This window comes from Aristolochia californica, unplaced genomic scaffold, assembly GCF_029961685.1.
Source record: "Aristolochia californica isolate CCGP_79_NKW_82.1479 unplaced genomic scaffold, dmAriCali1.0.hap1 SCAF_12, whole genome shotgun sequence".
Classification (NCBI taxonomy): Eukaryota; Viridiplantae; Streptophyta; class Magnoliopsida; order Piperales; family Aristolochiaceae; genus Aristolochia; species Aristolochia californica.
In genome coordinates this window covers 21,374,073-21,515,892 of record NW_027181793.1, presented here as the reverse complement: position 1 = coordinate 21,515,892, position 141,820 = coordinate 21,374,073, and the positions used below count along the sequence as shown (strand labels likewise).

Genomic DNA, 141,820 nt, shown 5'->3' with positions numbered 1-141,820 from the left:
TGGCCAAGTCACCCTGTACAAAATCAAATAGCCGCTCACCCAGTCCGAGTCGAAAAATCATGCTCCGAGCTGCTGCAAAAACATGGATCAAACGCAAGAACCACTTAGATACAGAGCTCGCGACAGAGAAGGAACAAAGAAAACACTCACCCCAGCCAGAAAAATTCCAATCCACCAACCCTTGTAGAGGGTAGACCCACTTCTTCGATAATTAAATAACAGGGTGTCCTCAGTGAAGACGAAGGGTCAACCAACCCCGACAAGAAAACCAGGGATTGTTCACCTTTTACCTCGCTCCGCAGAAGATAGCTGGGCAAAAACAGATGTGTCCACAACAAGAGGAGTCTAGTACCGGCTGGTTATGTCTCCTTTGTTGGCCCAACTACCACCAAGATCGTCCCCTTCTCTTTGGTAACATTAACCATACCACTTTCTCCAGCTATTCTCCTCTGTACCAGAAGTTCCCCCGCCTACGGTAAAATGGGTAATCTCAAATGAGTTCGACAACGCAGGTGAGTTCGAGAATCTTTTTTGTGTGATTTAAAGAGTTTCAATTGAACGAGTCCCATGTCAATGTGATTCGCTGAAGAAGTCAGACCCAGGAATACTTTTCACAGGATTTACAGCGTGCAATTTGTTGATACACATTGACCAGCAAATAGAAACTCCCTCTCAAAGTTAGATTATCAACCAGTGGGGACGTACTCAGTCGAGCAAGAAACCGCCTTGTCCTAGCTCAATGTTCCTTGGCAGAGAACGTATGTGACATCATGAAGCTACCTCACCTGCTTGAGAAGGATTGGCCATGGTAGATTGCGTCGCATTTGAAAAGAAAACGCGAAGCCTAGGAGTAGAAACTAATTCAAATGTTCAAGTCCAGGCAAGACCCGCGAACTTCACGCATCTCAATCAGCTTGGCACACAAAAACGGTAACAACAAAATCATGTTTTCGGCAGGGAAAATCCCTCATCCAAATGCATGTTTCATTAAATAATAAGGAAAAAATATGCATATCACGATTCGACTTCACCAAAGTTGGGATTCAAATCCAAGTCTGGATCCTCTGGCCCTGCTCGGTTGCAGAGGATGCGAGAAAACAACAGAAATCACAGGCTCAAACACACAAAGGAGGTTCCATCCAACCACATCAACTAGGTGCCAAAGGACAAGAGGTTAATTGTAATAATTACCAGAAATTCTCTCTCCTTCCTATATAACCAGGCGAAGCGCAACTGGAACAAAAAAGCATAACAAATAAAACCCACCAAAGATTCTTAAACATAAAGCTGGTAGGTAGATCCCTTGATAGAGATGGCTTTGGACAAAGAGTTACCAAACATAGGATGATCCTATTTCTGCATATACAGAACCTTTTTCAGCTATAACTGAATTCATAGCAGGGTAAATGAATTGGGGACACTGAAGTTCACACGAAGAAGGTAGAATTTGTGGAGAAAAAAGGCACCAAGAAAACGAAGGAAACCTAGCTTTGGCTTTACAAATATTAGCCACCAGATATAACCAACATGCTAAGCATGACTCGTTTAGCATCCTGGCCAAAAACTCCAAGAAAAATCCAAGCTTTGAATTGAACATCCAAATAGTTTCCCACATCCCAATGCAAACTAAACTTCAATGGTATTATAGTTAATAGGCTTTTGACTAGATGCTGGAGTTGAAATCAAACAGTAGATCCTAGAGAGCTCTGTTCTTCCCTCTCAATTTCTGTCAACCTAAACAGGACCTCAAAGTCCATACAGTTAAGTAAGGTCATTAGAAGGCAAGTTCTAAATATTGCATTCCATCAACATATATGAATCAAAACCCACAACTCACAGGCTGAAAATGCAGAAGCTGTTTAGAGTTTTCCCACTTCAACTTGATTGCAGATAGCTAAAAGCAAAAATACCTCTACCATTGTTCAAAGTACTAAACAACTTGAAACTGTAAGCAAAATGGCTTGGACAAGTGTATATTATACAAAGGATCAGGCATGCCTCCTATTTCTACATAATACCTCCATCACTTCGAATTTTCCTATTCACTAGAAAACCTCTTAATAATAACTAAATCCCAAAACCAGGTAACCAAACAGCAGGATGAGGAAGGAACAAACGAAGAGACCATACAGAATTAGGAATATTTTGTGCACCAAGATGGGCCACTGAAAGTACACAAGATAATTCCACATGGTAATGAGACAGGAAATGATAAGTGGTATGAAAAGCATTTGGAAGCAAATGATGAAAAAGGAAACCAGAATAAAAATGAGATTGGGTTGAAACTGGACATGGGAAATTTCAGGTTTCTTGGTATGGCCATATTACCTGCAACCTGAGCTAACCAGTTCAGCATGTGAGCAGAAAATCCCCAAAGTAAGAAATCTTAAAAGAGAGTCACCCAACAGACTGAGAAAGTCAAAAGGAAATGCATGGTTAACAGATTGACTTCCTAAAAAGAACAAAGTAAAGCTTCGTTTTTCAGTATTCTGCACACCACCAAATCCATCTTGCGCACAATAGCAGATAGTTCAACCAAATAAATGTTTTAGTATAGGTGTTTCGATTTATGACAAGAACACAAGAAGAACAACTGAAAGTTCGTAAACGTTTTATTCAAATCTTGCATAGACTGACTTCCTCCACTGTTAATTTTCAATGCCAAATGTCTTCACATTCAAAAAATTAAACTGTCAAATTAAAAGGAACATAACCACAAGAGACTAATAATAGCCAAAATAACAATCAAACAGTCGAAAGACAGATATATATAACAATAAACAAGCATTTCAATTGCCCACGAAGGGAAGAGATTTCCTACATCGAGTCACAAATTCAAAATTAAATATAAAAATCGGAAGATCGTGAGAATTATTCAGTACTCCCAAAGATATAACGATATGGTATTAGCAAACAGATCACCGGATCTCCGATATCAGGAAGAAGCAATGACAACTGCTAACATATAGAAGGAAGAAAAAAGGGGGGAAAATAATATCTTAAACATACCCAATATGAAAAACCACCTCCACATCTACCCAACCATCCCTTCCTATAATTTAATTACCCGCGGTGAAAAACCTGCCTCCGAACCAATTAGATCTAACATATCGACCAAAACCCCATTTTGATTCTTCTCAATGGATCCCAAAAAACTGAGACAGAAAGCCAGACTACCAAGAGTCGCACGTCTCAAGCCTGGGAATCGTTCTTCCTTCCCGGCCCGTCGCCTTCCCTCTCCTCCATAAGCAATCCGGACTCCTCGTCCGCTTGCGTACTCTTCTTCTGTGCCTCTTTAGCCTTCAAAGCCTGAAGCTTCGAGTGGTTGTAGTAGGCAACCCCTAGGAATGCCAAACCGTAACCGACCAGATTGATGGGGGTAACAGTATCCCTGATGATGGACCATGAGAAAGCAATCAACAACCAATCCTTAACAACCCCAGCCACATTCATGGTGAGTGCCGAAGTCTTGCCGACCAGAAGGAAAACTGCCAAATTAAGAGCAAATGCACAGAGCGAGTTAGTGCCGAAGATGACGTAGTCGAAGCGAAAAGTGGAGGTCTGTCGCAGGACGGGGAATTCGACCAACACCCATGGCACGAACAAGAAGACGAGACAGCAGGGAGCAACGTAGTAGAGAGATGTAATGGGATTCATGGTAATGCCCTTGGAGTTGAGAAGGATTTGGATAAGAACGAGGCGGGTGGCCTCGAAGGCGACAGCGGCTAGCTGGAGGGAAACTCCGGTGCCATTGAAGCGGGCCTCACCGTAGGCGGCAATGGCCACACCAACCGAGATGGAAACCATGTTGATCATGGTGTCGGACTTGAAATTCTCTTTTTTTAAGCCAACCCCGATGGAGTAGACGGCAACGGGCATGAGGGCCTTGAGCATCTGAATGAAAGAGACTGAGAGGTAGATGTAAGCGGAGTTAGAGAACCAAAGGGAGAGTGAATAGAGGAGACCGATGGGAACGACGGAGGAGAGATAGAGTTCCCGGGAGATGGAGATCGGCTCAACCAGGCGGAAGACCCGGACGAGGAGGAAGGCAAGCGCGGAGCAGAAGGTCATATGAATCATGGTGAGGGAGATCGGGTAGGGCCAATTATACATTTTCTTGTCAAGGATGTATTTGTTGTAGACGATAACGGTGAAGCTGAGAAAGATCCAGATTCCGACATAAAGGTAACTGAGGAGCACCTTCTTGAAAATGCTCTCGTTCAGCGACCCACCATTACCCATCTTCTTCGCTTCTCCTCACACCCACGCGGACCAAGATCAACCAAAAGGACGCCGATCTAGGGTTGCAGACTCCCACAGCCCTAAACCCTAATCTGGAGTCTGGGAAGAAGAACTGTTTTCAGAGAATGGTAGTAAGACTGAATGGCGCGTCTTTATTCTCCTTTCCGTTCCTTCTCTTTCTCTCAGTTTCTTTAAGCTTAGAAGAAAAAAACCAGAGAAAATAGGTCGGGCTTTCTTTCCGAACACTCAAATGGACAAGGCCCATTCCACTGAGCCCATCCAACATCACCACCTGCCCAAAATTCAAAATAACATCAATTAGGCTGAAAACGTGAATTGAAGTGGATTGGAAGGAGGGTTGGCGTCCAGAGGAAGCGCGTGGACGGCGCTCCCGCTGACCGTAGCCGGCCAATGACACGTGACTCGTTTAAAAAAAAAATATCTAGCCCGGCGTACGTTTCCGTTTTTTTCGCTTTCCATTCTCTCAATAATAGAAGAGGATATTCTTTCTTATATGAGACGGACCTTCGCTTTAACCTCATTGCAATCTCCCTCTGGTGTGGGCGGCTTCTGGCCTCCTCTTTAGAGTCTCTATTTTATTCCTGCATGATTGCGAGTTAGGCGTAGAATTATGCGGAAATCGGAACAGAAAACGATAGAGGAGACAAAGACAAACACCTTGTATCTCTGTACAGGCGAGATCGTATAATTGCAGGGAGCTGGATTTTTTTTTTTTTTCAGTCCAGCTCGTTGCCTAATTTGTTTTTCTTTTATCTGGGTTTGGTTTAGGAGTCAACTGGAGGCGGCAGAAATATGCTCCGTGTACAAGGGACTGTGGAAAATGAGGAAGAAAACAAATTGAGGAGACATAGTGGAGGCAGATGCCAGAGATATTTTGTATTACGGGGCCATGATCGGAGAGGCTACATGTTAAAACCCAAAAGAGGAGAAAGTCATTTGGTGTAAAATATGTCAAAATCATTATCAAAGCCATTTGATCAACAGATTCCATTCTCCTTATATAGCTAACCCTGGTTTTTTTTACTTCTGAAGCAGGGGTTGAACCTAATCCGGTAATGGAGATCTGAACCTAACCCACTTTTAATCTGCAAATGGGATGGAGACATGATCTCAGCTGCAAATGGGTCAATATCATTGTATATATTGCCAGTCCTTGTCCACCAACTTCATATTCTATTGGATGAAAAGTCTGCAATATGTGATTATTCTACACTATCCCCCCCTTCCTCCTAGATTCCTTCATCCCTCTTCACTCTAATTCAACATCATCAGCTTAAATGTCTTTCCCCCATCATTTTCTTGTGGAAATTTCAATCTTTGGCCTCTTCCACATGGATATCATCTCCAATTGAAAGATGGCCACTAAAGCACCAAAAAGTGGGTCTTCCAGGAATACGAGAGGAAATAGGAAATAGGAAAACTCTAGGAAATTGCAATTCGGATTCAGTGTTAAGACCTTACTTAATCCAAATAAATTGATAGACAGCGTTTCCGTGAATACTCATCAATAAATTTGTTTTCGATGTCAAAAGATGATAGAACATGGAAACAAGTTCAATGCCAAATCAATATCATTAGATTCCAAACGTACTTCCACAAACTGTGGGATCTGAGATGCACAATCTGCCTCACTAGTTCATTTCACACTCTTACAAACAGGATGGTGAAGCTGATAAAGGCTCCTGATAAACAGCTTTGACTTCCCACTTCATGGAACATTCAAGAATCTGAGAATGGCGAAGAACTACCTTGGACATGTCCAGCCTGCGGTTCCAATCGTCATCTACACACTCCTTGGCCAATAAAGCCATCTTCCCATGGACACAAGTAATGAAAATGACGCGATCAGAGATGTAAAGTAAGTTGTTCTATAAGATAATACTGAAACCCACAATTATATTGCATTTACCCAAAAAGCGCACATGCAAAACTACAACTGAAGAGAGGAATCTTTGTTTACCTGAATGAGAGAATCTTCATGGTAATGTGCGAGACTTGGGTCAACGCATTTTAGAAGCTGGCCCACTGAGCCTGACTCATCTTCTAATGCTGCTAGCATCTGGAGAAAAGAGAGGTCATGCTTACTGCCAGTTGAATCAGCTGAAGAGCAACCATAATTGGTATAGAAACTCCATAGTCTTAACCCATACTTTTTTCCCTTTTTTTTCTTTGATAAGCTCAATTCATACTTGATGAAGACAACTTCATGATATATATGTTCTTAACCCATGTGAAAACACTGCCTTTATTTTCCATGATAGTTTTCATGTACAGATAAGTAGCTGTAACTTATATGGTTTCAGGAATTATTCGTGTATAAAACTAATGTAAACTTACAAATGCTACAAGGGACTTATGTTGGGGGCATTCAGCTTTCTCAGAAGTTTCAATCCAAATTAAAGCCAGTTTGCCAGTAAACAGTTCCAGTAGGACCACCCCATAAGCGTAAACATCAATTTTTGGTGTCACACTTCCATGTTGAATATACCTGGTTAAAATGGATCGAGCTCATATTAACTAAGTAGAGGATCATAAAGGTAGGATCACCAAACATAAAAGGGATAAAATGCCACATTGGAAAAACTATATGACAAAAATAGTAATAAACTATATGACAACATATAATAGTAATAACCAACTCACTCTGGAGCGAGATAACCAACAGTTCCAACAATTTTTTATGTGGCTGCTCCAATTTCAGACAAATTCTCAATTAATTTCACCACACCAAAATCTGCAATCTATAGATTCAAGACAATCATTTAGGAATTTGACTTAAGACTGGCCTGGTCTATCTATACGGGCACGAATACATGCATAACAGCACAAAGCAAGTCCACAAAAACTTCTTAAATTTTTATTACAGCATATTCATAATTTAAATAAGCATTGATCTGGAACTCAATTTCCAAAATATGGCTTCCTACATCTTCAGTTATCTTTTTTCTTTTTATTCTCTGAAAATATCAACAATCATCTTCAATAACTGAAACTGCTATTTTTCCCCTGTTGACTGCAATTCTTTATTTGCTAACGTTGTTTTCCTTCATTAATCATTAGTTCTCAGCAGATTTATCTTTTCAGGCCATGTAAAAGTCTGATCTGGGCCACCAATAATGAGATGAGTCTTGGATTTGGAAAGACATAATGCACTTTTATTGAGTCACTCTGTGGTTAGGGCTTCAAGTTGATTCATATAATCACTTTTTTTTTTTTTGCCAGTATGGCAGAAGTACATCCAACTCCACTTCATATTATATTCGAACCGAACCTTGGTTCAGATCCATTTAACAGGACAGATATTAGTATAGGTTGATTTAGAATCAAATAAATTCCACCATATTTCCAGTAAATTCTATAGAAATATCATCATTCAGATAATATACATATGTTGAATAAACTAAAATTAAAATTAAATAAAGTGTACAAAAATTCACAAACTGATTAGCAGACATTCCCACTGTGACGTGATGAAAATATGGGATTTTAGACCCATTACTCTAAAGGACTATAGGAACGAAGGGAGGGATTGGACGACAGACGGGACAACTAGCTCATAGGGGGGTTCCAGAGCTGCTTACCGACGAATCCTAGCAACTGGCTATTCACTCATGATCTGGCCAGGATTCTGGAAAGAAGTCGGGGCCCTTTCCTTAGCCCCTTCCTCATACCCCAGAAAATCTTCATCGGATCTGTACTATTATGCTATACTTGTTGCCTGTGTTGTTTTTGTGCTAATGCATTAAGAAGAACGCCATGCTTCTTCACATAATAGATAGCTTCACATTCATCATGCTAATTATTCTTGACACAACCACTCAGATCAAGGCTTGATATTTAACAATGTTTCAAATACCATAAACTATCATAGAGCAGATTAATGACCTTCGCTTGAAACCTGGCATCCAGAAGAATATTGCTTGTCTTAACATCTCGGTGAACATAGTGGTTATGTATACACTCTAGTCCCCTTGCTGCATCAAGAGCAATTTGAACTCTAGTGGTCCATGGAATTGGAGTGGAACCTGGAACACCCCAAGCCAAACTGTAAGCAATTTACCACAGTGATCTTGAACAAAAAAACATGGCATAAATTTCGAAGCAGTTGCAAAGGAGGAAATCATCGCGAAAAAACAAAACAACAGCAAGGAAAGAATTTAAACTATAGACTATTAGTACCAGGGCTGTGTAAATGACTACTCAGTGCACCATTTTGTGCAAATTCATACACGAGAAACAGAGAATCTCCTCCAACTGCATATCCAACTAGCTCAACCTATATACAGCAGAGCAGTACATAGCCAAGTCAAATGTCAATTAAAACTTAAAAACACTTAGATAAATGACAAATCAAACATTTTCCAAGGCAACTGGTGGACTAGTAGCTTCTAGGAAGAATGAGATTAAGATTTCATGAGAGATAAAATGGCATGAAAACAAAATGTAGAACAGAGGATGAGTAATTTAGTAACTGGTTTCTTTTCAATATTATTGCTATTGAATCCATAAAAACATATTTAGTCTTAATTTCTCTTAATAGAAAAATCAATTAGTATAGCCTGCATTTTTTGCAAGGATGCTCTAATCACAAATGACATCAGTCGGTAAGTGGTACAGCTACACATTCTGAAGCTAAGGTTAAAACACACTGTTGATAGAAGTAAACTGAGACACAGAAGAAACAAAAAGAATTAGACCATCATACCCCTAAAATTTGTAAACCAACTGTTGACACATATTATCCTGGGTATTAATAATGGCAACCAAAGTCTCTGGATTCAAATGCAGATGCAAGTATAGCTCAAAACTTCACAGAGTAACATTTACTGACCACAGGACTCGATGACTATTGTTATAAGCAACCGTTACATGTAATATGAAGTTTCTTATACAGCCAAACCGGACCTACGGCCGTTAAGTATTCTTACTTATATGTAGTGAAAACAGTGTTTAGTTGCTTCTATTCCTTAGTCCTTCAAGGTAAAAAATCAAGCATATGGAACAGAAAAGAAATATATCTTTTATTAGAAAACAAAACAGAGAAACCCAAACGGTACCAAGTTTTTGTGATGAACTTTACAAAGAACACTGAGCTCTGCCAGGAATTCTTTTGACTTTGAGTTCCTCATCTGCTTGATGGCCACTTCCTACATAAATGTTGGAAGTTAATAATTAAAGGTAAATATATTTTCTAAACTATCCATTTTATCATCTCTCATATCCTGCCTAGCTCTTTAAATTTCTCTATCAACTCCATCACCTTTTTCCTCATCCCATGAGATTTCAACATATAACCCATAATTTTAACCTAGGAAGAATAAATTAGTGACAGAAAAGTTTTTTAAAAGAGAAGAAGAAGAAGTGGGCGTACTTACAGTTCCTCTTAATCTTCCAAGATAAACAGATCCATAAGATCCCTGGCCTAACTTTTGAGATGCATCAAAGTGCAAAGTTGCATCATGAACCTCACCATATGAAAAAACAGTTGCTTTTTCAGGGTTGCCAAAGGCATGGACATTCCCTCCAGGTTCTTTACCAGAAATAAATAAATAAATAAATAACAAAAAATGGGAATAATTTCATGCTGGTTACAGAAGAAATAATCAATGAATGTTGAGTGTTGACAATCTACCACATCATGCATCTTATGTGCATGAATATGTCATAAGATAATGTCTACGTGCATCAAGAATTTTAGACCAAAGAATGAGGATCCGCACCAGACGCTTTTACATGTAGTGGAAGGGAACAAAGTGGAGAAACAGGGCAAATATCTAAATCCTCTGGAAGATGCTTCCAAATGCTTCCATCCCATTCTCTTACGGCACCAGAAACACCAAAGGAAAGCTGTAAAGAATGTAAAAGGCTGAAATGAACACAACACATGAAATTTTTTCTCCAAATTTTGCAATATTTCAGTCTGTATCATCTGCCACTCGGACCAGCTTCTTTCCGACGTTGTCACCTCGAAACAGGCCGCAGAAAGCCGACGGGACGCTCTCCAAACCCTGCGACACGTCTTCGAGGGCGCACATTTTGCCGCTCCGGAGCAGATCGGAGGTGTCAGTTATGAAATCGGGAAAATGTTGCAGGTAATCTGCCGCTAAGAAGCCTTGCACGGTGATCCTCTTGTAGAGATATCCAGAAATTCCGGCGCTGCTCGCCTTTGAGCGTCTGTGTATTCAGAGATTACACCGCAGACGGCAACCCTGCCGAAGGTGTTCATGTTGGCCACCGCGGCCTCGAGCATCTCAGCGCCTACATTGTCAAAGTATATATCGATTCCTTCCGGAAAATACCTGCTGAAGGTAAACGATTAAATTTAACCCTGCTTGCAGCTGTAGTGCAGGCTTCATTACAAAAAGGGTGCAGAATCGCAGCTGACCTCTTCAGGGTTGACTTAAGATCGGACTCTTGTTTATAGTTGAATGCATCATCAAAACCCAGCTTTTCTTTGAGCAGATCAACCTGTTCTACCCAGAATCAAAACACGGAGAGTGTTATTACACAGCGGAAGGGAAATGTCAGTTGCCTGAATTGCAAGTTACCTTTCTCTGGGATCCCGCACAGCCAACTACATAGCAGCCAAATTGTTTTGCATACTGGCCAAGAACAGATCCAACCGATCCGGATGCTGCTGATACGAACACTTTCTCCCCCTTCTTAGGCTTGCACACGTAGTGGAAGCCCGCATATGCTGTAAAACCACTGAGTCCTGCAACCATATAACAGCACCGTCTGAGGAAGGGAGGAGACACCAGAAGGCGAGATCACAAACTCTACGAGAGCTTCTTAGATCGACATTTAAAGGGCAAAGTGTGAAAGAAATTTATTAGTCATTACCCAGGACACCTGCGTGGTACGAGAGGGGAAATTCCTGAGACTCGATCTTCCTAAGCATGAATCCACCCCTAACCACGCTATATTCAGCCCAATCGAGAAGGCCAACCACCACATCCTCCTTCTCGAATCCCGGGTTGGCAGAAGCTATAACTTTTCCGATTCCGTAAACGTCGATCCTCTGTAAAGACGAAGAACAATAAGCCGGACTATGTTTTCGATCGGGCGTGACTGAATAGAATCAGCCTAAGAAGGGACTGGATGAAGCAATTAAGGGGAACTTACGTCACCGGGAACAAGTCGTAGCGAGAAGTTTACTGCCGATTGGGATGTGCTGTGCTCCTTCATGCGATTGAGCTGGTAAGGATCGATCGATACGTACAGATTCTTCACGACAACATCGTTCGAGCCTTCTAAAACAGTTACAGGCAGAAGATGTTTTCTGAGCTCGAAGTCGGACTCCGATGGGTGGCCTCCGACATGGGATTTGATCGTGACGAACGTGTTCTCCACCTCCATCGCTCGCTGTTATTCCCTCCGACGCTTTGACTCGTCTTATTTGCTTCCTGTTGCGACGGTGGGTATCTCCGGGACTTGTACTGGATGAGATCCTATCCTTAGCTCGTCAAATGGTTTTTATTTTGTTTGTTTTTGTTGTAACAGAGCAGGGAGGCCGAGAGGGGGAATATACTCCGGTCCACGTCTTCAGGCCGGCAGCCCCAACCAGAATATATTGTGGGCGGAGGAAGGGGTTTGGTCCGGTCAGCTCTTAAATGGGTCCACTTGTATACAAATTGTTTACTAAATGGGTAAAAAATAATGTATTCACTTCTTGCATTGTTTTATATATAATTTACTTGATATGTATTTTGTATTTTTGCAAAGTTTTAATTATAGGTTGGGCTCCAACTTAAACTCGATTACAATTTTACGCTCGAGGCTGGGCTCAGTTCGAGTTCGTTTTCGAAATATTTAAATCACGCCCAACTCAAACATAGGCAGATTCAGACTACCAAATGTTAAATATCTAACCAATATTACCCAAAAGACCGGCCTATTAGGTACAGAAAACTAAGTATTTAACCTAGGACTACAACAATACACGCCCCTTAGGGAGAGAGCTTATTCATGCAAAATAGTAAGAAAAATATTAGAACAAAAGACTGTAGTTTACAACTTTATAAAGGAGTCAAATACTTTAGGAATACGAAAGGGAAAAAAGTGCTACTAGTGTTATTTCTTGAATTCCATTTAGAGACTTAATATTTGAAAAATGGTCTTTCAAAAAAACTCTAATGCCAGACCATTAAGGTGGCTGTTAGGAAGAAAGTAAATTAACCTCACTGAAAATCGCAAAAAGTGGGCTGTTACCTTTTGCAAGAATAAAAATAAGATCTCTAGAATGAAGGAGTTCCACGCTGACCAGTCCATTGAGTTCTGCAGTTACACCTAGATCAGCCCTAAAGTGAGAACAGATTGTGTAGAGTGTGTCTCCGGCTTTGACAACGTACGTCACTAATTGCAGCTCTAAGCCCTTGAAGCAACCACATAAAAGGTCTAGAGTCACAGTTTGGAAAGGAATAAGCACCTTTTCTCTCTTTTCTAGAACCAACGAACCAAATTTTGCTGACAAACTTTCCCATGTGTCTCCTTGTTGAATTGTGTAGTCTATGTGCGATATGTTCTCATTGTGATCAGCTGGACATTCACAATTAACTGGTATTATGAAACCTTCAATTGTCCTACTAATCATATTAGGGTTCAAATGGAACAAAGAAGCTGTTTCATCGGTGGTCTTTGGTTGGACAGGGGCAAAGTATAATGAAGCTGAACAAGAATCAGTGAGAGAAACGTTGCAAGCCTTCCATCTTAAATGGAGAGCATTGGAAATGTACAGCAGATACATGTTTACAAGAAAAACCAACTGGGTCTTTCCCATTTCTATGTAAAAGAAGAAGAATCTGGCTTCTTAAAAAACTTGAAGCAATAAAATGGTTGAATCCATCACACAAGTTGTTGTCCAAAGGACCAATGAGCGATGTGAAATTCTCTCAGCACCGGTCAGGCTCAGGAGCTCCACCCATCTGCTTGCCATTCTCGCTCGACTCTCGCCGCCATGAAGCCGACTGGGTAGATGCCACTTCCAGTTTCTTCGAAAAGGAAACCATGCTCTTTGACGGTGTAGATTCCTTAATTAATTTTACAATAAATGGACAGAGCAATTTTTTCAACCGCATTTGGATAACAGGCTGAACTTCGAGTGGGGAATTTGAAATTTTGATAAAACTTTGAACCTCTATTGTAGGTTTATGCAACTTATGCATTGGAGGAGTGAAATTACACATATTAGCGGCGCATCACCGATGCATTAACAAAAAGATTGTTGTCATTTCTGCGGCATTGTCTTTCTGGTATTGATAACTCAATCATTTTGCCGCAGATGATATATAAAATCAGAAGCAGTATTGAAGATCATGGAATACCTGGATTTGCCTTTCCCTCAATTAGCTTCCTTCTTAAGGCTCGTACCCCTGTTAGTCCACAAACACAATAGATACAGAGCCGAACTTCGTGAACAATTCTTTGTTCAGGCTGTTCTGAAGTTCTATTTATTAAAGACTTAGTGCAGATTCCTCGGAGATTTTGCCTTTGGCTACTCAGACTCACGTGAAATATAAGCTCTACTGCGTTCAGTGTGCATATAGGATAAGAACTACTGAAACATGTGTTCCACATCAATTTAGAGTGAATTAACTTTACTGTGTTCTTCCAACCAAAAACCTTGAGTCAAACATGTGGTAATTTACTCGTTGTAGTTTATGTTGCTGTTGCACAGTCCGTTCCTGTTCTGCTCGTTTGTCTGAAATTAAATATGCAGTATCAAAGCTGTACTTCTGCATGAACCTGAGCAGACAGCTATATTGAGAGAAGAATAAATACTGAATGTTGAAGCCCATATCTACGGCAAAGAATTTTTTTTTATCTATAGTTAATTTAAAAAGAATCAAATCACACTTCATGCCTGTATTGAAGTTAAAACAGGTGAATCAGCTAATCTATACAATAACTGGTTAATACTTACACAAAGGCCTCCGACCTGAGAACCTTCATTAAAGAATCGAGAGTTTCAGAAAAAAAAATTCCTAACCTGCACAAAACTCCTCCACAACACCATTCACTTCTATGAAACTACACCCTGCTTTTTTATTCAACCCTTCTTCCTTTATAAGCTCACGAGCTTTATTTGCTTCCTTTTCGCAGCCCGCTTCTGTGAAAATGTTATATAGAAGCACATAAATACCGCAATCAGCCAATCCCATTCTAACTATTCTTCCCCAAATCCTATTGACAAGTTTAACATCCCCATGAATCCTGCAAGCATTTAACAAAGCTCCCCAGATGTTGCAATCCCCACCACCGAAATCCCCCATCTTATCATCAATAAACTTCACCGCTTCCTCCAGGAGTCCTGCTCTACCCAGAAGATCAACTACGCAAGCATTATGTTCTAGCCGAGGCTCAACACCATAGACGGTGCTCATTTGATTGTAGAACTTGAGACCTTCATTGACCAAACCTGAATGTGTACAAGAACTGAGGATTGCAATGAATGTTACATCATTAGGTTGGACTCCAGTTGCATTCATTGCATTAAAAAGTTCAATTGATTTTCCTGAATCCCCACTCATTGCGAATCCTGAGATGATCGCATTCCATGCTGCAACATCTTTTGCCCATATATCATCAAAAACGGATAGAGCAGAAGCAATGCACCCACATTTCGCATACATGTCCACTAATGCAGTTCCTAAGATAGAGTTTGAGTGGAGTTTACACCGTTTCACGTAAGAATGGACCCAAATACCCTGTGCAAGGGCTCCAAGATGAGCAGAAGCAGTCAAAACACTGACGAGTAGTGATTCGTTGGGCCTTATTCCCAACTCTTGCATCTGTTGAAAGAGAGAGAGAACCTCCTCATAGTCTCCACACAGCGAATAACCAGCAATTACTGCACTCCACGAAATCACATTTCGTTCCGGCATTATTTCGAACAAGTCTCGTGCAGTCTTCATGTCTCCAGCTTTAGCATAGCCATTGATGATGGCCGTCAACAAAACCACATCCCTCTTCGAACTCCTGTCAAAAAGTCTCCATGCCATCTCCATGTCAGGAACTAGCGAGTAGAATTCAATAAGCGCACTTTGGATAAATTCATCGTCCGAAAGCCCAAATTTTGCAACGTGGGCATGAACCGAACGGCCGGTAGGGAGAGGGAGGAGCAGAGTGCAAGCTTTTATCAACGGCGTGAATGTGTACTGATTAGCCATAAACCCATCATGCAAACTCTGCATGTAACACAAGATCGCGAGACTCGGAGCATGAATTTGGACATAACCTCTGATCATGGTGTTGTACATGAAAATGTTACGGTGGATGAGATGATGGAAGATAGAAGAAGCATAGGAAAAAAGAAATGGGTTGGGAGACAGTGCCGCCGAGAAGAGAAAGCGATCAATGGAAAGAGGGTTCTGAGCAAAGAGGTGAGATTTAAGAAGGTGGGCGTGGACTTGATTTAATTGATTCAGATGTTTGCAGTTTTCTAGGAGAAGAATGAGATCTTTGCGAGTCCTAAGAGTCATCGCTCATGTTGTCGCATTGACGATTCTTCTTTATTAATACTGCATCGTGTGCGTAAGGGTTTTTTACCAAATTACTCATTTTAAAAAACTTATTTGTTTTGACAGATTACGTGTCACCACGTCATAAGCACTACCAGTATATAGACACATTGAGTGCCACGTCATCATTCTGACACATCATATGCCAGGTAAGATGCCATGTCATCATTTTGACACATATCTGCCAGATAAGATGTCATGTCATCTAGCGCCACGTAAGCCCTCTCATTCTTATTTTTTTTCGTTCAATCTTTCACCTCTCTTCTCCTCTCCTCTCACCCTCTCACCCTCTCACCCTCTCATTGTACCAGTTGCCGCCGCTCGGCCTCGCCCTCACCCTCAACGCCCCCCTCTCAACCCAGACTTCGTCTCAGCCACATCTCTCACTCTTCTTCTCCGTTCCCCTCTCTTCATCTTCTCGTCGCCCCTTTCTCAAAATCGAAACCTATCATTTCATCTCCTCGCCGCCCCCTCTCTCAAAACTGAACCCTATAATTTCCTCTCAGTGCCCCCTCTCTTAATACCCTATCATTTCACTCTCTCGTCGCTCATCTCAAAATCAAACTCACCCTCCAAACCCAAATTTGAATTTCAGAAGCCGATTTAGTAAGGTGAGGTACGGTTCGTAGTGACTGCAAAGTCATATGGGGCTCTATCGGGGGTGTTCGGTGAATTTGGACTTAGGTGTATTTTTGCATTGTTAGGACTAGTTAGCTGTTATAGAATTAGTTCGATTAATTTTAAAATGTTGTTGAATAATTTTGAAATGCTATGGAATGATTTTACTATGTGGTGAGGAGATTCGAATTTTACAAATAACCACCACATGGTATTTTTTGTGTCTATGATTTATTGAGTTTTCATGTGTACGTAGGGATGGGTAGAGAGTTTTATTAAGAGTGGGTTGGATAATGGAGGGTGGGTTGTGTCCAATTCAAACTAGACTGAGTCGCCTGCAAAGGCGTCCATTAGCCAACGAAGCCCGACCCCCATCACTGACGAAGTACGGTTCGTAGTGACTACGAAGTCATATACCAGGGGTGTTGGTAAATTTGGACTTAGGTGTGTTTTTGCATTGTTAGGACTAGTCATCTGTTATAGAATTAGTTCGATTAATTTTTAAATGTTGTAGAATGTTGTTAAATAATTGAAGTGCTATGGAATGATTTTGTCTTGTGGTGAAGAGATTCGGGTATTATAAATCACCACCACATGGTATTTTTTTTGCCTATGTTTTATTGAGTTTCCATGTGTCCCTAGGGATGGGTAGAGAGTCTGATTAAGAGTAGGTTGGGTAATGGAGAGTGGGTTGTGTCCAGTTCAAACTAGGCTGAGTCGCCTACAGGGGCGCCCATTAGCCAACGAAACCCGACCCCCATCACCGACAAGGTACGGTTCATAGTGACTGCGAAATCATATGGGGCTCTACCAGGGGTGTTCGATGAATTTGGACTTAGGCGTGTTTTTGCATTGTTAGGACTAGTCATATGTTATAGAATTAGTTCGACCAAATTTTAAATGTTATAGAATGTTGTTGAATAATTTTGAAGTGCTATGGAATGATTTTGCCATGTGGTGAGGAGATTTGGGTGTTACAAATAACCACCACATGGTATTTTTTTGTCTATGTTTTATTGATTTTCTATGTGTCCCTAGGGATGGGTAGAGAGTCTGATTAAGAGTAGGTTGGGTAATAGAGGGTGAGTGTGTCCAATTCAAACTAGGTTGAGTCACTTGTAGGGGCGTCCATTAGCCAACGAAACTCGATCCCATCAATGTCGAGGTACAGTTCGTAGTGACTGCGAAGTCATATGGGGCCAGGGGTGTTCGGTGAATTTGGACTTAGGTGTGTTTTTGCATTGTTAGGACTAATCATCTGTTATAGAATTAGTTCGATTAATTTTTAAATGTTGTAGAATGTTATTAAATAATTTTGAAGTATTATAAAATGATTTTGCTTTGTGGTGAGGAGATTCGGTTGTTATAAATAACCACCACATGGTATTTTTTTTTGTCTATGTTTTTATTGAGCTTCCATGTGTCCCTAGGGATGGATAGAGAGTCTGATTAAGAGTAGGTTGGGTAATGGAGGGTGGGTTGTGTCCAGTTCAAATTAAGGTGAGTTGCCTGCGGGGGCGTCCATTAGCCAACGAAACCCGACCTCCATCATTAACGAGGTACGGTTCTTAGTGACTGCGAAGTCATATGGGGCTCTATCAAGGGTATTTGGTGATTTTATTTTATTTGTCAATCTCAGATAGCACTTCCACCTCGTGATTTTATTTTTATATCACTACATTTGATCTCTACAATGAACAAGTTTGATCACTTATATCTTTCTCTTTGCCAATATCGTTTCCTCTGTATTTTTTGTTTCATTTCATCATATAAAGTACTTAGTTGAATGCGTTAAGGTATGTTTTTCCTCCTTTCATGTAGGTTCAATAATTGATTTTCCCATCTGGAAATAATCAATCAAAAGCTCGGATAGGTCTTCTAGATTCGTTTGTAGAACCTGTCCAACAGGTAAGAGTTTGGCAGAAGAACTTTCCGATCAATTGAAAAATGACTCACTTGACCTCCTAGACCGACAAAAGACAAGAGCAGCCCTTGTTGTATGAAGGAAGGAAGAGGCAGTAAACATGAATTTTTATGTTCTTTGAAATTTTGATGTAAAAACATTTATTAATATATGACTTCCTTTTACATCCATCCTTGCTTATTATTGTAAATATAAGGTAATAAAATGTGTACTGATAAATTTGATTTTAAAACTCTAAAATATATTTTTTAATTAATAAATATTTTAAATTGATAATGAAAAGTATTAAATAGGTAAGAGTAATATTTTTATTTAATTAATATACTAATTCTATATTCTATTATTATAAATATAAGGTAACAAAATGTGTATCAATAAATTTAATTTTTAAACACTAAAGTAAAAAAAATTAATAATTTTTTAATAAAAAATATTTTAAATCGATAATAAAATGTGATAAATAAGTAAGAGTAAGATTTTTTTAATTAATTATTATATTTATTTATTTTTAATTATTTTAAATATAAGGTAATAAAAACTGTATCGATAAATTTGAAAAAAATATACTGATAAATATGATTTTTAAACTCAAAACTAAAAATTTTAAATTTTTTTAATTAAAAAATATTTTAAATTGATAATAAAACGGTGTTAAATATGTAAGAGTAAGATTTTTTAATAACTTATTATTTTAAATATAAGGTAATAAAATGTGTACTGATACATTTATTTTTTAAACTCGAAAATAAAATTTTCATATTTTTTCAGTTAATAAATATTTAAATCGATAATAAAAGGTTGTTGTAAGATTTATAATTAATTAATATTTTTAATAATTTTTTATTTTATAAATAAGGTGATAAAAAGTGTACAGATAAATTGTATTTTTAAACTCTAAAATAACTTTTTGTATTATTTTTTCAATTTATAAATATTTTAAATCGATAATAAATGGGTATGAGTAAGATTTTTTTAATTTATAAATATTTTAAATCGATAATAAATGGGTAAGAGTAAGATTTAGTCTATTTATAAATATTTTAAATCGATAATAATTGGGTAAGTGTAAGATTTTTTCTATTTATAAATATTTTAAATTTATAAATATTTTAAATCAATAATATGTTAGTAAGATTTGTAATTAAGTAGTATACTTATTTTATTTTTTATTTTTTAAACTCTAATGTAGAATTTTCATATATTTTAATTAATAAATATTTTAATTGATAATAAATGGTGTTAAATAGGCAAGAGTTAATTTTTTAAATTATTTATTATTATTTTATAATTTATTATTTTAAATATAAGGTAATAAAAAGTCCATTCATAAATTTAATTTTTAAAATAAAAAAATTATTCAATTTTTTTGTCATTTAATGACATGGCATCTTATTTGGCAACTGACATGTCAAAATGGTGATGTGGCACTCAATGTGTCTATCTACTCATGAAGTGTTGATGACGTGGGGCCACGTAATCCGTCAAAGCTTATATGTCATCTTTGATTGTACACATGTACAATGGACTGGAAAATGTTAGGTATTTTTCAAAATAAGTTAAAAGTGATGTTATTTATCGAAATAAGATTTTTGAAATGGGTAATTCGGTAAAAAAAACCATTAAAGAACTCCCCTAATCCGTTACTTGTATCATTTAGGGAATTTCCCTAAAATACCCATTTAAAATAAATTATTTTCAGAAACATTGACGTCATCAAAATATTTCTAAAACTACCCAACTTTGATCGGTCAAATGCCTATGTGTGCAGTCAAAAGCGACACGTAAGCTTTTGACTGCTTATGTGTCACCACGTCATCGGTGCAATAAACATAGATCGACATGTTGTATGCCACGTCATTATTTTACCACGTCATTTTTCACATAAGTTGACACGTCATTAAATAAAAAATTAAATAATCCTCACCATATTTCACCATAGGCATTATTTTTCAAAATAAGTTGTTTTAAATGCCTTATGTGTCCCCTCTCATCTTTCTCCTCTCCTTTCCTCTCGCCTTCTCGCCGCCGCTCGGCCTCGCCCTCTCTCCTCTTGCTGTTGTCCCTTAGCCTTGGCCTCCTCTCCTTTCCTCTCCTCTCCCCCCCTCTCCTCTCCCCTCTCGCAGTGTCTGCTGCTGCCGCTCCCCCCCGCTCAACCTCGACGCTCCCCCCCCCCCCCCCTCCTCTCAATTAAAAAATTAAAAAATATTTTAAATCAATAATAAAATATGTTAAATTAGTAAGAGTAAGATTTTTTAATTATATATATATTTATTTTATTTTTAATTATTTTAAATATAACGTAATAATAAATTTGAAAAAAACGTATTTAATTTTTAAACTCAAAACTAAAATTTTCAATTTTTTTTATTAAAATAATTTTTAAATCGATAACAAAAAGGTGTTAAAATGGTAAGAGTAAGATTTTTTATAACTTATTACTTTAAATATAAGGTAATAAAAAGTGTACCGGTACATTTATTTTTTAAACTCAAGTAAAAATTTCATATTTTTTCAGTTAATAAATATTTTTAATTGATAATAAAAGGTGTTGTAAGATTTTTAATTAACTAATATATATTTTTAATAATTTATTATTTTTTAAATAATGTGATAAAAATTATACAAATAAATCGTATTTTTAAACTCTAAAATAATTTTTAGGCTTCGAGACATAAAATTTATTACTTTTCCCAAAGATAAATGTCCAATATTGTAGATATTAGGTAATAAAAAATGTATCTGATTTTTTTATTTTTTTAAAAAAAAATTACTCAATTTTTTCATTTAATGACGTGGCAGCTTATGTGGCAGATGATGTGGTAAAATAATGACATGGTAGACTACGTGTCGATCTATGTTTACTGCACTGATGACGTGGTGACACATAAACAATCAAAGCTTATGTGTCGCTTTTGACTGCACACATAGTTATTTGACCGGTCAAAATTGGGTAATTTTAGAAATATTTTGATGATGTTAGTGTTTTTTAAAATAATTTATTTTAAATGAATATTTTAGGGAAATTCCCTATCGTTTATGTGGTTTCATGCACAAAATTCTCTTCCTCACCTTGGAGCAACTCTGTACCTTTAGATAGTCTAAAGACCAATTACACTTGCTTCTTCTTCTTTACAATTTATGAATTACGACAGTTTGTTTACCAAACGCTAAAAAAATATTTGGCAAGAAGTATAATCGACTGAGAAAGGTATTCAAATTTCATTCTTGATCAGATTCCAATAATCGAAGTGGAAGTAGAAAGTGGACCGAACTGAATATCAGTTGTGAGCTCGTGGATTTCTCTGTATAGCATTTAGTCTCATATTTCATTCTTGCATTTTGATTACGCATTCTCCTCTGTGAGAATGTCAAAAGCTGAAATGAACACAACACGTGAATTTTTTTTCCAAATTTTGCAATATTTCAGTCTGTATCATCTGCCACTCGGACCAGCTTCTTTCCGACGTTGTCACCTCGAAACAGGCCGCAGAAAGCCGACGGGACGCTCTCCAAACCCTGCGACACGTCTTCGAGGGCGCACATTTTGCCGCTCCGGAGCAGATCGGAGGTGTCAGTTATGAAATCGGGAAAATGTTGCAGGTAATCTGCCGCTAAGAAGCCTTGCACGGTGATCCTCTTGTAGATGATATCCAGAAATTCCGGCGCTGCTCGCCTTTGAGCGTCTGTGTATTCAGAGATTACACCGCAGACGGCAACCCTGCCGAAGGTGTTCATGTTGGCCACCGCGGCCTCGAGCATCTCAGCGCCTACATTGTCAAAGTATATATCGATTCCTTCCGGAAAATACCTGCTGAAGGTAAACAATTAAATTTAACCCTGCTTGCAGCTGTCGTGCAGGCTTCATTACAAAAAGGGTGCAGAATCGCAGCTGACCTCTTCAGGGTTGACTTAAGATCGGACTCTTGTTTATAGTTGAATGCATCATCAAAACCCAGCTTTTCTTTGAGCAGATCAACCTGTTCTACCCAGAATCAAAACACGGAGAGTGTTATTACACAGCGGAAGGGAAATGTCAGTTGCCTGAATTGCAAGTTACCTTTCTCTGGGATCCCGCACAGCCAACTACATAGCAGCCAAATTGTTTTGCATACTGGCCAAGAACAGATCCAACCGATCCGGATGCTGCTGATACGAACACTTTCTCCCCCTTCTTAGGCTTGCACACGTAGTGGAAGCCCGCATATGCTGTAAAACCACTGAGTCCTGCAACCATATAACAGCACCGTCTGAGGAAGGGAGGAGACACCAGACGACGAGATCACAAACTCTACGAGAGCTTCTTAGATCGACATTTAAAGGGCAAAGTGTGAAAGAAATTTATTAGTCATTACCCAGGACACCTGCGTGGTACGAGAGGGGAAATTCCTGAGACTCGATCTTCCTAAGCATGAATCCACCCCTAACCACGCTATACTCAGCCCAATCGAGAAGGCCAACCACCACATCCCCCTTCTCGAATTCCGGGTTGGCAGAAGCTATAACTTTTCCGATTCCGTAAACATCGATCCTCTGTAAAGACGAAGAACAATAAGCCTGAGTATGTTTTCGATCGGGCATGACTGAATAGAATCAGCCTAAGAAGGGACTGGATGAAGCAATTAAGGGGAACTTACGTCGCCGGGAACGAGGCGTAGCGAGAAGTTTACTGCCGATTGGGATGGGCTGTGCTCCTTCATGCGATTGAGCTGGTAAGGATCGATCGATACGTACAGATTCTTCACGACAACATCGTTCGAGCCTTCTAAAACAGTTACAGGCAGAAGATGTTTTCTGAGCTCGAAGTCGGACTCCGATGGGTGGCCTCCGACATGGGATTTGATCGTGACGAACGTGTTCTCCACCTCCATCGCTCGCTGTTATTCCCTCCGACGCTTTGACTCGTCTTATTTGCTTCCTGTTGCGACGGTGGGTATCTCCAGGACTTTTACTGGATGAGATCCTATCCTTAGCTCGTCAATTTCGTTCTTATGGTTTTATTTTGTTTGTTTTTGTTGTAACAGAGCAGGGAGGCCGAGAGAGGGAATATACTCCAGTCCTCGTCTTCAGGCCGGCAGCCCCAACCAGAATATATTGTGGGCGGAGGAAGGGGTTTGGTCCGGTCAGCTCTTAAATGGGTCCACTTGTATACAAATTGTTTACTAAATGGGTAAAAAATTATGTATTCACTTCTTGCATTGTTTTACATATAATTTATTTGATATGTATTTTATATTTTTGCAAAGTTTTAAATATAGGTTGGACTCGAACTCGAACTTGATTTAAATTTTAGGCTCGAAGCTTTGCTCGGCTCGATCTCATTTTCGAAATATTTAAATCACGCCCAACTCAAACATAGGCAGATTATATTAAAGCCAAGTACTTAACCGAAAAGACCGGCCTGTTAGGTGTGTAAAGCCAACTATTTAACCCAGGACTACAACAATACACATCCCTTAGGGAGAGAGCTTATTATAAGCTCTTTACGAGCCCAAGCCTAAGCTCCCTTGCTGCGAGCTGACCGTCCATGGATGGCCCCAAAGGCACACTCTAGCGACATTGGCCCGACCCACCTTTTTTGTGACCTTACCAATAATTTTAATCCAGCATACCAAATGTTAAACACCTAGTCAATACTACCAAAAAGACCAGTCTGTTAGGAGCGGATGTCATAGTTACTTAACTCAGGACCACAATATCTCTCTTATCGAGGCAATCATATTTGTTTTGGTAGACATGCTATTGGATTACATCTAGACAAATAGAAGCAGGGATTACTTAACCCTGATGGGAAGGAAGTCTCTTAAGTCTCAGTTACAAGGAATTTTAATTATATTAATCGGTAGATTTTGAGTGTAATTAAAATATGGGTATGTTGGTGTAAAAAAACGGGATTTGCCTTGCCTATGCTTAAGTCTTTTAAAGTCTCCCTTATGATTGGTTCCGGTCTCTCCGCCTCCCTTGCGCGAACCACCGGATGAAATCGCTTGACTTGGTCCCCTCTATTTCTTCCTCGCACGGCGGCATCCCCCACCCTCGCCCGTCTTCCTCCTGCCACGGTCTCTCTCCCATCGGCCATCCCCCTGCCTCACGAAGCATGCCAACAGCATCGTTCCGTCGGGCGGGGATTCGGCGAACTACGCACCACCCTCCCTCAGTTTTCAGCCATGAGGAAGTCTGCGGCCGCCGACGTCGAGAGGGGCAGGTCCCTCGCGCCTCCCTACGTCCCACCGCCTCTAGCCCAAAAGCCTTGGATTCCATGGCTTGTCCCAACCTTCTTCATCGCCAATATTTTGGCCTTTGCTTACAGTATGTACGTCAACGACTGCCCTGCCTCCGTCGCAGCTGGTTCCTGTGTCTTCTCTAATGTTCTGGGGAGATTCTCTTTTCAACCACTGACGCAGAACCCCCTATTGGGTCCTTCCATTCCCACGTAAGTTAACCCCGGTATTCCTTTCACTTTCTTCCTTTCCTCTCGGTTTTTTGTTGAAAGATCATGTTCGTGTTCAGAGTTATTTTTTGCTCTATCTTGTTTGCTTTTTGGATCTTTTGGCTTGGAATCGTGCCAGCGCGCGGCATGGCACAACAAGTTAGAACAATAACAGCTTGTCCCTGTTTTCTTCATCAGGTTAGATTTCGTGGGAGCTCTTGATTGGAGAAGAGTGGTCACAGAAGGTGAAGGGTGGCGCCTCATCAGTTGCATCTGGCTTCATGCTGGTGTTGTCCACTTGGCTGCAAATATGATAAGCCTTCTATTCATAGGTGTTCGTCTGGAGCGAGAATTTGGTTTTGGTAAGATCTCACTTTCTTGAATTCAAAACCTCGGCTTTTATATCCATCACCATTAATCATCAGATTTAACATTGGGTTAATACGCAAATTTCAGATTGGTTCGGAAAAACCAAATCAGGTCCGGATAGTAAAATTTTAGAACACTACAGCCTTTTAGCCCTTATAATGTGATTTTTTTTTTTTTTTTTTTTTGGGAACTTGCAGTAAGAATAGGACCCCTTTATGTATTCTCTGGCTTCGGTGGTAGCTTAATGTCTTCTCTAAAGTTTCAACCAAATATATCAGTTGGTGCCTCTGGTGCTCTCTTTGGATTGTTGGGAGCTATGCTTTCTGAACTCATCACGAATTGGACAATCTATGCAAACAAGGTGCTCTGCAAAATCTTAGCTCGATAACAAGTATAAATGTTCTATTTTTTATTGAAATTTAACTCTTGAATTCTCTCACGCTTTTCAGATCGCAGCACTCTTGACTCTTTTGATTATAATTGCCATCAATTTGGCAGTTGGATTTGTTCCTCATGTGGACAGTTCGGCTCATATAGGAGGCTTTCTTTCTGGGTTTCTTCTGGGTTTCGTTCTTCTCATTCGTCCTCAGTTTGGATGGATCAGCGGCAAGTACATTCCCCCAGGATATGATACCACCCACCGCGTGAAACCAAAGTTCAAATGTTATCAGTATTTGCTCTGGTGCACAGCTTTTGTCCTCTTGATTACCGGGTAAACAATAGTTAATTACTGCTTCCTCTTACAATTAGATTTTCCTAATGGTTTGATGATATGCTTAAAACTATCCAATTCGCGAAAGGGTTGTTTTGAATAAGAATTCTGGAGGATAAACTCTAATAGCATCTTTTAATTCTGTATTTTGTTTCTCAAGAACCTAGCATACTCGTTTGTTCACAGTTTCACTGTTATCGGTTCTTTCTTGTTTTGTAGCTCTTCTGTTACAAATGCCTCACTTCAAACCTAGTAAACTGATTCACAAATATCCTCAGTTATATATAATATTCAATCTCTCAATTTTGCAGATACGCTGGTGGTTTAGTTAAACTCTATAGTGAAGCCCCAGTTCACTGACATTGACAAGTCTGGAAGCTCGTCACCTGTAAATGCCATCACTTCTTTTACCCTTATCATCTTGCGATTTTGGTTACTGGATTTTTGTGATTGACCAGTTGTAAAGGGCTTTAAGCATTTCGGATGAAGAAACAGACAGGAAGGGATGCAGATGAAGACGACTGCTTGCATCTTTAGATAGTTTCAATGGGAGGAGGCTCAGAAGATGACCTTGCTAGTGCGGAAAACTGACCTGATTGATGGACGTCTCCATGGGTGAAAGCTTGAAAGCATTAGGATGCCCAGATTCCAATGCTTCTTTGGATTCATTTCTCCAGTGATCACCACACAATATTGTAGCCAAACTGCATAACGCAAATGCTAATGAAGATCATTAACCAAGTTCCTTTTAAAGGGCGGTGACTTTTTCCAGAAAAAAAAATGGCCTTCGACAGTAAGGATGTGTAATGTTTCCTTCTCAATTAATCACATTTTTCTAGAGCCTAATTGACAAATTACCGGAATTAATCCAAGCGCAGTTTTATAATATTCAATTTTTAATGGATGTCTTAATTTTAAAGAATGTTTCGTTAAAATGACTTAATTTCAAGTTTAATTTATATGCTAATAATATGTTTTCAGAACAAGAACACAACATCCAAACGGTATAATATGCTTACCAGTTGCCTTCTCTTCAGTTTGTTCATTCACCAAGCTTTCGCCTATCGCACTCTCATGGATCCTGTCACGTTGAACTATACTTTCATCTTCCCTACTTCGATGTCGAGGACTGTGGCTCCCGTGGCAACCTCTTATGCATGGGCGGCGCCACCTTTACCAACGGCGCCCTGGATCTTAACCCGGACCCTCAAAACGGCATCGAGTCGTCTGGGCTTGGAACAGTCGGACGGGTTCTATACGAAATTCCCATCCTCGTGAAGCCGGCCATGTTCACGACCACCTTCACTGTAGTTATCACGAAAGACGCCAATTCTACGAATTACGGAGATGGAATGGCGTTCATCTTGGCGCCGGCCCTGGACACTGTTGACAGCTACGGAGGGTTTCTAGGTCTCTTTAATCATTCAACAAAAGATAATATCAGTTTGCAAATTTGTTCTTTAGTTCTCTCTGTTAAACTTGATCGCATGTCACAATTTGCGGTTAATGCAAATTCAACAGGGAATGTCTTCAATCAATTTGCGATAGAGATGGACACTTACATGAGCGAGCTCCACCCCCCCCAACGAAAACCACATTGGAATTGATACAAAGAGCATAGAATCAGACGCGACGTTCGACCTCGACGACATAGGTATCGGATCTCAAGTCCGGAAGAGACTTGACGGTGACAATCACATCCAATGGCCGGAACAGGAAAGCGGCCCTTCAAAGCTCATTCTTGATCATCGCATCGACTTTTCTGCCTCCTTCCCAAAGTCCATGTACGTCGGCTTCACTGGCTCGACTGGTGGGCAGTCTCATGAGAAGCACTGGATACGAGATTGGGTATTATCCTCCATGGCATTGACACAATCTGCGGTGACCATCAGTAGGACGAAAGGCAACAGGAAGCAGGATATCTTGATCATTGCACTTTCGGTTTGTTCCTCGTCGTGTTGGTTTTGCTGCTTACCAGGAGAAAATGCGGGTGCGGAAACGAGGGGAAGGTGAAGAGGGATGACATAGAAAGCCGGTCGAGGAGGGCTGTTAATGGTCCTAAGCTGTTCTCCTTCAAACAGCTTTCGAAAGCAACACAGAACTTTGGTAAGGACAATCAGTTGGGGACAGGAGGATTTGGGAGCGTTTACAGAGGTGAAGTTTCCGATCCGCCTCACACCATCGCAGTCAAAAGAATATCCGCGACTGCGGAACAGGGGGAACGAGAGCTTCTGGCAGAGATATGCACGTTGTTGGGGCGACTCAGGCACAGCCACAAGAACATCGTCCAGATCCTGGGATGGTGCCATGAGAGCGACCATCTCTTAGCTCGTCTACATTTTTGACTGCTTATGTGGTACCACGTCATGATGCCACATCAGTAGAGTCTTACCCCAGTTTAAACTGTCCTTGTTGTCCTATCTAACCCAACATGAAGACCTCTCTAACCCTCGTAAAAGAAGGAAACAGAGACTCTCGGCCCCTCCTCTGTGCCCTGCAAACTCCTGCGCAGTCTACACTGTCCTGCGAACTCCTGCGTATTCTACACTGTCCTGCGAACTCGTTGGCACATTATTCGGTTTGAGCGTACGCTTCCCGGCTTCCTGCCCATCTCCTTTTCCTTGTAATCTATCCGCCCCATCTTCCGATTTGAACTCTCCTTCTGAAGGAAGCTTACTCATCCGAACGGCACCTCTAACGCTCCACTATGGGTTCACCGAAAGCAGAAGTGGAACTTACAACGGACTCGGAAAATGAAAAAGATGAAGTGCTCGAAGAAGACGAAGAAGAAATTGAAGAAGAGGAAGGAGAATCTGTAGGTGGGAAAACCGAAAGACTTCTCAACGAAAGATCGAGCCTTAGCAATCTCATCCGCCGCCTCTCCTCTGAGAATGTCGTTCTGCGGGTCCATGACATCATAATCAAGGGCAACACTAAAACAGCGGACTCCGTTATCGAGTCTGAAATCCATGACCTCAAGACCGCCACCTCAATGCAGGAGCTCTTGCAGGCTGCCACCATCGCTGCCGCTCGTCTTCGCCGCCTTGACATCTTTGAAGCCGTCAATATAACACTTGATGCAGGACCACCCGAGCTTCCAGAAACTGCTAATGTAGTCGTTGAAGTCGTCGAGGCAAAAAACCCAATTACAGGAGATGTTGGGATCTTCACAAAGCCTGAGGTAATCGGACTCGGAATGGGTTTTGTGTGGGCTGTAGAATTGGGTCGTGTGGCGTGCGAAATTTGAGTTTTAGATTTTTCGGAGAAAATGGTCGCTTTATGAACTAATTTGTTCCATTTTACGTTTTCGGATCAAAGGTGTGTTTCTCTCTATTGCTTGATGAGTTACTGATTGGTTCTTGAACTTGTATTGGTGAATATATTCTGGTTCGTGACGTGCTTTGAGTTGTCCATTCTTGCAACCATAGATGCAACATTGTGATCATAGACTAAGGAACGGGTGCCATCCGTCTCTTTAAGAAGCTGCAGTGATCTTCACATTGTAAACTAGTTCATGTAGATAAACGATCAATTTTATGGAGCAAACATGTTTTATTTATAGCTGGGCTAGCTGTGTGGGACCTCCAAGCTGACCTCATCTGTGCCTTGATTTGCTTCTTGTATTTTGTTGCATTATGAGACTCATTTTGTTGTATAGTCAATAGAATGCATTTGAAATGAGAGACAACCTCTTTGAACTTTCCACGCTAAGGAAGTGTAAAGATGTCTAATGGTTGTTGTGGTGTATGAGGTTGCTTATTTCTCCAAGTTTGTTCTGACTTCAATCCTGGCATTGTCGTCTTTGTTGAATGACCATGATCGGGTTATACTTTGAAGCGATTTGGTTGTGACATGAAAATTATTTTTCTTATTTAAAATGTTTTCAGTGTTTTATAGATTAGAATTGTAACATCTGCAATTCTAATAAGATAAAACAAAGTCTTCTTCTTAAATGTGTTAGAAGATTTAGGCAAACTTGGGTATCATTGTTGTAATAATCTTATATTTTTTGTCTCTTATTCACTCCTACTAGGGTGAAGGGTATACTTATAATATTGATACCTTTAGGATCTATAAATAAAGCTTAAAGAGGAGGGTTTGGACAAGTCCACAACTCTAAACTTCCTCCTTTTCTCTCCTCTTCTCCTTCTTCCTTCTCTCCATCATTCCCTCAACGTTGAAGACTAATACTATGGAGTCTTGAAGTTAACATGGTATCAAAACAGCCTTTTCAAATTCCGTGATTAAGTGCTCGAATTTAGGATAGATCATCATCCTCTCGATTTGTTCCTGGAATGATTTGGGACAGCAGCTAAGTACTCTTCATGGCTTTCTTGTTTTTTCCTCTACCTGAATGTTTATATGTATGAGAGATGTCTTTACTTCAGAGATCATGCTTTTCTTTTATGAGATTTATGAAGAAAAGTTTGAAGTTATTCTAATCCATGCCTGCATAGCTCGGTTCATGAGAATACTGGCTATTTGTTAGGTTCAAAGAAGACTGATATTAGTATTTCTGGAGTGGTTTTTGCAACAGTTTGTTTCTGGAATTTCATGGCTGGATTGAGAGTGTTGTGTTTGGTAAATCAATAATTTAATTTGCTGCATTAAGAAACCGAGATGTGGATGACGTGTGACTGGTTTAAGTCACTCTTTTAGTTGTTCTTGGTTGTCCTTTGTTGGGAAAATGGAAGAATGTTGAGTTCTGAAAATCAGAACCAGGTGGATTTCTTCTTGCTTTCTTCTTGGCTCCAACAGGTTGACCTCTCCAGGTCTGATCTCAAAAGTTTATTTTTGGATAATTGCTGTTATTACTTAACAAAATCCAAAAAGTTTCTCAAAGTTTTATTCTTGGAAAGTTGCTGATTTTTTGCTTAAACAAAATCTAGAAAGTATCTCGAACTTATTACTTGGAAAGTTGCTGTTATTGATCAATAAGGTGAGGAAATTAGTTACTTGATTTAACGTTGTTCAATTAAAGAAGTATCTATGGCAGGCGATTTTGATCTAGGATCAGATTCAAAACGTGTGTTTCTTCTCTGGTTATGAGAAATCCTTGCAGCATATGAACAAAATGTTGGAGCAGCACTCAGTGTACTTATCCCCTTATGAAGTGAGTAGCCTCTCTCAGCCTATCACTCGGAGAAATCTTTTCAAGCTTACTGGTCTATCCTTGAAGCTTTACCTTCGATTTTAATCTTGGTTTTAAGAACTTGTTTCAATTATGTAATTACATCTCAGAGATGTTCATATATGCATCAAGGACCGTGAAGTGTTTTCGTTGTTTGATTACATCTCAGAGACGCCCATATCTGCAGCAACATTGTTTTCCATTCGTCCTTATCACACTTAAGGACTTTCATCTGCTATTATGCATTGCTATCTGTTGTTAATTAACAACAGTAACGTGGAGCTTAAGTCTGAAGCTCTATTGTGAACTTTCTGGTTTGATTGTTTGTAGTAACGAGGAGTTGGAATTGTTTCCAAAGAGAAACTTTCTAGTTGAAGGTATTATATCATTACAACAACTGTTGTTGTGTCTCCCTGGTTGAGACATTATCATTTTGAGAAGAGTAAATTGTTTGAGACCACAAATATCTTCTCCTATAGATGCTTGATATAACTTACAATGGCTCTTCAAAACCTCAAAGGTACGAGAATGATCTCTATAGAGGACTTTGAACTAATTAAAAAAATCAAACATATGATGGCTCATACTACAAACCAAGCTTCCCCAACCAAGACTTCTCCTATTGCTGCTACTACTATAATAGGTATGGTTTCGGCTACTTCTCCATCTTAGATCATTAACCCTGGGACCTCTGAGCACTTGACAGGTAATGGTGCCCTCTTGAGTTTTATCTTTCCTTGTTTGATTGACAAGTTTGTTTCTATAACAGGTGGATCCCAAACCAAGGTGCTAGGGTGGGGTCCACATTTGCTACACTACCCTTCATTTGAAAGATGTCATTTTTTATCCTGAGTTTTCCTTAAATCTTTTATCCGTCAGTCAACTAACAAAGAACTTTAACTGGTCCATTATTTTTCCCCCTACTTCTTGTGTTCTTCAAGATCTGAAGACAAAACAAGTTTCTAGTAGAGGCCATGAAGAGGGGGTGGGGGGAGGCTTTGTTATCTCGATTCTCCAGCACTCACAACCACATCTAGTGCTCAGCATATGGCTCTTTAGTGGCACAATAGGTTAGGCTATCCATCCCTATAATCTCTCAAATAGATGATTCCTTCATTGTATTCTATTTCCAGTATGAACTGTGAAGATTGTCAAGTAAACACCAACTCAGTACTTATGCTCCTCGAAGTGAACCCAAAAGTGTTGCTCCATTTTCTTTATTTCATACTGAAGTGTGGGGACCCATGAACATCCGTTCAAAGTACTTCATTACATTTGTTGATGATTTCTCGCAGGTTACATGGTTGATCTTATTAAAAGAAAGATTGGAAGTCTTACCTCTCTCTAAGTGTTTTTGTGCCATGGTGTCTACTCAGTTTAACACTATCTTGAAGATCCTTCGCTCAGATAATGCCAAAGAATATTTGTCAACGGACTTCCAATCTTTTTGCAGAGATAAATGCATCATTCACCAAACTTCTTGCATCTACATACCATAACAAAATAGTGTGGATGAAAGAAAAAATAGACACCTTCTTGAGGTTGCCGGTGCTCGACTAGATCATATGCATGTGCCTCATTTCTATTGGTCACATGCCATTCTTACAACCTGTTATCTTATTAACAGGTTACCTTCTTCGGTGCTTGGTAATAAGACTCCATACTCTCATCTCTTTCCTTGTGATAAACCATTTTTTTCATCCTTTGAGAGTTTTTGGGTGTACATGTTTTGTTCATGTTACATCCCCCTATTCTATTAAATTGGATCCCAGGGCAATTAAATGTATTTTTTTGGGTTACTTTTGTACTCAGAAAGGATGTGTGTGTTACAATCCTTCTCTCAAGAAGATGTTTGTTTCTAGTGATGTGACATTCTTTGAAGAGTAGTCCCTTTATTCATCCACCGGTGCCCCACGTGGTTTTTCTATAGCAAATGAATTTCCTAAGCCTATTGTACTGATTGATGACTGCTCAGTTCATGGCTGTGATGATGTATCTGCTCCACCTCCTGAAGCATTGGCCGACACTATTCAAATCCCTCTGAGTTAAGTTCTCCATTCCCACCTCTTATTTTTTCCCCTCCTTTTGATACTTGACCGATTGCTCTTTGGAAAGAGCCTCGGGCATGCACACTACCATCTACCTCTCACCTCATTGCTAATTTTTTATCCACCCATTGATTATCCCCATCTTGTTGTCAGTTTTTTGCCTCTATTTCTTTTGTTGTTATTCCTTAGTCTTATCAGGAGGTCCTACAACATCCAGGATGGAAAACAACCATGGATGAAGAGATGGCAACTCTTTATGAGAATCAAACGTGGCGACTTGTTCCCCTACCATCAGGCAAAAAGCCGGTGGGTTGTAAATGAGTATTCATTGTCAGACAGAATCCGGATGTCTCCATGGTCTGCCTTAAAGCCCGACTTGTGGCTAAAGACTATACTCATGATTATGGGATTGATTATGAGAAATTTTTTTCTCCACTTGCCAAGCTCAACCCGGTACTCTTTTATTATTTCTTGTTGCTAACTCTCGATGACCTATTTTTCAGCTAGATGTGAAGAATGTCTTCCTCAATGGCAATATTAAGGAGGAAATTTATATGCAGCAACCACCTGGATATGTGGTTGCGAGGGAGTTGGTATGCCGCCTAAAAAAATTATTATATGGTCTAAAGCAATCTCCGCTGACTTGGTTTGACAAGTTTAGTCAAGCAATGCTTCAATTCGGGTTCACAAGGTGCTCTGTGGACCATTCTATATTTGTCAAGCATACTAAGAAAGGTGTGGTATTATTTATTGTGTAAGTGGATGATATTATTTTGATAGCTAGTGATTCCGATAGCATTAGTCAACTCAAACACAAGATATGCTATGAATTTAAGAAAAAATACTTGAGACTACTTACTACTTCCTCGGTATTGAGGTTCTTCCGTCTAGGTATGAAATTATCTTATCACAGAAAAAATATGTTCTTGACTTGCTTAAAGAAACAAGAATGATGAGATGTCGCCCTGCTGACACCCCTATGGAGACAAGTACAAAATTATGTGCTGGCTCGGGAGAAGAAATTGATGTGGGCAAGTACCAAAGGCTAGTTGGAAAACTTATATCTCACTATGACTAGACCAGATATTTCCTTTGTAGTCAGTGTGGTCATTCAATATGTGCATAAACCTCAGATGTCTCATTGGCAGACATTGGAGAGAATTCTCAAGTACTTGAAAAAAGCACCAAGACAAGGGCTTCTTTATATGTGTTATGGTCATTTAAATGTTGAAAGTTTTGCCGATGCGAATTGGCTTGATCACCAGATGATAGAAAATCTACTTTCGTGATATTATACTCTAGTTGGAGGCTATCTTGTTACATGGATTGTCACTCTATGAGAGAGAACTAAGCATATCGAGGTGGATTGTTACTCTATGAGAGAGAAGTTGCAAGCAGGAATTATAAGTCTTAAACATGTCTCAACTCATAGATAACTTGTTGGTATATTCACAAAGTCAGTTAACTCCAAGGTTTTCTCCATTGCGTATCAAGCGGGGGATATATGATGTCTTTTTACCTCCTGCTTGAAGGGTAGTATTAGAAGATATAGGCAAGCTTAAGTGTAATTGTTGTAATTATCTTATTTTTTTTTGTCTCTTCTTCACTCTTACTAGGGTGAAGGGTATACTTGTAATATTGGCACCTTTAACATTTATAAATAAAGCTTGAGGAGGGTTTGGACATGTCCACAACCCTAACCTTCCTCCTTTTTCTCTCCTCTTCTCCTTCTTCCTTCTCTCCTTCATTACCTCAACATTTAAGACCTTAATACTATGGAGTCTTGAAGTTAACAAAATGTATCATTCGGTTGAATCAAAATTCCCAAAGTCTTAGGTTATTGCTTTTTTGTTTTGCCTGTTTTCTTTAGAAATTACTTTAGTGTAACAGTATTTTCTTTGAGTCAGTTGTTGTGAGAAAATAAAATGATTGAAACTTCTCCTTTTCTGGATGATTCGGAGATTGGGTTCCTAATGTCCACCACTTTTAACTGTCTTGAATTATGCATATAATGACCCAACAAAATTTATCTATTGTAGGCAAAATCATGGTTAATTGAAGGATCATTGAAGTTCAAGAACTTGTTTGGACACGGTGATATCTGGAAATTTTCTGGTGCCTATGGGTGGGATCAAACAGGTGAAATAAGCACTGGGTTGTCTTTACCTAGAGTCAAAGGACTATGGACTCCTGTAATGGCTCGAGTATTCCTACTTTCTCAAGATTGGTTAAAATTTTCGTCATACAAGGAACGTTTATTGGGGCTCTCAGTTGGCTTGCTTTCAACTCAGCATCATGACTTGGATTACAATCTTATATGGCGCACTTTAACTGATCCTTCACACATGGCATCAAAATCAATAAGAAGGCATCTGGGCCACAATCTTCTTTCTTCACTTAAGTACACATACAAGATTGATCATAGAGATTCACAGTTGAGGCCAACTCGTGGTTATGCCTTTGTTTCCAGATCACAAATTGGAGGCCTGGGCCTTGATAGTAAGAGTTTGAAATTTTTGCGCCAGGTATCTCACTCTCTTATGGTCTTTTCTGTACTGTTGGGATGATATTGATATTTATTAATTTTTATGATCATGCGTTACATATGTTCAGTTTATAGTTTTTATTTTTGTCATATTTCCCTTTATTGATTGCTGAAGCTTAATCATGGAAATTGGATATCAATAGTGTTGTGAGCTCACATTATTAGCTTGTCAGAAACTAAAATATGGCACAACCAACTGCAGATAATTAGTTGGTTAAAGATTTAAGTGGTGGTTTGTTTTTTGCATAGGTAATTAACTTCAAAATTTACATTTAATTGCTGATTATGTGCATTGTTAGGAGGAATACTTGTTTGGACTCTTTTGTAGACTGAATTATTTGTAAACATCATCACTGGAGCTTTGGCCCATTTGAATGATTTTTAGACATTCTATACGAATAGTTTACTTTTGTCATTGTATTTATGTTTCTTAATTTAGTTAGTGATCTTGTTGATTGAAGTGTACAAAAGTTCAGAACAAGTATTGTTAAACTTCCCCAATAGATTGACAAATAAGCTTAGAAATATTGCAAAATGTTTTTGTATGGGTTGTTGTGAATAAAGACTTGAACAAGACCAACCAAATGTTGGGGCTGGCATATAGTGGATCAGAATGAAAGAATGAGCTTCCTAGCCAACCTGCACATAGTGGGGATAAAGCTTCTATAATAGTGATGATTGCATCATATGATTCCTATACTGCTTATTTTTTTTTATCTTTTCCTCTGTTAACAACATGAGTAATGCAAGTTTATAGAATCTTCAAAAGAGACTTGGTATTCTTAACTTACTAAATTACTTTTAAGAAAGAATGACACGTTTATGGAAGTAATGGGCAGTAAATTTATGGATCTGCATTCCTTGATGTTTGGTAATCTAAAAGTTTTTCTTTGAGACAGCTGAAGAATCTTAATTCAATGACGTTTTATTGGCACTCATGGGGGATTAATTAGGTGTCAATAATAGACATGGATTGCACATGGTGAATTGGTTAATAGAATGAGAGTGTTACTTGTAACCAGGTTGGTTTCTCCTTAAATAAATCCTAATTAGGGGTTGAGATTTCCAAGCATACCTTATTCAAGGAAAAATACCTTCCTTGAAGAAGGTAAACGTAGGAGGAATATCCCCTTTTTAAGTGGATTAGTTATCCTGCAAATCCCCCATTTGATAACTTCTCATCAAAATTTCTCAATTCCATCAATATCCCTTGAAGTATTTCGAGAATCTGTAAGGGGAAACAGAGAGAAATTGTACCTTGTCGATTGGCATGGTGACAATTGTTATAGAGCAGTTCATCCCATGGGAAGTAACCTGAAAATTGTGTGATGTGCCTGATAAGACAATTTATTTTGTCTCAAGTTGTGTTCTAATGCTCAGAGAATTGGTTGATGCCGATCTACTAAAAGGGAAATCGTTTGATCAGCTTGACCATATATTTTCTGTAAGAGCTGCTTGAAGTTGGTCCAAAAAATAAGTGATAGAAGATTTTGGAGCAAAAGAGTGTGTGCAAACCACTAGATAAATGCTTTTCATGTTATCAAAAAACATACTCAAATGGTTGGTAACTAGCTGAATCTTGTTCCATGATAGAGATCGATTTGAATACAGGTGCTTATTCGTTTGATTGAAGATTTGCTGGTACAAAGGCTTCAAACGTTGTGCCTTGGGTTGGGTTACTGGCACATTGGGGGGGGGGGGGGGGGGGGGGGGGTGGGAAAACAAGCAGTGGAAGTAGGCCCACAAAATCTACGGTGGAATTTAGTCTCTTATGAGGTCTTGGGTTCAAGTATCACCAGAGGTAAGGGGTGTGCATGTAATCAACATTAAAAAAAAAAGGCTTAAAAAGTTGGTGGGAAAACAAGCAATGGAAGTAGGCCCACAAAATCTACGGTGGAATTTAGTCTCGTATGAGATCTTGGGTTCAAGTATCACTAGAGGTAAGGGGTGTGTGCATGTAATCAACATTAAAAAGAAAAAAAGCTTATAAAGTTGACAGGAAAACAAGTAATTGAAGTAGGCCCACAAAATATATGGGGAAATCTAGAAGATTGTGAGGTATCCACGAGATAAAAAAGGCTGTTATTGTTGTAAAAAAAAATGCTCAAGAAGCTCAAAAACCTGTTTTTTAAGTGGATAAAAATTAAGCCAACTTTAGGAATGTGCTATGACCATATCAATGATATGTTGGACTATTTTGAAAGAGACGAATTAAATTTTTTTTTATGGCATGTCAGACACCATTTTGTGGTCAGAAAAAAGCCATTTATGAAGTTAGTCACAGAGATTGAGCATCTTCCTTGTTCCATTATCTTAGGCAACGAAATATTGATGGTCCTATGCATTGAGCATCATATTCCATCTTTGTATGAGTGTTCCCTGCCTTCTAGCAGTTTGCAATATTGATGGCAGTTGTAGAGGTTACCCAGGCCCTGCTAGGAGTGATGGTGTCATCCATGACTTTCAAGGCTACATGCTTGTGATCTGCTCTTCTCTCTTTGGCAACTGTGACTCCATGAAATAGAGGCGGGAGTCCTAGGGATTGAAGGAGTATGCCACCCACATTTTGAACCCTCTTGTTGTGGAAGGTGACTTCTGCTATCATCAGTTGGAATCTGACAGATTTCCATCGTTTGATTGCCTTCTCCACATTCTTGATATGATCAAAGACATTGCTTCTCAGCTTAAAATCACGTGGAATTGCACTCTTAGATCACCTAAGAACATCACCAATTCACTAGCTAGGGCTTGTTCCTTCTGACAACATCTCATTGTAAGGGGTGTTTTGCCTCTAAATTATTGCATACTCCCTTTATTATTTTTTGTTCACGTTTGATCCCTTTTGTTTAATTAATGTATTTGACTTCTTTTTATCTCCTGTAAAATATCTTTCTCACCATGTCCGTCAGAAACATTCTGCCACCAGAAAAGGGCAGTGGACGTATCTGAAGCTGTGCTAGAAAACATGTCTTGCATGGCTAGGGCTAGGTTTTCGTTGCTTGTGAAATAAGAAACAGATTATTTTGATCGGAGGGCTCAAGTTCAATCTACGATGTCCTAAAAGGCTGATGAAATTGATCCAGAAGACTTTTTCTAGGTTTTCCAATGCTGTGCACTCAATGGATTTCATAATCATGCGAATGTTGGCAGAGATAGGATGGGTAGGTCTCTACAAGAGTGGGTCAGCCAATTAGGGAAGAGGGTTTTGAGAGAAGCACCGGCAAACGAAAGAGGTGAAAAGGTGAGCAAGAATACCATTCTTTCCACCTACTCAAGTGATCTAGAAATGCATAAAGTGGACTAGTCAAAGTGAAGTGTGCTTCATACCATATTTTAGGAGAGCATTTCTACTTTGACAAGGATTGTTAAGAATGAAGCATGCAATTTCACCTTGGAAGGAGGGCAGCTAGGTTTGAGGACATTGTACATGGTTCTTGTTTGGACTCAGCTTCTGACCTTTGTGGTGGGACTCAGCTTATGATTTTTTTGCCGAAATCTCATTACTCGTTGTGGGAAAGAAATTGGGCATGAGAAGGCTGTTCAAAAGTTATTGAGGCAAAACTTTTTGACTGGTCTTCATATAGGAATCTTGGGAAGGGAAGCTAGTCCTCAAACATTTGAAGTAGATTTTTTTATGGCTAATAGGTGGGTCTTTGAAGGACAGTCCCTCTTGAATTGGATTAATTATCGCCCATAATTCTCTACTATCAGTATTTTCACTCGTTTTGCATGCTTATTCAGGCTTTTCTTGTTAAATGGTCCTGGCGATTTGGGGCTGAGAAAGAGTCTTTGGAGGAAATTTGTTTTCTCCAAGTACCAGATTTCCGCGGATCTCCTTCTTCCTGCAGAAACCGGGCACCATCAGGTGCCTCATACCTTTGACAATAAATCAACAAATAATGTCCAATCATAGCCAGGATATTAAATTTGGTGTAAGGTGGGGAACAAGAATCTGTTTCTGGCTAGACAATTGGCTAGTAGCCAGCGCATAGCCGAGAAATTTCCCTCAATGTCAGACTGACCAATGATATGTCCTGTGTGGTCAACCAAGCTTTTATCATGAGGGAAGAGGTGACTGGAAACCGAATCTTTGAGGGCCATTGTTTGAGCGTGAAATGGGCTAGATGAACCTCCTATTAGTGAAGCTGAATAATTTCTATTTGAAAGGTAGTGGAGAGGACAAGTTGTTGCAGACAGCTGAAAGCATAAGGACTTTTAAAGTGAAATCATGCTATAAGCTAATTGCCAAGGTCTCTTCTAGAATTCCCACCTTGCCAGCCATTACTTATTGATTAACTGCTCCTCCCAGAGTTAAAATTTTCATATTGAGCTTGCTAAAAGGAAGAATATTGATGTGTGACCAGCTACAAAGAAGAGGGATGCTCTTAAGTAACATCAACTGCAAGTTATGTGACCAGGTAGATGAAACAATTGACCATTCTCTCCTCCACTGCCCCTTCTCCAGTTGCAAGTTCTGTAACCAGGTAAATGAAAAAATTGACCGTTCTCTCCTTCACTTCCCCTTCTCCAACGAGGTCTGAGCTTTCCTTCCTTCGTCATTCAGGATGCAGTGGTCTTCTCCAACAAATGATTCACTTATCTGGTCTTCTTTTGCCTCTGGTGTCTACGAAGTCAAATGTGGCAACCAGATAACTCACACTACTAGCTCACCTCCCCACCCAGCCTGCCATGCTTGGAATCTTGGTGGTGTTCTCAAAACCAAATTCTTCATTTGGAGTTCCATTCAAAACATAATTGGTAATCTAGTCAAAAGAGGGGTGCTGGCATCTAACCTGACGTGCCTACTCTGCGGACATGAAGCTGAAACAGTGGACCTCCTCTTGACATTGCAGTGTAACCAGAATCATTTGGGCTCAACTGATGCTTTTCTTCCTCGTTCCAGCAACTTATCAGTCAATTTAGCTCTATCCAATTTCCACTTCTGGGTAGGCTCCTTTGGGAAGCATACCTTACCTACACCCCCTGGATTGTCTGGAATGAAAGAAACTACAGACATCTGCCTCTTATATTGTGGAAAGGCTAATTGATGAGATCAACAATCCAGTCATCTCTTGGGCTTGCACCCGCAGAGAATTCAGCAATCTCTCGTGTAACCAGATCGGAAGCAATTGGAGACTTGTCTCTAGCATGTCTGACCCCTCTATGCAATGGAAAGCTCCAGCAGTTGGAAGCATCAAGTTAGATTGTGATGGGTGCTCCAAAGAAAGCCAGGGTCTTTCAGGATTTGGTGGTGTCTTCAGGAATTATAGGGGGATATCCTACTCTCTTATGTGTGACCCCTTGGGTATTTCTGACTCGAGAAATGTAGAACTACATGCTGTCTTCCATGGTTTGAGAATCTACAGCAATTCGTTCTCTGAGCCCTAGATGTTGAGGGCGACTCCCTATCATCAGCTGGTGTAAAAATAGTAAACCTCCATGGAGACATTCCAAGCTTCAATGAGATCTTCAAGCTGGCCTTTAGAAGTGTTTCTGCTTGGTCACATGTAAAAAAATCTGTAAACAGCTTAGATGATGAGCTTGCCAATGAAGGGGTTGGCCTGCAATCACTCGTTGTCTATGGCCTCCGCTCTTGATGTATTTCCTTTGCCTTTTGGCTGTCAATACATATTCGCCTTTTTCAAAAAAAGAATCCATCCTCTCTCTTAAAAGGTATGCAAAACTTTATAGAAGCATTGCTTGGTGCTGTATTTTCTAATTTCAAACTGAATTGTTTAATTTGTTCCTGTATGTGGTTCTCTGGGTCTCGTTAGGTACAACTTTCTCTCTCTCTCTGTTTCACTTTCTGTTCTCAGAAAGTTCTCATTGTCATGTTCTTGAAAACCTTGTTCGACATGTATTAGGATTGGTCACGTAAGAAGCTTTTCTGTCCACCCTGATATATTTGCCAGTTCAATCTTTAAGTTGGGTTTTTCAGGCCTTTCCTTTAAAGTTGGTTTCATCCATTGTTTGGTAAGAAAAGGAATGCCAGTTCCAGGATGGGGAGCATACAAAACTCTAGGAAGAAGGTATTTATCCATCCATTTTAGGAAAAACCTTCTAACGTGCTGCTACCATGAGAAACTTACAGAAAACTGGAATAAATGTTTTTTTGTCTGTGTTTTTTGTCTTTTCTTCTTTTCTTGTGAAATGGTAAAGTGACTTCTTGTGGTCCTGATGGAGACAAGGTTTTGTAGTATATTCATGATGAAAGCACATATGCAAGAGTTGATGCTTAAAGCTACTGGAGAAGAAATAGCCTAAAAGAGTTAGGGTAATAAAATAAGGATATTGGCTCGATTGGCATCATGATCTTTAGACTAATCTATGGTGGTCTCTGTAGAATTAATTGACACTTGGCATGCAGAATAAGTGATGTTCTCTCTAGGTCAGGTTGGTTATGAAGCTATTTGATTAATGGACTACTTCCGTGATATTTAGTAGAAAAAGAATAAAGAAACTAGATAAGAAGTGAAAACTGACAAAAGATTGAAATGCACTTCAACCAAGTAACAACATAAATGTGGAAGACGTGCTCTGGCCAGCACATTGGTGCTTCTAACTCTGGAACATGGAAAAGCATCCAGAAATGGTGCGATGTAATGAGAAAAAAAAAAAAGAGTATAAAAAATAATATTTCTTATCTAAAGAGGAAGTATTTTAGTAGTTCTTTTTGGTTTATCTGGTTAGTCTTGGGAAACACTGCTGTTTCTTTCTGCTGATATAATTGGATGCAGATCCTGTTAGGTGCACAAATCCCAGGCTCAACTTTCTGAACTGCTCATAGAGCTTGAAAAATTAGATCTCTTTAAAATGTTTGCAAGTTTTTTTTTCCTCTGCAGTGAGATTAACCATCTGAGGTTGTGTTTGCCATTGATCTTTTAGTAGGAGCCTAAAGACTTGGTTTAGAACTGAACCGATCATGGTTAGCAAATTGCAGGTTAAAAGGCAAACCTCTGAAATTAATTTCAGGTGGAGCTGGATAACGGAAGTGGTGTGGTTCTTACTAAAAAGACCTTCAAGTAAGCCCTCTGTGGAGAGATGCTTTGGTTTGGGATCCAGTAGAAACTTCATTTGGTGGAGTCATTTAAAATCCTTCTGAGAACCTTTCAGTTGTTCACATTTACATGGTCATAGTTTCATATCACAATAGCAAAACAGAGCTACCTTTAAAGAAAACATCAAAATATGTTGAGCCCGTCCTTTTATTTTAAATTTTAAATTTTTTTGTTTCAACAATTGTTACTCACTGTTCCTGTTACCACTGCTTTTGGAACAGGAATTTGATCTCCGTTATGCCATTCCATTGGGTTTCTATCGCTCTGCCCTCAATTTTGGAGTGACCGCAGGAGTTCTCTTACCTTGGGGAAAAGGTTATATGAACATGTCCACTCCTGTAGCTGAACGGTTCTTCATAGGGAGCCATTTATCTCCTGTTTGCAGCTTAGGTGGACCATCAGCACTGTTTGGCTTCAAATGTAGAGGATTGGGACCCTCTGACTCCAGAAGGTTCCTTATTGACGAGTCCAGTAAAGATGATTCAACAGCTGATCCTGGTCGGGATGCCCTTGGAGGGGATCTTGCTGTCACAGCCTTTGCTGACCTTTCCTTTGATTTACCATTAAAACTATTCCGGGATGCAGGGATCCACGGGCACATGTTTGTTTGTGCTGGAAATCTTGCTAAATTGACTGGAGGAGAGTTCCAAAATCTTTCGCTGAAAAAATTTGGCGAGTCTTTTCGAAGCTCAGCTGGGTGTGGCATAATTATTCCAACCAAGTTATTTCGTGTAGAGGTTTGTTGTCCTTCCATTAAGTTTGAGAAATTTTGGTGGAACTGTTCTTAAACTCTGATGCTATTCCGTCTTCTATTTTGGCAGATTAATTATTGTTACATATTGAAGCAGTTAGATCACGATCAAGGAAAGACGGGTATTCAGTTCAACTTCTCATCACCATTTTAAAAGAACTCAAGGAGGTGTACCATCTTCAGTAACTGAGGCCTGTGGCTCATTTTTTGCTTGGGTGATATTTATGTGGATGAACCAGAGAGCAGAAAACCTTATTCTGTTGAGAGTTGCAAGTTTTGATTGAAGGAGTCAGGTGTGACGGTGGGATTTAGTCTTTCATTTCTTGGGGGCTAAATTGCTAATAGGAAACATAACAAAATATGGTTTTTCTTATTCCTATTCTTGCCCATTTTGATCCCCAACCAAATTGGTCACCAAACTCGTCTTAGTTACCTTACTGAGCCTTCCCATAAAGAGCAAGTCAAACTATACAATGAGGAGCTGCACATTGTAAAATTGTTTGATACCTTTGTAAGTGTAGATAAACATGCCGCTTTAAAAGTCAAATATGTATCTCTAAAGGGGAAGTGAGTTGTTCAAAGACTATCTTAGAAAAATTATCACTCAGCCATGATAGGTTGGAAACCTTGATCCAATTTCAAAAGGTTTCATCAGGTAACTTTGACATATTCTACAATGATAAATCTAGCACTTCACTTAGCCAACAAGTCAAAAAGGTGCCTAACAAGAAGGAAAAAGGAAAAAAGACAAAGAGGTTAAAATGCAAGGGTTATTCATGTGCAGATAAACTCAAATTTCTCATGATGGGTTTATTGAGATAAAGAGTGTCTTGGATTTCTTCTTGTTTGAAGCTTTGTCTCAAGAACTAGGCAATGTTTTCGAAGTTTTCTGGGGATCCAAAGTTCTATTCGCTCTAGCAAACTTTCTTTTTAGGAGAAACTAACATTTATTTATAAAGCGGGTACATTTAAAAAACATTTTATACCAAATTTTAAACACTTAGTCAATATTACATAAAAGACCGGCGTGTTAGGAGCGGAAGAAAAAAGTACAGAGTGATGAAGCAAGAAGTTAGGAAGAAATAGGAGTGATGATAGGCACTAAGAGAATTAGATCCATTGAACATATCTTATAGTCCAATTAGTCTTGGACCACACGTGATTTATTAGTCAACCTCACCCACCAAAGAAAAAATTCACATTTAGAGTCAATTGGGCAGTTGGGCCCACAACCACACCACTTTTCTCTCAAGTGGATAAAGGATGACTCACCACTAAGATTGATCCTTTAACCCATATTTGATCAAGTCAACAAATAAACGAATATTATGATTAAATTCCTAAAAAGGGTAAGCAAGATTCACGTAACCTGCAGAACTAGTAGGGTTAAAGGAGTCATTACACATTTAATTTTGTAGATTTTAATAAAGCCCCACATGAAATAATTTGAGGGTAATTTTGTACTTTTCTCTTTTTTAAAACAGTAAATTGGACTCTTTCTTCGTTGGTGATCGATGCATGGCGTCAGACGAAAGTCATCTTTCTTTTTTAATACTGCCGCGGGTAATACTGTGAAATTTTATTAGTGTGAGACGCTAAATAGATTTCTAAACAGAGTTAACCCTTCATGAATGTTCAAATACAAAGATACAAAGATACCGTTTCTCATGTTAAGATCTCTCCAGCAAATCTTAAATGTGGACTAAAATATTAGTTTCTACTGTGATCGAAGTCAGACAGGGTGGAAACTGGCAACTGTTGACAGCGTACAGAAGAATGATAAAAACTTCAAAAGAAAAAATAAAAAAGCAAAGATGGACGGAAAGGAAGATCTCCTGCAGATGAGAGGAAGCTTCTGCAGTGGGAGGTAAAATTTTCATTTGTTTGATGGATATTTCCGACTTCTATGACCCGCGGGTGCTTTCATCTTCATTTTGGGGACTTTGACAACAAGCCCTTTTTGTTCTGTTTACATGAGTGAAAGTTCTCCTGATCTTCATTCAGGTTGCCGTTTAGACGGATTCTGACCATGGTAATATAAATCTCTAAGTTGGGTTCCAGCCAGAAGTTAAGATGCTTTCTGAAAGGTGTGTTGGGGTGGGTGACTTCCTGGATTTTCTGACTTCTCTTTGCTTTTGAGATTTGTTTTCTATCAAATTCTTTTGCTGGTGCGGTATTTTATATACTTGTTCGATTTGGTTTTTCTTCATTTTTCATTTCGACCGTGTTTTTTATTCTTTGTCTGTTACTTATCCACCTTCACCAAATATCTTACAAAATTTAATTGTTTAACAAAGGGGTGCCTCGGAATGACCTCTAGATTTATCTTTTGCATCGTCACCTGCAACCTTCCGGTCAAAGGGGGTGTCCTTTATGTTCCGATGAAACCCTCCTTGTCGAGAATATTGGGTTCGTCTCTCGTTTGAAGAAAGATTCAGTCCTGTTGGGTGTCTGCTTCTTTTGGCCCATGATCTGTTTTAATTCTATGAAGGGTATGTTATTTTTTTATATACTTTTCTATGCTTCTTTTCAATGGATCTCCTATGAGATTCTTAATTATATAAGCTATGGGAAAATGCTGTATTATTTTTGGCCGTTTTGATTGTTTCAAGTACGATCTGGTTTGATTTTCAGATGAACCCATCTAGCATACCTCATCGTATCATTTTTTTCTGCCTACTGGAAAGTTGCATTCATGTTGTCTTTGAGTTTCTTAGTATCACATAATGGATACTTTATCATTTGATTTTGTGAGAATTTGTCCCAGTAGAAAATATCTTATTGTTCTCTTTCGCTATTTAAGGGATGATCGATTGGATAACTTATATTCCGAAGTGGTCTTTAATACCCAAGCTACTTAAAGGGGCTTTTTTCTTCTTCTTATTGGTAGACTTTTCCCAATTCTGTGAGGATTCGACATATGAATCCTGTTCTTAAGTTTTATGTTAAAGTGTGTGACAAAGGTTTTCCAGCTATAAATCTTCCTCTAGCAACCTTCCTTTTGCTGTTCTTAAGATCAACAGTGAAATATTAACTAGTAGATATTCAACCACTATCCTTTGCAAAACTGTTTTTTACTTCAATAAACCTTCTATTTTGATATTAAAAAAACTCAAAATCTTTTATATATGTCAGAAGATTATAGTCTACCTAATTTTTATGTTCAAATGGAAGATAAAGCACTACATTATCTACAACAGTCAAAAATTACTCAGAAGGGATAAAGTCGTAATTGCCTAATCTATTATGAAAAAGTAATTGCAATTTATGTTCTTTACTTAGAATATCTAAATTTTCGTTCAGCATGATGAACGAGATAGATGATTCAGCTTTTGCTCGATGTCTTCGTTAATGTGGTTAAATCTTTTTAGGTGGAAATATTGATTACATGTATTCTGTTCTTCCCAAATGTTTGTAGTGTTTTCCTCATTAATATATTTTAGGTAGTTAATGCCAATGATTCTTTTACTATTTGTAGATTTTTGTGGTTTTATTAACCTCCAGTGTTTCAATCATGGCTAGGCAGATAGCAGAAGTCAATCAACCAATTTTGGCTGCTAATGCAGTGTAAATACAGTTCTCATTTTGCCAGGCTTCCTCCCTTCGGAGACTTGGCACTCATTTCTATCTTATGTTTGGAGCTTGAGATAAGCCATGTATTTATACATGGACTTACTGAACTTTTAATATGTGGCTAGTGGGCAAAAGTTCATGTTGTCATTTTCTTTTGATTTATTCCCTTCAGGAATTGGAAGATATAATCAAGCATGCCAAATTACAAAACTGGCTTGATGTTATTATAGGTCCATGCGAGCCATAAGTTTACTGTCAAAAGAAGTACTGTGAAGTGCCTCACTTTTTTTCTTTTTAAGGGGTTTAATGAATAGAATATTACATGTGTCACTGAACCTATGTGAATCTAAACCCTATTCATTACCAGATGAAGATGAAGATATTTAGAATTTTTTTTTCTGAATTTCTAACTTTTGTGAATGATCCCTCTTCAATAGCTTCTGTTATCCAACATAAGTTTCAGCACTTTCAAAATGAAATAAGTTTCAGCTCTTTCTGATTTACTTGAGTATAAATGGCCACAACATACTACTGCAGTTTGTTTGGAGGCCATTGATATCATGACTTAAGTCAGAGAGACAGGTCCGTTGTTTGAGTTGTTTAGCATGTCCCACTGCCACCTTTGATAAATCCTTATAGAGTATAAGAATTCAGTTTAACCTATCAGTGCTTTTTGCCACCCTTTCTAATTCATATCACTCTCTCATTTTTGTGTTAATCGCCATATAAGCGTTATGTGTATTTTCCTTTTCTTTGAACTTATTTTATTGCTTTATCATATTCAGGTGTCGTTTGTGGATCCAGATCACTCCAGTTATCATTAGACCATTCTAACATTCATTCCTGTGGAGAGTTTCTTGTGTGCCAGCAGTTACATGTTTTCGTTTCTGATGGCCATCAAATGGAAACAGCAGTAGAGCCTAGTAAAAGAACTTGTTAACCCCAAAGGCCCAGCAAATCAACACGGTTTTTCCTGTCAGAGTCCGAGGACTGAACTGAAATCATGTCTTTGGTCCGATCTGCTGATTCATCTTCCACTTCATTCGGTGACTCAGATACCAGTTCATCTGCCCACATATATGCCTCTGACAAGCGGAAATTCGGATTTGGTCCCCAATCTTACTATAGCCCTCAGTGCTCCAGTACTTCCTCTGATGAGCAAGTCAGCTTTCTCCATGCATCATCGAAAGCTCCTATTTCAGTACCCATTTTCCGGCCTCAGGTTTCCACATCATATCAATTTGTAACTACTTCCGGATCCACCATTACTGTGCAAGATCCTTACACTTCTTTCTCTGGAATTAGTAGAAGTCCACAGTTTGATCCATCCTGTTCAGTATCAGAATTCCTAGACACAGGAAGTGCTGGCAACGGGATAAACTATGATGAAGAAGATATAAGGTTGAAACTTCAAGAACTAGAGAGAGCTCTTCTGGATGATACAATAGATGAAGTGTTTGACCCTGATCAAGGTATGCTTATTGATGGTGAATGGGAGGATCCCATTAAAGACCTTCTCCTTCCAAACTCACCAAAAGAATCTTCGTCTGACTCAAACCTGAGTACCATTAGTAGTGATAACAAAGAAACAGCTCAAGTTTTGCATCAAACACCAAAGAAGTTGCTCTTTGCTTGTGCGGCTGCTATAGCAGAAGATAACATGAATGACGCTTCAACCCTCATCAGCCAGCTTCGTCAGATGGTTTCTATTCAGGGAGATCCACCCCAAAGGATTGCAGCTTACATGGTGGAAGGTCTTGCAGCACGAATGGCTGCTTCAGGCCAAGGTCTATATAAAGCTCTTAAATGCAAGGAACCGCCCACTTCAGATCGTCTCTCTGCCATGCAAATTTTATTTGAGGTCTGTCCATGCTTCAAATTTGGTTTCATGGCAGCCAATGGAGCTATAGCCGAGGCTGTCAAAGATGCTGAGCATGTTCATATTATAGACTTTGATATAAACCAAGGGAGTCAATACTTCACGCTTATACAAGCCCTTGCTTCTCGGCCTGGTAAGCCACCCCATTTGAGGATCACTGGAGTGGATGACATTGAATCAGTTCAAAGATCAGTTGGAGGGCTTAAAATCATTGGTCAGAGGCTTGAACAACTTGCTGAGGCAGTGGGTGTCCCATTCGAGTTTCGAGCTCTTTCTGCTAAGGCAGCTGATGTGACCCCATCTCTGTTGGACAGTAAGCCCCATGAGGCACTTATTGTCAACTTTGCTTTCCAGCTCCACCACATGCCGGATGAAAGCGTATCAACTGTGAACCAACGTGACCAGCTTCTTCGTATGGTGAAGAGCCTGGAACCAAAGCTTGTCACAATTGTTGAGCAAGAAGTGAACACCAATACAGCACCATTTTTTCCAAGATTTGTTGAGGCCTATAACTATTATTCAGCTGTTTTTGAGTCACTTGATGCAACACTGCCCAGGGAAAGCCCCGATCGGATGAATGTCGAGAGGCAGTGCCTCGCACGAGACATAGTGAACATTGTGGCCTGTGAAGGGGAAGACAGGATTGAGAGATATGAGGTGGCTGGAAAATGGAGAGCTAGAATGACCATGGCAGGCTTCGTCTCTTGTCCACTGAGTTCGTATGTGAATAGTGCGATTAGGTCGCTGCTGAAATCGTATTGTAACAGATATAAGGTGAAGGAGGAAGGAGGGGCTCTCTACTTCGGATGGGAGGACAAGATCCTTATTGTTGCTTCAGCTTGGAAATGAGTTTTGTTTCTTTTGTTAAACTTTCAAGACTTGACAAGTTCTTTATCTAATTGTTGTTTACTATATGTGTATATAAGTAGTACTTACCTGCTGCCTAAAGAAGGCCGGATAAGAAGCTGTGGAATCTGCCACACCTCGTATGCCGTTGGTCTTGGACCTTTGGTTTTATAATTTAGTGAAGAAGCTGTGGAACCAATGTGCCTCTTGCATCTGGTATTTGAAACTTCAAATATGAGGTGTTTATCTTACCAACAAATATGCAGTTCTTTTGAAAGCCGAAATCAACTTTCATGGGCACGATGATTACAATACTGAAGCGGAAGAACTGAATGCAAACGACCTGTTAATCGAGTTTTATTTAGTTCTATTTAAATATCCAAGATTCTCCTCTTACTAAACAAAAGAGTCCAAAAGATAGAACATATATAATTATGGACAGGGATGGGTCACAAGACACTTGAATTTGACAAACTGATCAGAGTTGTAGTAGCCTGTAACGCATCAGTTATCACTGGGTTTTCACTTTCGAGCTTCAGATGCCCAAAAATCAAAGAACAGCTATACTTTAATCACTGTTATCCTCCACCCAAGTTCACTAGAATTGCATTGCAGGGTTCAAAGTGTTGTGGGAAAGAAGGACACGTTTTAGAAAGCAGCAAGATATGATGTCACTCACAATCAAACTTTAGTTGTAAATTTGTGGAACAATTACAAGATAACTAATTGGCCCAAAAGACTCTCTACTTGATACGTTTGCAGGAAACCCAATACACATACACTAACTGACAATCGTTAATTGAATAATATGAATATGAACAAAGTGTTCACCTCATCTATGATTTAGGATGATGAATCATCAGAATTAACGTGCAAATTGATTTGAGGCAGGCAGCGGCTGCAAAAATTGATTTCCACTGCTTGAGCAATGAGCTTCAGAGTCAATTGGGGAAGCAGAGAACTGTGTAAGAAATGAACCAAAACTGATGGTTCGCAAATATTTCATCCAAAAAAATCATCTCACAGTAGCATGTGCCGATCTGGAGTGTCTGAATAAAGTGGTAAAGGACAAGGAGATGTCGATGAAATGTAAGTATCCTACAGGATGGTTGAGATGTAAAAGAGGACAACAACATTAGTAACACTAGGTTTATCAGGTAATAAAGTATATAACAAATTCAAGCAAATTTTTGACAGTAAAGATGGTTTTGTGATAACAGGAGCAAAAGTCACGAATGTACAAGAGTCGATTACCTTTCCATCACAGAAAATGAACAGTTTGGTGATTGGACCCCACAAGGCTGAAAGGTAATCAGAAGGTGCTGCACAATCAATTCTTCACTCGAACAAAGCACAGAGCAACCTCAGCTCGAGCTTGAAACTCTTCCAAGACCTGCACATGTTTCTCACGACAAACTTCCATCTCTCCTTCCTCCTTAAGCGTTCTCCTTAGCCTTTTTTTCATGCAAAAGTTTCAAAACTGCCCATATCATAATGAGTTAAACAAAAGAGATCATGCAATGATTAATGACAATTGCAGAAAAAGAACATTACCTTTGTACAATGGCAGTATTCCCATGACCAGTACAAATAATAAGCATAGCATTAGTAGGCATTTCTGCATAAAGAGATTTGACTCTATCATCCATTCGAGTTAGCAAGTCTTTCAGTTGAGGGGTCATTACACATCTGATGTCTGTCCCTCTTTTCGATTTGTTAGCACAAGTAAGCAATGAGATCATCTCAGCTACCAGTCCATTCAACTCAGCTCTGTTCTCCGCTTGCTTTGTGAAATATGAATTGAGCTCTGAGAATTGGGTCCAAATGAAGCTTACATTTTCCTTCTTCACCTACAGTACCAAATAATGTGTTATAGAAGTACTTCCATGAGAAAGACTGATAAGGAACGATCTGTATTATATACTACACTGAATCAAAAAGTTTACCTAAAAAGGGTAAAGATTAGCACATTACTTTCCACATGGTATGTCCAGGATAACACTATCTTCTACTACCATTGATGGACAACACTATCATAGATGAAGTTCACAAGTTGACATAAAGTGTAAGATCTTTCATTCAATTGTTCTTTAATGTGTTTATGACTGTTCATATCACAGGCAACCCAGATGAGGTTCAGTCAACAAGATTGGGACTATTGTCTTTAGTAGCCCTCTTATTCAGCAGGCTCAAAGTATCTTCCACACATGGTGCAGAACACTAGAACACTAGACAACTTTAGTGGACTCTTCATCCCGTGCCATTAGGTAGTAAAGCATCAACTAGCAGTCATAAACTAACAAACCTCCTTTTTGGCCCTTGAAAGAGCTTCATCATCGCATGAAACTGGGATGGCATTACATGGCCCACCAGCATAGCGCTTAACAATGGAAATGTCGTCAATAATGGAGCAGTTTTTTCCGCTTTCATTCAAAACTGACACTAGTTTCTTCCGCATAAATGAGGGAGGTGAACCAAAATCAGGGCCTGATTGCAAAGAAACTTATTAGCTTATGTAAATAGTCAAGAATTAGATTTCAATAGCAGCAGTTGAAAATAGAACACTTAAAAGAAGAAAGAGACGAAAATATAACAAAAATCGAGAACATGTAAAACAGCTTTTTAAGAAGACAATCTTTTTTATTTGAAACAAACAATCTGGAAATATTTCATCAACTACACTACTCCTAGTTATAAATTAATAGAACTTTTGTTACCATGCCTGATCTTCAGGAGTGCAAGCTCCATAGCAACACTTGCATCTTCGATACTGTCATGTCCACATCCTGATGTCTGAATATCCTTGTGGAGATAACGCTTTGCTAAGACTCGCAAGGCAGTCTTGTACCGGCCACCCCTTGGGTGCTTGTATAAGACAGAGGTATCGATAACCAAATCATGTGAAATCTTCAGTGCTAAAAGGTCATTCTCCAAGGAGTGCCCTACAAGGAATGTCTCCTTGTAAACAAGATTCAGAAACTCTTCCTGGATGCAGAAATGTAATTTATAAATGTCTAAAGAAAAGAATCATCAAATAACAAAAAGGTAGCAAGTAACAACCCATGTTGCAGAAAGATGTAAGAAAATAAGAAACCATAGTAAAACCTGAACATCTTTAAGTGTTGTTGTTACACCACTAAGCATCTCATAGGTTATACCACTGTACCTGGATAAATAAGAAAAATCTTCAATCGAAAGATAATTTTAAGACTTCAATATTTTAAGGCACACCTGCCTCCATTTTTTTAACATCATGGAAGAGCTTTTTAACAGAAAGAGAAATGCACCATACATTAGAATGTGAAGCAGCCTAACTTCATAGAGAGTTATTTGTCACCTCTTTCACCTGCAAAGAGCTAAATTTGCCTCTTGCAAGATCTAAAGAGCATATTGCAAACAGGCAGGGATAACTCCTAGGAAGTGGACCACGTACACACATATCAAACTCAAATGTGAACTTTATACCTTGTATTGTAGTCAACAATAGCATTGGACGGTTTCACAAGTTTGTCCAGCACCACCTTTAAGATGAGAGCATGTCAGTTTCTTGTATGTCAAGCGAAAAAGTGAAGCCAAAGAAATTGAAAGAAATTTAAACTTTTTTTTTAAACATAAAGATGTTTAAACTTTTGTGAATGAAAAATAGAGAAAAACACATTTCATCCTAGCAAAGATAGACTATGTATACACATTACCATTTTCGTCATTACTTGTGTATGTAAACAGTAAAGAATACAAAGTGCAGATAAGCATAATCACCAGCAATTAAGAAATCCTCAAAAAAATTATTTTTAGGAGACTCTACCAACCCATTATTATTTTGAACTATTTAACTAAAAATAGTAATGAAGTATGAAGCACTTTGTTAGAGTCATTTCTTTATCACTAATTCAACTGCTCAATTCAATTTTCATCATTAGTTACAAATTATGTTTGGATTTAGTATGAGACCCAACTGATAGCAAGGACATATGAAACACAAATTAACACATAAGATGATCCTCAAATTCTAGAGAAGTGAGTTAAAATTAAATATTATTAATAATAACTGTATAGTAAACAGAAAGAAAGGCAAAATGAGCACACCTTCCCATCAACATCCACAAGTGTCACTTTTGTCAGTTCAAAACCTTCACCTGTGATGCACTAAGAAAGCAGAAGCATAAATATATCTAGTGAAACATATCTACAGTAAAGAAAATTCTAACTATTAATTTCATAACTCCCCCCCCATTAAAAATTCTCTTTTCTAAATCCTGAGTTAAAGAACAATCACAAATTACAATTGCCACTATAAACTTGAAAGTAATACTTGTTCCTCAAACATATATGAAATAAATCCATTCTCCTCTACACAGACAGAAAAAAAGCAGACACATAATATAGTTTCTATCAAGAGAAGATAAAAATTTGTCTCCATGACCAAACCATAGAAAAAGCCAAGATGTCAGTTATGTATCAGGGGAAATATAAAAGGAATTAATCTCTTATTTAATCACCATTCGGAGTAAAGAAACATCGTAAAAAACAAGAATGACAACTAAAACAAAAAGTAATGTCATCATGGATCCTTACCATCTCACAGTCAAGAGCAAGCATCTCATAGCATAAGGACCCAGAAGGAGCTGAAACAGTTGACACAACACCTGCAACCAACCAACTAGGCTAAAGGATTAGTGCAGGATTAGATGGAAAAATCAAATAAAGCTAAATTCATTATTTCTCCAATAAAAAAATCCAAGAAATCCTTGCCAGCTAGTTGAGTGAAAGCACAGAATCCATTATCCTCCAACTCCTTTCTTGTCAACGTGTAATATGAAACTGGAAAAGGTGGATCTGCAGTAGCTCCCGAAGGAGAGGGCTTCTCTAGGTAATATAAACATATGAACCACAAATTAGAGGGCAGAATGTTTTAGCTACTATATACCCATAAATGGATTCAAGTACTAAGACAATCACCAGAAAGGGCTTTGGAGCAAATAAGGCAAGATATTTAGGATAAAAAGCAACATGAGAAAATCAAAGAATGAATGGGAATTTTGCAACCTTTGAGCTTTGTCAAATGGATCGATCAAATTTTGCCTATAACAGGATGGTATGCCTGATTTTTACATTCAAACTATGTTTTTAAGTAGAAGAATAAGAAAGATTACAGACCAGGTTCTGATATTTGATCAGGCCGTGCAGCAACTGGATAAAGCTCATCCTTCTTTCTTTTCAATTTGCATGTTAAAAGTGCATCTATTGTTTGGATCCCATCTGCGACACAACTGACACAAACCCAAAAAAGCAATAACACTTTAATGCCAAGAAGGAGACACAGACAGGAAAAGAGATCTAGATGCATACAGGATAGTAAAGGAGTCAGTTTCTCAGAGGTAGCCAACAAGATGTCCATATCAGTTGTGAACACTAGACATATCTAATTTCAAAATACAAAGGACAAGTAAATCTAAAGTAAGGCTACACTCAGCAAATCCTAGTGCTATAAATTTTCCATACTTTAAGCAATAATACAGTAAAATGAGTACTATTCTTGGCTAAGAAAAAGGTATCTAAAGACAAAAGATTTAAAATTGAAACTATTAGAATCCAAAGTTTATAGTTTTCATCATATCCTATTACTATAAAATTTATCATTCTAGTCCCAAGAGAGAAGAAAAAACAATATACGACTACACAACCTATTACCCAAAAAAAGACTATTTATTCTGTTTTCATTACCAAAACAGCAACAACAATAAAAGATGTTAAGTTGTAGAGCCTAATCAATGCCCTATGCTGAGTCAGTACGCGGATCGACCTTAAGGACAAGTTGGGAATTTCACTCTTGTAAAGCGGTTGCCCTAGTTTTCTCTTTATATTGTAGGGGCGCTGCTATTAGGGTTTAATGATTATCATCACCGAGGAGCTGGAATTGTAGCCTAAGAGAGGTTAGAAAAAACACTTGTAAGGGTGAGCGATTTCTCTTGTAAACTATTTCACATGAATAGTGGATTACTGCAGCAGCGGAAGACAGGACGTAGTCTCACCTTGAGGCGAACCTGTATAAATCTTGTTGTTTTGCATGTTTGTTTTTCCTTTCTTTCGCAATTATTATTATTGCTCTCATTAATTTGGAATTAGGGTGTCTAATTCCTAACAAAAGAAACATGACATACAAAGAATTTGCTTCATTATTCTTTTCCCTAGTCCAAATCTTCTCATTTTCTTGCTATATTTCAATTATTCATTTTTCTCTTGATTTTGTACTTTTTTGTCTCTCTCAACACTTGGGAACTTCTCACATTATAGATCTCCCCTATTTTATGCAGAACAACTTCTCAGACAAGAAGATGGCAGTGTGCAACCAGTATTAAATAAAAAAAAAATTAAACCAAGCCTCTTGTGACTAAACTCTGAGTAAAAGCCAAAACTGTAAGATTTACATTACCTTCAAAATTCATAAGCAACATGGATCGCTATATACCAACCTTAGAGCTAGAACTGGCTTTGGATGACCACAAATTTCCTTAAGACCAGTAAACAGCTTGGACTGTGACATATATAATGCTGCATCAAGTCCTGGAACATATAGCAGAACTACTTTTGGAATAAGAGGCTTGTTCTGCAAGTAGAAGAGGAAATGTTTTATCTTCAATGGTCAGACAGCAAGTTGCAGTCGCAGCTCCAACACAAGAAAAGTCCAAATTGAAATGGTTGGATATATATATGATGGATTGTATAAATCGGCAAAAGGCACAAAACAAAACTATTTCATCTTACAAGATGCAACCTACTGTAGTTTTCTAGTTATTGTTCCCCAAATGTCAGGTTTTAGTAAATTAACTCTTTGAAATGTCAAAAAAAAAAAGTAACAAAATTTCAAAGAAAATAAGTAGTGCCCAACCAGCCACCTTTTGGCCGTGAGCCTCTCGTCTTCAATCAGCTATTATTTTTGCCTTTTTATTTTCCTTTCTCTTATAGATAGAAGAAATTGGGGAAATAAATAAGAAGTGTTATGGCATAAGGCATAGAGAACGAAAAATACCCCCCAGTCAATTTATATGTACTGAAGGTCCTCTATAGATCCCACCAGTCATCAGTTCAAAAAATAAAAGAATCTTCAAAGGGGGAACAAGACAACTAATGATATGTAGTGAGGGAAGTAGCAAGATAATGTTCCAAAAGAAGATGAAAATGGCAACAAAAAAAAGAAATCATCATTAAATAATCAACTCAGTATAATGAGATATATACAAATTATGTTTCTATGACAAAACGATAAAAGCTAGGATGAAATAAGGCACTGAGGCTCCAAGCATCATAAACTCCCTAATAGATCAAATCAACTTCAGCTGCCCTCAACCTTTCAGAAGTATAAATATTTAAAATTTGACCACTGCATATGAAATTTATGAAAGAGAAGGAAGACATGACGTTATTGAAAAGGAAAGAGAGGATACAATAGGGAGCATAGTACTTTAATAATCACCCAAGATGGCATGAACCCTTCAGCAATGACCCAGGTGACAAGACCTTGAACATCCTGTTTTACATAGAGAAGCTCCACTCAGTTGTTTATGCAAAACAGGAAAAGACAAGCATCACAATGACAGATAAAGAAAAGAGTACTAAAAAAGGGAACCTGCAGATTCAATGATGAGTGAGCAGTTTCTGGCTTGAAAATAGCATCTGCCTTTGCCTGAAAAGATGTCAAGAATAACTTGAATATGGCAATGAGGAAGTATTTAATTTTAATAAAACTAAAAAAAGGAGTGCCATATTTTGTGTTGCAGAGAACTAGCAGGCTCACAAAATTAGAGTTCAAGAAAGAATTGTCTTCCTTCAGTGAATGATTCTTTTGTTTTTCTAACTATGGACACCATAAAAGAAAGGTGTAAAAGCTCCAACGTACTTAGATGAGTTAGATACAGTGGAAGAGCCTTTTCCCTCCAAAACCGTTCCCAATCGTAAGCATGACTTCAAAAACTTATCTTTGACAGACTTGTAGAACATTTCTAACTAACACAAGACTTAATTTATTTTTTCTATTTCTTTATTTAGAGAATATTTCAGTATAATATACACTTGGACAAGAACGCTAGAGTGGCATAGTGCTACTTTGTCCAAGACCACTTAGAGAGACACCCTCAGCTAATCTGCAAACAATCATCAGATTTTGGTCAAATACTCCAACAGACTGGTTCCATATACTATGATATGACAAACGCAACCAACGAACGGAGTGCTTTTGACATGTTTTAAATTTATGTTGTTCCCCTTCCTCAATTAAAAAAAAAAAAAAAAAAGGGAAAAGAAACAAACAAACAAATATTGCTTCGATAGAAGTAAAGAGAGTAGTAGTAAGCGAATATAACTTTCCCAGCAGACTTCGTTCATTGCCCATAAAGGGCATAAAAGAGCGGCCTTTCAAATGAATAGGAACTCAAACAGCGTGAGACATAACAGAACAGACACAGCAAAAAAAAAAATAAACCAACCAACCAACCAGCAGAAGAGGAAGAGAGGCTACACGCACTCACATTTGGACCATACACGTCGAAGTAGGAAGTGTTGCCGACACTGTCCTCGTTATCTTCATTAGGGTTTTTCACCTGGTTAGCTTGGATGGAGCTCATCTTTACTGTGTTATTGGGGGATTTGCGCCGAGTTTGTTCGGCGGAGAACGGGAGAGTAGAGGGGAGACGGAGGGAGGAAAGCCTTAATGCTCGGATGAGCTTAAAAACGTTCTCTTGAAAAAGCTGAAGGAGTAGTTCCTTCGGGTCGAAGGAACGTCGGATCTTCTCGGAACGGTTTAGACTCGAAAGTCCGGATAGTAGCTCTCCAACCCGACGTAAGGGACCGATAAGCGGAATCGTTGTGAAGACCGCGAGGGTTAACTCATCAAAATTTTCTTTTTTTTTTAAATATTTTATTTACATAAGGCTATTTACTTTAATATATTACAACTATACCTACTTCTGTAAATTGGTCTGAACTGATGAGCTTCACGATTGCGTAAACCCCCGTGGGGGATGAATAGATGATCATCATCCACTTTGCGCGCGAATCGACGTTGCAGGATGGAGAGAGGAGGAGCAGAAGATATCAGAGCTCAGCCTGGAAGAGTTGAAGGACTCATTTCTCGCAGCTCTGCGCATTGCCCACTTTGGCCGACAGTTGATGGGCCCCTCGGCCTTTCCGAGGAAGATTCACTCTCATACGCACGCAAATTTTTCAAATTTGGATTCTTACTCCTTCCGTGGCTGTGGGCCATCAATTGCTTCTACTTCTGGCCTGTTCTCCGCCATCCTAGCTCATTCTCTCGTCTTCTACGCCGCTGTAAGCTTTTGAATTCTTTTTTTTTTTACTCTCTCTCTCTCCCCCTCCCAAATTTTGGCGTGGATAGTATTTTAAGGGATCATGTCTTTTGTTTTTTGGATGGAATTGGAATGCTGCAAATTTTTTTGTTGAATAATTTTCATGAAAAACCTTCAAGTTCTTGTTTGGCTTGCTAACAAGTCGTTAACGTTGAATTACGTATTTCTTTTAACACGCACTTTTATTTCGTTTTGGTTGATTGTGGGCTGGATGTGGTCGCGTTAGCTTCTTAGTTCTATTTACTTTAGGTTTATGTCGCTTTGGGGTATTTTTGAATGGTCTATTTTTCATATTTCACTTTCTTGTTCTAGTTTATCCGCCTTCATCTTTGCAGTTTGCATCAGATTTTAGTTACAGCGTAGAGGTCGTCTTTTTGGCAACCAAACGGAGTTTTCATTTATCATCATGTGTACAATCTAGGCTGACATTTCGTATATTGAATGTGCTTTCCCATTTAATATAAGTCCTATTATTATGTCTGCTATCACATGAACATCACACTTAAAGGTTCGGTACACTTGGGGATGTGATTTTCTTCCCATTTTGATTATATATTATATTCAGATTGTAGCCCATTAGTAATTTGTAACTACTGCTTCACTTCATTATATGTGTGAGAGAGATGGAAACAGTTTTTCAGCAAATAATATCTTTTTTAACGTGATGAGAAGATGTTATTAGATCCCTGTACTCTTTTTTTGTCAAAGGCCAGAAAAGAGGTTGAGGTTATGGGAAAAAGTATCTCCTTTAATTTTTTATATTGTTAGTAACATCCTATATTACATTACATTATAGGAGAATATTATGATAAATTCTAATCTGTTCTTTTTGAAATGACATAATTTCAGTTCATTGTTAATATATACTTCTGGTAAAAGTTAAAATATAAAACGTAGTCTCTAATATAGAACATTGTTTCACACTGCCGTATGAGTTATTTATGAACTTGAGGATATGAAAAGGTGATGCAGTAGTTCTTAATGTTCTTATAGCCCCAGTGTTAGCCCAACTTTTCTCCTAGAATTTCAAATGTTCAATATGGATTTTCACATTTGATGAGTGGGTGTCCTCTCATAGCATTGCAGAAATTGTTCAGAGAAAGACTGACCTCCTGTTTCTCCTGGACAAATCAAACTTAAAAATAGGTACAGGCGAGGCCTAGTACATTTTTCTTCCTATTTAATGACGGAGATATCCATTCTGCATGTGCGATGAGTTAATGTTTTAGTGAAAGCGTTTGTAAGCCTACTGATGAGTTTTGGTAATCCAACCATTTTATAGGCATACATGTGTAGTCGGCATTTTGGGTTAGTTATCTTAGAGTAAGAGCAATTGTTATGGGAAAAAAGTCCTACACTAGTTTGGGTTGGGCCAATCCTGTACTTATTTGTCGGGAAGAGACCTCATAACTTTGACGAGTAATTTGGGTGGAACCAACTCATCTTATATGTTGAATGGTGCAAGAGCGAATCTAAGCACTTTATTATGTTACATGGACCTTCCATGCCTTTGGTTGGTCTGTTTGTAAGGTCTGGAGGTGAGGGGACAGCCGGTAGGTAGAAAGGTCCAACTGTTCTTGGCTACATACTTATGTGCTCCTCATTTCAGGCTAGTTGTTTGAGAGTAAGAAAAGTTGTTATGAAATAATAGTCCTGTACTAGTTTGGGCTCCAAAATTTCTATGCTTTTTAGTGGGATAGAGGCTCCTAACTTTGTCTAGTTGTCTAGGGAGGAACCCAGCTCAATTTAGCGTAGAGTTTTGCTGTACAACGTGAATGAATAGGTTCAATTGGGTGGATAGCTCTGAAGGGAGGCGCCATCTGACATGGCTGTGGACAATAAAGTTTTCTTGAAAGTAAACAACTGTATTGCTCATCTCAAGAGAGATGGGAATATCATATCCACCTGTGAGATGAATCCAAGACCATATTTCAAGAAACCCTCTGATATGGTCATTGAGGTGATATACCTTAGCTGATTGATTTTTGTTTAGTTATTTTTTATTTTTGTTTTGCCTGCACTTGTCTAAGACTGATTTTAGTTCTAGGACTGAGACTGGAATATCCAAGAGGTTTGGAACTGCATGAAACTACTCCTGCTAGGTGGCTATGCATTCTTTATGTGAGGTGTTAGATAATATGTGGAACATAGCTAATATGAATACTGTTAAAGAGTCATTAGCCTGGTTTGCTTTAATGATATGATTTGGTTCTTTGTGCTTAAATTGCTGTGAACAGTTTCCTCTTCTCTTGTTTGAAGAGTGACACCCTCTTTTTTGAAAATCTTAATGTTGTGTATTTTTTTTTCCTGTAAAAAAAATATAATGCATTCTCTATAAGGAAAGTATGGTGAAGTAAAATGATCTGAGTTGTGGATAGTCAATTGTGAGGTCCACTAGATAAAGGAACATCATCTCAAGTAATGATAACCCTTACTTGAGGTCTACTACCCTTACTTGAGGTCTACTACATGAAAGTCAAAGGGTTCAAACGAACTTAGCTATGACTACTAAGTTGATCAATGTGCACTCTGATGCAGGACAACATGATTTTAATTGACATGACTGATTTTCGATTAGTTGTTGGAGTTAGAAAGGGAACTGATTCCCTTATCCAGCACGACACTTCTGTCCAGGACCCTTCTTACCCCTTTTGCCAAAATACTCCTGAAACTGCCACCCATGCCCTTCTTAACTGCCACTTTGCCCATGCACTTTGGACTAGCCTCCTTAATAAAATCGGCCTCCAGTATTATACGTCCCAAAATTTGCCATTCACTATCCTCTCAGTCACCAGTGCTAGACTCCCAAAGCTCGGGAAACTGTTCATATCTAGTTGCGTGGGTCATATCCTCTGGGCCTTATGGAAGGAAAGAAATATTATGAAATTCAAATTTATATCTTCCACCATTGAAGTTCTTGTAGATAATATTAGCGGGCAAGTATGAACCTAGCTTATGACTTAGAAGGAATGCAGTTACCTCAGTGGCTCTAATCTTAGAGGGAACTGGCTGGTGGTGGCTGGGATGGTGCATCCTTCTCGTCCTCCGATAATGGCGACCTAGGCTCCTCCACCAGCGGGCCACTATAAGTTGAATTTTGATGGCAGCGCCTTTGGCTGCCCTGGTCCTACTGGTTTTGGAGGAGTAATCTATGACGAAAATTGTCGTCTCCTTTTCTCCTACGTCGGGCCGTTGGGAGTCTCTGACTCTACCATGACAGAACTCTCCGAATTACTCAATGGGTTTTAGGTCTTCCAAGGCCATCTTGTGGGCCCCCTCCTCCTTATTAAAGGCAACTCCAAGATTGTCATTGAGTGGTGCGCAAGGTCAACATATCCTCCCTGGTAGCATTGGGACATTTACTTTGCAATATGTAATATAACTTCTCTTTTGAACTATAATTGGAACCACATCCCTAGGTTTGCCAATCACTTGGCAGACACTCAGGCTAAGGTTGAGGGCTTTGTCTCTGGTTTGCTATTACCATTTATTTTTCACTATCATCAGGTTTTAAAGGAACATAGTCAGCATTTAAGCGATGGGCAGGAGGCTTTTGGATATATTTATTCTCTAAACATGTGTCATTAAGGTGCAAGGTACCATGTTTTGGCCACCTTCTATAAGATGCCTGTCAGAGAAGGATTATGCCATGGAATCCTCATCTACACCAAGGGCCTTATTGAGATGATCATCCTTGATGTTGGGAGAGATAAAAGGGTGTTCTCTAGTTTATCTATTTTTGCAGGAAGCAACTCATCATTTCTATCCTCTTGGAGTCTAATCTCATAGGATTGCGTGAATTTTTATGGTGGTGTCGATGTTGGTGATGTTGATGGTGGTATCATTGTCAATGATGCCATAATACTTGCCGGTGAGGCAGCTGCTCCTCTATTAGCATCAAACAACTAAGTGGTCAAAGCCAGACTGGTAGCTCCTGCTACTGATGTGTATCCCATGTCATCAAAATGTGCTCACCATTGGGCATTATTGACCTCCTAGAAGCCAACCCGCTGTTGAGGAGGTCCCCAATCTTTGTTCCTACCCTCCACCTTGTTGGGCTTTCAGGCCATGCTGTCATTCTTGTTGTCCAGGCACCTGGAAGTCCAAACCCCCACCTTTCAACCACACACATGTCAACTCAGAACATATTATCAATCCTTTCAAGCACTGCAGGCAGTATGTATGCGAGTCTTCAGTGCGACACCTCACAGTTATCTCCCTCTATCTCAACAGTATGAAGGATGTTTGTAACCTTATGGAGGACAAGTGGTGACCTTCATCATCATTCCCTCATACAAGGTGCAAATGGTAGGCTATAGCATGGAAGCTGCCAATTCAGCCTTGTGCAGCTTCAAGGACATAGGATTTCTCTGCCTGTCGCAGGTATCTGTATCTCAGGGCTATCTGGGTAGTGGCTAAGTTACATGGACAACTTGACCACATTCTAGGACGAGATGAGGGTCAGAAGGTGATTACCTGAGATGACTTCCTCCATACAGAAGGCAACTAGGCGAATGTGCTACCTGAGATGACTTCTGCCTAACACAAGTCAACCGGGCGAATGTTCAACTGTTTTACAAGAACTTTATCAGTTCGTAATCACTTCCGGACGCTGTTGAGTCACCAATTTTTGAGTTCTATTCGTTGGTAAAGTGTGCTATAAGAGTGAAATTCCGATTGCCTTTGATAGATCTTTTTCTTCTTCATGTCTGTCCCAATTATGTTGGCTTTAGCTGTATGAATCTTTTAATTTTGCAGAGTGCTGTCATTTGCTAATTCCACTATGAGCTTAAACAGCTTCAAGGTTGTGCTTCGTTGTCCTTTTAGAACTTGGCTTTATCTGTTTCAATAGTTCTGTGGTTCCTGTTGCAGATGTTGTACAATCAGCAATTGGATTTGTTGTTTTTACGGTGGCTCTATTCTCCTGGGCTCTCACATTCATGATCGGAGGTGAGCGCGTGTTTGGCCGTGTTTGGGAGCGTCTTGTAATGTATAATGTTGCCGATGAGTTGGACCTCACAGGTTGGAGTTGATGGCCTGTTTCTCAGGCCATAGATAGCAAAAGATATATCCCTGTTGTTTCTTTGACGTGCTTCTGTGTTAAAATGATCCGCTTGTATAAACACTCTTGGCTGTTTCTGTTTCAGATTTCATATCAATCTTTGGAAACCCATTGTTTAAATAAATGAGTAAAGAAACACTTCCAATTCCAAATACAATGGATGATGGAATTGATTTTGGATGTCATCCTAAGATCAATCCCCATTTTAAATAATTAATAAATAATTTTATATTTTATTACAATAAATAGAAGGAGATTTTAGATTAGCCATTTTGAAAGGAGTTACTTACATCAGAAAAAAGATTTTAAAAATAATTAATATTTTTTTATATTTATTACAATAAATAGAATGAAATGACACGTGGACCAATAAATAATATTTTTAAAAATAAAAATAAAATTTTCAAATAACTTTTTAAATTAAAAATATCTTAAACCAATAATTAAAGGTGTTAATTATATTAATTTTTTATAAAATTATTTAATATAAAAATAGATATTTTGTTACAATAAATAGAAGGAAATGAAACGTGTACCAATAAATAATATTTTTGAAAACCAAAATAAAAAATTTAAATAATCTTTTAAATTTAAAAATATCTTAAATCGATAATGAAAGGTGTTAAATAGGTAAGAATATGATTTTTAATTAATTAATATACAATTTTATATTTTTTTTATTATAAAAAAGAAGGTAATAAAATATGTACCAACCAATAAGATTTTTAAAATTAATTTTTTATTATATATTATATTAAATCTTAAATCTATTATTAATACCTTACATTAGAAAATTATTTTTTAATTAATTAATAAACAAAATTTATTTTTGAATGTATTAAATAGAAGGTAATGAAATATATAATATTTTTAAAATAAAAAATTAATAAATTTAAATTATAAAAGAAATTAATTAAATAATAAAAAATAGAGAAAAAATGTATGCTAACGTGGATTGGTCAGACTACATATTGATGACATGGCATGTTGACTTGTCATACTCTATCTGATGACATGGCGATGCGATGATGTGACACGGTGTTAATTCCTTTGGGGTGCTGATGTAGTGTGATGACATGGCACCACATAATCGCTAAAAACTGATGTGTTATCTTGTACTATACACATTTGCAATTGACTAGTCAAAGTTAGGGTGAATCCAAAATTTGTTAATGCAGTCTTAGTTTTCCCTCGTTAATCAAAAGAAATAAATACCATGTAGTAACTATTTGATTCCTGTTCCAAGAGACAATTCAGCGTTTTAAAACCTCTTAGAATACCTCACATACAAGCAAAAGGAGTCTTTACATTACAGCATGGTGGTCATGGATGATGAATCCTGGTCTGCAAAACCCATCAAGGTGTTCTTAATGGGTTTCATCACTCTCACTAGACTGAATAACTAAAGTCTTAGCAGCAGTAAAGTAACAGATATAGGGAAGTCCTCACTGAACTCCGGAGGAAATGGGTGAGAGGGCATTTCATCAAGGTGTTCTTAATGGGTTTCATCAGTCTCATTAGACTGAATAACTGAAGCGTTAGCAGCAGTAAAGTAATAGGTAGGGAAGTCCTCATTGAACTCCTGAGGAAATGGGTGAGGAGGCATTCCAATCTCAACAGTTCCTTCGAGCATTTGAATCACTTTGCTCATTGTGGGTCTGTTTGCAGGGATGTGTTGAATGCACCAAAGCCCCACCAAAGACATCTTTTCCAGAATCTCTTCTTCCTCTTCTTCTCCTTCTCCTTCTCCTTTCTGTGTCTTCGTTCCCTCTCTCTCAACTGGACTTACTTGGCCGACGAAACTTCCCACTTTTAGCTCACCTCTCTCTGCTTTCTTGAAGATCCAGTCAGGAAAATAAACCTGGCTAGTATTCTCCTCACCCAAATCACAATTCTTCCTTCTTCCTGCCATTTCTAAGAGAAGCATCCCATAACTATACACATCAGACTTGTCTGTTATGGGTCCATAAGTCTTGGTCCACATCTCCGGTGCAGCATATCCTGGTGTCCCTTGAGCATGTGTTAAGGACACATGACTGTGATCTTTGTCGATCATTCTTGCTAATCCGAAATCTGCCACTTTAGCTGAGAAGTTTGAGTTTAATAAAACATTATGAGGCTTAATATCAAGATGTAAAATTCTGCTTCTACATCCCTCATGTAAGTAAAATATGCCCCTGGCAGTCTCCATTGCTATATTATAAATTTGTTGAGAGGTGAGATTCATCTTTTCTTCTTTCCCTTCTTGTTGTTCTTCCTGATCTTTACCATAGATATATCTATCCAATGAGCCCCTCTCCATGAATTCGTAAACTAGTGCTTTGTTCTTGCCTTGGGCGCAGTAACCCACTAGTCCCACCAGATTGTGATGGTGAATTCTCCCTACAGTTGCAACTTCATTCATGAATTGTTTCTCACTCTGCTCTAATCTCTTCAAGAGCTTAACTGCGACAGCTCCACTTCCTTCAATGGATCCCTTGTAGACACTCCCAAATCCTCCCTCTCCAAGCTTGGTGGAGAAATTGGAGGTGAACTTCTTTATTTGAGAGAAAGAGAATCTTGTTGGTGAAATTCCATCAACCGCACCTTTGAAATCTGTTTCTGTACTGAACTTATCATAGCTACCACTTTCATCATCCTTTTTGCTTTCTGCTTTCCTCCGGATCACACAGACGACCACTGCTGTTGCAATTGCAAGCAGAGCAACTACAGACGCAGAAACAGATATAGCTGCACACAGTGAAGGGAGAAAATCGTCAAATTAGGCTTCTGCAGGAAATAGTAGGTAAACAAAGGAAAAAATAATTCACTTTTTTTCCTGGAACATTGGTGACGTAGAGTTTGGATTTACCTGCAATAACTCCGTTTGAAAGCTTGGATTTGCCACCCCTTGGCAACCAAGTTCGCAGATCTTCATTCACTCCTGAAAAACTAAGACCATGTCAGAAACATATAAGCTGCTGCTAACCAGAGACAGACAGGTAAGGAGCACCCATGGAACAACCAGAGTTCAAATAGTAAAATCAATACAAGGATCCAATTGAGTACAAACAGACTCACCATCACTGCAATTCGATCGATGAGCACTTGAAGCGCAGAAGCACATGAAAACCCCACTAGGACTGGAACCGCACCTCCCTCCGGTAGTCTGGCAACTCCGGCAAGCCGTCGACGTCGTGTACCGGATCTTGAAACCCCTCTTGAGGTAGTCTCTCAAATCTCTAATAGCAGTCACATTAACGTCCTCCGTTGTGTAAACGAAGAAGTTTTCACACTCAGGGTAGCTAACGAAGCCTGAAGTGTAGAGACAGAGGTTGTTACCCGTCGTTGTCCCGTTGCAGCCCATGCAAGAGCTCGGCTGGAGACTCCCCGGCGCCGCCGATCTTGGTCTCTGGGTACAATTGAGGTGAGTGCCGTACTTGTATTCGTTAGAGAGGGAGAAGATGTTGGGATCCACCATGAAGCTCTTTCTCGTGACAGGTCCACAGCCAAAGAGAGCGTCGCTGGCGATGAAGAGTGAGATACCGGCTGAGTCGATGCTGAAATTGCTCACCATGCGGTGGGGCTCTGCAGTAGGGATCTTGTTGCTGGCGAGGACGAGACGCTCATTGTTGACACAGGTGACTCTGAGGTCAGGGTGCCCACAAAATCTTGGAACATTAAAAGGGTAGAGCAGGGAGAGATTGCCGCAAGTGGAGGTACCACAGGTGTTGTAGTAGTATGCCGGGTCTGCGCTGATTACTTCCTGCGTCTGACTCACTGAGAAGAAGAAACGGAGGGAAAGTACGACCAGAGAGAAGATGAAACGAGCCACAGCCATGGTGGTAGTGATTCACAACTGGGTTTCAACCTCCTCTACGAAGAAGTGAAAGAAGATGTTAGGCAAGCAAAAGGAAGAACAAACTTGTTCTTGAGAAGCATCACCCTAGCCCTCTCTTCCTCAAACCAAACTCTGGCAGTTTTATAAGCCGGAAAGATTCACTACTGTATCTGAGATAGACCTAATGAATGACCGAGGAAGAAGACAGGTAATTCGTTTTCCCTTCCAATTAATTAAGTCTTCTCTTCTGCAGCAGAGTCAAGGTTGACTGCTGCAGGTAAATACTGGGGCCAACACCGGACTACTTTAGACATAAAAACAGAGAAGAAATTGGCAGTTGGCACAGAGATATTTTTCAAGAAGGTAGAAATTGATGGTCGCTCAGAAGTCGGAAGAGAACAGAAGACTTTTCCTTGGATACAATTTTTCGGAATATTTTATATCAATTATTATCCGAATTCGGAAGGACCCACTTTGATATTGAATGAAATCGATGTAGTTCATTAATCTAATGCATGAATCCAGGATGCAGAGGACCGAATACGATCAAAATATCGTAACGTTAGCTGCTTCGATCATCAAAATGCTCAGGAATGGTGGGAAACAATAAATTAGTAAATACTTCAATGTTGGAATATCGTAACAAAGAGCGCTGGTGGACGCTGGATCATGTATTTTCAACAAAATGAAGGGAAAAAAAATCACTCCTGTCGCCTTCAACAAAGTCTTGTGGCTTAAGAAAATCATTAGCAGATTTAACAATGAAGGCTTCAGTGGAGCCGCAGTTTTTGAAGAAGATGATTTATAACTTGAATTAGTAAGAAAAGAAATTAAGAATGGAAGAACATCTGATCTTTAAAAAGAAGTCATAAAATGAGGCATTTAGTTGTTGGTCTTTCACGGCACAACCAATCCATGGTGGATCCTATCGCGGTTTAGTTCATATCTGCAGTTTTTCTTCGTCTAAAAAGTGTCGATGATCCTCCATCACATCTTATGGAAAATTGTCATCATCAATCACTAAAACCCATGAACAGCTAGCTTGACTGGCACGCTACCTGTGGGCGAGAAGGTGGAAAACCTGGTCGTTAGTGTTTGTATCTTTCAGTCGTCGAAGATGAGTCAACGAGACGAAGCCTTCTCCACTTTGTGAAGGTAAGATACGAGAAGATACGAATTTAGTTCTTCTCTTTTACTTGGAAATTCCAAGGTAAATGAAAATATTATTCTAGTTCTCTTTTACTCGGAAATTCCAAGGTAAATGAAAAAATTATTAGCTAGACATGCATGAAGTTCATCAAACTTAAAGCGGAAGCCCAAGATCCATGTTAGTCGGATTCACGGAATTCCCAGAAAGGTCGTCTAATCTATCCAAAGTTCAATCGATAGAGATTTGTTGTTCCTGTAACAAGATTGTGCACTTAATAGCCTTAAGAAGATGCCGTGATAGTTGGGAAATAAAACAGGAAACGGTAGAACTTGTTACTGAAGAATTGACCCAATATTACTGATGGCATGAAATCATCCAGATTCCATTGATGCTGATATGAGTGGAGTCTCTTTTGACTAAACACTATATCTGTCTCTTTTCCCCTCCCTCTCTAACATTTTTTTGCCTTGCATTGCAAAAAGAACGCGGTTACAGGGACAAGTGATACAATTTGGGGATGAAGCACCTTTAAACGGTAAGCCAGGATTCCGTCTTCCTTTAATTTAGTTGGAGAAATGCAATTGAACGAGGATACCTACCTGGACCAACCTGTTACTTCAATAACGACTGAAAGCCATAGTGTTGCCTACTATTGCTCTAATCACTAGACCATGTTCAAAGCATTGAATTGATCAAATTTATTTATGAACGAGTATTCATATATAATTCAAATAAGTAAAACTACTATTGCTAATCACTAGACCATGTAGATACTCGAGTCTCATTGAGATCTCTTATTATGATGTCTATTTGTAGTTGAAGTAAATTCTTTTGGGAGGACAATGGTCTAAAGATCCCATTCCATTAGGTTTTGATGATAACGAACACCAAAAAGGTACTAATGTCGTGCATTTGGATTTGGATATCTCCTCTGTTGGTCTTACTGTCATCGTGTCGTTTCTGCTGATTTATTGCCATTGTCGGAGAAGACGACATTGTCTCGGTGTTTTGAACCTTGCCGAGGCGTCGACAGCAGGAGTTTGATCTTGCTGGTTCGTTGCCACGTTGTGCGGAAACCAGAGCTCTTCGGGAAAGAAGAAGACTCTGATTCCGCTTTTTATTAAATCTGTCGAGCCTTCGGGAGTATCTCTCCCTTTCTGCTCTCTGGATTGCTACTGAAGACGACAACTTCTCACGACGAGGAAGACAACGACTTCTCATGGCGAGGAAGACAAAGACTTCTCACGGCGAGGAAGACGACGACTTCTCATGGCGAGGAAGTCCTTGATTGTTCCTGCCGATTGCTGTCCGAGAATATATTTTCTGCTACTTCCTTTTTCAGACAATTCTGCCCCATCAACTCCGGTAATCTCGCAATCTCTCCGCCATCTTGTTGCCATTTCTGGACTGTTTCTGCCGAGAGTCCTTCAGCGCCGAGAGGAAGAAGGACGCACTGTTGCAGTCGGAAAGTTTCCTTCTGCTGCTGGCTATCTTCGAAAAGATTTTCCGAAAACTCTTCCCCACTGCTGTTGTCGATTAATCTGCTGGATTGATTGTTATTCGAACAGTTTCCCTTTGGTTTTCCACTGTTCGGTCAGGGACGAAGATATTGTAGCAACATTAAAGTTTCCTAAGTTAGGAAACTTGCATTAATCGAGCACCGCCCCAGACTAAGCCGATTTCACCTAGCGAACCCAACTCGGTTTTTTACCCATCTCACTGTTGTCGAGCAGCACCAGCATGACTGAGTCAACCCAGACCAACTCGAGTTGAGTCAACTCGGTCCGGGTCAATCTAACTCGGGCCACTTATTTTCTACCTTAGTATATGTGTCTGGACCAAACCTTATACATATTTTTGCAATGACTCGGATATATTGACTCAGTGCGACTCGGTAAATTTTTCTCTGGCTGGATTATTATTTTGAAGAATTGACATATTATTCTTTGGTCAACATATTATTTGGTATAAATATTTGCATTAGATTATTTCATGGGTCAATTTTACAAGGATTTTTGTTTCTTGTTATATGGGCCCAAGCCCATTACAACTGCTGCTATTGTGTCTCTTTTGATAAGACATTATGATTGAAGGAGAGGTGGCCTCATACCATTATTTATTTGTCCCCGTAAAAAATATAAAAAATATTTGCAGTTGGGATTCCATAACGGAGGAACTTAATACCCCATCAAAAATATCAAATATGTCGATGGTTGGGATTCCATGACGAAGGAACTTAATACCCTGTAAAAAATATCAAATATGTCAACGATTGGAATTCCATGACGGAGGAACTTAATACCCTGTCAAAAATATCAAATGTTAAAGGTTGGGACACTAGGACAGAGGAACTTATTATTACATTTATGTTACTTCCCCCATTAATGTCATATATTAACTCTACCACTTGAGAATCATTGTCTTGTCGAGGGACACAGTGGTGGAGGTGGACACTTCAGAGCGATGTCAATAGACACACTACCTACAGAAGACGAAGTGTGCCCTATATCCAGCATGAGTTAAGATTGGAGTATAGATCAATGTCTTAGCGGCTAGGAGTGATTTACTCTCACTGATATTATGCCAACGTGAGGGGCAGGGTTGGAAGATGAAGACATATTGGAAGATGTGCCATTTTATAAAAAAAAGATTTTATACATCATTTACAGCAAGCAAAGAGTTCATACTGTTCTCTCACCCCTAACTTGAGGGGGAGTGTTGGAAGATAGGGCCCAAACCGACATGACCAAGGAAGGCCCACATATCCAAGTGTATTAGAAGATGTGCCCAAGCCCATAAGACCACAGAAGACAGGCTCAAGGCCCATAGGCCCACATAATACCCCATGCATCCAAGAGATATAGAAGACAGGTTCAAGGCCCACATATCAAGGAGAAGACCCATAAACCCATATAACAATGATGACAAAATGATAAATAAAGAGTCATCTCATAGAGATGACATTAATGTAATTAAGTTAAAGTTCCTGGGTTAAAACCCTAAACCCTAAACTTCCCACCCTAAGTTCAGGGGTATTATTGTAATACAATAGTTTCATTAATCTATAAATAGAAATTCAGGGGGAGGGTTAAGACATCAAGTCCATAACCGCTCCTTCCTTTGGTTTTCTCCCAATGGGACTCTCTCTCTTTTTCTCCATGAGCTAAATCCATAGAGTCCTGAAAATCAACAAGAATTCGTGATTGTTGTTGTGTGAGCTTTAAGTCTTTGTGGAGGCAGGTAATGCTGAAAATCACTATGTGGGTCTTGGCTGGTGTGCCTAGTGAGTTGATGCAAGGCCCTATGTGGATCTAGGCTTGTGCAGCCTAGTTAGTTGCTAAAAAATTCCTTTAAGGGTCTAGGTTGTGTGCCTAGTGTGCCATTGTGATTCCATATGAAGGTATCCATTATAAATTAGTTGTTGTAGTCAATTGAGTGGTGTAAAATCTTTATATGAGCAACATTGAAATTGACCTTATAGGTAATTTGTTACAGATGTCATAAGACAACCCAAACATAATCAATAAAGGATTGTGAATCACCTAAAATCCTGCATGTATATTGTGTTTGATCGCTTTCACACCTACTTTGATTGTATGTATTCGTTCATTAATTATAAAATTGTTTGTGCATATTAGATTAATTTAATAAATAAAGACTCACATCGGATTTAAGTAAAAAGAAGTTAAATTAGGAAAAAAATTGAACAAAGTTAATAACCTCTAAATTTTCAAGTCTAGGTCAGATATTGTTTGGAAGATGTGAAAGAAAGAGTTCTTTTGACTTGTCGATTTATAAGGTTTCCTATAATAGTGTTATGCATCAAATGTATTCACCGATTCATAATGTATAGCCCTTGATACATGTCGTTTTTAAGGTGGTTACGTTAATATGACTTGACATGTGGGTGTAACCTTTAACCCCCTTCTCAAATTCTAATAAATATCTGCTAGCAAAACCCAACTCCAGTTCATCGATACAGGCGACACAGATTCATATGTTAACATCACAAAAAAAGTTCCAATGCTATTATTATGAGAGTATTTATTTCCTTTTCCAAGTTAAAGTAAGTTGGTTAACAAAATTAAAAATATGTAGGGAAAGAAACATATAATCGGGTACTAATTCCTTGTAACATATTTTTGTTGTATTTACGTATTAATTGATAATATTTCATAATCTATATTAACAAGTAGAAAAATAAAAAAAAAATTTAAAAGAAAAGGTTATGACATTCCTACATGCCCCTGATTTTGAAATTAATGACTACATACCCTCATGACATCATAAAAGAAATGTTTAAACACCCGTGCAACTAACTTTAATTAAAATTTAAAAATAACAAGAAATGAAGCACTTTGTAAAAAAAGGATAAAAGAAATAGTGGAACCCTTGCCGAGTTCATTGCAGGTAGTTAGGGGAATGGGGAAGCTCCCATCTCCTACTTTGCAAATGGTGAATTTGTCATTTAGATGGAAATCATTTCATGGATCTTTTGCCAATGGCCAAGAGGAAATGGTAGAAACAATTAGACAAATTGAAGAAGAGAGACCCAAGTCCAAAAGATGGTGGTAAGAATACTCTAGGGGAAAGATATTTGATAGGCAAATAAGAACAAGTGAAGGGAATATTGGTGATAAGTGTTGGAATTATGGTTTCAAAATATATTATTTATAAAATAAAATTACCATGATATTAGAGGCGTGGGGCCCACTTCTAGATGTTGTCATTGAATGTTCAGTACAGGGAATAATGGCCAACACATCCCCCTGTAGAGGTAGATTCATTGGGTGCATTGACTGGACACATCCCTTGGGCATAAGGAGATGTATCTCTCTTGAGGGGATGTATCTCTCCTTAGGGGATGTATTTCTCCTTTGAGGATGTATTTCTCCTAAGGGGATGTATTCTTATGAATAGTCATAAGTGCCACACCCCTTTGGAAATGTATAAATTCCTTCATGGTCTTACAAGTGAGGCTAAGACTATTTGCACACCCAATCTGGCTGAACGGGAGCAAACTTATCACTTGTAAACGAATTATCAAAGGTTATCTTGTACACTTCAAGTTCTATTTACATTCTTCAAGATGAAAGGTACACTCTCTTTATTCTTATTATTTTAATTCTATGATATATGTATGACTCTCATGATAAGAAAAATTATGGAGGATTTAATATTTATTTCTATGATATTTATTTTATTTTTATTAGACATCAAGTCTAACAAATACAAGTGATTAATGCCTCTGCTGGTATCATAGAGATATATTCTAAGTTTCTATATTTTCCATAATTTTTTGGATTTTTTGGCTATTTATTTGTGAATGGAAATAAGCCTAGTTTAGGCTTATTGGGTTCTGGCGCCGCAGGCGGGCCAGCTGGTGCTGGCTGTGCGGGCCTGCTGTGCGCGGGCTACTGTGCGTGGGCTGTTGCGTGCAGGGTGCTGTGCGGGCCTGCTAGAATGTGCAGGTTTGTGCGGTCCGGGTCAGTAATGACCCAAAACCATGAACCAAATCGGGTTATTGCTAATATAATGAGCTAAAATGTGTTTTAAGGGTTTATTTTTACCCATAATTGTATTTTGAATAGAGTTTCCATGTTATTTGGCTATTTGAAGTATTTATAATTTGTGTTATTGCATGCCTTGTTATATATTTATGTATTTGTATGTGAAAATTAACTTAATTATATAATTTACAAAATCCCCAAAGGGTGCATTTTGTATAAATTAAATTAATTTTATGTGTGTTTATTTTGAGTATAATTTGTTTTATGAGTTATACTAATTTTATTATATGATTAGCAAAATCCCCAAAGGGTAATGCGAATTGTATAATTAGATTAGTATGTTGTAAATTAATTCATATGAATCCCCAAAGGGTAAGTGTGAATTAATTTATTTGTTTGTTGGTTTGTGATATTGTTGGTTGTTTATCATGTGTGGAATGATTTGCCTAGTAACTCTCATGAATCCCCAAAGGGTAAATGGGAATACTAGATGGCTGAAATGATTATATAATTATGTATGTTCTCCCAAATATTGAAATATTTTCTGGATGACAGGAATATCCAGTAGTGGACATAATTTTGTTGAGTCCCTAAAGAAAAATGTACTTGATGGGACTAATTATGTGAACTGGTCACAACGGGTTGACTTAATGCTAAGAGGTTATAGGTTTGATAAGATTATCAAAGTAGATACTCCTCCTCAAAGACCTTCCCGAATAAACTACCTAGATAATCTGAAACAGTGTAAGAAGGACCTTAGAAAATTCAAGGAATGGGATAATGCTAATGAAATTTCTAGGTCACATATTCTTGGGGCTCTAAGTGAGACTCTCTTGATGACTTATTTTCATGTCCCCACTACAAAAGAGACTCTCGACCAGATTGAGGCTAAATATGGAAAAAAGTCGTCTACTCACATCAATAACTTATGACAAAAGTTCACTCATGCCAAATGCGAAGAAAATGCTGATGTGAGAAAACATGTAAATGACATGCTTGCCATGGCAGATGAGTTACAATATCATGGTAGACCAATGGATGAAGAAACTAAAGTAGTCACCATTATCAACTCTTTACCCAAATCTCTCAAATATATTCAAGATTTTTATTCTTTGTCCAAGACAAAATGGACTATATTTGATTTGGTTAATATGATCGACCACCAGTCTGAAAGACTCAATCCAAGTATTGAGTTAGATAAACCTTCACCTAGTGCTAACGTAGTTTTGAAGCCGAAGAAAAAGAATTTTAAGAAGATGGGAAATGATGAAAAGGCCATTGTGGAAGGTGTGGCAACTTACTGGCTAAAACTTGTTGATAATAAGTTTTTTGATTTAGAAGATTGTCTTTATGCTCCTTCTATGAGAAGAAGTCTATTATCTATATCTTGTCTTGAGAAACTTGGATTTACATTTTACTTTGGAAATGGAAAGTTTCTTATATTACAAGATGATAAAGTTACTTTGATAGGTTTTCGAAATTCTGGTCTATATCAATTGCAACTTAGTGGAAATATGGTGTTCAATGTTTCTACTTCTTTGGATATTAAAGAAAATGAATTGTATTTGTGGCATTTACGACTAGGGCATATAAACAAGGATAGAATTACAAGACTTGTGACACAAGGATTATTGAAAAATCTTTCACATAATGATTTTCCTATTTGTGAGTGTTGTATATATGGGAAAATGACAAAGATACCCTTTCCATCCAAAGGCTCAAGAAGTTCTCATGTTTTGGATATTATTCATTCTGATAAATGTGGACCTATGAAGGTGAATACTCGTAATGGTCATTCATATTTTATCACATTTATAGATGATTTCTCAAGTTATGGAAGAGTATATTTACTGCATAGAAAAAATGAGGCCTTAGATTATTTCAAAACCTTCAAATTGGAGGTAGAAAATGCCACAGGAAAGAAGATCAAAACATTGCACACTGACAGAGGTGGAAAGTATTGTTCGGAGTTATTCTCTGAATTTTGCAAGTCAAATGGGATTATCCATACGTTTAGCATGCCTTATACACATGAACAGAATGGTATTGCTGAAAGGAGAAATCGAACCTTACTAGAGATGGTAAGATCTATGATGGCACTTGCAAATTTGCCAATATCCTTTTGGGGCGAAGCACTATTGACAGCTACCTATATCTCAAATAGAGTGCCTTCAAAGTCAGTTGAGAAAACACCTTATGAGGTATGGTCAGGCAAAACTCCTAGTATCAACCATTTTAAAGTATGGGGATGTGTTGCTCATGTTTTAAAACTTGATCCTAAGGACAAATTGAAGGCTAAGACTCAAAGATGTTTATTCGTTGGGTACTCTGAACATTCGAAATGATATAGGTTATATGATCCCAAGGAGAAGGTGATTATTGAAAGTAGACATGTAAAATTCATTGAGGATAAATTTGATTGTGATGAAGATTTAGGTACGAAGTCTCACTTGGAAGAATGTGTTGAAATGTCTTCTTCTGAATCTCCTTCTAATATAGAGAATTCCACCCAAACGGATATTCGAAGAGGGACTAGAGAAAGAAAACCTAGTCAACTCCTATCATCTTCAGATTTTTATACCTATGCTGGAGAAACTTATGAAAGAACAAGGTTAAATGAAGATGTTACTGATCTTGTCACTTACGAGGAAGCACTCCTTGATGTGGATTTCGACAAGTGGAAGTCGGCAATGGAAGAAGAGATGGACTCTATGTATAAAAATGAAGTTTGGAAACTTGTTGATCCTCCTACATCGGTTAAGCCTATTAAGTGCAAGTGGATTTTTACAAGGAAGAGAAATATTGAAGGTAAAGTTGAAAGATTCAAAGCTCGTCTTGTTGCCAAGGGTTTTACTTAACAATATGGGATTGATTATGATGAAATATTCTCCTGTTGCACGAATACAGTCTATTCGTGCTCTCCTGGCATTGGTTGCATATTATGACTATGAGTTGTTCCAAATGGATGTTAAAACCGCTTTTCTAAATGGAAATTTGGATGAGAAGATTTATATGGAACAACCACGTGGATTTGTTAGACCTGGAACTGAAGCAAAAGTGTGTAAGTTGGAGAAGTCTATTTACGGTTTGAAACAAGCCTCAAGATTATGGAATATCAAGTTCAATGAAGCAATTACAGCGTATGGTTTTACTCAGAATCCAGAAGATCACTGTGTTTATATAAAAATAGTGGGAGATCGCATTGTTTTTCTTACTTTATACGTAGATGATATTTTATTAGTCGGGAATGATATTCAGTTACTCCAAGGTATAAAGACATGGTTGTTTCAAACATTTGATATGAAAGACTTTGGGGAAGCTTCTTATATTCATGGCATTAAAATTCTACGGGATAGATCTTTGCGAAAATTGAGTTTGTCTCAAGAGAAGTATATCGACACTCTTCTAGATCGGTTTCACATGTCTAACTGTATACAAGGTAAAGTACCTTATGATAGCACTAAAAAGATGAACCAGGTGGATTGTCCTTCTCACCTCAAAGAAAAGTTGGACGAATCTAAGTATCCATACGCTTCTGCTGTGGGGAGTTTTATGTATGCTCTTATATGTACAAGACCTGATCTTGCTTATGCTGTTGGGATTCTTAGCCGGTTTTAGGCTAATCCAGGTTTCACTCAATGGGAAGGGGTAAAATGGGTTATGCGCTATCTAAAACGAACAAAGTCCTATGCTTTGACTTATCAAGCAGACAAGCTGGAATTGGTTGGTTATTCTGACTCAGATTATCAAGGATGTATTGATACCCGAAAGTCTACTTTTGGTTTTATCTTATGTTTGGCGGAGGTGCCATTTCTTGGAAAAGCAAGAAGCAAGACTGTGTCGCGCAATCAACCATGGAGGCAGAATATGTGGCTATGAACTTAGCTACAAGGGAGGTTGTCTATCTTCGCAAATTCTCACGAAGTCTTCTAGTGGTAGACTGTGTGGAGCGACCTATTCCTCTCTTTTGTGATAATGAATCTATTATTGCTATCACAAAAGATCTGAAGTGTCACTCCAAGGCTAAACATATCAAAGGGAAATACCACTACATACGAGACATGCTGAGGAAGGAGGAAGTTGTTCTTTATAAGATATCTTCTCCGGATAACTTAGCTGATCCACTAACCAAGTGTCTTCCTGTGACCAGTTTCACTTTCCATGTGGGGAACATGGGTCTGATTTGTTTATAATTGATGAGACCAAGTGGGAGAACATTGTTTTTGTATGCATTGTGGTCTCAATGATTTGTAATACTATGTATGTCATGACATTGTAATTTATATTCCATGGAATGATTCTAAAAGAATGCATATGTTTTTGTGTGATAATATGAGTACTCAGTGTATGCCTTGAGATTCAGCTTCCCTATTAGGTATGCACTTGTACGTGTATATGTGAGGGTCTCAATAGGGAATGACGGTTGAGTCTCTAAATTGTCCAGGCCAATGGGACTGCATAGGCACAGTTTCCTTTACGGCTAATACTCATGCTGGTATAGAGCTTTACCCTGAGCTCCTCAGGTATTGAGTATGCTATGGACGGTGAGATGCCTTGATGTCCAACTTTTCTATTAGGTATATACTTGTATGTATATACGGAAGGGTCTCAATAGGAAGGTAGGGTTGGATGTCTAAATTATTCAGGCCTATGGTACTGATTAGGCACAGTTACCTTAGTGGCTAATACTCGAACTGGTACAGAGCTTTACCCTGAGTTCAGGTCCGAGTATGCTATGAATGGAGACCGCTGAACTGGAAAATTTGACAAGTATGGATTTGGTTTATTCCCCAGCCTTGAATATCTAAGATATATAGTGTGTAGGCCCGAGTTAACTACACATGTATATTAAAGTGTTTAAGGTAATGCCTATGGTCATGGTATGGTTTTATGTGTCAAGATTGATTTTTCATATTTTTTCGAAAATCGGAATTTGAAATGGATTTGAAACCAAGTGGGAGTTTGTTGGAATTATGGTTTCAAAAAATATTATTTATAAAATAAAATTACCATGATATTAGAGGCGTGGGGCCCACTTCTAGATGTTGTCATTGAATGTTCAGTACAAGGAATAATGGCCAGCACATCCCCCTGTAGAGGTAGATTCATTGGGTGCATTGACTGGACACATCCCTTGGGCATAAGGAGATATATCTCTCTTGAGGGGATGTATCTCTCCTTAGGGGATATATCTCTCCTTAGAGGATGTATCTCTCCTAAGGGGATGTATCCTTATGAATAGTCATAAGTGCCACACCCTTTGGAAATCTATAAATTCCTCCATGGTCTTACAAGTGAGGCTAAGGCTATTTGCACACCCAGTCTCGCTGAACGGGAGCAAGCTTATCACTTGTAAACGAATTATCAAAGGTTATCTTGTATACTTCAAGTTCTATTTATATTCTTCAAGATGAAAGGTACGCTCTCTTTATTCTTATTATTTTAATTCTATGATATATGTATGACTCTCATGATAAGAAAAATTATGGAGGATTTAATATTTATTTCTATGATGTTTTTTTTATTTTTATTAGACATCAAGTCTAACAATAAGGTATGATGAGAGTAATAGAGGCAAGTAAAATCTGAGAAACAACAAGCAAAGTAGTGGACTTGGGGCATCCATAGTAAATAGAATAGGAAATGGAAGAGGATGAGAATCAGAGAGAAGATCTAAAAAGGAGTCCTAATTGGCCTATGGCCCTCTTTAACAAGGAAGACTTTTTACATGGAGGAATTGTGCATGCGAATAAACAGCCAATAAAGAGAAAAAAATAAACATTAGATGGAATAAAGCTCTCGAGTAGAGGTGAATGATAAAGAAAATAAATACTGAAAGAGGAAGAAGACACACACCTTTAGCACACTTAGAAAGTAGATCACCCAGGAAAATAGTAAGGGAATGTCAATTCCAGGGTAATTTACTTTCCTTGGACAATGTACTTTTTTGTGTTTAACACTGAAAAGGAAATCTAAGAAGTAAAACGAGGCAGAGGACTTTAGAAAAAAAGTGTAAGAAGTGTGAATTCATACTTGTGGCAGAGGATTCCACTGCCAGATAATGTAGATGACTTGGTCACCCTTCAAATATAGGCTGAATAACTGAAGCCTTAGTAGCAGTATAGTAACTGGTAGGGACGTCCTCATTGTACTCCTGAGGAAATGGGTGAGGGGGCATTCCAATCTCAACAGTTCCTTCAAGCATTTGAATCACTTTGCTCATTGTGGGTCTGTTTGCAGGGATGTGTTGAACGCACCAAAGCCCCACCAAAGACATCTTTTCCAGAATCTCTTCTTCCACTTCTTCTCCTTCTCCTTCTCCTTTCTGTGCCTTCGTTACCTCTGTCTCAGCTGGACTTACTTGGCCGACGAAACCTCTCACTTTTAGCTCACCTCTCTCTGCTTTCTTGAAGATCCAGTCAGGAAAATAAACCTGGCTATTATTCTCCTCACCGAAATCATAATTCTTCCTTCTTCCTGCCATTTCTAAGAGAAGCATTCCATAACTATACACATCAGACTTTTCTGTTATAGGTCCATAAGTCTTGGTCCACATCTCCGGGGCAGCATATCCTGGTGTCCCTTGAGCATGTGTTAAGGACACATGACTGTGATCTTTGTCGATCATTCTTGCTAATCCGAAATCTGCCACTTTAGCAGAGAAGTTTGAGTTTAATAAAACATTATGAGGCTTAATATCAAGATGTAAAATTCTGCTTCTACATCCCTCATGTAAGTACAATATGCCCCTAGCAGTCTCCATTGCTATATTATAAATTTGTGGAGAGGTGAGTTCCAGCTTTTCTTCTTTCCCTTCTTGTTGTTCTTCCTGATCCTTACCATAGATATATTTATCCAATGAACCCCTCTCCATGAATTCGTAAACCAGTGCTTTGTTCTTGCCTTGGGCGCAATAACCCAATAGTCCCACCAGATTGTGATGGTGAATTCTCCCTACAGTTGCAACTTCATTCATGAATTGTTTCTCACTCTGCTTTAATCTCTTCAAGAGCTTTACTGCGACAGCTCCACTTCCTTCAATGGATCCCTTGTAGACACTCCCAAATCCTCCCTCTCCGAGCTTGGTGGAGAAATTGGAGGTGAACTTCTTTATTTGAGAGAAAGAGAATCTTCTTGGTGAAATTCCATCAACCACACCTTTGAAATCTGTTTCTGTATTGAACTTATCATTTCTACCACTTTCATTATCCTTTTCGCTTTCTGCTTTCCTCCCGATCATACAGACGATCACTGCAGTTGCGATTGCAAGCAGAACAACTACAGCTGCAGAAACAGATATAGCTGCACACAGGGAAGGGAGAAAATCATCAAATTAGGTTTCTGCAGGAAATAGAAGGTAAAGAAAGGAAAAAATAATTCCCTTTTTTTCCTGGATCATTGGTGACGGAGAGTTTGGATTTACCTGCAATAACTCCTTTTGAAAGCTTGGATTTGCCACCCCTTGGCAACCAAGTTCGCAGATCTTCATTCACTCCTGATAAACCAAGACCATGTCAGAGTTCAAATAGTAAAATCAATACAAGGATCCAATTGAGTACAAACAGACTCACCATCACTGCAATTCGATCGATGAGCACTTGAAGCGCAGAAGCACATGAAAACCCCACTAGGACTGGAACCGCACCTCCCTCCGGTAGTCTGGCAACTCCGGCAAGCCGTCGACGTCGTGTACCGGATCTTGAAACCCCTCTTGAGGTAGTCTCTCAAATCTCTAATAGCAGTCACATTAACGTCCTCCGTTGTGTAAACGAAGGAGTTTTCACACTCTGGGTAGCTAACGAAGCCTGAAGTGTAGAGACAGAGGTTGTTACCCGTCGTAGTCCCGTTGCAGCTCATGCAAGAGCTCGGCTGGAGACTCCTCGCCTCCGCCGATCTTGGTCTCTGGGTACAATTGAGGTGGGTGCCGTACTTGTACTCCTTGGTGAGGCTGAGGATGTTGGGATCCACCCTGAAGCTCTTTCTCGTGACAGGTCCACAACCAAAGAGCGCGTCGAAGGCGAGGAAGAGTGCGATACCGGCTGAGTCGATGCTGAAATTGCTCACCACGCGGGTGGGCTCTGCAGTAGGGATCTTGTTGCTGGCTAGGACTAGATGCTCATTGTTGACACAGGTGACTCTGAGGTCAGGGTGCCCACAAAAACTTGGGACATTAAAAGGGTAGAGCAGGGAGAGGTTGCCACAAGTGGAGGTACCACAGGTGTTGTAGTAGTATGCCGGGTCTGCGCTGATTACTTCCTGCGTCTGACTCGCTGAGAAGAAGATACGGAGGGAAAGTATGACCATAGAGAAGATGAAACGAGCCACCGCCATGGTGGTAGTGATTCACAACTGGGTTTCAATCTCCTCCACGAAGAAGAGAAAGAAGATGTTAGGCAAGCAAAGGAAGAACAAACTTGTTCTTGAGAAGCATCACCCTAGCCCTCTCTTCCTCAAACCAAGCTCTGGCAGTTTTATAAGCATGAAAGATTCGGGAATGGTTTTCAGCATGTTTGAACCAGGCTTGACAATTTGTGTCTGGACTGGAAGCTTTGTTGTTGGTCTTTCACGGCACGACCAATCCATGGCGGATCCTAACGCGGTGTTGTTGATATCGGTAGATCGAAGCCCAAGATATCAAAACGGTCGTCTAGTCTGTTCAAAGTTCAATCGATAGAGACTCAAAAGAAAAATTGTAACTGATGAACAATTACAATTGTCCATTATCCTTACATCTAAGAGAAAACTACCCCAGAATGGGTCTAACTCATGGAACGTGTCTAACTCATGCGGGAGTCTTTTGCGGTGAGGTTTCCTTTACTAAAATGTTGAACTAGATGGAGATTTGAAGTTTCTTCAACTAGATTGTGCACTTAATAACCTTAAGAAGTTGGGAAATAAAACAGGAAACGGTAGAACTTGTTACTGAAGAATTGACCCAATATTACTGATGGCATGAGATCTCAGGAACTGGTTGGTGTTCTCTTTCTCTGATTTCCTCTTAACGTGTCATTTTAATTCCATTGATGCTGAGTGGCGCCTCTTTGGACTAAACAGTAAATCTGTCTCTTTTCCCCCCTCTCTAACTTTTTTGTATCCTTGCATTGCAGTGTTGTTTCATAGAAAAAGTTCGATTTGTTGTCTTTTAATGAAAAAAAGAACGCGGTTACAGGGACAAGTGATACAAACCTAGACCACATTCATTTTGACAAGCTTTATGAGCTTAGATTCTTTATCTCAAGGAGACCAAAGTCTTCTGCATTTATTGAAGAAAAGAAACGGCAAGCCAGGATTCTATCTTTCTTTCTACCTGGTCCAACCTGTTACTTCCATAACGCTGAAAGCGATAAATGTAAATACCCTACGAATTTGTGATAAATAAATCAAGATTGATGAGTGCATTTCATTGAAAGCATTGAAACCAAGTCAATACCTCAAAGCTCTGTGCCGAAGAAGAAGATCTTTTTCTTACATAAATACCCTCAAATTCATTTTTGCTAATCTTAATAAAAAAAAATTCTCCTTGAGCCTCAAAATCAAAATTTGTGTTGTCTACTATTTCTAATCACTAAACCATGTTCAAAGCATTGAATTGATCAAATTTATTTATGAACGAGTCTTCATATCTAATTCAAATAAGTAAATCTACTCCCTTGTTTCATTGTCTTGTTTCTTTATTTTTTCTTCTCAAGTAAATATCTAAACTAGATTTTTTTGCAAGTTATTTTTAGGTTAAATCTTCTAGTGATCTTTCGCTATGATATAGATTTGTAATGTTTCCTATAATAGTGTTATGCATCAAATGTATTCGCCAATTCATAATGTATAGCCCTTGATGCATGTGTTATTAAGGGGGTTACGTTAATATGACCCGATATGTGGGTGTAACCTATAACCCCCTTCTCAAATTCTAATAAATATCTGCTAGCAAAACCCAACTCCAGTTCATCGATACATGCAACACTGATCCACATGTTAACATCATAAAAAAAGTTCCAATGCTATTATTATGAGAGTATTTATTCCCTTTTTTCGAGTTAAAGTAAGTTAGTTAACAAAATTAAAAATTAAAAATATGTAGGGAAAGAAACATATAATTGGGTACTAATTCCCTATAACATATTTTTGTTGTATTTACGTATTAATTAATAATCTTTTATAATATATATTAACAAGTAGAAAAATCAATAAAAAATATTTTTAAAGAAAAGGTTAGTTGTCTTCACACTCATGTAATATGACATTCCTGCATGCCCCTAATTTTGAAACTAATGCCTACATACCCTCATGATATCATAAGAAAATTTCTAAACACCCTTGCAACTAACTTTAATTAAAATTTAAAAATAACAAGAAATAAAGCACTTTGTAAAAAATTGATAAAAGAAATAGTGGAGCCCTTGCCGAGTTCATTGCAGGTAGTTAGGGGAATGGGGAAGCTCCCATCTCCTACTTTGCAAATGGTGAATTTGTCATTTAGTTGGAAATCATTTCATGGATCTTTTGCCAATGGCCAAGAGGAAATGGTAGAAACAATTAGACAAATTGAAGGAGAGACCCAAGTCTAAAAGATGGTGGTAAGAATACTCTAGGGGAAAGATATCTGATAGGCAAATAAGAACAAGTCAAGGGAATGTTGGTGATAAGGTATGATGAGAGTAATAGAGGCAAGTAAAATTTGAGAAACAATAAGCAAAGTAGATAGAATAGGAAATGGAAGAGGATGAGAATCAGAGAGAAGATCTAAAAAGGAATCCTAATTGGCTTATGGCCCTCTTCATGTTGGACATGAACTTGAACTTCAAAAATCCATTTGGGGGACTAACGCCCCCCCCCCCCCCTCCCTTAATGTAATTAAGTTACAGTTCCAGGGTTAAAACCCTAAACACTAATCCCTAAGTTCAGGGGTATTATTATAATACAATAGTTTCATTAATCTATAAATAGAGCTTCAGGGGGAGGGTTAGAACATCAAGTCCATAACCCTTCTTCCTCTGGTTTTCTCCCATGGGTCTCTCCCCCTTTTTCTCCATGACCTAAATCCATGGAGTCCTGAAAATCAACAAGAATTCGTGATTTTTGTTGTGTGACCTTTAAGTCTTTGTGGAGGCAAGTAATGCTGAAAATCCCTATGTGGGTCTTGGCTGGTGTGCCTAGTGAGTTGATGCAAGTCCCTATGTGGATCTAGGCTTGTGCAGCCTAGGTAGTTGCTAAAAAATTCCTTTAAGGTTCTAGGTTGTGTGCCTAGTGTGCCATTGTGATTCCATATGAAGGTATCCATTATAAATTAGTTGTTGTAGTCAATTGAGTGGTATAAATCTTTATAAGACCAACATTGAAATTGACCTTCTAGGTAATTTGTTACAGATGTCATAAGACAACCCAAACATAATCAATAAAGGATTGTGAATCACCTAAAATAGTGCATGTATATTGTGTTTGATCGCTTTCACACCTACTTTGATTGTATGTATTCGTTCATTAATTATAAAATTGTTTGTGCATATTAGATTAATTTAATAAATAAAGACACACATCGGATTTAAGTAAAAAGAAGTTAAATTAGGAAAAAAAATGAACAAAGTTAATAACCCCTAAATTTTCATGTCTAGGTCAGATATTGTTTGGAAGATGTGAAAGAAAGAGTTCTTTTGACTTGTTGATTTATAAGGTTTCCTATAATAGTGTTATGCATCACATGTATTCGCCAATTCATAATGTATAGCCCTTGATGCATGATTTTTTAAGGGCGTTACATTAATAAGACCCGATATGTGGGTGTAACCTATAACCCCCTTCTCAAATTCTAATAAATATCTGCTAGCAAAACCCAACTCCAGTTCATCGATACATGCAACACTGATTCATATGTTAACATCATAAAAAAAAAGTTCCAATGCTATTATTATGAGAGTATTTATTCCCTTTTTTTGAGTTAAAGTAAGTTCGTTAACAAAATTAAAAATTAAAAATATGTAGGGAAAGAAACATATAATCGGGTACTAATTCCCTATAACATATTTTTGTTGTATTTAAATAATATATATTAACAAGTAGAAAAATCAATAAAAAATATTTTTAAAGAAAAGGTTAGTTGTCTTCACACTCATGTAATATGACATTCCTGCATGCCCCTAATTTTGAAACTAATGCCTACATACCCTCATGATATCATAAGAAAATTTCTAAACACCCTTGCAACTAACTTTAATTAAAATTTAAAAATAACAAGAAATGAAGCACTTTGTAAAAAATTGATAAAAGAAATAGTGGAGCCCTTGCCGGAGTTCATTGCAGGTAGTTAGGGGAATGGGGAAGCTCCCATCTCCTACTTCACAAATGGTGAATTTGTCATTTAGTTGGAAATCAATTCATGGATCTTTTGCCAATGGCCAAGAGGGAATGGTAGAGACAATAAGACAAATTGAAGGACAGACCCAAGTCCAAAAGATGATAGTGAGAATACTCTAGGGGAAAGAATTATATGCTTAATCTATTAGCTAAAGGTTTCATACTATCCTTGGGTTTTATTGTTTTTATGATAACAAAATGGTGGCTTGAAAGTGTTATTTATAGTTAGAATAATACTAATTAATGATAATGATTAACCCTAAACCCCAATTAGCTTCATATTTACTTAAAATTAATTGAGAATGACACAAGAGTCATCAAAAGCAGAAATTTCAACATTGTGAAAAGCTGCCTTTGAGGGTGTTTGAAGTATGCTCGAACCACCTCGAGTAGGGTTGGTCCTCTAGTTGCCTCTAGTGTTCAAGTTTGTGTTTTTTCCTTATGAATTTAAGGGCTTTAGCCTCCAACGACCAGAAAATGGGTGGTTGGTCCTCTTGCTGAATGTGTCAAGAATTTTTTGGAAATCATTTTAGAGCAAGAACTTCTCATTCCCACATCATTCTATAGAATTACAACATTGTATTTCTTATCATTCTCCCTCCAACTCTTGTTAATGCTTCAAAATCAATAAGTTCCATTGCTTGAGTTGTGATTTTATTCTCTCTTTCTCCGATTTCCTTCTCTTTCTATCCCCCTCCCTCTCTTGGACCCTAAACCATAAAATTACTCTCATCCTCATCCTTTCAAACCCTCTAGCCAAATTTCTTAAACCTCTCTCATCTCACCGAGATATTTTACTCTAGTTCCCAATTTGTGAATTTTATATATTTATTGAATAAATAGCCTTAATTTATTTTTTTAAATTATTTATTTAAGTTTGAAAGTTGAAATATTTCTTAATTTATTAATTAAAAAGTTACATAAAACTATCTTATAAAAGTTAAATTTATTAAAATATTTTATTAGGAAATTCCTTTTATATTTTTTCATTAAGCACACTAACACAAAAAATACTTTCTACTATACTTTCTATTGCACATACTAACTTAAAAAATACTTTTGTTAGGAAAAGTAGATCACCCTGTAATTAACTTTCACTTTGTTGTGGGTCTGGGTTAAGTACCTATGTCTTCCGCTCCTAACAGGCTAGTCTTTTGGGTAGTATTGGCTAGGTACTTAATATTTGGTACATGTTAAGCGCCTAGCCAATACTACCCAAAAGACCGGCCTGTTAGGAGCGGAAGACATAAGAATGTTAAGCACCTAGCCAATACTACCCAAAAGACCGGCCTGTTAGGAGCAGAAGACATAGGTACTTAACCCAGGACCACAACATCACACCCAGCTTCACGAGCCTATGACCACGGCGGCCACTTTCGCGACGACCCACTCTAGTTTCTGCTAGGTCACCCCCTCCACGCAGGACTCTTTAAGTGCCACTCAGGACTCTTCAAGAGCCGTGGGGAATCGAACTCGCGACGTAGCGCCTGCTCTGATACCAAATGTTAAGCACCTAGCCGATACTACCAAAAGACTAGCCTGTTAGGAGCGAAAGACATAGGTACTTAACCCAGGACCACAACACATTTTCACTTCCATTCAAAGAGCTATGCATTTTTCCATTCAAAATTGCGTGCAAGACCAGCAGCTGCGCAACAACCATTGATTGGTGACAAACATAGGATGAAAGGAAAAAAAAAACGATCATTGATGGGTGGCATCGAACGGAGCCGGTTTACGAGCGGCTCGGTTTGATTTGATTGATCTAGATCTCGATCGAACGGATCTGGTTCATGAGCGGCTCGAGCTCGAGCTCGGCTCGGTTCAATTTATCTGGATCTCGAACTCCAGATAAGGTTTGTTTGAGTTGATGAGCCAAGCTCGACCAAACCATGGTTCAATTTGAAAACTCGCGAGCCAGCTCGTTGCTCGATTCGATTCGATTTATCTGGATCTCAAACTTCAGATAAGGTTTGTTTGAGTTGATGAGCCAAGCTTGACCGAACCATGGTTCTGTTCGAAAGCTCGCGACCCATCTCGTTAACTTAACAAGGGTTCTGGAGTTGGACTAGGAGAGTGAGGGGGGGGGGGGGGGGGGGGGGGGGGGGGGGGGGGGGGGGGGGTGGGTGGGTTTGGCTGCCTTCACCACTGCTCAATTTGATTTCTTCCTCTCCTGTCTGCCTTCACCGCTACTTCCGTCGCCGCCACTTCTGTTTTCGCTGCCTTTGTCGCAGCCGTCAGCCCCGATGAAAACTCCTCGCATCATATCGAAGGAAAACCAAATACCTTAGTTAGGGGAGAAATAAATTTTTCCCCTGTGCGTGAAGACATTGTGCGATTTTGCACTTGCGACCTTCGTACGAGCGATTTCGCATGTGCGAAATCATAAGCAGGTGAAAAAAAACTCTTTCTTGAACTCCGACTGTCTCTTCCTCATTGCACTTGAAGAGACTCAAATTGTTTGAGGTACTTTCTTAATGCTAACTCCACTCAAGTTTTTCAGAAGAACAAATCGGTAACATTTCAGAACTATTGCTATATGAATCCATGCTCCGAAGAAAAAACAAAAAATGGGCAAACGATTAAGTCATCCAAAACCATTTTTCTTAAACTTTTTCTCTATTTCCATGATCTGGTTTTCTAGTATTGGAATCTGAATGATCTGATTGAATACAAATGGACAAAACTAGCGTTGCCTTTCAAAAGAATGTTTTTTGTGTTTGATTATTGAATAAATTTTATGCATAATTATGTAATTTTTATGAATAATTTAATGCATAGTGTATAGATAATTTTATGCAGGGTTAATATACAAAGGTTATGTCCAATTTTAAATAAAGGTTATGCCTAATTTTATGTAAAATGTATGCATAATTTTATATACAATTTATTTGACATGTATTTTACGCAAAGTTTTAAATCTAAGTTGGAGCTCGAAGTCAATTAAAATTATTGGGCTCGAGCTCAATTACAATTTTAGGCTCGGCTTGAACATAGGCAGGCTCAGGCTCGGTCTCGACTCGATGCCACCTCTACGGCGATCAACACTGAAAAGGCAATCTAAGAAGTAAAACGTGGCGGGGACTTAGAAAAAAGTGTAAGAAGTGTAAATTCATACGTGAAGCAGAGGACTCCACTGCCAGATAATGTAGATGACTTGGTGATCCTTCAAATATGGGTGGTTTACAAAAGGAAATGCATCATTTCTTGGAATTTCATGATAGAACTCAAAAATTAAAAATTTAATATAATTGAGAATTTAACAAGTAAAAATTTAACATCACAAATCAATAATAAATAATAATGAACTTTTCAAGTGAATTTAACAAACAATTATTAACTAACATATGCTTAGGCCTATAAATTAATCATCTAAGAAATACATAATTTTTCTATAGGTCTCATGATTAAAATTTAGTGGATAAATACACCCTCACCATTGATGGCAACTAATGGGTCTGCTAGACATCTTTTGGAGAGAATTGTACCCTTTTAACTTTATAATTTAATATTTTTTGAATATAAAAATAGATGGGATTTCTTCTCTCTTCTTTCGATTACAAAAGAGGAAAGCCAAGGGCCTCACCCTCCCTGTTGGAGCAGTAAGGGAGAGGACCTCACCTCTCCCACAAGTCTCACTGGACTAATTTTAAATGCAAGTGAGTATGCTTCTTGGTGAATCAAAAATTTGTTATCCCAGTGTAAGTTTTCCCTCCATAATCAAAAGAAATAAATACCCTGTAGTAACTATTTGCTTCTTGTTCCAAGATACAATTCTGCGTTTTAAAACCTCTTAGAATACCTCAAATACAAGCAAAAGGAGTCTTTACATAACAGCATGGTGGTCATGGATGATGGAACCTGGTCTGCAAAACCCATCAAGGTGTTCTTAATGGGTTTCATCACTCTCACTAGACCGAATAACTAAAGTCTTAGCAGCAGCAAAGTAAAAGATAGGGAAGTCCTCATTGAACTCCAGAGGACATGGGTGAGCGGGCATTCCATCAAGGTGTTCTTAATGGGTTTCATCAGTCTCATTAGGCTGAATAACTGAAGCCTTGACGGCAGTAAAGTAACAGGTAGGGACGTCCTCATTGAACTCCTGAGGAAATGGGTGAGGGGGCATTCCAATCTCAACAGTTCCTTCAAGCATTTGAATCACTTTGCTCATTGTGGGTCTATTTGCAGGGATGTGTTGAATGCACCAAAGCCCCACCAAAGACATCTTTCCCAGAATCTCTTCTTCCTCTCCTTCCTCTTCTCCTTTCTGTGCCTTCGTTACCTCTGTCTCAACTGGACTTACTTGGCCGACGAAACCTCTCACTTTTAGCTCACCTCTCTCTGCTTTCTTGAAGATCCAGTCAGGAAAATAAACCTTGCTAGTATTCTCCTCACCCAAATCATAATTCTTCCTTCTTCCTGCCATTTCTAAGAGAAGCATTCCATAACTATACACATCAGACTTTTCTGTTATAGGTCCATAAGTCTTGGTCCACATCTCTGGGGCAGCATATCCTGGTGTCCCTTGAGCATGTGTTAAGGACACATGACTGTGATCTTTGTCGATCATTCTTGCTAATCCGAAATCTGCCACTTTAGCAGAGAAGTTTGAGTTTAATAAAACATTATGAGGCTTAATATCAAGATGTAAAATTCTGCTTCTACATCCCTCATGTAAGTACAATATGCCCCTAGTCTCCATTGCTATATTATAAATTTGTGGAGAGGTGAGTTCCAGCTTTTCTTCTTTCCCTTCTTGTTGTTCTTCCTGATCCTTACCATAGATATATTTATCCAATGAACCCCTCTCCATGAATTCGTAAACCAGTGCTTTGTTCTTGCCTTGGGCGCAATAACCCAATAGTCCCACCAGATTGTGATGGTGAATTCTCCCTACAGTTGCAACTTCATTCATGAATTGTTTCTCACTCTGCTTTAATCTCTTCAAGAGCTTAACTGCGACAGCTCCACTTCCTTCAATGGACCCTTTGTAGATACTCCCAAATCATCCCTCTCCGAGCTTGGTGGAGAAGTTGGAGCTGAACTTCTTTATTTGAGAGAAAGAGAATCTTCTTGGTGAAATTCCATCAACCACACCTTTGAAATCTGTTTCTGTCCTAAACTTATCATCGCTACCACTTTCATCATCCTTTTCGCTTTCTGCTTTCCTCCGGATCACACAGAAGACCACTGCTGTTGCAATTGCAAGCAGAACAACTACACATGCAGAAACAGATATAGCTGGACACAGTGAAGGGAGAAATCATCAAATTAGGTTTCAGCATGAAATAGAAGGTAAACAAAGGAAAAAATAGCTCACTTTTTTTGCTGGTTGCTGTGTTAAAATTGTTAGAAGGAACTATTCCTTCGGGACTATTTTTAGTCCTTGGACCAGTTCTTCCGGATTGTTAAACCGAAGAACTTTCTGTGTTTTTTGTAAGGCTATTTGTAAGCCATCTTAATCTTTTCAATAAACAGATTTTTCAGCTTGAAAATAATCGACTTCTGGTATCAGAGCAGTGTTAACCAGTTCGGCGACGATTCTGGGAGGAAAATTCCGATCGGCGAAGCCGCAGCCATAGGAGGGAAGTCCTGTGCTGTTGCAGGAACCAGCGTCGCGGCGGCCTGAAACTAATTCCGCCCGCGCCTTTGTGCTCGCTCTCTACTGGTGCTCGTTATTTCGGTGGTGAGGCCTCAGCGTCGGGAAGTCTGAAATCTTCCCGTCCCATACTGTTTCAGAAACCAGCATCGCGGCGGCCTGAAATTAATTCCGCCCGTGCCTCTGTGCTCGCTCTCTGCTGGTGCTCGCTATTTCGCTATTTCGGTCGGGAAGTCTGATATCTTCCTGTCCCGTTCTGTTTCTGGAATCAGCTGTTCATCTTACCGGACCCGCGACCAACCCGTGGTGTTTCAGGAACCTCGTGTCATCTTACCGGAGCCAGCGATGACGATGGCCTGAAATTAATTCCGCCCAAAGTTATGGAGCGGAATTAATTTGAACCATCGCGTGCAGACCAGACCCGGACCAGCCGGACCCGAGCCGAGTCAACTTTTGAGGCTAGTAAACGAGTGCAGATAAGACCCGGACCAGCAACCCGAATTGGACTAGACCGGAGCTTAGTAAGATTGGCAACTGAATGTAGTTTTATTCAACCAATAATTCCAAAGCTCGATGAACGCTATGATCACATGTATATGCTCATGGAAATTTTTTTGCGCTCGAATGAATATTGGGACTTGATAGAGGAAGGAATCTCTACGCCAAAAGTAGGGGCAAACCCACAGAAGGACAAAAGAAGGTGATTGCATATGCAAAGCTAAAGTACAAGGGGGCGACAAGGGTATAACATGTACAACGACAAACACTTTGAAAGAAATTTGAGGTGCTCAACATGACGGTAAGAGAATCTATGAATGAACATTTTGCTCAAACCCTTACTATAACCAACAAGATGAGGGTTCATGGTGAGAAAATGGAGGATATTGTGATCATTAAAAATATTCTAAGATTTATGACTACAAAAATCAATTATGTTGTGTGCTCTATTGAAGACACCTTGTTCATTGATGTACTACAAAGCAATCTTCTAGTGCATGAACAACGCATGAATATTCATATTGTGGAATGACAAGCATTGAAGGTTACTTATGAAGGACAATCAGGAGGAAGAGGACGAGTTCTTGCATATTTAGAGGAAGAGGACGAGGTAGGCAAAACTTTGACAAGTCTACCATTGAGCGTTACAATTGTCATAAACTTAGACATTTTCAATATGAATGCCCAACAAAGGGGACAGAGACAAACGCACACTATGCAGAAGTTAATGAAGAAATATTGTTAATGGCATATGTGGACTCCAAGGAAGCTAGTAAAGAGAAGTTATGGTTCCTTGATTCAGGTTGCAGTGAAGTGTTGGACAACTACAAGAAAAGGGGCTTGCAATTCTCATACAACATATGAAATATAAAATTTATCATTCTGAGAGGAGATTGATCATAGAGACTGCAATGACCACAAATAGAATGTTCATCTTACCTACCCAAAAACAACTAAAAGAAGAAATATATTTTTCTTCTCTTACAGAAGATCCAGCTCAGCTTTGGCACTTTAGATATGGACATTTAAGCTTCAATGACTTAAAAACTCTTCAACAGAAAAGAATGGTGAATGGATAGCTCAATTTACAGCTCCTTCGACGGTATGTGAAGATTGTTTGGTAGGAAAACAACGCAGAGATCCATTTCCAAAAGAGAGCACATGGAGGGCTTCTCAGAATCTTCAACTGGTGCATGTCGACATCTGTGGTCCAATCAACCTTACTTCAAACGGCGAGAAAAAGTACCTAATGACTTTCATTTATGATTTTAGCCGCAAAACTTGGGTTTATTTCTTAGTAGATAAATTAGAAGCTTTCATTACTTTTAAGAATTATAAGAGTCATGTTGAGAAAGAAACTGGTTCATATATAAAATGTTTTTGCACTGATCGTGGAGGAGAATTTACATCACACGAGTTCACAATTTTTTGTAAGAAAAATGGCATACGTAGACAACTGACTGCAACATATACTCCACAACAGAATGGAGTTGCAGAAAAGAAAGAACCAAACCATTATGAATATGGTTCGAAGCATGCTTTAAGGAAGAAAGGTTCCAAAAACTTTTTGGGCCGAAGCAGTCAATTAGACTATCTATGTTCTAAATAGACGTTCAACTTTGATAGTTAACATGAATCTAGAAGAAGCTTGGAGTGGAATTAAACCATCACTTGATCATTTTAGAGTGTTTGGTTGCATATCACATATTCGTATTCTTGATAATAAGAGGACTAATCTTGATAATAAGAGTGTGAGATGTATTCTACTCGGAGTTCGTGAGGATTCGAAGGCATACACATTGTATGATCCAGTTTCTCAAAAGATAATAATAAGCAGAGATGTGAAGTTTGAAGAATAAAATAATTGGGATTGAAGCAAGAGTCATGAAGAAGCTATTATAGCTGATCTGAACTGGGGAGAAAATGACTAATAATCTCTCACAATAAATAAAAATAGTGGAAACATTGAATTTGATCACCGTGATAATTCAACAGAAGATATAGAAGGTGATCATTCATATGAATCAAATGAAGAAAATATGAGTAATGGCAATGAAGAAAGAGTCAGAAGGCCACCAGCTTGGATGAGAGATTATGAAAGTGGAGAAGGTATCTTTGAGGAAGAAAATACTGCATACCAAGCTTTGTTTGTAGGCAGTGATCCAGTCTTATTTGGCAATCTTGTGAAAAGTATGAAGTGGAGAAAACCAATAGATACAGAAATAGAAGCAATAGAGAGAAATGATACGTGGGATTTGACAGACTTAGCTGCTGAAGCAAAGAAGATTGGGGTAAAATGGGTTTACAAGATAAAGCTCAATGAGAATGGAGAAATGGATAAGAACAAAACCCGATTGGTCACAAAGGGATACACTAAAAAACATGGAGTAGATTATACTGAGTTTTTTTCACCTGTTGCTCAGTTAGATGCAATTCAACTGGTGATTTCTCTTGTAGCTCTAAAGGAATGAACAATCTACCAATTAGACGTAAAATCAGCCTTCTTTCATGGTAAACCTTAGTGAAAAAGTATTTGTCGAACAACCTCTTGGCTATGAACAAAAGGGCAATGAGCAGAAGGTTTTGAGACTGAAAAAAAAACCTTGTATGGACTTAAACAAACTCCACAAACTTGGTATAGTCATATTGAGACCCATTTTATGAAATAAGGATTTGAGAAATGCCACCATGAACAAACTTTATTCATCAAGACTGGAAATGGATGTAAGATCTTAATTGTGTGTCTCTACGTGGATGATCTTATATTTACTGGGAATGATGAGTTTATGTTTGCTGAATTTAAAAAAAATGATCCCTGAATTTGATATGACTGATCTTGGAAAAATGAGATACTTTCTTGGCATTGAAGTGATACAAAGATCAGATGGCATCTTTATTAGTCAAAAGAAATATGTACAAGAAGTGTTGGAGAGGTTCAACATGGACAAGTGTAACCCAGTTTGCAATCCTATGGTTCCTAGATTCAAGCTCATGAAAAATGGACATGGAGTGAGGATAGACAATACTTTCTATAAGCAAATTGTGGGAAGTTTTACGTATTTGACTGCCACTTGTCCAGATGTTATGTTTGTAGTGAGTCCCATCAATAGATTCATGGATTGCCCTACTAAACTTCATTTCCAAACAACAAATAGGATATTAATGTATTTGAAAGATACTATTGATTTTGGTGTGTTCTATAAGAAGGGAGGAAGTCAGGAATTGATTGCTTATACAGATAGTGATTATGTTGGAGATTTAGATGAGAGGAAAAACACTTCAAGTTATGTGTTTATGTTGGGCTCAGGAGCAGTGTCTTGGTCCTCGAAGAAACAACCTGTAGTCGCCTTGTCCACTACTGAAGCTGAGTTCATTGTTGCAACCTCATGTACCTGTCAAGCAATATGGATAAATAGGATATTGGAAAATCTCAATCATGTTCAACATGATTCCATAACCGTTTACTGTGATAACAGTTCAACAATCAAGCTTTCTAAAAATCCAGTGATGCATGATCACTGCAAACACATTGATGTTCACTTTCATTTCCTTCATAAACTCACAAAAGATGAAATTGTAAAGATGGGTCATTGTCATACGCAGGAGTAAGTTGCAGATATAATGACTAAGCATTTAAAGCTTTATGCGTTCTTGAATATACGCGGTCTGTTAGGTGTTTGTTCGGATTCAGGTGTAAACTAATGGCTAAAAACATTCAATTTAAGAGAAGATGTTAAAATTGTTAGAAAGAGCTATTCCTTCGAGATTATTTCTAGTCCTTAGACCAGTTCTTCAGATTGTTAAACGGAAGAACTATTTGTAAGTCATCTTAATCTTTTCAATAAAAGGATTTTTTAGGTCCAAAATAATCAACATGGTGACGGATGAGTTTGGTTTTACCTGCAATAACTCCTTTTGAAAGCTTGGATTTGCCACTCATTGGCAACCAAGTTCGCAGATCTTCACTCACTCCTGATAAACCAAGACCATGTCCGAAATATATAAGCTGCTGCTAACCAGAGACAGAGGTAAAGAGCACCCATGGTGTCCCAGAGTTCAAATAGTAAAATCAAGACAAGGATCCAATTGAGTATAAACAGACTCACCGTCACTGCAATTCAATCGATGAGCACTTGAAGCGCAGAAGCACATGAAAACCCCACTAGGACTGGAACCGCACCTCCCTCCGGTAGTCTGGCAATTCCGGCAAGCCGTCGTCGTCGTGTACCGGATCTTGAAACCCCTCTTAAGGTAGTCTCTCAAATCTTTAATAGCAGTCACATTAACGTTCTCCGTTGTGAAAACGAAAAAGTTCTCACACTCAGGGTAGCTAACGATGATTGAAGTGTAGAGACAGAGGTTGTTACCCGTCGTGGTCCCGTTGCAGCCCATGCAAGAGCTCGGCTGGAGACTCCCCGGCGCTGCCGAGCTTGGTCTCTGGGTACAATTGAGGTGGGTGCCGTACTTGTATTCGTTGGAGAGGGACAAGATGTTGGAGTTCATTATGAAGCTCTTTCTCGTTACAGGTCCACAGCCAAAGAGCGCGTCGCTGGCGATGAAGAGTGAGATACCGGCTGAGTCAATGCTGAAATTGCTCACCATGCGGTGGGGCTCTGCAGTAGGGATATTTGTACTGGAGAGGACGAGACGCTCATTGTTGACACAGGTGACTCTGAGGTCAGGGTGCCCACAAAATCTTGGGACATTAAAAGGGTATAGCAGGGATAGGTTGCCGCAAGTGGAGGTGCCACAGGTGTTGTAGTAGTATGCCGGGTCTGCGCTGATTACTTCCTGCGTCTGACTCGCTGAGAAGAAGAAACGGAGGGAAAGTATGACCAGAGAGAAGATGAAACGAGCCACCGCCATGTTGGTAGTGATTCACAGCTGGGTTTCAACCTCCTCTACAAAGAAGTGAAAAAAGATGTTAGGCAAGCGAAAGGAAGAACAAACATGTTCTTGAGAAGCATCACCCTAGATCTCTCTTCCTCAAACCAAGCTCTGGCAGTTTTATAAGCACGAAAGATTGACTACTGTATCTGACGTAGACCTTATGAATGGCAGAGGAAGAAGACGGCAATTCGTTTTCCCTTCCAATTAATTTAGTCTTTTCTACAGCAAAGTCAATCTATATATGTGTACAGTCAAAAGTGACACGTAGGCTTTGACTGATTACGCATCGTGATGTCATCAGCACTCGGTGAGTCAATTGACATGTCGACAACCATGTCACTATTCTGACACATCAACGCCCAAGTAAGATGCCACATCATTATATATTAACATTCATCATGCCATGTCATCTCGCACCAAGTGAGCCCTCATGCCATGTCACTATTCTCCTCTCCTCTCCTCTCGCCCTCTCACACTGCCAACTGCCAACGCTCCCCACTGCTCCCCTACTGTCACCGCTTGGCCTCGCCCTTGCCCTCGACGCCCCCCTCTCAACCGCCCTCTCTTCCTCTTAACCCAGACTTTGTCTCAACCACATCTCTCACTCTTCTTATCTGTTCCTCTCTGTTGATCCTCTCGCCGCCCCTTTCTCAAAACCGAAGCTTATCATTTCATCTCCTCGCCGATCCCTCTCTCAAAACCGAACCCTATAATTTCCTCTCAGCGTCCCCTCTCTTAATACCCTATCATTTCACCCTCTCATCGCCCCCTCTCTCAAAATTGAAGCCCTACTCAACCTCCAAACCCGTATTTGAATTTCAGAAGCTGATTTAACAGGGTGATGTTTTAGAGCTTTTGTTAATTGAATCTAATTACTGTATTTGATTATCATGTTGATTTTAATTTAGGTATTTAATTACTGATTTTCTGTTAATGATTTTTTTGTCAATTGCTGATAAATTAAAATTATTGTAAAGTTTAATTGAAACTTGATTGAATTGATCTCTATATTTATTAATTTTTTGAATTTTAATTTATGGATTCCTATGCCATTGAATGTTGTATTTTTTTAAGGTTCTAGTTTAATTTGGTTTAATTTATGATTTATGCATTTAGTTTAATTTTCTGATTTATGAAGTTGCAGTTTACTCTATTGAGATAAGATTTGCATGATTTTTAGTTGCTAGTTGTTGTTAAATAAATTTGAAGTGTCATGGAATGATCCATGTGGTGAGGAGATTTGGGTGTTATAAATATCCACCACATGGGTTTTTTTGTTTTGTTTATGTTTTCTTGTGTTTGACCTAGTTACTAGGATAGGTACAAAGTCTGATTAAGAGTAGGTTGGGTAATGGAGGGTGGGTTGAGTCCAGTTCAAACTAGGCTAAGTCGCCTGCATGGGCGTCCATTAGCCAACGAAACCCGACCCCCATCAGTAATGAGGTACGGTTAGTAGTGAATGCGAAATTATATTGGGTTCTACCAGGGGTGTTCAGTGAATTTGAACTTTTTTTGCATTGTTAGAACTAGTCATCTGCTATAGAATTAGTTTGATCAATTTTTAAATGTTGTAGAATATTGTTGAATAATTTTGAAGTGTTATGGAATAATTTTGCCATGTGGTGAGAAGATTCGGGTGTTATAAGTAACCACCACACGAAAAAAAATTTGTTTATGTTTTATTGTGTTTCCATGTGTTCCTAGGGATGGGTAAAGAGTTTATTTAAGAGTAGGTTAGGCAATGGAGGGTGGGTTGAGTCCACTTCAAACTTGGTTGAGTCGCCTGCACGGGCGTCCATGAGGTAATGAAACCTGACCCCCATCACTGACGAGGTACGGTTCAAAAACTTTGAAGTCATATGGGGCTCTACCAGGGGTGTTCGGTGAATTTGGACTTAGGTGTGTTTTTGCAGTGTTAGGACTAGTCATAAGACTTAGATATTTTTTACATAAATAGACACTTACTAATATATGTAGATTTTGTAGATAATATGGCGTCAGTTATTGGGTTCTTTTGTCGATACAATGAAAAATTGAAGGAGAAGTATGGATATTTTGATAGTTATAATGAAGGTCAATCACGAATCAAAAGGATTACAATTTGTTTTCATGACATTTAATCTTTCATGAAATCTTAATCTCATTCTTCCTAGAAGCTACTAGTCCATCAGGTTCCTTGAAAAATGTTTGATTTGTCATTTACCTCAATGTTTTTTAAGTTTTAATTGACATTTGACTTGGCTATGTTCTACTCCTCTGTATATAGGTTGACCTAGTTGGATATGCAATTGGAGGAGATTCTTTGTTTCTCGTGTATGAATTTGCACAAAATGGTGCACTGAGTAGTCATTTACACAACCCCAGTACTAATGATCTATAGTTTAAATTCTTTCCTTGATGGTGTTTTGTTTTCTTAATATTTCATTTAGATATATTCGCGATTGATTTCCTCCTTGGCAACTGATTCAAAATTTATGCCATTTTTTTTTTGTTCAAGATCACTATGGTGAATTGCTTCCAGTTCATCTCAGGGTGTTCCAAGTTCCACTCCAATTCAATGGACCACTAGAGTTCAAATTGCTCTTGATGCAACAAGGGACTAGAGTGTATACATAACCACTATGTTCACTAAGATGTGAAGAAAAACAATATTCTTCTGGATGCCAAGTTTCAAGCTAAGGTCAGTAATCTGGTCTATGATATTTTATGATATTTGAAACATGTTAAATATCAAGCCTTAATCTGAGTGGTTGTGTTAAGAATAATTAGCATGATAAATGTGAAACTATCTATGTGAAGAAACATGGTGTTCTTCTTAATGTATTAGCACAAAAACAACACTGGTAACATATGTAGATTATCTGAATGATGATATTTCTATAGAATTTAGTGGAAATATGGTGAAGTTCTTGATTCTAAACCAACCTATACTAATCAATATCTATCCTGTTAAATGGAACTGAACTAATGTTTAGTTCAAATATTATATGAAGTGGAGTTGAATCCTTGTACTTCTGCCATACTGGCAAAAAAAAAGTGATTATATGAATCAAATTTCTTCCTTGTTCGATAGCGTCGAGTGAGCGAAAATGAGTATTTGTTTTTCCTCTCAGTCTTAGTCTCCGATTTCTTCCTCTAGTCAATTATATTTTTTTTATGGGTTCTTATTACATTTTGCAGTGGAAGAAGAAGCATATGAGGAGACACAAGAGCAAACGCCAAAAGATGAGGCAGAGATCGAAGTAGAAGCTTTGATGGGAAGGCAAGATGGATTTTCTCCTTGTGCAATGCTCACGACGGTGCATCCCTTGTTGGCCCGCCCCACCTTTTCTTCTTGACCTACCGTGACTTCTATAAAAATGGATAACGTTTGGAGTACCCAAACCCCCTTCTTAATTTCAATAAATCCCCAACATATCCTCTCCAATTGACCAAACTATCCCTCTATCTCTTTCACTGTTGGTAAATTTTGAAGAGAGTATTTCCCTTAAATTTCTACTTTTTTTTTTGTATACAAAGGAGTAAAAATTAATTGATTTAATTTTGTATAAAAAAATACCCTTTTGCTATACTTTATTTGACATGAATTTTTATATTCTTTGACATTTTGATGTAAAATCAATTATTAATATATGACTTCCTTTTACATCCTTCCTTGCTTATTGTTGTAAATACAAGGTAATAAAAAGTGAACTGATAAATTTAATTTTTAAACTCTAAAATAAAATTTTCAAACATTTTTGCAATTAATAAATATTTTAAATTGATAATTAAAAGTATTAAATAGGTAAGAGTAAGATTTATAATTAAATAATCTAATAATTTTATATTCTATTATTTTAAATATAAGGTAACAAAATGTGTACCGAAAAATTTGATTTTTAATCTGTAAAGTAAAATTTTTGAATAATTTTTTAAATTAATAAATATTTTAAATTGATAATAAAATGTGTTAAATAGGTAAGAGTAAGATTTTTTAATTAATTATTAAACTTATTTTATTTTTTATTTTTTTAAATGTTGATAATAAAAAGTGTACCTATAAATTTGATTAAAAAAGTATTGATAAATTTGATTTTAACTCTAAAATAAATTTTTTTAAAATGTTTAATTACAAAATATTTTAAATTGATAATTGAAAGGTGTCAAATAGGTAAAAGTAAGATTTTTAAATTGATTAATAATTTAATATTTTAAATATAAGGTAATAAAAAGTGTACTGATACATTTAATTTTTAAACTCTAAAATAGAATTTTCTTTTTTTAGTTAATAAATATTTTAAATAAATAATAAAAGGTGTTAAATAGGTACAGTAAGATTTTTAATTAATTATATAAATAAGGTGATAAAAAGTGTTCCAACAAATTTTATTTTTAAACTCTAAAATATTTTTTTTGTATAATTTTTTCAATTTTTAAATATTTTAATCTATAATAAGAGGTTTTAAATAGGTAAAAGTAAGATTTTTAATTAATTAGTATACTTATTTTATTTTTTATTATTTAATATATAAAGTAATAAAAAGTTTACCTATAAATTTTATATTTAAACTCTAATATAGAGTTTTCATATTTTTCAATGAATAAATATTTTAATCGATAATAAATGGTGTTAAATAGGTGAGAGTTAAGTTTTTAATTAATTAATATTTTTGTAGAATTAATTATTTTAAATATAAAGTAATAAAAAATGTATTGAGAAATTTGATTCTTAAAATCTAAAATATTTTTTCAATTTTTTTTTAAAATTATTACTATTTTAAAATTTTGCCATGTTATTTTTTAAACTGTAGTTTGTTTTGTTTTGTCATATAATGATGTGGCATCTTACTTGTGAGCTAACATGACGGAATGGTGACATGGTAGTCGACGTGTCAATTGACTCATCGAGTGTTGATGACGTAGCAACGTACAAAGTCTATATGTCACATTTGACTATATACATGTACAGTTCTAAATTTGATTAAGCCGTCATCATCCGATTTTATTAAGTTTTAAAAATCGGATAAAACCAAATTGGCGGTTGCCACAAAGATATTTTTTAAGAAGGTAGAAATTGATGGTGGATCAGAAGTTGGAAGAGAACAGACGACTTTTCCTTGGATTAACATCAGATACAATTTTTCGGAATATTTTTATATCAATTATTATCGACGCACTTCGATGTTGAATGAGGACCGAATACGATCAAAATCTCGTATCAGTTATCTGCTACGATCATCAAAATGTTCAGGAATGGAGGGAAATAATAAATTAGTAAAGACTGGGTCATGTTTTTTCAACAAAACAAAGGGGCAAAAAAAAAAATCATTCCTATCGCCTTCAACAAAGTCTTCGGGCTTAAGAAAATCATTAACAATCAAGGCTTCCATAACGCTGAAAGCCACAGTGTTACCTACTATTGCTAATCACTAGACCATGTTCAAAGCATTGAATTGATCAAATTTATTTATGAACGAGTATTCATATATAATTCAAATAAGTAAAACTACTATTGCTAATCACTAGACCATGTAGATACTTGAATCTCATTGAGATCTCTTACTATGATGTCTATTTGTGGTTGATGTAAATTCTTTTGGGAGGACAATGGTCTAAAGATCCCATTCCATTAGGTTTTGATGATAACGAACACCAAAGGTACTAATGCCGTGCATTTGGATTTGGATTTGGATTGTCTTACAGCTCAAAAAGCTCCAAAAGAAATTTTTGGTAGCATAAATGTTCATTCAACCAGTCTATCCAACCAAGTCATACACAAAAAGAAAGGGACAAGTAGCTCATGCTAGAAAGTACATCTTCTGAACAACCTAACAACATCATTTGATTAAACAAGAGAGAGAAAATCATCTTATGTAAGCAACAAATCCAGAAGAGATAAGAAGAGTAAAGTAGGAAAGAGTCAACCCCATGCATTGGAGTCGAGTAAATGAAGAACTAAAGTAAAAGAGGAATTGATCACTAAATATAGTGAATTGAGAATTTTAGAAAGGACTTAACTCATTAATGGGAGAATTGAAATCTTAAAGTACCTAAACTCAAAGGACTCGACTATGGGGCAAAGGGTCACCCAATTGAAAAGCAGTCAACTACATTGAGTGAAAAGGAAGTTAATAAAAAATTGACATGTTTTGACATAAAAAAAGAGTTGACTACATAAAAAAGAGTTGACCCCTTCATACAACAACACACACTAGTTGCCTTCCAGACTTTGACTCCAGCTCATTTGGAGTTCAAATTTTAAAAGTGACTTATTGTTTTATTTAAGGACAAAAATAATTAATGCATATTTTTTAGATTTTTTGAGCATTCAAACCTATAAATTCATAGATGTTGATCAAGACCTACAAATGGGGGTATTTTTTATACTGACAAATAAAAAAATAAAGTGACTTGGACAAAAAAGAAAAGTGGCGTGGACATGTTAAGTATCTTGCTTGGGGGAAATGCTTACAAAAAAAAAAAAAAAAAAAAAAAAAGGAATGACAGGGATCTCACAAGTTGTGAACTATGTGTTTTAATTTGATGAAAAGCAAAGAACCTTGCTAGGCTTGACATGCCATGAATCCTCTTAAATAAGAGGGATGCCTTCGGGACACGATACAAGTGGTGTGTGGCTGTTGTCTATTCTTGTATTCATTTCTAGCTTTAGGGACTACTTTTTTGAATGTTGAAGAGGCCCAAACTTGTCCTAAAGGAAATTTCTTCTTGCCATAGTGAACTCCAAGTCCCCTAAGCATTCTTACATGATTTGAAAAGTTTTTACCTCCTCCAAAGCTTAGTCAAGTATGATAGTTTTCTCTATTGAGCTAAATATTTCAATGCTTGTTCTTTTATATCTTGTTTGAATACTTAGATATCTGATTACTGAATTTGTGCTAAATGATTTTAAGATCATATTTGATTCAACATTTTTACCTTGAGTGTTTGTTTGGTTGATTTCTACTTAAAACTAGTTTCATAGCCCCTTGTTTGAGCCTTTTATTTTCAAATCACATTATACTTGATAGGATGCTGATTAATTGGAGCTTTTGAGAGGGTTTTTACATAATATTAGAATTTGAAGGTAGAATTTCAAAATCCAAGTATCTACATGCATTTATTTTAAAATCTATTGATCATACTAAGTAGAGTACAAAGGAGTAGCGAGCCATACCAAGATATCATTTATTTTATTGAGTTGTTTGGTGTGTTTTCCCCCGATTTGAAAAAAGCAATCCAAAATTTATTTTTAGATTATAGTTTGAAATCAAGTCATTAAAGATGATTTGACTTGCTATCACATTGTATAGGTACTTAGGATTGGTGTACCTATACATCTATGCTTGAATTGTGAATTTGTCTATTAGAGAGTCATTTGTTTGAGTTGAAGTATAAACAAATACCCTTGCAACTTGGTTCAATCATTGGGAAAGGAAAACTACCATCATCTCAAATTTGATTGAGAAAAGGTAGTGTGGCCGAAGAGTAAATGTTGAGAATTGTTGGAAGATAGGGCCCAAGCCCACACGATCAAGGAAGACCCACATATCCAAGTGTATTAGAAGATGGGTCCAAGCCCATAAGACCAAGGAAGACTCATACATCTAAGAGATATAGAAGACGGGCTCAAGGCCCATAGAACAAGGAGAAGGCCCATAGGCCCACATACAATGATGGCAGGATGGTAAATAAAGAGTCATCTCATAGAGACGGCATTGATGTAATTAAGTTAAAGTTCCAAGGTTAAAACCATAAACCCTAAACCCTAAGTTCAAGGGTATTATTGTAATATAGTAGTTTCATTAATCTATAAATAGAGCTTCAAGGGGAGGTAAGGACATCAAGTTCATAACCTCTGCTTCCTCTGATTTTCTCCCAATGGGTCTCTCTCCCTTTTTCTCCATGAGCTAAATCTATGGAGTCCTGAAAATCAAAATGGTATCAGGGCTTTGATTTTCAGGGCTCGTAGAATGTTTTTTTTATTCCAAAAAACCCATATTTTTTTTGTTTCTTTGTTCGTATCTTTTCTTCTTTCTTCTTTTTTCTCGTTATTTTCTTCCCCAAACTATAGCTTTTGATTTTTCAAGTAAAGGTTTTTCTTTTTTCTACCATTGCCATCCCTTGCCACTGGTTCATGGGAATCATTAAACTTATTCAACTATATTGCTGCTATTGATTCTTGGATAATGTTGCGCTTACTGGTACCAAGTTCTTGACAAGTACTATCGAGTGCAAGTTTGAGGTTCTGGCTGTTCGAGTGAACCAGAAAATCAAGCCTTTTTCTCTGGGATATTACTCTGAAAGATCTCCTCTGTTGGTCTTACTGTCATCGTGTCGTTGCTGCTGATTTATTGCCGTTGTCGGAGAAGACGACATTGTCTTGGTGTTTTGAACCTTTCCGAGGCGTCGACAGCAGGAGTTTGATCTTGCTGGTTCATTACCATGTTGTTCAAAAACCAGAGCTCTTTGGGAAAGAAGAAGACTCTGATTCCGCTTTTTATTAAATCTGTCGAGCCTTCGGGAGTATCTCTCCCTTTCCGTTCTCTAGATTGCTACCGTAGAGGAAAACTTCTCATGACGAGGAAGACAACAACTTCTCATGGCGAGGAAGACAAAGACTTCTCACGGCGAGGAAGACGATGACTTCTCATGGCGAGGAAGTCCCCGAATGTTCCTACCGATTGTTGTCTGAGAATATATTTTCTGCTACTTCCTTTTTCAGACAATTTTGCCCCATCAACTTTGGTGATCTCGCATTCTCTCCGCCATCTTGTTGTCGTTTCTGGACTGTTTCTCTCGAGAGTCCTTCGGCCCCGAGAGGAAGAAGGACGCACTGTTACAGTCGGAAAGTTTCCTTCTACTGCTGGTTATCTTCGAAATTTTTTTCCGAAAACTCCTCTCCACTGCTGTTGCCGATTAATTAGCTGGATTGATTATTACTTGAAAAGTTTCCCTTTGGTTTTCCACTGTTCGGTCAGGGAAGAAGATATTGTAGCAACATTAAAGTTTCCTAAGTTAGGAAACTTGCATTAATCGAGCACCGGCCCGGACCTGGCCAATTTCACCTAGCGAACCCAACTCGGTTTTTTACCCATCTCACTGCTGTCGAGCAGCACCAGCATGACTGAGTCAACCCAGACCAACTCGAGTTGAGTCAACTCGGTCCGGGTCAATCTAACTCGGGCCACTTATTTTCTACCTTAGTATATGTGTCTGGACCAAACCTTATACATATTTTTGCAATGACTCGAATATATTGACTCAGTGCGACTTGGTAAATTTTTCTCTGGCTGGATTATTATTTTGAAGAATTGACATATTATTCTTTGGTCAACATATTATTTTGTATAAATATTTGCATTAGATTATTTCATGGGTCAATTTTACAAGGATTTTTGTTTCTTGTTATATGGGCCCAAGCCCATTACAACTGCTGCTATTGTGTCTCTTTTGATGAGACATTATGATTGAAGGAGAGGTGGCCTCATACCATTATTTATTTGTCCCCGTAAAAAATATAAAAAATATTTGCAGTTGGGATTCCATAACGGAGGAACTTAATACCCAGTCAAAAATATCAAATATGTCGATGGTTGGGATTCCATGACGAAGGAACTTAATACCCTGTAAAAAATATCAAATATGTCAACGATTGGAATTCCATGACGGAAGAACTTAATACCCTGTCAAAAATATCAAATGTTAAAGGTTGGGACACTAGGACAGAGGAACTTATTATTACATTTATGTTACTTCCCCCATTAATGTCATATATTAACTCTACCATTTGAGAATCATTGTCCTGTCGAGGGACACAGTGGTGGAGGTGGACACTTCAGAGCGATGTCAATAGACACACTACCTACAGAAGACGAAGTGTGCCTTATATCCAGCATGAGTTAAGACTGGAGTATAGATCAATGTCTTAGCGGCTAGGAGTGATTTACTCTCACTGATATTATGCCAACGTGAGGGGCAGGGTTGGAAGATGAAGACATATTGGAAGATGTGCCATTTTATAAAAAAAAGATTTTATACATCATTTACAGCAAGCAGAGAGTTCATACTGTTCTCTCACCCTTAACTTGAGGGGGAGTGTTGGAAGATAGGGCCCAAACCCACATGACCAAGGAAGGCCCACATATCCAAGTGTATTAGAAGATGTGCCCAAGCCCATAAGACCACAGATGACAGGCTCAAGGCCCATAGGCCCACATAATACCCCATGCATCCAAGAGATATAGAAGACAGGTTCAAGGCCCACATATCAAGGAGAAGACCCATAAACCCATATACAATGATGGCAAGATGGTAAATAAAGAGTAATCTCATATAGATGACATTAAGGTAATTAAGTTAAAGTTCCTGGGTTAAAACCCTAAACCCTAAACTTCCCACTCTAAGTTCAGGGGTATTATTGTAATACAATAGTTTCATTAATCTATAAATAGAAATTCAGGGGGAGGGTTAAGACATCAAGTCCATAACCGCTCCTTCCTTTGGTTTTCTCCCAATGGGACTCTCTCTCTTTTTCTCCATGAGCTAAATCCATAGAGTCCTGAAAATCAACAAGAATTCGTGATTGTTGTTGTGTGAGCTTTAAGTCTTTGTGGAGGCAGGTAATGCTGAAAATCCCTATGTGGGTCTTGGCTGGTGTGCCTAGTGAGTTGATGCAAGTCCCTATGTGGATCTAGGCTTGTGCAGGCTAGTTAGTTGCTAAAAAATTCCTTTAAGGGTCTAGGTTGTGTGCCTAGTGTGCCATTGTGATTCCATATGAAGGTATCCATTATAAATTAGTTGTTGTAGTCAATTGAGTGGTGTAAAATCTTTATATGAGCAACATTGAAATTGACCTTATAGGTAATTTGTTACAGATGTCATAAGACAACCCAAACATAATCAATAAAGGATTGTGAATAACCTAAAATCCTGCATGTATATTGTGTTTGATCGCTTTCACACCTACTTTGATTGTATGTATTCGTTCATTAATTATAAAATTGTTTGTGCATATTAGATTAATTTAATAAATAAAGACTCACATCGGATTTAAGTAAAAAGAAGTTAAATTAGGAAAAAAATTGAACAAAGTTAATAACCTCTAAATTTTCAAGTCTAGGTCAGATATTGTTTGGAAGATGTGAAAGAAAGAGTTCTTTTGACTTGTCGATTTATAAGGTTTCCTATAATAGTGTTATGTATCAAATGTATTCACCAATTCATAATGTATAGCCCTTGATACATGTCGTTTTGAAGGGGGTTACGTTAATATGACTTGACATGTGGGTGTAACCTATAACCCCCTTCTCAAATTCTAATAAATATCTGCTAGCAAAACCCAACTCCAGTTCATCGATACAGGCAACACAGATTCATATGTTAACATCACAAAAAAAGTTCCAATGCTATTATTATGAGAGTATTTATTTCCTTTTCCAAGTTAAAGTAAGTTGGTTAACAAAATTAAAAATATGTAGGGAAAGAAACATATAATCGGGTACTAATTCCTTGTAACATATTTTTGTTGTATTTACGTATTAATTGATAATATTTCATAATCTATATTAACAAGTAGAAAAATAAAAAAAAAATTTTAAAGAAAAGGTTATGACATTCCTACATGCCCCTGATTTTGAAATTAATGACTACATACCCTCATGACATCATAAAAGAAATGTTTAAACACCCTTGCAACTAACTTTAATTAAAATTTAAAAATAACAAGAAATGAAGCACTTTGTAAAAAAAGGATAAAAGAAATAGTGGAGCCCTTGCCGAGTTCATTGCAGGTAGTTAGGGGAATGGGGAAGCTCCCATATCCTACTTTGCAAATGGTGAATTTGTCATTTAGATGGAAATCATTTCATGGATCTTTTGCCAATGGCCAAGAGGAAATGGTAGAAACAATTAGACAAATTGAAGAAGAGACCCAAGTCCAAAAGATGGTGGTAAGAATACTCTAGGGGAAAGATATCTGATAGGCAAATAAGAACAAGTGAAGGGAATATTGGTGATAAGTGTTGGAATTATGGTTTCAAAATATATTATTTATAAAATAAAATTACCATGATATTAGAGGCGTGGGGCCCACTTCTAGATGTTGTCATTGAATATTCAGTACAGGGAATAATGGCCAACACATCCCCCTGTAGAGGTAGATTCATTGGGTGCATTGACTGGACACATCCCTTGGGCATAAGGAGATGTATCTCTCTTGAGGGGATGTATCTCTCCTTAGGGGATGTATCTCTCCTTAGAGGATGTATCTCTCCTAAGGGGATATATCCTTATGAATAGTCATAAGTGCCACACCCTTTGGAAATGTATAAATTCCTTCATGGTCTTACAAGTGAGGCTAAGGCTATTTGCACACCCAGTCTGGCTGAACGGGAGCAAGCTTATCACTTGTAAACGAATTATCAAAGGTTATCTTGTACACTTCAAGTTCTATTTATATTCTTCAAGATGAAAGGTACACTCTCTTTATTCTTATTATTTTAATTCTATGATACATGTATGGCTCTCATGATAAGAAAAATTATGGAGGATTTAATATTTATTTCTATGATGTTTATTTTATTTTTATTAGACATCAAGTCTAACAAATACAAGTGATTAATGCCTCTGCTGGTATCATAGAGATATATTCTAAGTTTCTATATTTTCCATAATTTTTTTGGATTTTTTGGCTATTTATTTGTGAATGGAAATAAGCCTAGTTTAGGCTTATTGGGTTCTGGCGCCGCAGGCGGGCCAGCTGGTGCTGGCTGTGCGGGCCTGTTGTGCGCGGGCTACTGTGCGGGCCTGCTGTGCGTGGGCTGCTGCGTGCAGGGTGCTGTGCGGGCCTGCTAGAATGTGCAGGTTTGTGCGGTCCGGGTCAGTAATGACCCAAAACCATGAACCAAATCGGGTTATTGCTAATATAATGAGCTAAAATGTGTTTTAAGGGTTTATTTTTACCCATAATTGTATTTTGAATAGAGTTTCCATGTTATTTGGCTATTTGAAGTATTTATAAATTGTGTTATTGCATGCCTTGTTATATATTTATGTATTTGTATGTGAAAATTAACTTAATTATATAATTTGCAAAATCCCCAAAGGGTGCATTTTGTATAAATTAAATTAATTTTATGTGTGTTTATTTTGAGTATAATTTTTTTTATGAGTTATACTAATTTTATTATACGATTAGCAAAATCCCCAAAGGGTAATGCGAATTGTATAATTAGATTAGTATGTTGTAAATTAATTCATATGAATCCCCAAGGGGTAAGTATGAATTAATTTAATTGTTTGTTGGTTTGTGATATTGTTGGTTGTTTATCATGTGTGGAATGATTTGCCTTGTAACTCTCTTGAATCCCCAAAGGGTAAATGAGAGTACTAGATGGCTGAAAGGATTATATAATTATGTATGTTCTCCCAAATATTGAAATATTTTCTGGATGACAGGAATATCCAGTAGTGGACATAATTTTGCTGAGTCCCTAAAGAAAATGTACTTGATGGGACTAATTATGTGAACTGGTCACAACGGGTTGACTTAATGCTAAGAGGCTATAGGTTTGATAAGATTATCAAAGTAGATACTCCTCCTCAAAGACCTTCCCGAATAAACTACCTAGATAATCTGAAACAGTGTAAGAAGGACCTTAGAAAATTCAAGGAATGGGATAATGCTAATGAAATTTCTAGGTCACATATTCTTGGGGCTCTAAGTGAGACTTTCTTGATGACTTATTTTCATGTCCCCACTACAAAAGAGATTCTCGACCAGATTGAGGCTAAATATGGAAAAAAATCGTCTACTCACATCAATAACTTATGGCAAAAGTTCACTCATGCCAAATGCGAGGAAAATGCTGATGTGAGAAAACATGTAAATGACATGCTTGCCATGGCAGATGAGTTACAATATCATAGTAGACCAATGGATGAAGAAACTAAAGTGGGCACCATTATCAACTCTTTACCCAAATCTCTCAAATATATTCAAGATTTTTATCCTTTGTCCAAGACAAAGTGAACTATATTTGATTTGGTTAATACGATCGACCACCAGTCCGAAAGACTCAATCCAAGTATTGAGTTAGATAAACCTTCACCTAGTGCTAACGTAGTTTTGAAGCCGAAGAAAAAGAATTTTAAGAAGATGGGAAATGATGAAAAAGCCATTGGAGAAGGTGTGGGAACTTACCGGCTAAAGCTTGTTGATAATAAGTTTTTTTATTTAGAAGATTGTTTTTATGCTCATTCTATGAGAAGAAGTCTATTATCTGTATCTTGTCTTGAGAAACTTGGATTTACATTTTACTTTGGAAATGGAAAGTTTCTTATATTACAAGATGATAAAGTTATTTTGAGAGGTTTTCGAAATTCTGGTCTATATCAATTGCAACTTAGTGGAAATATGGTGTTCAATGTTTCTACTTCTTCGGATATTAAAGAAAATGAATTGTATTTGTGGCATTTACGACTAGGGCATATAAACAAGGATAGAATTACAAGACTTGTGACACAAGGATTATTGAAAAATCTTTCACATAATGATTTTCCTATTTGTGAGTGTTGTATATATGGGAAAATGACAAAGATACCCTTTCCATCCAAAGGCTCAAGAAGTTCTCATGTTTTGGATATTATTCATTCTGATAAATGTGGACCTATGAATGTGAATACTCGTAATGGTCATTCGTATTTTATCACATTTATAGATGATTTCTCAAGATATGGAAGAGTATATTTACTGCATAGAAAAAATGAGGCCTTAGATTATTTCAAAACCTTCAAATTGGAGGTAGAAAATGCCACAGGAAAGAAGATCAAAACATTGCACACTGACAGAGGTGGAAAGAATTGTTCGGAGTTATTCTCTGAATTTTTCAAGTCAAATGGGATTATCCATATGTTTAGCATGCCTTATACACCTGAACAGAATGGTATTGCTAAAAGGAGAAATCGAACCTTACTAGAGATGGTAAGATCTATGATGGCACTTGCAAATTTTCCAATATCCTTTTGGGGCGAAGCACTATTGACAGCTACCTATATCTCAAATAGAGTGCCTTCAAAGTCGGTTGAGAAAACACCTTATGAGGTATGGTCAGGCAAAACTCCTAGTGTTAACCATTTTAAAGTATGGGGATGTGTTGCTCATGTTTTAAAACTTGATCCTAAGGACAAATTGAAGGCTAAGACTCAAAGATGTTTATTCATTGGGTACTCTGAACATTCGAAATGATATAGGTTATATGATCCCAAGGAGAAGGTGATTATTGAAAGTAGACATGTAAAATTCATTGAGGATAGATTTGATTGTGATGAAGATTTAGGTACGAAGTCTTGCTTGGAAGAATGTGTTGAAATGTCTTCTTTTGAATCTCCTTTTAATATAGAGAATTCCACCCAAACGGATATTCGAAGAGGGACTAGAGAAAGAAAACCTTGTCAACTCCTATCATCTTCAGATTTTTATACCTATGCTGGAGAAACTTATGAAAGAACAAGGTTGAATGAAGATGTTACTGATCTTGTCACTTACGAGGAAGCACTCCTTGATGTGGATTTTGACAAGTGGAAGTTGGCAATGGAAGAAGAGATGGACTCTATGTATAAAAATGAAGTTTGGAAACTTGTTGATCCTCCTACATCGGTTAAGCCCATTAAGTGCAAGTGGATTTTTACAAGGAAGAGAAATGTTGAAGGTAAAGTTGAAAGATTCAAAACTCATCTTGTTGCCAAGGGTTTTACTCAACAATACGGGATTGATTATGATGCAACACTCTCCTATTGCACGAATACAGTCTATTCGAGCTCTCTTGGCATTGGTTGCATATTATGACTATGAGTTGTTCCAAATGGATGTTAAAACCGCTTTTCTAAATGAAAATTTGGATGAGAAGATTTATATGGAACAACCACGTGGATTTGTTAGACCTGGAACTGAAGCAAAAGTGTATAAGTTGGACAAGTCTATTTACGGTTTGAAACAAACCTCAAGATTATGGAATATCAAGTTCAATGAAGCAATTACAGCATATAGTTTTACTCAGAATCCAGAAGATCACTGTGTTTATATAAAAACAGTGGGAGATCGCATTGTTTTTCTTACTTTATACGTAGATGATATTTTATTAGTCGGGAATGATATTCAGTTACTCCAAGGTATAAAGACATGGTTGTTTCAAACATTTGATATGAAAGACCTTGGGGAAGCTTCTTATATTCTTGGCATTAAAATTCTACGGGATAGATCTTTGCGAAAATTGAGTTTGTCTCAAGAGAATTATATCGACACTCTTCTGGATCGGTTTCACATGTCTAACTGTATACAAGGTAAAGTACCTTATGATAGCACTAAAAAGATGAGCCAGGTGGATTGCCCTTCTCGCCTCAAAGAAAAGTTGGACGAATCTAAGTATCCATACGCTTCTGCTGTGGGGAGTTTTATGTATGCTCTTATATGTACAAGACCTGATCTTGCTTATGCTGTTGGGATTCTTAGCCGGTTTCAGGCTAATCCAGGTGTCACTCACTGGGAAGGGGTAAAATGGGTAATGCGCTATCTAAAACGAACAAAGTCCTATGCTTTGACTTATCAAGCAGACAAGTTGGAATTGGTTGGTTATTCTGACTCAGATTATCAAGGATGTATTGATACTCGAAAGTCTACTTCTAGTTTTATCTTAAGTTTGGCGGAGGTGCCATTTCTTGGAAAAGCAAGAAGCAAGACTGTGTCGCGCAATCAACCATGGAGGCAGAATATGTGGCTATGAACTTAGCTACAAGGGAGGTTGTCTATCTTCGCAAATTCTTGCGAAGTCTTCTAGTGGTAGACTGTGTGGAGCGACCTATTCCTCTCTTTTGTGATAATGAATCTGTTATTGCTATCACAAAATATCTGAAGTGTCACTCCAAGGCTAAACATATCGAAGGGAAATACCACTACATACGAGACATGCTGAGGAAGGAGGAAGTTGTTCTTTATAAGATATCTTCTCCGGATAACTTAGCTGATCCACTAACCAAGTGTCTTCCCCGGACCAGTTTCACTTTCCATGTGGGGAAAATGGGTCTGATTTGTTTATAATTGATGAGACCAAGTGGGAGAACATTGTTTTTGTATGCATTGTGGTCTCAATGATTTGTAATACTATGTATATCATGACATTGTAATTTATATTCCATGGAATGATTTTAAAAGAATGCATATGTTTTTGTGTGATAATATGAGTACTCAGTGTATGCCTTGAGATTCAGCTTCCCTATTAGGTATGCACTTGTACGTGTATATGTGAGGGTCTCAATAGGGAATGACGGTTGAGTCTCTAAATTGTCCAGGCCAATGGGACTGCATAGGCACAGTTTCCTTTACGGCTAATACTCATGCTGGTATAGAGCTTTACCCTGAGCTCCTCAGGTATTGAGTATGCTATGGACGGTGAGATGCCTTGATGTCCAACTTTTCTATTAGGTATATACTTGTATGTATATACGAAAGGGTCTCAATAGGAAGGTAGGGTTGGATGTCTAAATTATTCAGGCATATGGTACTGATTAGGCATAGTTACCTTAGTGGCTAATACTCTGAACTGGTACAGAGCTTTACCCTGAGTTCAGGTCCGAGTATGCTATGAATGGAGACCGCTAAACTGGCAAATTTGACAAGTATGGATTTGGTTTATTCCTCAGCCTTGAATATCTAAGATATATAGTGTGTAGGCCCGGTTAACTACACATGTATATTAAAGTGTTTAAGGTAATGCCAATGGTCATGGTATGGTTTTATGTGTCAAGATTGATTTTTCATATTTTTTCGAAAATCGGAATTTGAAATGGATTTGAAACCAAGTGGGAGTTTGTTGGAATTATGGTTTCTAAATATATTATTTATAAAATAAAATTACCATGATATTAGAGGCGTGGGGCCCACTTCTAGATGTTGTCATTGAATGATCAGTACAGGGAATAATAGCCAGCACATCCCCCTGTAGAGGTAGATTCATTGGGTGCATTGACTGGACACATCCCTTGGGCATAAGGAGATGTATCTCTCTTGAGGGGATGTATCTCTCCTTAGGGGATGTATCTCTCATTAGAGGATGTATCTCTCTTAAGGGGATGTATCCTTATGAATAGTCATAAGTGCCATACCCTTTGGAAATGTATAAATTCTTCCATGGTTTTACAAGTGAGGCTAAGGCCATTTGCACACCCAGTCTGGCTGAACGGGAGCAAACTTATCACTTGTAAACGAATTATCAAAGGTTATCTTGTACACTTCAAGTTCTATTTATATTCTTCAAGATGAAAGGTACGCTCTCTTTATTCTTATTATTTTAATTCTATGATATATGTATGACTCTCATGATAAGAAAAATTATGAAGGATTTAATATTTATTTCTATGATGTTTTTTTTATTTTTATTAGACATCAAGTCTAACAATAAGGTATGATGAGAGTAATAGAGGCAAGTAAAATCTGAGAAACAACATGCAAAGTAGTGGACTTGGGGCATCCATAGTAAATAGAATAGGAAATGGAAGAGGATGAGAATTAGAGAGAAGATCTAAAAAGGAGTCCTAATTGGCCTATGGCCCTCTTTAACAAGGAAGACTTTTTACATGGAGGAATTGTGCATGCGAATAAACAGCCAATAAAGAGAAAAAAAATAAACTTTAGATGGAATAAAGCTCTTGAGTAGAGGCGAATGATAAAGAAAATAAATACTGAAAGAGGAAGAAGACACACACCTTTAGCACACTTAGAAAGTAGATCACCCAGGAAAATAGTAAGGGAATGTCAATTCCAGGGTAATTTACTTTCCTTGGACAATGTACTTTTTTGTGTTTAACATTGAAAAGGCAATCTAAGAAGTAAAACGAGGCAGAGGACTTTAGAAAAAAGTGTACGAAGTGTAAATTCATACTTGTGGCAGAGGATTCCACTGCCAGATAATGTAGATGACTTGGTGATCCTTCAAATGTGGGTTTTCTCATTACGTGGTCTCAAACTTCTGGTAGTTGCAACTTCCGACAGTTGCAACTCCCTCGGTAACACGAAACCATGAACCTTGATGGGAGGTTGGTTTTCGGTCCCCTGTCTCGTCACTCTTATTCCCCTTCAGTTCAGTGCCATCGCCGTGAGTGCCTAGAGATCGGAAGCACCGAGAAAACAGAAGCGAAGTAATTTGAAGCGTATGGACGGAGGTATGATTTATCTTCCGTTTAATTTATAATGAATTTCATGTTGTATTAGAAATTCATGTTTAAGATTTACAGTTGGTATCAGAGCAGACCTCTGATCCAGCGTTTTGATTCCGAGAGACTCTGTTCGGTCTGTGTTTCTATTTTTGTTTTTAAAAAACAAATTCCGCGCTCACTGCTTGCGGGCGCCGGGGCTCTGGCATCGGCGACAGCCAGCGTCGAGCATGACGCCGGCGACCATTCCGCATGGTTGCTGGCGCCGACCGCCGACGGAGGCTGTCGCACTACGCTCTCTGTGAGCTCACTGCGGCGGCTGTCTCGTGACGCCTGAGAGTGTCGGAGACGCAGCGCCGACGCCGAAAAAAATTCCGAACTGTTTTCCCACGTCGACGAGTTGAAAGAACGCCGGCGGAACACCGGCGAAGTTTTCTTCTGCGCGCGGCTGGAGGTTGAAGACGACCTCCAGCGCGCAGAAAAAATTTGATTAAATTTATAAGGTATTTCTGTAAATACAAAACGAGTTGGCTCGGGACGAGTTTTCAGAGACTCGCCGTTCCAACTCGGCAACCGCGACTCAGGTCGGGTTGACTCGAAAAAAAAAAAAAATCGATTCGACTCGGACGAGTTGAGTTGGCTCACCATTCCTGGGCCGAGCCGACTCGGTGCATAAATTAGTTTTGCGCCGGTGGCATTCGAACCCGCGCATTGTGGAAATTATTTGCGCCAGTGACCATTAGGCCACTGGCCGTCTGTTGCTGTGTAAATAGGCAATTATAAATTTATTTCCTCTTACAGTTTTTATGCATTTTTTGGCTTATATGTAAATGCATGAAATTAAAGTTATGCATAATATTATAGTTTTCAATTATGCATATCTTATGAGCATATTTGGTGCATAATGATAACAAGTTAGTGTACGTTACAATTATGCAATTCATGCTATTCTCATATATTTATGAGATTTAATGTCTAGTGATCCATATAATTTTTATTAATTAGAGAGTAGCCACAGCATCTTTAACTTAATAAAAATTATATATTATGATTAGGATCACATAAAGAATATTAGACATTAATTGTAACTAATTTTACTTGATATAATAAATTTTATCCCACAGAATTTTTTATTAGATTTGAGTTTATTAGTTAGGATAAAGTATCAAGTTATTCATAATTTACCCACAGGGATTATGAATTCATAAATAATTTGATAGTTTTATCATAAACAAAAATTAGAAATTAATTGTAATTAATTATACTTAATATAATAAATTTTATCCCGCAAGAATTTTTTATTATATTTGAGTATATTAATTAGGATAAAATATCAAATTATTCATAATTTACCCACAGGAATTATGAATTCATAAATAATTTGATAGTTTTATCATCAAGTTTACTCATAAAGAATCTTGAATCTACTTGAATTAAAAACATTTAGCCCACAGGCAATGTTTTTTATGTCAGTTGATTTGAGTTTTAAGCATGATTTACATTGGTAAAGCATGATATTTTATTCAGGCCTCAAATTTAACATCGGCATGTAATTTGTACTTTTATGCAGTTGTACAACCTGCACATTTCTCTGATTTTCGTTGTGATATCCCTGATCTTAAGGGAGATAACTATAAGGTCTGGAAAGAGAGAATACTTCTTCATTTAGGGTGGATGGACATAGATTATGCTATTAGGAAAGATGAACCACCTGTAATTACTGATACCAGCACTACAGCTGCAATTACACTTTATGAACGATGGGAGCGATCTAATCGCCTCAGTGTAATGTTCATTAAGACTAGAATTGTTGCTGGTATTCGTGGTTCTGTTGAGCAGTATGAAAATGTCAAAGACTTGCTGAAAGCCATTGATGCTCAATTTGTCACTTCAGATAAGGCATTAGCAAACACCCTAATCATGAAGTTCTCATCCCTAAAGCACACCAGTATGAGAGGTGTGCGTGAACACATCATGCAAATGAGGGATATTGCGGCTCAATTAAAAACTCTTGAGGTTGATATGTCAGAATCTTTCGTGGTGCATTACATTCTGAATCCCCTTCCGCACCAATATGGACCCTTCAAAATCTCGTACAACACACATAAAGATAAATGGTCAGTTAATGAACTTTTGACCATATGTGTTCAAGAGGAAGGGAGACTGGTGATGGAACAAGGAGAAAATGTCATGATGGCAACACATGGAAAGGGCAAGTATCAAGCCAAACAAAAAGGAAAGGGTAAAATATCCCCCTAAGCTGGTATTAAGAAAGATTTCAAGTGTTTTTTTCTGTAAAAAGAAGGGACACATGAAGAAGGAATGTGCCAAGTTTCAGAAATGGCTTGCTGACAAAGGTACACCAACCTCATTTGTTTGTTATGAATCTAATATGGTTAATGTCAATAATTACACTTGGTGGATTGATTCTGGATCAACAATCCACATCTCGAATTCCTTGCAGGGTTTGCAAAACCTAAAGAAACCAGTGGGAAGTGAGCATCACATTTTCTCAGGAGATCAGATGAGCTCACATGTGGAAGCTATAGGAACTTGCTATTTAACTTTAAGTAGTGGCTTTGTTTTAAAATTAGAAAAGACCTTTTATGTTCCAAGTTTCTCCAGAAACTTGATTTCAGTTTCAAGGCTTGTACCTTATGGATATTCTTTTAACTTTTCAAACTCATCTTTCAGTTTATATTATAAGTCTGATTGTGTTGGGAATGGTACATTGTCTGATGGTCTTTATAACATTAATTTACAAAACAATGCCACTTACGGTTCAATGCATGTTCACACTGGTAATAAAAGAAGTGTTATTAATGAGGATTCCTCTACATTATGGCACCGAAGATTAGGTCATATCTCCATAGATAGAATTAAAAGATTAGTGAATGAAGGGGTACTTAATACTCTGGATTTTACTGATTTTGAGACTTGTGTAGATTGCATTAAGGGAAAGCAGACTAACAAGTCAAAGAAAGGTGCTAATAGGAGTTCAACCATATTAGAGATCATACATACTGATATATGTAGTCCAGACATGGACTCACATGGTCAGAAATACTTCATCTCTTTTATAGATGATTCCTCACGATACATGTATCTCTACATGCTTTATAACAAGTATGAAGCCTTAGATGCCTTTAAGATCTTTAAGGCTGAAGTAGAGACACAATACGGTAAGCAAATTAAGATCGTGAGATCAGATAGAGGTGGAGAATACTATGGTAGATACACTGAGAATGGACAAGCACCTGGGCCATTTGCAAAGTTTCTTCAGGAACATGGGTTTGTTGCCCAATATACCATGACTGGTTCTCCGGACCAAAATGGTGTCGCAGAAAGAAGAAACCGAACATTATTAGGCATGGTGCGGAGTATGCTTAGCAACTCCAATCTTCCTAGATCCTTGTGGCTTGAAGCACTTAAGACGGCAGTATATATATTAAACCGAGTTCCAACCAAGGCTGTTCCAAAAACGCCATTTGAATTATGGAAAGGTTGGAAACCGAGTTTGCGACATATGCGCGTTTGGGGATGCCCGTCTGAAGTGAGAATTTATAATCCACAAGAGAAGAAGTTGGACCCAAGGACCATTAGTGGGTATTTCATTGGATATGCTGAACGGTCTAAAGGTTACAGATTTTATTGTCCATCTCACAACTCTAGGATTGTGGAATCAAGAAATGCAAAATTTCTTGAAAATGACTTGATCAGTGGGAGGAATCCAACTCGGAACGTAATTTTTGAGAAGGATTATTCAGAATCTCAACCTTTCACCTCAAGTGATAGATTGGTTATTGTTCACAGCACCCCTCAAGTACAAACTGGTGTTGAACAACCAATCATTGAAGTTCCACAAATTGCTGACAACATTCCAGTAGATCAAGTTCTTCAAGAGTTGCCAAACACTTTTGAACAACTAGTTGAACTACATACTTCTCAGGAAAATGATGGTTCTACATTAAGAAGATCTACTAGACTCAGGAGATCAGCAATTCCTGATGATTATATTGTGTATCTGCAAGAATCTGACATTGGAACCGCAAATGATCCCATGTATTTTTCAGAAGCCATGAGTTGCAAAAAATCAGAATTATGGTACAATGCCATGAAGGAAGAGATGAATTCTATGAAGAGTAATGACGTCTGGGATCTTGTTGAGTTGCCTAGTGGATTTAAAGCCATTGGATGTAAATGGGTCTTTAAAACAAAGAAAGACTCATTAGGCAATATTGAGCGATACAAGGCAAGACTCGTTGCTAAGGGATTCACTCAGAAAGAAGGAATCAATTACAAGGAAACTTTTTCTCCTGTATCTAAGAAAGATTCCTTGCGCATAATTTTGGCATTAGTAGCCCATTTTGACTTAGAGTTGCAACAAATGGATGTGAAAACGACATTTCTCAATGGAGATCTAGAGGAGGAGGTTTACATGAAACAACCTGAAGGATTCCCCTCTAGTGATGGTGACCAATTGGTTTGCAAGTTAAAAAAGTCAATATATGGATTAAAACAAGCATCCCGCCAATGGTATTTGAAATTCCATAATGTAATTTCTTCATTCGGGTTTGTCGAAAATATTATGGATCAATGTATATACCAGAAGGTCAGTGGGAGTAAAATCTGTTTTCTTGTTTTATATGTGGATGACATTTTGCTAGCAACCAATGATAAAGGTTTTCTACATGAGGTGAAACAATTTCTCTCTAACAATTTTGATATGAAGGATATGGGTGAGGCATCTTATGTCATTGGCATTAAGATTCATAGAGACAGATTTCGAGGTATCTTAGGTCTGTCTCAGGAAACCTGTATTAATACAGTGTTAGAGAGATTCCAGATGAAGAGTTGTTCACCAAGTGTAGCTCCCATTGTGAAGGGTGATAGGTTCAATTTGAACCAATGCCCGAACGACCTTGAAAGGGAACAAATGAAGGACATTCCATATGCTTCTGCTGTCGGAAGCCTAATGTATGTTCAAGTCTGCACAAGACCTGATATTGCATTTGCTGTTGGGATGTTGGGGCGATATCAGAGTAATCCCGGGTTAGACCACTAGAGAGCTGCAAAGAAAGTCATGAGGTACCTTCAAGGAACGAAAGACTACATGCTGATGTATAGGCGGACGGACAATTTAGAAGTCATTGGTTACTCAGATTCTGACTTTGCTGGCTGTGTTGATTCCCGCAAATCAACATCAGGATACATTTTCTTGTTGGCCAGTGGAGCAATATCATGGAGGAGTGCCAAACAGACTTTGACCGCCACGTCGACTATGGAAGCCGAGTTAGTTTCCTGTTTTGAGGCGACTTCACATGGTGTATGGCTTAAGAGTTTCATTTCTGGGCTTAGAATTATGGATTCTATCTCTAGGCTATTAAGAATATATTGCGATAATTCAATTGCTGTTTTTATGGCCAAGAACAACAAAAGTGGAAGTCGAAATAAACACATCGACATTAAGTATTTGGCCATAAGAGAACGTGTTAAAGAAAAGAAAGTGGTCATTGAGCACGTCAGCACTGACTTAATGATCGCAGATCCTTTGACTAAGGGCATGCCATCGTTTAAATTCAAGGATCATGTTGTAAATATGGGACTTGGTTCCATTATGTAAATTTTTTCATTGTATGAACAATGTTATTTCAGTGAAATTCTTAATTAATGTGATGTTTTTTTCTCATATTTATGTGCACTCTAATTGTGAGAAAATTCATCTGTGTTGGACCAAGAGTAAACATAGGGTTTATTCATAAAGTATAAGTAATACATACATAGTAATACATGGAAGATAATACTCAGTCATTAGAGGACCTATCGCCATGATTCATGTATTTATGACTTAAATTCAGATTATCGATGGGTTTAAGATTATATTAGAAGTTTGGACCAAGTGGGAGAATGTAAACCATTTTTATGAGAAACGGTTTTCTCATTACGTGGTCTCAAACTTCTGGCAGTTGCAACTTCCGACAGTTGCAACTCCCTCGGTAACACGAAACCATGAACCTTGATGGGAGGTTGGTTTTCGGTTAAGAATGGTTTTTGGTCCCCTGTCTTGTCACTCTTATTCCCCTTCAGTTCAGTGCCATCGCCGTGAGTGCCAAGAGATCGGAAACACCGAGAAAACAGAAGCGAAGGAATTTGAAGCGTATGGACGGAGGTATGATTTATCTTCCGTTTAATTTATAATGAATTTCATATTGTATTAGAAATTCATGTTTAAGACTTAGAGTTACCCTTCAAATATAGGCTGAATAACTGAAGCATTAGCAGCAGTATAGTAACAGGTAGGGAAGTCCTCATTGAACTCCTGAGGAAATGGGTGAGCGGGCATTCCAATCTCAACAGTTCCTTCAAGCATCTGAATCACTTTGCTCATTGTGGGTCTGTTTGCAGGGATATGTTGAATGCACCAAAGCCCCACCAAAGACATCTTTTCCAGAATCTCTTCTTCCTCTTCTTCTCCTTCTCCTTCTCCTTTCGGTGCCTTCGTTCCCTCTGTCTCAACTGGACTTACTTGGCCGACGACGTCTCACTTTTAGCTCACCTCTCTCTGCTTTCTTGAAGATCCAGTCAGGAAAATAAACTTGGCTAGTATTCTCCTCACCCAAATCACAATTCCTCCTCCTTCCTGCCATTTCTAAGAGAAGCATCCCATAACTATACACATCAGACTTGTCTGTTATAGGTCCGTAAGTCTTGGTCCACATCTCCGGTGCAGCATATCCTGGTGTCCCTTGGGCATGTGTTAAGGACACATGACAGTGATCTTTGTCGATCATTCTTGCTAATCCGAAATCTGCCACTTTAGCAGAGAAGTTTGAGTTTAATAAAACATTATGAGGCTTAATATCAAGATGTAAAATTCTGCTTCTACATCCCTCATGTAAGTAAAATATGCCCCTGGCAGTCTCCATTGCTATATTATAAATTTGTTGAGAGGTGAGATTCATCTTTTCTTCTTTCCCTTCTTGTTGTTCTTCCTGATCTTTACCATAGATATATTTATCCAATGAACCCCTCTCCATGAATTCGTAAACCAGTGCTTTGTTCTTGCCTTAGTCCCACCAGATTGTGATGGTGAATTCTCCCTACAGTTGCAACTTCATTCATGAATTGTTTCTCACTCTGCTTTAATCTCTTCAAGAGCTTAACTGCGACAGATCCACTTCCTTCAATGGATCCCTTGTAGACACTCCCAAATCCTCCCTCTCCGAGCTTGGTGGAGAAATTGGAGGTGAACTTCTTTATTTGAGAGAAAGAGAATCTTCTTGGTGAAATTCCATCAACCACACCTTTGAAATCTGTTTCTGTATTGAACTTATCATTGCTACCACTTTCATCATCCTTTTCGCTTTCTGCTTTCCTCCCGATCACACAGACGATCACTGCTGTTGCGATTGCAAGCAGAACAACTACAGATGCAGAAACAGATATAGCTGCACACAGGGAAGGGAGAAAATCATCAAATTTGGTTTCTGCAGGAAATAGAAAGTAAAGAAAGGAAAAAATAATTCCCTTTTTTTCCTGGATCATTGGTGACGGAGAGTTTGGATTTACCTGCAATAACTCCTTTTGAAAGCTTGGATTTGCCACCCCTTGGCAACCAAGTTCGCAGATCTTCATTCACTCCTGATAAACCAAGACCATGTCAGAGTTCAAATAGTAAAATCAATACAAGGATCCAATTGAGTACAAACAGACTCACCATCACTGCAATTCGATCGATGAGCACTTGAAGCGCAGAAGCACATGAAAACCCCACTAGGACTGGAACCGCACCTCCCTCCGGTAGTCTGGCAACTCCGGCAAGCCGTCGACGTCGTGTACCGGATCTTGAAACCCCTCTTGAGGTAGTCTCTCAAATCTCTAATAGCAGTCACATTAACGTCCTCCGTTGTGTAAACGAAGAAGTTTTCACACTCAGGGTAGCTAACGAAGCCTGAAGTGTAGAGACAGAGGTTGTTACCCGTCGTTGTCCCGTTGCAGCCCATGCAAGAGCTCGGCTGGAGACTCCCCGGCGCCGCCGATCTTGGTCTCTGGGTACAATTGAGGTGAGTGCCGTACTTGTATTCGTTAGAGAGGGAGAAGATGTTGGGATCCACCATGAAGCTCTTTCTCGTATCAGGTCCACAGCCAAAGAGAGCGTCGCTGGCGATGAAGAGTGAGATACCGGCTGAGTCGATGCTGAAATTGCTCACCATGCGGTGGGGCTCTGCAGTAGGGATCTTGTTGCTGGCGAGGACGAGACGCTCATTGTTGACACAGGTGACTCTGAGGTCAGGGTGCCCACAAAATCTTGGAACATTAAAAGGGTAGAGCAGGGAGAGATTGCCGCAAGTGGAGGTACCACAGGTGTTGTAGTAGTATGCCGGGTCTGCGCTGATTACTTCCTGCGTCTGACTCACTGAGAAGAAGAAACGGAGGGAAAGTACGACCAGAGAGAAGATGAAACGAGCCACAGCCATGGTGGTAGTGATTCACAACTGGGTTTCAACCTCCTCTACGAAGAAGTGAAAGAAGATGTTAGGCAAGCAAAAGGAAGAACAAACTTGTTCTTGAGAAGCATCACCCTAGCCCTCTCTTCCTCAAACCAAGCTCTGGCAGTTTTATAAGCCGGAAAGATTCACTACTGTATCTGAGATAGACCTAATGAATGACCGAGGAAGAAGACAGGTAATTCGTTTTCCCTTCCAATTAATTAAGTCTTCTCTTCTGCAGCAGAGTCAAGGTTGACTGCTGCAGGTAAATACTGGGGCCAACACCGGACTACTTTAGACATAAAAACAGAGAAGAAATTGGCAGTTGGCACAGAGATATTTTTCAAGAAGGTAGAAATTGTTGGTCGCTCAGAAGTCGGAAGAGAACAGAAGACTTTTCCTTGGATACAATTTTTCGGAATATTTTATATCAATTATTATCCGAATTCGGAAGGACCCACTTTGATATTGAATGAAATCGATGTAGTTCATTAATCTAATGCATGAATCCAGGATGCAGAGGACCGAATACGATCAAAATATCGTAACGTTAGCTGCTTCGATCATCAAAATGCTCAGGAATGGTGGGAAACAATAAATTAGTAAATACTTCAATGTTGGAATATCGTAACAAAGAGCGCTGGTGGACGCTGGATCATGTATTTTCAACAAAATGAAGGGAAAAAAAATCACTCCTGTCGCCTTCAACAAAGTCTTGTGGCTTAAGAAAATCATTAGCAGATTTAACAATGAAGGCTTCAGTGGAGCCGCAGTTTTTGAAGAAGATGATTTATAACTTGAATTAGTAAGAAAAGAAATTAAGAATGGAAGAACATCTGATCTTTAAAAAGAAGTCATAAAATGAGGCATTTAGTTGTTGGTCTTTCACGGCACAACCAATCCATGGTGGATCCTATCGCGGTTTAGTTCATATCTGCAGTTTTTCTTCGTCTAAAAAGTGTCGATGATCCTCCATCTCATCTTATGGAAAATTGTCATCATCAATCACTAAAAGCTAGCTTGACTGGCACGCTACCTGTGGGCGAGAAGGTGGAAAACCTGGTCGTTAGTGTTTGTATCTTTCAGTCGTCGAAGATGAGTCAACGAGACGAAGCCTTCTCCACTTTGTGAAGGTAAGATACGAGAAGATACGAATTTAGTTCTTCTCTTTTACTTGGAAATTCCAAGGTAAATGAAAATATTATTCTAGTTCTCTTTTACTCGGAAATTCCAAGGTAAATGAAAAAATTATTAGCTAGACATGCATGAAGTTCATCAAACTTAAAGCGGAAGCCCAAGATCCATGTTAGTCGGATTCACGGAATTCCCAGAAAGGTCGTCTAATCTATCCAAAGTTCAATCGATAGAGATTTGTTGTTCCTGTAACAAGATTGTGCACTTAATAGCCTTAAGAAGATGCCGTGATAGTTGGGAAATAAAACAGGAAACGGTAGAACTTGTTACTGAAGAATTGACCCAATATTACTGATGGCATGAAATCATCCAGATTCCATTGATGCTGATATGAGTGGAGTCTCTTTTGACTAAACACTATATCTGTCTCTTTTCCCCTCCCTCTCTAACATTTTTTTGCCTTGCATTGCAAAAAGAACGCGGTTACAGGGACAAGTGATACAATTTGGGGATGAAGCACCTTTAAACGGTAAGCCAGGATTCCGTCTTCCTTTAATTTAGTTGGAGAAATGCAATTGAACGAGGATACCTACCTGGACCAACCTGTTACTTCAATAACGACTGAAAGCCATAGTGTTGCCTACTATTGCTCTAATCACTAGACCATGTTCAAAGCATTGAATTGATCAAATTTATTTATGAACGAGTATTCATATATAATTCAAATAAGTAAAACTACTATTGCTAATCACTAGACCATGTAGATACTCGAGTCTCATTGAGATCTCTTATTATGATGTCTATTTGTAGTTGAAGTAAATTCTTTTGGGAGGACAATGGTCTAAAGATCCCATTCCATTAGGTTTTGATGATAACGAACACCAAAAAGGTACTAATGTCGTGCATTTGGATTTGGATATCTCCTCTGTTGGTCTTACTGTCATCGTGTCGTTTCTGCTGATTTATTGCCATTGTCGGAGAAGACGACATTGTCTCGGTGTTTTGAACCTTGCCGAGGCGTCGACAGCAGGAGTTTGATCTTGCTGGTTCGTTGCCACGTTGTGCGGAAACCAGAGCTCTTCGGGAAAGAAGAAGACTCTGATTCCGCTTTTTATTAAATCTGTCGAGCCTTCGGGAGTATCTCTCCCTTTCTGCTCTCTGGATTGCTACTGAAGACGACAACTTCTCACGACGAGGAAGACAACGACTTCTCATGGCGAGGAAGACAAAGACTTCTCACGGCGAGGAAGACGACGACTTCTCATGGCGAGGAAGTCCTTGATTGTTCCTGCCGATTGCTGTCCGAGAATATATTTTCTGCTACTTCCTTTTTCAGACAATTCTGCCCCATCAACTCCGGTAATCTCGCAATCTCTCCGCCATCTTGTTGCCATTTCTGGACTGTTTCTGCCGAGAGTCCTTCAGCGCCGAGAGGAAGAAGGACGCACTGTTGCAGTCGGAAAGTTTCCTTCTGCTGCTGGCTATCTTCGAAAAGATTTTCCGAAAACTCTTCCCCACTGCTGTTGTCGATTAATCTGCTGGATTGATTGTTATTCGAACAGTTTCCCTTTGGTTTTCCACTGTTCGGTCAGGGACGAAGATATTGTAGCAACATTAAAGTTTCCTAAGTTAGGAAACTTGCATTAATCGAGCACCGCCCCAGACTAAGCCGATTTCACCTAGCGAACCCAACTCGGTTTTTTACCCATCTCACTGTTGTCGAGCAGCACCAGCATGACTGAGTCAACCCAGACCAACTCGAGTTGAGTCAACTCGGTCCGGGTCAATCTAACTCGGGCCACTTATTTTCTACCTTAGTATATGTGTCTGGACCAAACCTTATACATATTTTTGCAATGACTCGGATATATTGACTCAGTGCGACTCGGTAAATTTTTCTCTGGCTGGATTATTATTTTGAAGAATTGACATATTATTCTTTGGTCAACATATTATTTGGTATAAATATTTGCATTAGATTATTTCATGGGTCAATTTTACAAGGATTTTTGTTTCTTGTTATATGGGCCCAAGCCCATTACAACTGCTGCTATTGTGTCTCTTTTGATAAGACATTATGATTGAAGGAGAGGTGGCCTCATACCATTATTTATTTGTCCCCGTAAAAAATATAAAAAATATTTGCAGTTGGGATTCCATAACGGAGGAACTTAATACCCCATCAAAAATATCAAATATGTCGATGGTTGGGATTCCATGACGAAGGAACTTAATACCCTGTAAAAAATATCAAATATGTCAACGATTGGAATTCCATGACGGAGGAACTTAATACCCTGTCAAAAATATCAAATGTTAAAGGTTGGGACACTAGGACAGAGGAACTTATTATTACATTTATGTTACTTCCCCCATTAATGTCATATATTAACTCTACCACTTGAGAATCATTGTCTTGTCGAGGGACACAGTGGTGGAGGTGGACACTTCAGAGCGATGTCAATAGACACACTACCTACAGAAGACGAAGTGTGCCCTATATCCAGCATGAGTTAAGACTGGAGTATAGATCAATGTCTTAGCGGCTAGGAGTGATTTACTCTCACTGATATTATGCCAACGTGAGGGGCAGGGTTGGAAGATGAAGACATATTGGAAGATGTGCCATTTTATAAAAAAAAGATTTTATACATCATTTACAGCAAGCAAAGAGTTCATACTGTTCTCTCACCCCTAACTTGAGGGGGAGTGTTGGAAGATAGGGCCCAAACCCACATGACCAAGGAAGGCCCACATATCCAAGTGTATTAGAAGATGTGCCCAAGCCCATAAGACCACAGAAGACAGGCCCATAAGACCACAGAAGACAGGCTCAAGGCCCATAGGCCCACATAATACCCCATGCATCCAAGAGATATAGAAGACAGGTTCAAGGCCCACATATCAAGGAGAAGACCCATAAACCCATATAACAATGATGGCAAAATGATAAATAAAGAGTCATCTCATAGAGATGACATTAATGTAATTAAGTTAAAGTTCCTGGGTTAAAACCCTAAACCCTAAACTTCCCACCCTAAGTTCAGGGGTATTATTGTAATACAATAGTTTCATTAATCTATAAATAGAAATTCAGGGGGAGGGTTAAGACATCAAGTCCATAACCGCTCCTTCCTTTGGTTTTCTCCCAATGGGACTCTCTCTCTTTTTCTCCATGAGCTAAATCCATAGAGTCCTGAAAATCAACAAGAATTCGTGATTGTTGTTGTGTGAGCTTTAAGTCTTTGTGGAGGCAGGTAATGCTGAAAATCACTATGTGGGTCTTGGCTGGTGTGCCTAGTGAGTTGATGCAAGGCCCTATGTGGATCTAGGCTTGTGCAGCCTAGTTAGTTGCTAAAAAATTCCTTTAAGGGTCTAGGTTGTGTGCCTAGTGTGCCATTGTGATTCCATATGAAGGTATCCATTATAAATTAGTTGTTGTAGTCAATTGAGTGGTGTAAAATCTTTATATGAGCAACATTGAAATTGACCTTATAGGTAATTTGTTACAGATGTCATAAGACAACCCAAACATAATCAATAAAGGATTGTGAATCACCTAAAATCCTGCATGTATATTGTGTTTGATCGCTTTCACACCTACTTTGATTGTATGTATTCGTTCATTAATTATAAAATTGTTTGTGCATATTAGATTAATTTAATAAATAAAGACTCACATCGGATTTAAGTAAAAAGAAGTTAAATTAGGAAAAAAATTGAACAAAGTTAATAACCTCTAAATTTTCAAGTCTAGGTCAGATATTGTTTGGAAGATGTGAAAGAAAGAGTTCTTTTGACTTGTCGATTTATAAGGTTTCCTATAATAGTGTTATGCATCAAATGTATTCACCGATTCATAATGTATAGCCCTTGATACATGTCGTTTTTAAGGTGGTTACGTTAATATGACTTGACATGTGGGTGTAACCTTTAACCCCCTTCTCAAATTCTAATAAATATCTGCTAGCAAAACCCAACTCCAGTTCATCGATACAGGCGACACAGATTCATATGTTAACATCACAAAAAAAGTTCCAATGCTATTATTATGAGAGTATTTATTTCCTTTTCCAAGTTAAAGTAAGTTGGTTAACAAAATTAAAAATATGTAGGGAAAGAAACATATAATCGGGTACTAATTCCTTGTAACATATTTTTGTTGTATTTACGTATTAATTGATAATATTTCATAATCTATATTAACAAGTAGAAAAATAAAAAAAAAAATTTAAAAGAAAAGGTTATGACATTCCTACATGCCCCTGATTTTGAAATTAATGACTACATACCCTCATGACATCATAAAAGAAATGTTTAAACACCCTTGCAACTAACTTTAATTAAAATTTAAAAATAACAAGAAATGAACACTTTGTAAAAAAAGGATAAAAGAAATAGTGGAGCCCTTGCCGAGTTCATTGCAGGTAGTTAGGGGAATGGGGAAGCTCCCATCTCCTACTTTGCAAATGGTGAATTTGTCATTTAGATGGAAATCATTTCATGGATCTTTTGCCAATGGCCAAGAGGAAATGGTAGAAACAATTAGACAAATTGAAGAAGAGACCCAAGTCCAAAAGATGGTGGTAAGAATACTCTAGGGGAAAGATATTTGATAGGCAAATAAGAACAAGTGAAGGGAATATTGGTGATAAGTGTTGGAATTATGGTTTCAAAATATATTATTTATAAAATAAAATTACCATGATATTAGAGGCGTGGGGCCCACTTCTAGATGTTGTCATTGAATGTTCAGTACAGGGAATAATGGCCAACACATCCCCCTGTAGAGGTAGATTCATTGGGTGCATTGACTGGACACATCCCTTGGGCATAAGGAGATGTATCTCTCTTGAGGGGATGTATCTCTCCTTAGGGGATGTATCTCTCCTTTGAGGATGTATCTCTCCTAAGGGGATGTATTCTTATGAATAGTCATAAGTGCCACACCCTTTGGAAATGTATAAATTCCTTCATGGTCTTACAAGTGAGGCTAAGACTATTTGCACACCCAATCTGGCTGAACGGGAGCAAGCTTATCACTTGTAAACGAATTATCAAAGGTTATCTTGTACACTTCAAGTTCTATTTACATTCTTCAAGATGAAAGGTACACTCTCTTTATTCTTATTATTTTAATTCTATGATATATGTATGACTCTCATGATAAGAAAAATTATGGAGGATTTAATATTTATTTCTATGATATTTATTTTATTTTTATTAGACATCAAGTCTAACAAATATAAGTGATTAATGCCTCTGCTGGTATCATAGAGATATATTCTAAGTTTCTATATTTTCCATAATTTTTTGGATTTTTTGGCTATTTATTTGTGAATGGAAATAAGCCTAGTTTAGGCTTATTGGGTTCTGGCGCCGCAGGCGGGCCAGCTGGTGCTGGCTGTGCGGGCCTGCTGTGCGCGGGCTACTGTGCGTGGGCTGTTGCGTGCAGGGTGCTGTGCGGGCCTGCTAGAATGTGCAGGTTTGTGCGGTCCGGGTCAGTAATGACCCAAAACCATGAACCAAATCGGGTTATTGCTAATATAATGAGCTAAAATGTGTTTTAAGGGTTTATTTTTACCCATAATTGTATTTTGAATAGAGTTTCCATGTTATTTGGCTATTTGAAGTATTTATAATTTGTGTTATTGCATGCCTTGTTATATATTTATGTATTTGTATGTGAAAATTAACTTAATTATATAATTTACAAAATCCCCAAAGGGTGCATTTTGTATAAATTAAATTAATTTTATGTGTGTTTATTTTGAGTATAATTTGTTTTATGAGTTATACTAATTTTATTATATGATTAGCAAAATCCCCAAAGGGTAATGCGAATTGTATAATTAGATTAGTATGTTGTAAATTAATTCATATGAATCCCCAAAGGGTAAGTGTGAATTAATTTATTTGTTTGTTGGTTTGTGATATTGTTGGTTGTTTATCATGTGTGGAATGATTTGCCTAGTAACTCTCATGAATCCCCAAAGGGTAAATGGGAGTACTAGATGGCTGAAATGATTATATAATTATGTATGTTCTCCCAAATATTGAAATATTTTCTGGATGACAGGAATATCCAGTAGTGGACATAATTTTGTTGAGTCCCTAAAGAAAAATGTACTTGATGGGACTAATTATGTGAACTGGTCACAACGGGTTGACTTAATGCTAAGAGGTTATAGGTTTGATAAGATTATCAAAGTAGATACTCCTCCTCAAAGACCTTCCCGAATAAACTACCTAGATAATCTGAAACAGTGTAAGAAGGACCTTAGAAAATTCAAGGAATGGGATAATGCTAATGAAATTTCTAGGTCACATATTCTTGGGGCTCTAAGTGAGACTCTCTTGATGACTTATTTTCATGTCCCCACTACAAAAGAGACTCTCGACCAGATTGAGGCTAAATATGGAAAAAAGTCGTCTACTCACATCAATAACTTATGGCAAAAGTTCACTCATGCCAAATGCGAAGAAAATGCTGATGTGAGAAAACATGTAAATGACATGCTTGCCATGGCAGATGAGTTACAATATCATGGTAGACCAATGGATGAAGAAACTAAAGTAGTCACCATTATCAACTCTTTACCCAAATCTCTCAAATATATTCAAGATTTTTATTCTTTGTCCAAGACAAAATGGACTATATTTGATTTGGTTAATATGATCGACCACCAGTCTGAAAGACTCAATCCAAGTATTGAGTTAGATAAACCTTCACCTAGTGCTAACGTAGTTTTGAAGCCGAAGAAAAAGAATTTTAAGAAGATGGGAAATGATGAAAATGCCATTGTGGAAGGTGTGGCAACTTACTGGCTAAAACTTGTTGATAATAAGTTTTTTGATTTAGAAGATTGTCTTTATGCTCCTTCTATGAGAAGAAGTCTATTATCTATATCTTGTCTTGAGAAACTTGGATTTACATTTTACTTTGGAAATGGAAAGTTTCTTATATTACAAGATGATAAAGTTACTTTGATAGGTTTTCGAAATTCTGGTCTATATCAATTGCAACTTAGTGGAAATATGGTGTTCAATGTTTCTACTTCTTTGGATATTAAAGAAAATGAATTGTATTTGTGGCATTTACGACTAGGGCATATAAACAAGGATAGAATTACAAGACTTGTGACACAAGGATTATTGAAAAATCTTTCACATAATGATTTTCCTATTTGTGAGTGTTGTATATATGGGAAAATGACAAAGATACCCTTTCCATCCAAAGGCTCAAGAAGTTCTCATGTTTTGGATATTATTCATTCTGATAAATGTGGACCTATGAAGGTGAATACTCGTAATGGTCATTCGTATTTTATCACATTTATCACATTTATAGAAAAAATGAGGCCTTAGATTATTTCAAAACCTTCAAATTGGAGGTAGAAAATGCCACAGGAAAGAAGATCAAAACATTGCACACTGACAGAGGTGGAAAGTATTGTTCGGAGTTATTCTCTGAATTTTGCAAGTCAAATGGGATTATCCATACGTTTAGCATGCCTTATACACATGAACAGAATGGTATTGCTGAAAGGAGAAATCGAACCTTACTAGAGATGGTTAGATCTATGATGGCACTTGCAAATTTGCCAATATCCTTTTGGGGCGAAGCACTATTGACAACTACCTATATCTCAAATAGAGTGCCTTCAAAGTCAGTTGAGAAAACACCTTATGAGGTATGGTCAGGCAAAACTCCTAGTATTAACCATTTTAAAGTATGGGGATGTGTTGCTCATGTTTTAAAACTTGATCCTAAGGACAAATTGAAGGCTAAGACTCAAAGATGTTTATTCGTTGGGTACTCTGAACATTCGAAATGATATAGGTTATATGATCCCAAGGAGAAGGTGATTATTGAAAGTAGACATGTAAAATTCATTGAGGATAAATTTGATTGTGATGAAGATTTAGGTACGAAGTCTCACTTGGAAGAATGTGTTGAAATGTCTTCTTCTGAATCTCCTTCTAATATAGAGAATTCCACCCAAACGGATATTCGAAGAGGGACTAGAGAAAGAAAACCTAGTCAACTCCTATCATCTTCAGATTTTTATACCTATGCTAGAGAAACTTATGAAAGAACAAGGTTAAATGAAGATGTTACTGATCTTGTCACTTACGAGGAAGCACTCCTTGATGTGGATTTCGACAAGTGGAAGTCGGCAATGGAAGAAGAGATGGACTCTATATATAAAAATGAAGTTTGGAAACTTGTTGATCCTCCTACATCGGTTAAGCCTATTAAGTGCAAGTGGATTTTTACAAGGAAGAGAAATATTGAAGGTAAAGTTGAAAGATTCAAAGCTCGTCTTGTTGCCAAGGGTTTTACTCAACAATATGGGATTGATTATGATGAAATATTCTCCTGTTGCACGAATACAGTCTATTCGTGCTCTCCTGGCATTGGTTGCATATTATGACTATGAGTTGTTCCAAATGGATGTTAAAACCGCTTTTCTAAATGGAAATTTGGATGAGAAGATTTATATGGAACAACCACGTGGATTTGTTAGACCTGGAACTGAAGCAAAAGTGTGTAAGTTGGAGAAGTCTATTTACGGTTTGAAACAAGCCTCAAGATTATAGAATATCAAGTTCAATGAAGCAATTACAGCGTATGGTTTTACTCAGAATCCAGAAGATCACTGTGTTTATATAAAAATAGTGGGAGATCGCATTGTTTTTCTTACTTTATACGTAGATGATATTTTATTAGTCGGGAATGATATTCAGTTACTCCAAGGTATAAAGACATGGTTGTTTCAAACATTTGATATGAAAGACTTTGGGGAAGCTTCTTATATTCATGGCATTAAAATTCTACGGGATAGATCTTTGCGAAAATTGAGTTTGTCTCAAGAGAAGTATATCGACACTCTTCTAGATCGGTTTCACATGTCTAACTGTATACAAGGTAAAGTACCTTATGATAGCACTAAAAAGATGAACCAGGTGGATTGTCCTTCTCACCTCAAAGAAAAGTTGGACGAATCTAAGTATCCATACGCTTCTGCTGTGGGGAGTTTTATGTATGCTCTTATATGTACAAGACCTGATCTTGCTTATGCTGTTGGGATTCTTAGCCGGTTTTAGGCTAATCCAGGTTTCACTCAATGGGAAGGGTAAAATGGGTAATGCGCTATCTAAAACGAACAAAGTCCTATGCTTTGACTTATCAAGCAGACAAGCTGGAATTGGTTGGTTATTCTGACTCAGATTATCAAGGATGTATTGATACCCGAAAGTCTACTTTTGGTTTTATCTTATGTTTGGCGGAGGTGCCATTTCTTGGAAAAGCAAGAAGCAAGACTGTGTCGCGCAATCAACCATGGAGGCAGAATATGTGGCTATGAACTTAGCTACAAGGGAGGTTGTCTATCTTCGCAAATTCTCACGAAGTCTTCTAGTGGTAGACTGTGTGGAGCGACCTATTCCTCTCTTTTGTGATAATGAATCTATTATTGCTATCACAAAAGATCTGAAGTGTCACTCCAAGGCTAAACATATCAAAGGGAAATACCACTACATACGAGACATGCTGAGGAAGGAGGAAGTTGTTCTTTATAAGATATCTTCTCCGGATAACTTAGCTGATCCACTAACCAAGTGTCTTCCTGTGACCAGTTTCACTTTCCATGTGGGGAACATGGTTCTGATTTGTTTATAATTGATGAGACCAAGTGGGAGAACATTGTTTTTGTATGCATTGTGGTCTCAATGATTGTAATACTATGTATGTCATGACATTGTAATTTATATTCCATGGAATGATTCTAAAAGAATGTATATGTTTTTGTGTGATAATATGAGTACTCAGTGTATGCCTTGAGATTCAGCTTCCCTATTAGGTATGCACTTGTACGTGTATATGTGAGGGTCTCAATAGGGAATGACGGTTGAGTCTCTAAATTGTCCAGGCCAATGGGACTGCATAGGCACAGTTTCCTTTACGGCTAATACTCATGCTGGTATAGAGCTTTACCCTGAGCTCCTCAGGTATTGAGTATGCTATGGACGGTGAGATGCCTTGATGTCCAACTTTTCTATTAGGTATATACTTGTATGTATATACGGAAGGGTCTCAATAGGAAGGTAGGGTTGGATGTCTAAATTATTCAGGCCTATGGTACTGATTAGGCACAGTTACCTTAGTGGCTAATACTCGAACTGGTACAGAGCTTTACCCTGAGTTCAGGTCCGAGTATGCTATGAATGGAGACCGCTGAACTGGAAAATTTGACAAGTATGGATTTGGTTTATTCCCCAGCCTTGAATATCTAAGATATATAGTGTGTAGGCCCGGGTTAACTACACATGTATATTAAAGTGTTTAAGGTAATGCCTATGGTCATGGTATGGTTTTATGTGTCAAGATTGATTTTTCATATTTTTTCTAAAATCGGAATTTGAAATGGATTTGAAACCAAGTGGGAGTTTGTTGGAATTATGGTTTCAAAAAATATTATTTATAAAATAAAATTACCATGATATTAGAGGCGTGGGGCCCACTTCTAGATGTTGTCATTGAATGTTCAGTACAAGGAATAATGGCCAGCACATCCCCCTGTAGAGGTAGATTCATTGGGTGCATTGACTGGACACATCCCTTGGGCATAAGGAGATATATCTCTCTTGAGGGGATGTATCTCTCCTTAGGGGATATATCTCTCCTTAGAGGATGTATCTCTCCTAAGGGGATGTATCCTTATGAATAGTCATAAGTGCCACACCCTTTGGAAATCTATAAATTCCTCCATGGTCTTACAAGTGAGGCTAAGGCTATTTGCACACCCAGTCTCGCTGAACGGGAGCAAGCTTATCACTTGTAAACGAATTATCAAAGGTTATCTTGTATACTTCAAGTTCTATTTATATTCTTCAAGATGAAAGGTACGCTCTCTTTATTCTTATTATTTTAATTCTATGATATATGTATGACTCTCATGATAAGAAAAATTATGGAGGATTTAATATTTATTTCTATGATGTTTTTTTTATTTTTATTAGACATCAAGTCTAACAATAAGGTATGATGAGAGTAATAGAGGCAAGTAAAATCTGAGAAACAACAAGCAAAGTAGTGGACTTGGGGCATCCATAGTAAATAGAATAGGAAATGGAAGAGGATGAGAATCAGAGAGAAGATCTAAAAAGGAGTCCTAATTGGCCTATGGCCCTCTTTAACAAGGAAGACTTTTTACATGGAGGAATTGTGCATGCGAATAAACAGCCAATAAAGAGAAAAAAATAAACATTAGATGGAATAAAGCTCTCGAGTAGAGGTGAATGATAAAGAAAATAAATACTGAAAGAGGAAGAAGACACACACCTTTAGCACACTTAGAAAGTAGATCACCCAGGAAAATAGTAAGGGAATGTCAATTCCAGGGTAATTTACTTTCCTTGGACAATGTACTTTTTTGTGTTTAACACTGAAAAGGAAATCTAAGAAGTAAAACGAGGCAGAGGACTTTAGAAAAAAAGTGTAAGAAGTGTGAATTCATACTTGTGGCAGAGGATTCCACTGCCAGATAATGTAGATGACTTGGTCACCCTTCAAATATAGGCTGAATAACTGAAGCCTTAGTAGCAGTATAGTAACTGGTAGGGACGTCCTCATTGTACTCCTGAGGAAATGGGTGAGGGGGCATTCCAATCTCAACAGTTCCTTCAAGCATTTGAATCACTTTGCTCATTGTGGGTCTGTTTGCAGGGATGTGTTGAACGCACCAAAGCCCCACCAAAGACATCTTTTCCAGAATCTCTTCTTCCACTTCTTCTCCTTCTCCTTCTCCTTTCTGTGCCTTCGTTACCTCTGTCTCAGCTGGACTTACTTGGCCGACGAAACCTCTCACTTTTAGCTCACCTCTCTCTGCTTTCTTGAAGATCCAGTCAGGAAAATAAACCTGGCTATTATTCTCCTCACCGAAATCATAATTCTTCCTTCTTCCTGCCATTTCTAAGAGAAGCATTCCATAACTATACACATCAGACTTTTCTGTTATAGGTCCATAAGTCTTGGTCCACATCTCCGGGGCAGCATATCCTGGTGTCCCTTGAGCATGTGTTAAGGACACATGACTGTGATCTTTGTCGATCATTCTTGCTAATCCGAAATCTGCCACTTTAGCAGAGAAGTTTGAGTTTAATAAAACATTATGAGGCTTAATATCAAGATGTAAAATTCTGCTTCTACATCCCTCATGTAAGTACAATATGCCCCTAGCAGTCTCCATTGCTATATTATAAATTTGTGGAGAGGTGAGTTCCAGCTTTTCTTCTTTCCCTTCTTGTTGTTCTTCCTGATCCTTACCATAGATATATTTATCCAATGAACCCCTCTCCATGAATTCGTAAACCAGTGCTTTGTTCTTGCCTTGGGCGCAATAACCCAATAGTCCCACCAGATTGTGATGGTGAATTCTCCCTACAGTTGCAACTTCATTCATGAATTGTTTCTCACTCTGCTTTAATCTCTTCAAGAGCTTTACTGCGACAGCTCCACTTCCTTCAATGGATCCCTTGTAGACACTCCCAAATCCTCCCTCTCCGAGCTTGGTGGAGAAATTGGAGGTGAACTTCTTTATTTGAGAGAAAGAGAATCTTCTTGGTGAAATTCCATCAACCACACCTTTGAAATCTGTTTCTGTACTGAACTTGTCATTGCTACCACTTTCATCATCCTTTTCGCTTTCTGCTTTCCTCCCGATCACACAGACGATCACTGCTGTTGCGATTGCAAGCAGAACAACTACAGATGCAGAAACAGATATAGCTGCACACAGGGAAGGGAGAAAATCATCAAATTAGGTTTCTGCAGGAAATAGAAAGTAAAGAAAGGAAAAAATAATTCCCTTTTTTTCCTGGATCATTGGTGACGGAGAGTTTGGATTTACCTGCAATAACTCCTTTTGAAAGCTTGGATTTGCCACCCCATCGCAACCAAGTTCGCAGATCTTCATTCACTCCTGAAAAACTAAGACCATGTCAGAGTTCAAATAGTAAAATCAATACAAGGATCCAATTGAGTACAAACAGACTCACCATCACTGCAATTCAATCGATGAGCACTTGAAGCGCAGAAGCACATGAATACCCCACTAGGACTGGAACCGCACCTCCCTCCGGTAGTCTGGCAACTCCGGCAAGCTGTCGACGTCGTGTACCGGATCTTGAAACCCCTCTTGAGGTAGTCTCTTAAATCTCTAATAGCAGTCACATTAACGTCCTCGGTTGTGAGAACGGAGAAGTTCTCACACTCAGGGTAGCTAACGCTTAATGAAGTGTAGAGACAGAGGTTATTACCCGTCGTGGTCCCGTTGCAACCCATACAAGAGCTCGGCTGGAGACTCCCCGGCGGCGCCGATCTTGGTCTCTGGGTACAATTGAGGTGGGTACCGTACTTGTACTCGCTGGAGAGGGAGAAGATGTTGGGATCCATCATGAAGTTCTTTCTCGTGACAGGTTCACAGCCAAAGAGAGCGTCGCTGGCGATGAAGATTGAGATACCGGCTGAGTCGATGCTGAAATTGCTCACCATGCGGTGGGGCTCTGCAGTAGGGATCTTGTTGCTGCCGAGGACGAGACGTTCATTGTTGACACAAGTGACTCTGAGGTCAGGGTGCCCACAAAATCTTGGGACATTGAAAGGGTAGAGCAGGGAGAGGTTGCCGCAAGTGGAGGTACCACAGATGTTGTAGTAGTATGCCGGGTCTGCGCTGATTACTTCCTGTGTCTGACTCGCTGAGAAGAAGAAACGGAGGGAAAGTATGACCAGAGAGAAGAAACGAGCCACCGCCATGGTGGTAGTGATTCACAATTGGGTTTCAACCTCCTCTACGAAGAAGTGAAAGAAGATATTAGGCAAGCAAAAGGAAGAACAAACTTGTTCTTGAGAAGCATCACCCTAGCCCTCTCTTCCTCAAACCAAGCTCTGGTAGTTTTATAAGCATGAAAGATTCACTACTGTATCTGAGATAGACCTAATGAATGACCAAGGAAGAAGACAAGTAATTCATTTTCCCTTCCAATTAATTAAGTCTTCTCTTCTGCAGCAGAGGTAAGGTTTATTGCTGCAGGTAAATTCTGGGGCCAATACCGGACTACTTTTGACATAAAAACAGAGAAGAAATTGGCAGTTGGCACAGATATTTTTCAAGAAGGTAGAAATTGATGGTCGCTCAGAAGTCGGAAGAGAACAGAAGACTTTTCCTTGGATACAATTTTTCGGAACATTTTCATATCAATTGTTATCCGAATTCGGAAGGACCCACTTCGATATTGAATGAAATCGATGTAGTTCATTAATCTAATGCATTAATCCAGGATGCAGAGGGCCGAATACGATCAAAATAACGTAACGTTATCTGCTTCGATCATCAAAATGATCAGGAATGGTGGGAAACAATAAATTAGTAAATACTTCAATGTTGGAATATCGTGACAAAGAGCGCTGGTGGAGGCTGGATCAGGTATTTTCAACAAAATGAAGGGGAAAAAAATCACTCCTGTCGCCTTCAACAAAGTCTTGTGGCTTAAGAAAATCATTAGCAGATTTAACAATGAAGGATTCAGTGGAGCCGCAGTTTTTGAAGAAGATGATTTATAACTTGAATTAATAAGAAAAGAAATTAAGAATGGAAGAATATCTGATCTTTAAAAAGAAGTCATAAAATGAGGCATTTGGTTGTTGGTCTTTCACGGCACAACCAATCCATGGTGGATCCTAACGCAGTATTGTTCATATCTGCAGTTTTTCTTCGTCTAAAAAGTGTCGATGATCCTCCATCACATCTTACGGAAAATTGTCATCATCAGTCACTAAAACCCATTAACAGCTTGACTGGCACGCTACTTGTGAGGTGGACAACCTGGTCGTTAGTGTTTGTATCTTTCAGTTGTAGAAGATGAGTCAACTAGACGAAGTCTTGTCCACTTTCTGAAGGTAAGATACGAGAAGATACGAATTTAGTTCTTCTCTTTTAGCTAGACACGCTTGAAGTTCATAAAACTTAAAGCGGAAACCCAAGATCCATGACAGTCAGATTCCAAGAATTTCCAGAACGGTCATCTAGTTTATCCAAAGTTCAATC

General features: G+C 38.2%; 12 protein-coding genes, 1 long non-coding RNA gene and 3 pseudogenes across 21 annotated transcripts; 5 read left to right on the top strand and 11 right to left on the bottom strand.

Annotated features, from left to right (window-relative positions):
• Positions 1-2,771: 2,771 nt before the first annotated feature.
• On the bottom strand, positions 2,772-4,410 carry LOC137945975 (probable sugar phosphate/phosphate translocator At5g25400). Its single transcript, XM_068792100.1, has one exon. The coding sequence runs from the start codon at positions 4,240-4,242 to the stop codon at positions 3,193-3,195; it is 1,050 nt and encodes a 349-aa protein (XP_068648201.1). The 5' UTR covers positions 4,243-4,410; the 3' UTR covers positions 2,772-3,192.
• A 1,379-nt stretch (positions 4,411-5,789) lies between these two features.
• Positions 5,790-13,042, bottom strand: LOC137946706 (lysM domain receptor-like kinase 3; annotated as a pseudogene).
• Positions 10,090-11,729, bottom strand: LOC137946069 (2-alkenal reductase (NADP(+)-dependent)-like; annotated as a pseudogene).
• Positions 13,043-14,100: 1,058 nt separating the features above from the next.
• Positions 14,101-15,595, bottom strand: LOC137946953 (pentatricopeptide repeat-containing protein ELI1, chloroplastic-like). The gene has a single exon (XM_068793241.1). The coding sequence runs from the start codon at positions 15,519-15,521 to the stop codon at positions 14,247-14,249; it is 1,275 nt and encodes a 424-aa protein (XP_068649342.1). The 5' UTR covers positions 15,522-15,595; the 3' UTR covers positions 14,101-14,246.
• Positions 15,596-21,544: 5,949 nt separating this feature from the next.
• On the bottom strand, positions 21,545-23,341 carry LOC137946160 (2-alkenal reductase (NADP(+)-dependent)-like). Of its 2 annotated transcripts, none has more exons than XM_068792370.1 (5): positions 22,959-23,341; positions 22,677-22,854; positions 22,382-22,548; positions 22,219-22,301; positions 21,545-22,135 (listed from the first exon to the last, which is right to left on the bottom strand). In XM_068792370.1, the coding sequence occupies exons 1-5, from the start codon at positions 23,190-23,192 to the stop codon at positions 21,748-21,750; spliced, it is 1,050 nt and encodes a 349-aa protein (XP_068648471.1). In that variant the 5' UTR covers positions 23,193-23,341; the 3' UTR covers positions 21,545-21,747. The 2 variants fall into 2 exon arrangements, with proteins under 2 accessions (XP_068648471.1, XP_068648472.1); XM_068792371.1 differs by having other exon boundaries at positions 21,547-22,132.
• Positions 22,475-23,554, top strand: LOC137946161 (uncharacterized). The gene is made up of 2 exons (XR_011111047.1): positions 22,475-23,250; positions 23,346-23,554. It is a non-coding gene; the product is annotated as an uncharacterized lncRNA (long non-coding RNA).
• A 934-nt stretch (positions 23,555-24,488) lies between these two features.
• On the top strand, positions 24,489-26,192 carry LOC137946705 (RHOMBOID-like protein 5). Its single transcript, XM_068793020.1, has 5 exons — positions 24,489-24,754; positions 24,950-25,113; positions 25,318-25,481; positions 25,570-25,832; positions 26,144-26,192. Exons 1-5 carry the CDS (start codon positions 24,489-24,491, stop codon positions 26,190-26,192), a joined length of 906 nt encoding a protein of 301 aa, XP_068649121.1.
• A 2,142-nt stretch (positions 26,193-28,334) lies between these two features.
• On the top strand, positions 28,335-43,738 carry LOC137945938 (uncharacterized). The gene is made up of 4 exons (XM_068792045.1): positions 28,335-29,013; positions 35,051-35,536; positions 42,836-43,351; positions 43,436-43,738. Exons 1-4 carry the CDS (start codon positions 28,540-28,542, stop codon positions 43,517-43,519), a joined length of 1,560 nt encoding a protein of 519 aa, XP_068648146.1. The 5' UTR covers positions 28,335-28,539; the 3' UTR covers positions 43,520-43,738.
• A 1,323-nt stretch (positions 43,739-45,061) lies between these two features.
• On the top strand, positions 45,062-49,862 carry LOC137946114 (scarecrow-like protein 1). Of its 7 annotated transcripts, none has more exons than XM_068792298.1 (4): positions 45,062-45,232; positions 45,370-45,452; positions 45,663-45,857; positions 47,724-49,862. In XM_068792298.1, the coding sequence occupies exon 4, from the start codon at positions 47,942-47,944 to the stop codon at positions 49,664-49,666; it is 1,725 nt and encodes a 574-aa protein (XP_068648399.1). In that variant the 5' UTR covers positions 45,062-45,232; positions 45,370-45,452; positions 45,663-45,857; positions 47,724-47,941; the 3' UTR covers positions 49,667-49,862. The 7 variants fall into 7 exon arrangements, with proteins under 7 accessions (XP_068648399.1, XP_068648398.1, XP_068648403.1 ...); XM_068792297.1 differs by having other exon boundaries at positions 45,370-45,462; XM_068792302.1 differs by lacking the exon at positions 45,370-45,452.
• Positions 49,863-50,288: 426 nt separating this feature from the next.
• Positions 50,289-58,344, bottom strand: LOC137945758 (small RNA degrading nuclease 5). 2 transcript variants are annotated; one of them, XM_068791765.1, is made up of 15 exons: positions 58,189-58,344; positions 57,291-57,347; positions 57,126-57,191; positions 56,137-56,270; positions 54,821-54,933; positions 54,416-54,529; positions 54,239-54,309; positions 53,750-53,809; positions 53,129-53,184; positions 52,769-52,829; positions 52,381-52,648; positions 51,969-52,150; positions 51,218-51,513; positions 50,918-51,117; positions 50,289-50,761 (listed from the first exon to the last, which is right to left on the bottom strand). In XM_068791765.1, exons 1-14 carry the CDS (start codon positions 58,282-58,284, stop codon positions 50,994-50,996), a joined length of 1,698 nt encoding a protein of 565 aa, XP_068647866.1. In that variant the 5' UTR covers positions 58,285-58,344; the 3' UTR covers positions 50,289-50,761; positions 50,918-50,993. The 2 variants fall into 2 exon arrangements, with proteins under 2 accessions (XP_068647866.1, XP_068647867.1); XM_068791766.1 differs by lacking the exon at positions 50,289-50,761 and having other exon boundaries at positions 51,068-51,143.
• A 289-nt stretch (positions 58,345-58,633) lies between these two features.
• On the top strand, positions 58,634-64,205 carry LOC137946372 (probable gamma-secretase subunit PEN-2). Its single transcript, XM_068792641.1, has 2 exons — positions 58,634-58,987; positions 63,898-64,205. The coding sequence occupies exons 1-2, from the start codon at positions 58,729-58,731 to the stop codon at positions 64,056-64,058; spliced, it is 420 nt and encodes a 139-aa protein (XP_068648742.1). The 5' UTR covers positions 58,634-58,728; the 3' UTR covers positions 64,059-64,205.
• Positions 64,206-65,285: 1,080 nt separating this feature from the next.
• On the bottom strand, positions 65,286-67,985 carry LOC137945963 (LEAF RUST 10 DISEASE-RESISTANCE LOCUS RECEPTOR-LIKE PROTEIN KINASE-like 2.4). Its single transcript, XM_068792082.1, has 3 exons — positions 67,148-67,985; positions 66,939-67,010; positions 65,286-66,817 (listed from the first exon to the last, which is right to left on the bottom strand). The coding sequence occupies exons 1-3, from the start codon at positions 67,905-67,907 to the stop codon at positions 65,583-65,585; spliced, it is 2,067 nt and encodes a 688-aa protein (XP_068648183.1). The 5' UTR covers positions 67,908-67,985; the 3' UTR covers positions 65,286-65,582.
• Positions 67,986-80,328: 12,343 nt separating this feature from the next.
• LOC137946011 (probable receptor-like protein kinase At5g20050) lies at positions 80,329-83,223 on the bottom strand. Its single transcript, XM_068792157.1, has 3 exons — positions 82,139-83,223; positions 81,991-82,062; positions 80,329-81,869 (listed from the first exon to the last, which is right to left on the bottom strand). The coding sequence occupies exons 1-3, from the start codon at positions 82,896-82,898 to the stop codon at positions 80,644-80,646; spliced, it is 2,058 nt and encodes a 685-aa protein (XP_068648258.1). The 5' UTR covers positions 82,899-83,223; the 3' UTR covers positions 80,329-80,643.
• Positions 83,224-90,714: 7,491 nt separating this feature from the next.
• On the bottom strand, positions 90,715-97,878 carry LOC137946704 (probable receptor-like protein kinase At5g20050; annotated as a pseudogene).
• A 25,754-nt stretch (positions 97,879-123,632) lies between these two features.
• Positions 123,633-125,212, bottom strand: LOC137946527 (rust resistance kinase Lr10-like). Its single transcript, XM_068792863.1, has 3 exons — positions 124,805-125,212; positions 124,657-124,728; positions 123,633-124,535 (listed from the first exon to the last, which is right to left on the bottom strand). Exons 1-3 carry the CDS (start codon positions 125,202-125,204, stop codon positions 124,102-124,104), a joined length of 906 nt encoding a protein of 301 aa, XP_068648964.1. The 5' UTR covers positions 125,205-125,212; the 3' UTR covers positions 123,633-124,101.
• Positions 125,213-137,962: 12,750 nt separating this feature from the next.
• On the bottom strand, positions 137,963-140,709 carry LOC137945965 (probable receptor-like protein kinase At5g20050). Its single transcript, XM_068792084.1, has 3 exons — positions 139,773-140,709; positions 139,625-139,696; positions 137,963-139,503 (listed from the first exon to the last, which is right to left on the bottom strand). The coding sequence occupies exons 1-3, from the start codon at positions 140,527-140,529 to the stop codon at positions 138,278-138,280; spliced, it is 2,055 nt and encodes a 684-aa protein (XP_068648185.1). The 5' UTR covers positions 140,530-140,709; the 3' UTR covers positions 137,963-138,277.
• Positions 140,710-141,820: the final 1,111 nt, after the last annotated feature.

Excerpts from the sequence above, each read along its gene's own strand:
- LOC137945975 (XM_068792100.1), bottom strand. The coding sequence starts at position 4,242 with ATGGGTAATGGTGGGTCGCTGAACGAGAGCATTTTCAAGAAGGTGCTC.
- LOC137946953 (XM_068793241.1), bottom strand. The coding sequence starts at position 15,521 with ATGTACAACACCATGATCAGAGGTTATGTCCAAATTCATGCTCCGAGT.
- LOC137946160 (XM_068792370.1), bottom strand. The coding sequence starts at position 23,192 with ATGGAGGTGGAGAACACGTTCGTCACGATCAAATCCCATGTCGGAGGC. Across the intron at positions 22,855-22,958 it reads TACGCCTCGTTCCCGGCGAC|AGGATCGATGTTTACGGAAT; the intron begins GTAAGTTCCCCT and ends TCGTCTTTACAG. Across the intron at positions 22,136-22,218 it reads CTTAAGTCAACCCTGAAGAG|CAGGTATTTTCCGGAAGGAA; the intron begins GTCAGCTGCGAT and ends GTTTACCTTCAG.
- LOC137946705 (XM_068793020.1), top strand. The coding sequence starts at position 24,489 with ATGAGGAAGTCTGCGGCCGCCGACGTCGAGAGGGGCAGGTCCCTCGCG. Across the intron at positions 24,755-24,949 it reads TTGGGTCCTTCCATTCCCAC|GTTAGATTTCGTGGGAGCTC; the intron begins GTAAGTTAACCC and ends TTTCTTCATCAG. Across the intron at positions 25,833-26,143 it reads TTTGTCCTCTTGATTACCGG|ATACGCTGGTGGTTTAGTTA; the intron begins GTAAACAATAGT and ends TCAATTTTGCAG.
- LOC137945938 (XM_068792045.1), top strand. The coding sequence starts at position 28,540 with ATGGGTTCACCGAAAGCAGAAGTGGAACTTACAACGGACTCGGAAAAT. Across the intron at positions 29,014-35,050 it reads GGATCTTCACAAAGCCTGAG|GCAAAATCATGGTTAATTGA; the intron begins GTAATCGGACTC and ends TATCTATTGTAG. Across the intron at positions 35,537-42,835 it reads GTTTGAAATTTTTGCGCCAG|GAATTTGATCTCCGTTATGC; the intron begins GTATCTCACTCT and ends CTTTTGGAACAG.
- LOC137946114 (XM_068792301.1), top strand. The coding sequence starts at position 47,942 with ATGTCTTTGGTCCGATCTGCTGATTCATCTTCCACTTCATTCGGTGAC.
- LOC137945758 (XM_068791765.1), bottom strand. The coding sequence starts at position 58,284 with ATGAGCTCCATCCAAGCTAACCAGGTGAAAAACCCTAATGAAGATAAC. Across the intron at positions 57,348-58,188 it reads TCGACGTGTATGGTCCAAAT|GCAAAGGCAGATGCTATTTT; the intron begins GTGAGTGCGTGT and ends ACATCTTTTCAG. Across the intron at positions 51,514-51,968 it reads TTTCAAGGGCCAAAAAGGAG|GTGAAGAAGGAAAATGTAAG; the intron begins GTTTGTTAGTTT and ends TTGGTACTGTAG.
- LOC137946372 (XM_068792641.1), top strand. The coding sequence starts at position 58,729 with ATGGAGAGAGGAGGAGCAGAAGATATCAGAGCTCAGCCTGGAAGAGTT. Across the intron at positions 58,988-63,897 it reads CTCTCGTCTTCTACGCCGCT|ATGTTGTACAATCAGCAATT; the intron begins GTAAGCTTTTGA and ends TTCCTGTTGCAG.
- LOC137945963 (XM_068792082.1), bottom strand. The coding sequence starts at position 67,907 with ATGGCTGTGGCTCGTTTCATCTTCTCTCTGGTCGTACTTTCCCTCCGT. Across the intron at positions 67,011-67,147 it reads TCGATCGAATTGCAGTGATG|GAGTGAATGAAGATCTGCGA; the intron begins GTGAGTCTGTTT and ends TTAGTTTTTCAG. Across the intron at positions 66,818-66,938 it reads TTCAAACGGAGTTATTGCAG|CTATATCTGTTTCTGCGTCT; the intron begins GTAAATCCAAAC and ends CACTGTGTGCAG.
- LOC137946011 (XM_068792157.1), bottom strand. The coding sequence starts at position 82,898 with ATGGCGGTGGCTCGTTTCATCTTCTCTATGGTCATACTTTCCCTCCGT. Across the intron at positions 82,063-82,138 it reads TCGATCGAATTGCAGTGATG|GAGTGAATGAAGATCTGCGA; the intron begins GTGAGTCTGTTT and ends TTGGTTTATCAG. Across the intron at positions 81,870-81,990 it reads TTCAAAAGGAGTTATTGCAG|CTATATCTGTTTCTGCAGCT; the intron begins GTAAATCCAAAC and ends CCCTGTGTGCAG.
- LOC137946527 (XM_068792863.1), bottom strand. The coding sequence starts at position 125,204 with ATGGTGGATCCCAACATCTTCTCCCTCTCTAACGAATACAAGTACGGC. Across the intron at positions 124,729-124,804 it reads TCGATCGAATTGCAGTGATG|GAGTGAATGAAGATCTGCGA; the intron begins GTGAGTCTGTTT and ends TTGGTTTATCAG. Across the intron at positions 124,536-124,656 it reads TTCAAAAGGAGTTATTGCAG|CTATATCTGTTTCTGCATCT; the intron begins GTAAATCCAAAC and ends CCCTGTGTGCAG.
- LOC137945965 (XM_068792084.1), bottom strand. The coding sequence starts at position 140,529 with ATGGCGGTGGCTCGTTTCTTCTCTCTGGTCATACTTTCCCTCCGTTTC. Across the intron at positions 139,697-139,772 it reads TCGATTGAATTGCAGTGATG|GAGTGAATGAAGATCTGCGA; the intron begins GTGAGTCTGTTT and ends TTAGTTTTTCAG. Across the intron at positions 139,504-139,624 it reads TTCAAAAGGAGTTATTGCAG|CTATATCTGTTTCTGCATCT; the intron begins GTAAATCCAAAC and ends CCCTGTGTGCAG.